The 144,179-nt window shown below is 33.2% G+C and overlaps 7 protein-coding genes and 1 pseudogene across 7 annotated transcripts in view; 3 read left to right on the top strand and 5 right to left on the bottom strand.

Annotated features, from left to right (window-relative positions):
* Positions 1-272, bottom strand: part of LOC126705496 (probable LRR receptor-like serine/threonine-protein kinase At2g16250) — a 6,385-nt gene extending 6,113 nt beyond the window's left edge. The window contains exon 1 of the mRNA XM_050404547.1: positions 1-272. This exon is cut by the window's left edge and continues 2,125 nt beyond it. The gene's annotated coding sequence lies outside the window, so the exon portion shown is untranslated.
* Positions 273-38,644: 38,372 nt separating this feature from the next.
* LOC126704621 (glycine-rich RNA-binding protein-like) lies at positions 38,645-39,852 on the top strand. The gene is made up of 2 exons (XM_050403658.1): positions 38,645-38,871; positions 39,188-39,852. Exons 1-2 carry the CDS (start codon positions 38,758-38,760, stop codon positions 39,590-39,592), a joined length of 519 nt encoding a protein of 172 aa, XP_050259615.1. The 5' UTR covers positions 38,645-38,757; the 3' UTR covers positions 39,593-39,852.
* Positions 39,853-43,291: 3,439 nt separating this feature from the next.
* On the top strand, positions 43,292-49,656 carry LOC126705101 (uncharacterized). Its single transcript, XM_050404051.1, has 5 exons — positions 43,292-43,508; positions 43,562-43,647; positions 43,723-43,959; positions 49,115-49,411; positions 49,594-49,656. Exons 1-5 carry the CDS (start codon positions 43,292-43,294, stop codon positions 49,654-49,656), a joined length of 900 nt encoding a protein of 299 aa, XP_050260008.1.
* Positions 49,657-62,264: 12,608 nt separating this feature from the next.
* Positions 62,265-63,726, top strand: LOC126706869 (protein RADIALIS-like 2). Its single transcript, XM_050406442.1, has 2 exons — positions 62,265-62,717; positions 63,421-63,726. The coding sequence occupies exon 1, from the start codon at positions 62,445-62,447 to the stop codon at positions 62,697-62,699; it is 255 nt and encodes an 84-aa protein (XP_050262399.1). The 5' UTR covers positions 62,265-62,444; the 3' UTR covers positions 62,700-62,717; positions 63,421-63,726.
* A 6,107-nt stretch (positions 63,727-69,833) lies between these two features.
* On the bottom strand, positions 69,834-92,027 carry LOC126705102 (uncharacterized; annotated as a pseudogene).
* LOC126707728 (pentatricopeptide repeat-containing protein At5g03800-like) lies at positions 91,918-92,871 on the bottom strand. The gene has a single exon (XM_050407591.1). It carries the CDS (start codon positions 92,867-92,869, stop codon positions 92,069-92,071), a length of 801 nt encoding a protein of 266 aa, XP_050263548.1. The 5' UTR covers positions 92,870-92,871; the 3' UTR covers positions 91,918-92,068.
* Positions 92,872-92,887: 16 nt separating this feature from the next.
* LOC126707729 (pentatricopeptide repeat-containing protein At5g03800-like) lies at positions 92,888-93,742 on the bottom strand. Its single transcript, XM_050407593.1, has one exon. It carries the CDS (start codon positions 93,740-93,742, stop codon positions 92,888-92,890), a length of 855 nt encoding a protein of 284 aa, XP_050263550.1.
* Positions 93,743-111,710: 17,968 nt separating this feature from the next.
* LOC126705302 (protein CANDIDATE G-PROTEIN COUPLED RECEPTOR 7-like) lies at positions 111,711-113,060 on the bottom strand. Its single transcript, XM_050404195.1, has 2 exons — positions 111,837-113,060; positions 111,711-111,803 (listed from the first exon to the last, which is right to left on the bottom strand). The coding sequence occupies exons 1-2, from the start codon at positions 113,058-113,060 to the stop codon at positions 111,711-111,713; spliced, it is 1,317 nt and encodes a 438-aa protein (XP_050260152.1).
* Positions 113,061-144,179: the final 31,119 nt, after the last annotated feature.

The following is a 144,179-nucleotide window of genomic DNA, read 5'->3' on the forward strand; positions in this document are numbered from 1 at the left end:
CTCTCTCAAAAAGAGAGCAACAAAATTTAAAGAGAGAAAAAGAACAAAACAAAACTCTTACCTCAAAGTTTGGTTCTTTGGAAAAAAAAAAGAAAAAAAGAATAACAAACAGAACTGTTTGTGAATGGTGACAAATCTGTATCACTTTCTTCTTCTTTTTTCTTTTCCTTTCCTTTGCTTTCTTGTTTCTCTGTCTCTCTCTCTCTCTCTCTCTCTCTGTCTCTTTCTCTCTTTCTCTCTCCACCTACTTCTATGAATCCTTCAGTTTCTTTCTGTTGACAAAAGGAGAGAGGGAGAGAGCCAGAGAGTTTAGAAATATTAAATTTAAAATAAAATAAAATTTGGGCAAGTTAAAATTTTTACTATTTTTGTTAAACTAAATAAGAATAATAATAATTTTAGAGAGAGAAACTGAAAAATAAATAAATAAATCTTTTAAAGCCTGAACTGTCACACTCTCATTTTGCTGCTGTAGTAAAAAGTTTTTTTTTTCTTTTTTAATTAAAAGGGCGGCTTATTATTGTTAATATTTTTTTAATGACTTTATAAAAGGTAGATTATGATTGTGATATGAGCTTGCAAAAGGTTTTTAAAAAAATGGCACGAGCCAAGGCTGGACCAATGGCTCGGTCGTTGGTCCTAGTCTAAGTGCCTGACACTGAACCAGCAAAGGGTTTGACCTCCAATAATCCAGCTTAGGCCAGCTAAGCTCAAATCCTAAACTAGTACAAAATACCAATCAGCTTATTATATATATATATATATAGTATTGTATCTAACTCTCTCTCTCTCTATAGATAGATGTATAGAATCATATATAATTATTATATATGTGAAGTGTCTAAGATTTGAATGGAAGGTGATTTAATTTAAGAGATATTATAAGACAACAAATTATTCCATAACTTATTTGACACGACTTTAACTTGACAGACTATAAATGATTAATAAACTCATTATTTTTTCTTTAGGAATTATATTTTGTCACGTTACAGTTGTATGGCAAAAAATTGTAAAAAATTTTACGATTTTGACTTTTTCTTAATTTAATTATAAGGTGGTTGAATTTCGTGGTATTTTGTTTTTTTCTCCATTTTGGGTTTATGGAGGAAGTGAAGGAAGTTAGGAATGAATTTATGTCTTTCAACAGTTTAAGAAGGTTACTTAAGAGACCCTTTTAGGGTTTTAGATTTCTAGGCTGGATGGTAATGGAAATCTATGATCCCAATGCTATGAAAGGGATTTTACGATTTCTGAAACTCTTGGGAGTTGAGAGAGTGTGTAAGTGTTAGCTACTCGCCACACCTTTATTCCCACTTGAGATTTTTTTTTCTTTTAAAGTATAAAACTAAACATTTATGATTTTGTTTTGATTAGTTGATGTTTAGTCTTAATTTGGATAAAGTTGTTTACCAATCACCTCTATTTGCGTAAGAAATTTGTACATTAGTTATGGGCATTTTTATTTTCAGTTTTTATTTTCCTTTTTTATAGATGATACAAAATTTCAACAAACATAAAAAGAAAAAGGAAGACTTATTATCATAAGCATAAACAGACTTAGTAAGGCAATGAGCAACAATATCTACATCTCTCTTTTTCTTTAACTCAACTAAAATGGACATATATCAAAATAATGGCTAAGCTCTATAACATTGTTTCATCTTGTTCAAATCAATTGAATAACAAGTCTATTGATTAGTATTACTAAAAATAATGTCAATGATAAATCCATTTGAAAACGACAATATTGTTTCAATCTTAAATTACCGTGTCAATATTTGTAAAAGAAAAAATTATAACAACTTTTGCATCCAAAGTGTTACACTTTTCACATTAGTATAATAATATGGATGAAATAAATTTTTTAATAAATTCGATTTTAACTTGACGTAAAAATTAGAAACAAATTATTTAGATTTTTATTTTTTAGACCGGTAAAAAAAGTGAACCGCAATAAAAGAATTAACTCAAATTATTTTACCATCCTTGCAAGAGTATTCAAGTGGTAGACTCATTATTCTTAGGCACAATATAAATTTGGAATTTCATATACAATCCATTGCACTATTGGTCCATAAGGTTTAAAGGAAGTCTTATGAACAAATAGTGAAATAATTTGACTAGATTAAGATACTATTTCCCTTTTTATATATCAAATGATGGGGTAATTTCTGTTTTTTTTTTTTTTCTACAGTATTCCTTTCATGATATTTACTATTGTGTTCTTCAAACTACATGGTATAAAATGTATCTATACTATATATAAAAGAATTCATTTCTTTCAACTGAACTTTTATGTGGTTCAAAAATATCCTCATTAATAAAGGGTAACTTCATTTAGAAACAAGGTCATAAATGTCAAATAAAATTTTTCATTTTGAATTCAAAAAGAAAATCCCTAAGGATACGTTTGGTACACTGAATAAAGATTACGATAGGAATTGTAATCTTTATTACTAGTAATAAAATGTATTGTAATGTAATAACTAAACCTATTCATTAGTTTAGTTATGAGTTATAATATTAGAATGAAACTTAACATTTATTTTAGGAAATATCTTACTCATACAATTATATCTCTTTAAAAATTGTTATTTTTAAATTTAAGAGAGATATTTATTATTTTTTATGATTTTTTATTTTTATAATTGTTAGATGTATATGGAAAGTTTGTTTATTTGGAAATATATTAAGTTTTGAAATTATAACACTTACTAATGAATAGCTAATACAACCTTTTAAAGAGGAATAATTATTCCTCATTTTGAAGAATAGCTATTCATAAAGAATGACTATTCCTTATAATAAAAACATAACCAAACTAAAGAATAATTAAACTATAGGAATAACTATTACATTACAGCGCCTATTACAGTCTACCAAACATGCCCTAAAATTTAGGATTTTTTCCCCTTCACTTTCAAAAAAGAAATTATAATTACTGCTTCTCTCTAAAGTCTATCTTCTTCATTTTTTTTAAATTTTTTTTTTAATTATAATATATGCAAATTATTAATATTTACCTAAAAGAATAAAATAGCCTCTAAGCATGTGCGTGAGACGAGTAACTATATATGTGTGAAGCGATGAAGCAAAATAACAGTGTTGAAGAAGGCCTCGGAGTGTGAGACAAACCCAAATATTTGTCAAGGTTAGTAGTTGTAGAGCATTTCATTGGCCCACGGGTTTGCCTGGAGGATATTGACCACGGTAAAGGGTGATTTAAAAAAAAAAAAAAAGAAGAGAAAATCATAAAATGCCAAGGGGTTTGTTAAGATATTATTATTTACAAGTAGGCTCACAAGCTTAATAATGGGTTACATAAGTATTGTTTGCATATCTGAATTTGTGAATATATAACTAGGGATGGCAATTTTTCCCTCTCCGGCTTAACCCACCCCTTTCCGCTTCGCCCCATGTGGATTTTTCTCGCCCCGCAAAAGTGGTGGGGCGGGGATGGGACAAGATTTTAGCCCCGCACCACAAGGCGGGGCGAGAATGGGTTTAGTCTGTTTATACCATCCCCTCCCCATCCCCACCCCGCGTTGCTAAAGATTATAATTGTAAATTTTTCACACTCTAAAATCCTAATATTTAAACAAAAATATCAATATTAGCTTATTTTATTTTACCTAATGTGATTGTCTACCTTTATTTTGTTATGTGTTATACTATGAGTTTTTTTTTTCTTTTTTTCTTTTTAATGATTGTCTTGTTAAACACTTGGATATAATATTCAATTTTTTCTAAAAATTGATTTGATTTGATGAGATAAATTTAGTTGTAATTTCAAGTATATTTTTATTAATGAAATAAGTTTCATTAAAAAAATTGCACTAGTTGTAGGGAAAATTAACAAAAAGTAGAGTTTTATGGGATGAGACGGGGCTTCATGGGGCCCCAAGGGACAAGGATGGGGTGAGAAAGTTTTCCCCATTATGTGAAGTGGGGCGGGACAGGGCAGATATGGGGTAAGACAAGACCATGCGGAGCGAGAACGAGGACCCCATCTTTCGGCCCCTCCCCGACCCATTGCTGTCCCTATATATAACATTTATGGCCAACTGTATGATAAAGTAAATTTTATCTTATGAGTAAGGGAGTTATCATTGAATGTTAAAGTCTGAGCTGACTTTGTAATATCTCAATTAATAGTAATATGTTCAGGAAAAAAAAATTAGAGTAATGCTACAGTTATAAACTATTTTACAACATTTTTAAAAACTGTTGATGTGGCCCACCATTAACATTATTTTTTCATTTACTAATAATCACTCATCATATTAACAATTTGTAAATTATTTCTGTGGGGGTAACTGACCAGGGAGCCTATACTAATATATATACACTGGGTCAAAGGCCCAGTCCAAGGAAAAACCCCTCATCGGCCATAGAAAGAACCCCTCCTACCCGAGGACAAAGGGAACGGCCTACCACTGAGAGTGGCACTCCGGGTCATTCCATGGAATAGGAAAAGTACTAAGACAGAAAAGGACAACGGAAATAATGGAAATATCTAAGGGAAAACTGTCATTATTGCACTCAGTGCTCTGTACCTGACAGAGCCATACTTTTTTGCCTTTACAACCACTCCCAACGACTTTGGGGAGGGGCGGATGGGACAAGTATCAGCGCTATGAATCTAAAAATCTACAGGAGGGAAGCGAGTATAAAAGGAGGGGGATGGGAGGCAATCGAGAGGATTCTGGGGACCACGACCACTCACCCCATACTAGAAAAAGCTCCTCGGATTGTGCCGAGGACCAACCTTCTTAGATAAACTCAGTTCATCTCTGCTTGACTGTCATGAACACCATATTAACTGTTGTCCATACACTAAAACCTAGCTCTTCGACCCACTCTCTACAAATTTATTGTACCGAGCTCATTGGTCCAAGATCCCATACATCTTGGATTTGGGCTGCAAAACGTGACCCTACAATTTCGTAAAAAAATTTGTATTTCTATCATTACTTAAAAAGTTAATAGTATTATCTTTTTAATTTTTAATTTTTTTTTAACAAATTGATAGTGCAATGGAGTAAAAGAGATTAAATTTTGTATTTTCTAACTTGAATATACATGAAATATCAATTAAGTTACAACGTTATTGGATTTTATGTCGAAGTATTATCACACATGGGTCCATCACTACAAAAAAAACTCAAAAAGTTATAATTCACCAAATAAATTGAATAATTCACCTTAAATCACATACTATACGTATGTATTCATTGATTAGAGTTATCTTCTTCTTTTTTTATGAACATTGATTAAAGTTATCAGGTTGTACTTGTGTACAGACGAAAATTATGCAGGTTGTAGTAACTTTTAAGCTATTTTTTAGTGATCACAACTAGCTCTTTTTTTTTTTTCTTCTATCCGGAAAAGTGGCTTTTAAAAAAAATATAATTTTAACAAAAATTGCAATTATTAATTTATTATTGGGTCCTGTATTGCAGTGCATTTTACTTTTCTCCTATTCTCAATACACAATTTTGAAAGTGCAAGAAATGCTCAACTATGCTTAATTTTGGCATGTAGAAAAGGCTTCTATGCAGACAAGAAAAAACAGCGTAAAAGAACCAGAAACATAGCCATATAGGCCACCAACTACTACCAAAAAACTATGTTTTTACACCCCGACACTAAAATTCGAAGTTGTCTACATTGCTCACCTACGGCATTCAAAGTATTTCAAACTTATCACTGGCGGCTTACTTGTATGTGAGGGTGGTAGCTTGTCAAAAAAAAAAAAAAAATTTATACATGCAAAATTTTTTTATATAAATAATCATTTTAAATTAATATGTTCTGTTACTATCTTGACTTGAAAAAAAATGTATATATATATTTTAAGAAAATATATTATATACTAAATTAACCTATTTTAATCACCTTAATAAAAATGTTGAACACAATTACTTGAGAATTATAAGAATTTGAGTTCAATAAATATAAGAGTAATACTACATCCACAACATTTTTACAATAATTTTACAATAAATCTTATATGGTAAGCTATTACTAATTCTAATTCGACTTCAATATTGACATGTTTTACCCACTAATAATAGGCTAACAAGTTATTGCATAAGATTTGTTATGAAATTGTTATAGTCACTTTATTATTCTCATATCAGTATTTTCAATTTGCGTTTTATCTTTTATTAGTCTTTTTTTTTTTTTCCTTATTCTTTTTGTTAGTACAAAAAAATTGTAATATTTCTTGTATTTAAGTTTTTTTCTGTGACATTGATATATTCAAATTGACTCTTTATTAAATTTTGTATAATTTAAGTTTCTTAATGATTATCCTAAAAAAATTCCTAAAGCCGCCACTTAAACTTATAAACAAGAATTTCATACGTGCAAGTTTTTTGCTCCATAAAAAAAATGTCATTCTTGCATTTTATATACATTTAATATAATAATTTAACCGACAAAAGTTCTATGGTTGAATGGGTTTATCCAAAAAGATAACCTAAATTCGAATCCTCCTCCACCACTTTTTGTATGCTAAAATATATATATATATATATATATATGATAATTTAACCAATTTTTCTTTTCGAGATAAAAAGTTGTTGATTATGATATATATTACCCACCGAAAAAAAAAATTATGAAGCTCCTGATTGACAAAATTTTCCTTTTAAGTTAGTTTAGAGAAATTTTCCTCATCGACGATAAATAAAACCCTTAATTGGCGATTAATAAAACCATTTACATGAATTATTTTATGGATAATGTTTGGCTTTAAACATTTGAGTAATGCTAGAGATAAAAAACTTTTTATATAAAAATTTAAAGCTACTGATGTGGTAAGTGGTTATTGGCTAGGATGCACGGACACAGTTATGGGTACGAGTACGATACGATAACACGAGCAATTTTTGAAAAATTATAATATGATATGACAAATTGGATACCATTACGACATGGGTATAACACGGGTACGGCACCCCAAAGGAAGTGTTTGTGCATCCTAAGTTATTAGTAAATAAAAAAATGATGCTAATGGTATGCTTAAATGAAAACCAATAAAAAGCTGGCCACATCAACAGTTTGTAAAAATGTTATAAAATAGTTTGTGACTGTAGTATTACTCCTAAACATTTTGAAACTATCTTTTCCAACTTATTAAGTAACTATTAATTATATTATTCATATATATTCTATAAACAATTCACATGACTTATAAAAAAAAGTCATATGACTAAAATAGTAAAACTACATTTTTTGTTGTTGAGAAAACAACTAAAACTACACATAGATGATATTTTTTAGTTGTCATATAATTTGTTAGAGTAAGATAGCTCAACACATATTTAGAACCAATTTTTTTTCCTTATTTCAATAAGTTATATTAAAAGTGAATGATTTTATTAATTAGGGTAAAACTTAGGTACAATATTTAGGTGTTTTCTTTTAGATTCCCCTCTTAAAATTATGCTATGTGGATTTTTTCTCATGAGATGAAAGTGTATTTTTTAATTAAATAGTCACATGGTTGAATTCTAAAATGAGAACCTAAGGAATAGCATTTAAGGTACTATACTTAAGTTTTATCTTGTCAATTAATAACCACGGGTGTGGATTTAATGAATTTTCCTTGAACTTTTTTTTTCAAAAAAATAAAATAAAATAAAAAAGAGCCTATCATGCATTTATACTACCACCTGTCTCTTATCTGAAAATTTTCACTATCAAAATACAGACAGTGAAGATCCTCAATATCAGTGAGGTTTCTCTTCAATCAATTTTAAGAGTAACATGCAAGCATGGTTCACTTACCAAAAAAATGAAGCTTGGTTGTTTGTCAAATTTTGCTTACAATTACATACAGACAAAAAAGGACTTATTAGCAAAAATAAAAGAACTCATCTATGTATTTCGTTTTTTCTAGATAAGGAGAAGGAGGAGAAATTATAAGATCTTCACGGTGGACAAGTGATGTGGTCCACCATTTCAGTAAAAGACTCTCACTTGTTTAAAATTGTGGAGTATTAAATAAAAACTAAATACTTACTCAGCAATTTTAAATAGGTGAGAGTCTTTTACTGGAATGGTGGACAAATGGCGTGGTCCATCATGAGGACGGTATAATTTCTCGAAAATGAGTTTTGATATATTTCCATGCATGAGTCATGGTCATGAACCAATAAGTTTTTCTTTAATATGCCATTACCAGTCTATGAGTATGATGCATTAAGTTAATAAAATGTTTCACTAAAAAGAAAAAAAAAAGTTAATAAAATTACTTAATTATCTTCTTTGTTGCAAATAATTTAAGAAGTATGGACTTTTTATCCCTCCCAAAATTTCCAACATACATACATGTCTACAATGTGAAAAAAAATATAAAATTTACTTCGATAATTCTTTTAATTTTAGGTATGTTTTTAAATTTTTTTTATATTTATTATTTATCTTAAAACTTAAAATAAACATAAAATGCATTATATAAATAAATGAAATATGTATAATGTAAGATATATATATCTTAGATGATAAATACAAATTTTGCAACATGAGACTTATAAAAAGATGTGTTTTCAATTACAAAAAAGTAACTCAAATATTCATCTGTTAGGGTATTGAAGTCTACTAATCATATTTATTGTCACATCATTTTGTATATATTTTGTAATAACATTTTCAGTAACTTTAACACTTCCCATATCTTAATTTATGTATCTTATCCTATTTAAAGTCCATATCTATGTTCATGCTTCTTACCACATAATTACAACTACTAGCAAGAAAGTATCTTGCATCAAGAAATGCATATTTCTTAGCAAATTAATATTAATAAATTTAGAGATAAAAAAATTTCACAACTACTAAGGTAGCAAGTTTTTATTGGTAGGTAATAAATGTAATTAGGGTCATACTAACGAGTGCCCTTAGGGCATTAGTTAACAATCAATTTTAAAAAAGTTTTGACACCACTTTTATGGGAAATGAAAAAAACTGTCAAAATATTAATTGCTTTTTTTTTATTTTCCCATAAAAACTTTCTTTAAATGGATTATTAACTAATATTACTTAAGGGTATTAGTTAGCATTTTTCATGTAATTATATTAGTGGTAGGCCTAAATAAGAATCTGTAAAAGCCTACAACTCAATTATTATGAAAATTTTTGTAAAAATTATTAAGTCTATACCATCCCTTAATTAATATATAGAGCTATAGGTCAAACACAAGAAAACATAACTTTCTCTTGATTAATGTGGTTCTGGTTCACCTGTTTTTTAAGACATTATATCAAAATTGGAAATTGTTGACACAGGTAGAAACAAGAAGTTGAGAATTGAAATATTTTATATAACCGCATCCATGATTGTTGCGACCTTCAAATTAAGATGTAAGGTTTCAAGAATCTTATCGGAAATAAACTCAAATTGATTTATAATTCAAAATAATATGGATTAGTTCGGGTAATTAGGATTAGTCAAGAATATTCTTCACCCTGCCATTTTCCCTGCCTCAATTCCATTGAAAATTGAAATACTTGATAAAAGTTTTGGTAAATTTAAAAACTCTCACAAATTTTGGAGAAGTTGGATTTTTTTTTTTTTTTTTTTAAGATATGATAAGATCTGTAATTATAATATATGCTTAATAATAATTTTTTTATTATTATCTCAATAGATTCAAGACACCTCTTTTTTTCTTTTTTTTCTTTTTTTTTTTTGTAGTTAGAAACTTCAAATTTGATCCAAATAATCATTTATTTGATCACACTCATATCAAACTGAAAGAACAAAAATGTTGTTAGACACGATGATAATCTCATCAAGGCCCTGTTGATATATGTTATACTACTAATTACTGTCATTTAGTGTGAGGTCAATTAACTACATACCAAAAATCTCATTTTTATTCAGAATATATATATATATATATTAATTATGCTCTACTCGACAATTTCATTTTTATTTTCAGTTTAAGAGAGAGAGAGAGAATACTAGATAGTGGAGAGTCAAGAACAATTAGTGGTCAACACACCGTTGTCTCATGTCAGTCTGGATCAGTGGATCTCTACCTTCATGTCGAAGGTCCCAACAAGGCAACAACAATAATAAATGACAGCAACAACACTCATAAAAGATACAATCAACTGTACAAGAAATGAAGTGAGCATTACTGTTGTCAGCTTCTGTTTTTTTCTTTTTCCCCCAAACAATTGAGAAAGTGATAATGTGATATATAGGGTCAGTTTGGATTCACGTCTCCATTTTCATTTCAGCATTATTATTATTATTTTTTTCATTCACACGTTTTAAGGAGACAAAATTTATTGTTTATAACTGTTATTCACACGTTTTAAGGAGACAAAATTTATTGTTTATAACTGTTCACACCTATTCATGGGACCCACAGTCATTTTATTCAAAAAAAATATATTAAAAATGGGCCTCACGGTACTATTCACATATTTAAAAATTATTTTGTTATAGTGTTTTCAGTTTTCAGCAAAAATAAGTTCAATCCAAACGGACCCATAATAATTATAATCTTTGATTTAATTTGCGAATGTAAGTAAGCAACTAAGCATATACTATTATACTTCCTTCAAGTCGGTCTTAAAATAGAACTTTTAGTATTTAGAAGAAAATAAGGAAAAAAAAACAGTTATTGTGAGTGTTAGCAAAATATCAAGTCATAAAACATCTTTTAAATGGAATAAAATTTGAAAACTTCAAGAATTGGCTCGATGGTTCTTAAGATTTTATGAGAAATCTCTAATTTGTATTTAAGAACTCTAGACACCCGTGAGAATAAATAGATCCATGTGAGGTTATTTTTCATAATAACTTGGTATATGTAAAATGGAAAGATTACAAGTAAGAAAAAATAATTAAATACTTGAATTCGAAGAAATCAGAATACTCTACTTTTTATTTTATTTTTTTATAAAATATAATGAAATTTTGAAAGAACTACTACAAGCGCAAGCGATAAGAAATAGTTAATTTATTCTTTAATAAGTATTACCTAATCAATAAAATTAAATATGGGTCAATCATTATGCAAAAAAATAAATAAATAAATTTTAGTATCTAAACATCACATCAACTACATACTATACGTCAGATAATTTAACCTGCATTTCTTTAAAATTTTAACTTACTGTGATTTGTGAACATTATTTTATATTCTCATAATAATAATAATTTATTTATTATTATGTAATTAGAAATATAAAAAGTTTATCAACTATTAAGAAAAGTTAAGCATCTTTTAATAGCTTTGAATGGTGATGTGAAATGTGGTTTTTAACGCATTGCATTATTACATGAGGATGTGGACCGAGTCTAGCTTGTTTACTTTTGTATATATTATTGAGTCAGTCAACTACCACTACCACTTGCCTCAGCGTACGTGTGCCACTTGCTTCCTCTTTTTCTTTTCTACTTGTCGGCTGCCACGTCATCATCTAGATTGCACGGCCCACCTTCAAAGTTCAAACTATTTTTTTCCTTCTGTTTTCTGCTTCTGGGAAGTTTTTTCCACTTTTGGAAATTGTAATAGGGTTCATTTGAAATTGCATAAGAATTTCGTTTTTTCTTTTTGCTTTTTTCTGGTGTTTCTTCTAGAAAGCCTAGGTATACAGATTTTATGTTGTAATTTTTGGTATTTTTTACCTAAATAATATATTTTATGAATTATATAACTAAAATGCCTCTTTAGCAAGTTAATTAGTTTTGGGGTGAGGTTTAAATTCAGTGCACTGATATGTGTTTAAAAGTAGACATATGTTATAATCTTAACGAGTCCAATGCAATTGGACACTGGATTTATACCTCACCCTTAGTTTTGTTACTTTTTTGGGAATTCAAATTTACTAAAATTGAGTTCAAAGTAATACTCGATCTCACCAAAAACTTTGTAAAATTGAGTTCTGGTAAAATTTAGTTCTAAAATAAACTATATAACTAAATAACTTTCGAACGGGACTTTTTAGTAACATAATTCACAAAAATCAAATTTCTAGCAAAATTGCGGTCATGATGTGGTTGGTTATAACTTATAAGAGAAAAAATATATATATTTATGTGAAAATAATTGTCCTTCACTTTAACAAATTGTGACGAATATATGGTAAGGGTATGATCATAAAATAATTGTTTTGTTTGATAAAAATGTTGTAACTCAATTCGTTAGCACCATTTGGTATTTTTAACCTAGAAATTCATGGTTCAAATTTTCCTCTATTATTGTAACTAGTGTATAACTCTGTGCATATACATAAGTATATTTAAAAACAATCATAATTACATACACACACACACGCTTCTAAGCACGCGCATTGCGTGTGCTTAGAGGCTCTTCTATTTTATTTTTTTTGTAAAGGTTAATAATTTGCATCTATTATAATTTGAAAATATATATATTTTTATTTTTCAAACAAATAAAAAAGATAAATTTTAGAGATAAATATTAACTGTAATTTCTTTTTTGAATGTGTGTTTGAAAGTTGTGTAGTGATATAGAGAAAAATTCGGGTAGGAAAAATACTAGGAAATAAGGCTAAATTTTAAGAGTTTTCTTAGTTTTTTATTTTATTTTTTTTTAAATTAGGGTGTTTCACTTTTCTTGGATAAAAAATGAATAAAAAATGTTAAATTTTAAGGAATAAAAAGATAAACGTGGAAGGAAAAAAAATTTAAATTTTAGGAGTTCACCTTTTGAATTTAAAATTAAATTTGTTATTTGACATTTATGACTCTATTTTTAAGAGAAGTTACTCTTCATTAATGAGGCTATTTTTGAACTATATAAAAGTTCAGTCCAAAGAAATGAATTCTCATATAGGTAGTGTAGGGACAAAGTTTGGAGCCCAAGCCCGAACTGTATGGAATCCTGGTCCAAAAAGGCCAATACAATGAATTTTGTAGAGTATGGGTAAAAGAACTAGGTTTAGATGAGTTGAGCAACGGCTTGCATGGGGTTAAGAAGCAATCAGACACGAATAAAAGCTATTATGATCAAAGGACCTTCCGTCCGAGGAGACTAGAATTTTACTTATAAATACAAATCACCACATTAGGGTTCTTTAACATGTTACAGTATTCTCCTCTTCTTTTTTTTCTGCCCCTTCTTCATGGGGGCTTTTCCACATTATATAGGCTCTTCCTGATCATCTGGACCTTACACTTGTTGATCACTTGAACCCCCACTTGAGCACTCATCCCATCAGACATCCCATCAGACATCCCTTTCAGTCCTCTGTCAGTTGCGACAGTTAAGGTAGCACTGTTCAAGGGTTTTCTCCACATTAATGCAACCAGAAAAGTAGCTGCAGTGCATTTAATGTGGTGGTGGCAGTTTTTTCTTAGATATTTTGAGTTTTCTTCCCTTTCACGTGTTCAGGGGGGCGTACTTCAAATGCTTGAATATACACTTGGTCTGGGTCTGTCGTGTCCGAGGAGGAGTTCCTCCTCGGACCTTCTTTCCTTTGTCTCCCACTAATGAGGCTTGTAACGTAGATCATCTAAGTCGTGTTTCTCTCCTCGGACTTGTTAGTGTCCTCGGACAAAGTCCAAGGCCCAATACATTATTTTGGGCCATAGCTCCCACAGGTAGTGTGTGTGTATATATAAACGTGATTTAAAATCTAATTGGATTTAGACTCTTCGATTTTTGCATCTAATAATTCACCTACCACAAAAATTAAAAAATAAAATAGAACACATAGTACAAATTAAACTTCAATTTAAAATCGAATTAAATTTAAACTTTTTGATTTTTTCACATAATAATTTACTTGACACATAAATTTAAAAATTAGATTAAACATGTAGAGTAAAATTACACTTAATTTAGATTTTAATTTAATTTTTTTTTAATATATATATATTGTTTTTGTTTTTGATTTTTAATAGAGAATAACCATTTTGTTGAAGAAGTCAAATGCAAATTCTGGTATGTGCGTTTTAATGCTATTTAATGCTATAATTTAATACAGTACGTCTTTTCATCATGCTGTTCATCCAAAGAAAGACATAAATTTAGCAGCGTATTCAATCACTTGCCAAACTTTTCATCATGCTGTTCTTCCCTTTCACGTGTTCAGGGGGCGTACTTCAAATGCTTGAATATACACTTGGTCTGGGTCTGTCGTGTCCGAGGAGGAGTTCCTCCTCGGACCTTCTTTCCTTTGTCTCCCACTAATGAGGCTTGTAACGTAGATCATCTAAGTGCTTGAATATACACTTGGTCTGGGTCTGTCGTGTCCGAGGAAGAGTTCCTCCTCGGATCTTCTTTCCTTTGTCTCCCACTAATGAGGCTTGTAACGTAGATCATCTAAGTCGTGTTTCTCTCCTCGGACTTGTTAGTGTCCTCGGACAAGGTCCAAGGCCCAATACATTATTTTGGGCCATAGCTCCCACAGGTAGTGTGTGTGTATATATAAACGTGATTTAAAATCTAATTGGATTTAGACTCTTCGATTTTTGCATTTAATAATTCACCTACCACAAAAAATAAAAAATAAAATAGAACACATAGTACAAATTAAACTTCAATTTAAAATCGAATTAAATTTAAACTTTTTGATTTTTGCACATAATAATTTACTTGACACATAAATTTAAAAATTAGATTAAACATGTAGAGTAAAATTACACTTAATTTAGATTTTAATTTAATTTTTTTTTAATATATATATTGTTTTTGTTTTTGATTTTTAATAGAGAATAACCATTTTGTTGAAGAAGTCAAATGCAAATTCTGGTATGCGCGTTTTAATGCTATTTAATGCTATAATTTAATACAGTACGTCTTTTCATCATGCTGTTCATCCAAAGAAAGACATAAATTTAGCAGCGTATTCAATCACTTGCCAAACTTTTTCTTTCCTTTTTAAGGATTCCACAATTTTTATCTTTTTCCTTTTTAACATTAGAGCCAGACGTGTTCGCATGCTTTGCTACTTTTTTTTTTTCAACTTTTTAACGTCACTTGAAAGGAAATGTAAAGTGTGTTATCCTTCTCCATGATTTAACAAATCGAGCTGGATAAAAATAAACAAAGGGAATGATTCCCAATTTTTTTATGGATTTTGTTAACGTTAGTCTTGGGGGCATATAATAATTAATTTTTTTAAAACTTTTTTTTAGAAAAAAAATTAAAAATTTTTTTTAAAAATTAAAAAAGTTGTCAATATTTTTTCAATTTTCAAAAATAAATGGCTTAATCTGTGTCTTAAGGGCACACATTAATCAGACCCTTCTTTTATTCTAATACATGATGTTATAAATAAATTTGTAATTATGAAATAAAAATATAATAAGTTTTTTTTTTGGTGGTAAATATATAATAAGTTGTAAATAATAAATAGTAATATATACCATTAAAAATATAAAATTTTAATAAATTTGAAATGAGTTTACATATCTTATATTAAGAAAAAATAAAAACTACTCTCCCTTTACTTGAAGTTTGGGAGAATAATATCCACTTCAAACTTTAAAATAAGTGACACTTCCCACCCCCTAAGGTTTAAGAAATTTGGCAAAATTTGGAAGAATGATATCTGTCCCAATTAAAGGAAGTGACGCTTCCTTTCCTTAAGTGTTTTTTTAAAAAAATAAAAAAAAAAATTTAAATCAACATATTAATCATTCTATTAATAACAATATAAGAAAATATTGAAAAGATTCATTTGATCAAACCTTAATCATCCTTTTTTTTTCAATACAACTTCAACATATGACATCCTCTCCATGACCCTAATAATCTTTTTTTTTTTTTTTTTTTTTTAAATTATTATAAATATGATAGAATTTCAATATATGTTGTATGTTCTATGATGATTTTTTTATCATCAAGTCAAGACATTATTTGGTTTTTAGTGTAAGTGAAGTATGAACCTCTATATTTCTTATTTGATAACAAAAGATTTTACCAATTGAGTTAATTGGAACCCATAATCCCTAATCATTCTTAATGAAAGTTTAAAAAAAAATATTAAATATTGTTCTTTGTTACCAAATCTTAAGAGAGGGAAATGTAATTTACCCAGAAAAATTATACTAAAGGTGAAGTTGTAAAAATTTTAGGAAATACCCAATTGTGTAAAATTTAAGTTTCACCCTAATATCATCCCCAGATTTAATAAAACTAATTGAGAGAAATTATGGGTGTTACAACTTACAAGTTGTGGAGTCGGTTAACTGATGTGGTGTTGGTTTTTGGTGGTTTAGTGAGACAAAAGAGTATGTTTGAATGGAATAGTTAAAGAACAGAAAGTTTATTGGAGAATATAATTGAAAAGAGGACTATAATTAAATTACAAAGAAAATGTTTAAAATAAAATGTTTTTTTTTTCAACAAAAAAAAGTCTAAAAAATTAGCTATTTCGTCTTGGATATTCTTGATAGGTTACATTACATCATGAGGTGCACTAAGCAGGTGTGTTAGCACAAATCAAAAGCAAAATGCATTTTAAAGATTTAAACTTTAGATTATTTTAGTACTTGCCAAATGACCCATCTAAGATTTGCATATTCCCTTCTCTTAACTAACCATTTTCATATATTAGATACTAGTAAATTGTAGAAGACACTACTAATGACCAAACCACCACAAAAATTCAGGTACAATGCACCGCAAGTTAATACAATCTTAATAGCATTGCTATTAATTTAATACATAGAGCACTAGCATTCAAGGATGCAAAAAAATAAACCTATTTTGCATCTTCAAACACTATCTTATCTATTTTACCAATTTATTTTACAACTCACCCTACATCTCAATTTTTATTTTTACATATATACAACTCAATAAAATAATATAAACTACCTAATAAAATAATAAAAAAATATTCTTATCTCTCTCTTTCCTCCCATTATCTTTTTCTCATCATACACAACCACAAGATTAAATAGTATTTTTTTCCTTTACAATCTATGAATAGTAAGGTTTCATACAAACCTAGATGGAATGGGTTTTTGCTATCTTGAGTTGTAAAATAGCAACTGAGAGATGTTTACACCCTAATGCTGATTCTCTTACAAGGCTTGAACCAAACTATTTCTATGATTAGGATATAATACGAGTGTGTGACCACTTGTGATTTATTTATTAGTGGCCAAATTGATTACACATTTCAGGGTCCAAAGTCCAGACTGTACAGTAAAACCAAGTGACTCACTGATTCTTTTTTTTTTTTTTTTTTTATGATAATCACTCACTCACTGATTCTTGGGAGTTGGGACCCCTAGAGAATGCATGTGCACTCATATACATAAATCAAATCTTTGAAGCAATATGAGTGAATTTTTTGTAAACCAATTGTTATATTTTAATGTATGTATCACCAAAAAAAAAAAAAAAAAAAAAAAGACAGATCTTTATGGTATATTATTAAAAGCAAATCAGAAGTAATTAATTTACTTGAAGCTTTAAATTTTTTTTTTTTTTTAAATATTGTAGATTTCCGAATAGTTTATACTACCATCTCTTGTTGTGATAATTAGTTAATTACAAAATTAAGCATTATACTACGCCAATATCATGTTCATGATCTTTTTGTATGAATAGTTGCTTAATTATAGTGGTTGGCACGCATGGACACGTGCACAGAAGTGAGTGCAGGTACATGTGTATCATTGAAGATGACCATAGGCAGTGAAGATTACTAATTTATTATTAGATAATTCGAACATAATTTTCTTCTCTAAAAATTTTTACTCTTAATTAGCAGTATTTAAATTAGCTTGAAAAGTTTGATATATTGACAAAAGAGAAGAAAATGGGTGGATTAATAAGGGTGAATTCAAAGTAGAGTATGTAGAAGGGTAGGATCTTCTAAAGTTTTTAGAATAACTTTACGAACTATAATATCTTTTTTTTAACAATTCAATAATCATGGGAGGGGAATCCAAACATAATTTTTTACTACTGAAAATATTAAAAATTGTCAACTAGTTGAATTATAAGACTCTTAACCTACAATAGCTAGAGTTTTTAAAATCTTATTCCTCCATTATAAAATAAATAGAGCGAATTTTGTCACTTTTTCATATTTGAATAAACCATGTATACTGTATCCTACATTTTTTAAAGATTTGAATACTCAGTACAGAAAGAAGAGCCTCCAAGCCTCTCAATAATGCCAAAAAAAAAAAAAAAAAAAAACCCTACTGAGTAGTACAATGTACCATGAAGTAATCTATTCTATTTCATATCCAAATGACTTCATCAATAGAATCTATTAAAAAAAAATCATCAATAATTATGAGGGTATGTGTCTCGTCTCAAATGAGAAGGCTATGGTTTTCAAAACTCATTATTTACCCCTCTCAAGTATTAATAGCAAGTCGAGTTGTGAGTTCTAATTAACTCAATTTATAAAATCTCTTATCGTCAAATAATGGTTTTTAAAATCAAATCACGTCTAAGAAAAAATTATTAGTGTTTTGACATAATTAAGAATCATAATCAAACGAACAATTCAAATACAATCATATTTACATTTTAAATTTTCTTAAGAAAGTAAAGTTAAAACAACATCGTGTTATGAGTTATTATTACCATATAACTAAGGCAATGGACTACCACACAAACTGACATCATGTTTATGTCCAACAACCCTTGAGGTACCGCATTATGACTGTAGCAAAATAGAATATGCATTAATCTTAAAGGATCCGGTCAACTAGTATTGGAGTTCATTGGTTATGGTTAAGTTTTTTTTTTTTTGGGATATATTTATAGTTGAGGTGGGAGGATTTGAATATATCTTTGTTGGAAATATAAAAAAGCAATATTAAATTACGTTACAAGAAGGCTCTTGGCAAGTTAACTTTGTTATTACAATAGTTTTTTTTTTTTTTTTTTTAGAGAGATAATTACAACATACTGATAACTCCGTAGCTCGAATTCTTTTTCCCTTAGACCCCAAGCACTTTATATATAGGAATGTGTCAATTCAGTTACAAGACCTTTAGCATTACAATAGATTAGTTGTTTATGGGGAGTCGCACAACATTAAGTTGAAGAGAGGATACAAATTATTTGTCCCAATTTTTTGTGGTCTAATTTGTGTTCTATTAATTACAAGTTATTACGGTATGTGTTTGCTTGACTTTTCTTATAAAATAATCAAAATTTATAATAGAAAAAAAAAAATACATGACCTACTATTATTGGTAAAGTTTAAAATGAAACACAAATAATGAAATAGATTATTTGTATTCGTTAAAAAGTATATGTTTATTAACTTTTTGCCGCTTCCCAATGCAACGGACAGCTGGATTCATTCTTTAAGGAATGCAATGGAGAATTCTTGAATATTCCAAGCTAAATTATTTATATATATATGGGTCCGGTTAATGTGTGCCCTTAGGGTACATATTAAGCTTTTTGTTTTTGGAAACATTTTCTCGAGAATTGAAAAAGTAATGACAGCTTTTTCAATTCCCGAAAAAATGTTTCCAAAAACAGAAAGCTTAATGTGTGCCCTAAGAGCACACATTAGTAAAATCCTATATATATTATACTTTATAGTTTATATCAATACACGTGAGAAGCTAAACTGACTTTGTCCTGGTTATATTATCATCTAGTGCAGATCTGCACTTTTCATTCAATAGAGAAGAGGATAAATAACTATAGAAGACAACGACAGAACAACAATCATGAGGCATCGAGCTGATTATAACATTATAATGATTAAGTTAGGCGTACAAGGACATTATCATGATTAATGTAGACCATGTCACTCAAGACTCAAAGAGCACCTATATCCCATCAAAAAAAAAAAAAAAAAAAACAGGATAGTTGCCATCAATAAAATCAAATTTCACCAACCTACCATTTCTTCAATCAATTTTGTTTTTGAATTTGGAATTATTACTTCAAAATTGATTATTTGGTTGAGAATTATGATTGCACTTGCTCTTTGGTTGTTGTACAAACTTCTTGCATATGCTCATATACACCAATATTCTCCATAGGCCAAGTCCTTTCCACTGATTAAGTACTGAATTATCTTTTAGATTATGATAATCGACCCTTTGTCAACATCTTAAATGATAAAGGAGTACTCAACTAAGAATGGCAATTGGTGGGTTTGAGACAAAGATTTTTTTTTTTCCCTCCAAACCCAATCCTCATTTGTCATATCATTTTAAAACCGCACTTTTTTGAGGTTTACCTTTTTTAAACCTCACATTATTTTAGGTATATTTTTTTCAAAAGGTTCATTTTCAAAATATTGAAAAAAGTAAGTTACATGACAAACAAACACAAGTATTATACATAGCAAACTCTTAAATTTTGGAAATTCCATCCCAAACCCATCCCGTTGTACATATAAAAGGCCCAACCTCTTTCAAACTCATCCATATATCTTAATAAGAATTAGGTCAAACAAGTCTGAAGAGTTCATGCTGACCTAAAATTGAATATCTAAAATGCTTTTTAATGAAATATAAGAATTATTAAACACTTTTACACTAAATAAAAGAAATTTTTAAAGAGAAAAATATAGGTACACTTACTTTTTAATAGAAACCCTAAGTTCTTTACAAATAAAGTAATAATAGAGGTATTTAATAAGTTAAAGACATAATTCGGTACTTAAGGTATAAAAATAGAACCCTTTCTAAAGAGTAAGACTTAGGTATAGTACTTAGGTGCTGTTCTTTAGGTTTCCTTTTTAAGATTCTGCCATGTGGATTTTTTCTCATGGGATAGAAGTGTAATTTTTGAAACAATAGAAGTGTATTTTTTAGTTAAATAACCACATGGTTAAATCTTAAGAGAGCAACTTAAGGAACAACACATAAAGTACTGTATCTAAGTTTTGTTCTTTTCCAAATCATGACTTGTTTAAAAATGTGAACTCAATCACATTCCAAACTCATTTAAAAAAAAATATTAAATCCTTACTATTATGGTCGGATTGGTTCAAAAAAGCCACCAAACCCAATCTAATGCCATCCCTATATTCTTAGCTTTAAAGTCTCAAACACGATAACGAACTTCTAGAAAAGCAGAGTATTCTATTCTGAATGGAATTTATAATTATAATTATTATTTTTGGTTGAAACTCAGTATCAAACAACCGTCACTACTATCTCAAAAAAAAAAAAAAAAAAAAAAACACTAACTGTCACTACTATAAAACATTAATTTTTAGGGAAAATTATTGAATATTTTCAGAGCACCATTAATGCGTACTTCCCATATCACATAAATTGTGAGTCTCATCATTAATTAGTGAGACCTATAGTTATGTGAGAGAGGAGAATACACATTTATGATATTCTGGAAGTATTCAATAATTACCCCATTTTTAGACTTGCCATTATGATCCTAATATTATTTTCCATATCCATACATTGTAATTAGTAAATGACAAAACTTAGATATAGTACTTTAGGTGCTATTTTTCAGGTTCCCCACTTAAAATTCAGTCATGTGGCTACTTAACTAAAAAATACACTTCTATCCTATGAGAAAAAATCCACATGGTAGAATTTTAAAAGGGGAACCTAAGGAATAACACCTAAGTACTGTACCTAAATCTTGTCCATTGGTAAATTGGAATGAGTAATGCTATGAACACATAAAAATGCACAACTTTATGCCATAACTCGCCATGTGGTGAGTTGTGATTGGTGGATATGTGATGATGGGTCATGTGAGGACACACTTCCACTACTCACAACTCACAAAGTTGTGCATTTTTATGTATCCATAACATTACTTCCACTACTCACAACTCACAAAGTTGTGCATTTTTATGTATCCATAGCATTACTCAATTGGAATAGAATTCCTCTGTTTTGTATTACAATTTACTCGACCAATTATGGCATGCCATGTATTATATTTATTTTCCTTATAAAATAAGTAAAGCTTAATTAAAAAATAAAAAACTTATGGCATACCATAATTAGTAGAGTATAAAGTGGAACACAAATGGTGCTACATGAAATCTATATTTTGTGGGAAAAACTTAGGTACAGTACCTTAGATGTTGTTATTTAAATTTCTCTTTTAAAATTTAGTCATGTGGCTTTTTTCTTATGGGATGAAAATGTATTTATAGTTAAGTACAACCACTTGGCTGAATGTTAAGATGAGAATTTAAGGAACAACACCTAAGTACGGTATCTAAATTTTGTCGGTATTCAGTATATTGGAAGTTGGAATTGTCAAAACCAACTTATAAATGAGTACAAATCCTTTATACTACTTTTTTTTAATTTCATTTTATATTTTAAACTTTCTTGAATTCTTTTACTGCCAATTCAATTCTGCATACCAATCTCCAACGTTTTTATTGATACAAATATTTTCTTAAAACATACCTCCATACACAATAAAAACATGGTACAAGTAGTGGTTCCAGTTAGCTCAATTAGTAAAAAATTTTATGGTTGAATAAAAGATATGAGGTTCAATCCCCGTACACACCAAAATTTGATTGATGTATTAGTTTGATGATAAAGACTTAAAGAGTTATTATCAGAAGTGGATGCTATAGGTTGGAACTCTCTTAAAAAAAAGGTACATGTTGGAATTGTTTGTTTTCTCTAACCTAAGCCAAAAGAAACGTCTGTGAAGAGAATATCTATAAAGAATGATATCTTATTAGCTTGTTCACTGATATTAAAGATTGGGAATTGATTCTCAAAGTGGCATCTAAACCTAGTCTTAAGAATTATTCAAAGAAATTAAATAAAAGAGAAGAAGATAGAGAGGTTGATTAAAAACTTTTTTCATTCAGCTAGTCAATTGATAAATTATAAGTGCAATGCTTTTGAATTGGCTTACCATAAATCCTCAAAGGTTTTGCAATATTTATTTATATAACCAATTGAAAAATCTTTGCAACTTTTCTAATATATATCTCTATAACCATTAAAAAAAACTCCGACTAGTCAAATAATAGCGCACAATTTTATTTAGAATTAACAGTGTCAACTTTCAAGGAACTAAAGGAATGTATCTTTCATTGTTTTGCATGAAATTCCTTCCATAGGAACACAGTCAACATAAGTTACCTACAAACCTAACTAAAACGACGGGAACAACTTATATTTTATGTCTTGAAAATTCTGATTTGAAGTAGCGTTCTTTCTAAAAGATGAAGAAAACAGTGATGCGCCACCATTTGTGAACACCTCTAAAAGAATGTAATTATATATGTTGTTATCAGATTTAGTCAAAAATTGATTATTAGAACTCTTGGAATGCTTCTTCTCCAAGTTTCTTTCTTTTTATTTTATTTTATTTATTTATTTTTCCCTATATAATATTTCAAAGCTGCAATTATAAGCGTATGAAATAAATATGACCTTAGCATATATGCAGATGATTGCATGACATATGATGCGGCAATATTCACATAGAATGTTTAAATATAAAATATAATCTTCCCATAACAAAAATATGTAAAATATCTAAATTCAATAAATAAATAAAATATAAGGATAAATGATTATAAATACACTTTTTTAAACATTTTTTTATTTATTTTAAGTAAATTACAGCTACCCATGTACTGTAATTATACACATGAAAGTTCATTAAATATGATTTTATCTAAAAAGAATTGATTTTTCTCTCTCTCTTATTTTGTTTATAAATTAAAAATTTTGATGATTATGATAGTTATTAATAAGAATTTATTTTGATGTGTTTGTATATGACATAATTAAATATGAGATTAGACAATGATAGTAGTTATAAATAGGTATATACTAGTCGCTAACCCGTGCGATGCACGGGATAATTAAACAAAATTTATACACATTCACTTTTATTGGTACAATCATTTGAAAATAATTCTAACTAATACCCAAATGTAAGAGACGCATTGACTTACTATTTAAAGTAGCCTTCTGAAGAATTTACACATATTGTGTAACTGAGCCTTAATTTCTCATCAACAATAAAAACATGGAAATTCAAAACATGGAAAGAAAATAAAAATTACAACAATTAATTCCATTATCTTTCATACTATATTTTGTAATTGTACGGATTTAAGTCAACTCAATTTAAGTAGTTGTAATAAAATTGGCTTATACTATTCTCTATTCTATAGAGATATGAACATATTGGATTTCTCAAACAATTACCGGTATTGCAATAAAATGATTTATTATTGAAAATAAAAAACAAAGAAAATCTGTCTATAGCTTAAGAAACACAATATAATAAAATTAAAGAGATAAAATTTTCGGAGGACAAAATATTATAGATAATTTTAAAAACAGATTATACACTTAAAAGGGTTAGTAATTTATAGCACTTACCCCCCACTATTAGTATACAGACACCAAGTGCGGTTGTCGTAACCCTTTGAAAGAACCTTCCCCAATTGGACCCTAAAAAAAAAAAAAACCCAATTAACAAAATTGATCCAAAAGGGTCTAAAAAGCACACAAAATCAATTCAAAAAACAAAAATATGAGACAAAGTAATTACTTTCCGCTGCCAATGAAATCGTCTTTTGTATTACTGTTCCAAACTGCAACACTTATCTCTCTAAGGCCTTCAATTAACGAAAACACAAACTTCTCTTGGAATACCGGAGTATTATAACCATCTATACACACACACAAAAAACAAAATCAGCATAACTCACTATAACTCTATAGAAGCCTCAAAAATATAAAGAGAAATTAAAGGGGTTGAATTTGATATTTACGTTTGGAGAGGGAGAGGGAGAGTTTGCAGAAACTGTGGCTTTATATTTCTTAACTTGAGAGAGAGGTAAGGTGGCTAGGGTTTTGAGGGTAAGGTTGCTAGGGTTTTGAAGTGTTATAATGTTTTTATTTTTATTTTTTATTTTTTAAATATTGTGCTGACGTGGAAAATTGTGGTGCTAGCAGAGGCTTCGGTTTTATATATATATATATATATATAGATTATAATTTATGTTTTTACATGAAACTAATAAATATATATGGGAGTTATTAAAAAATATTTATTACAATTTTGTATATGTAACTATATATTCCATTGAAGAAAAGTATAAATTGGTAAGATTTTAATTGAGAGTTTAAATATAGAATAAAATTTAAATTTATTCTATATTTAAGTATAGAATAGTCTATAATCTGCAGGAAAATTTGAACATAGTAATATTTTTCATCTTTATTATCTTGTGTGTGTAAATATGGAATTTGATACTTAAGGTATTTGTGGGGCCTGAAATTTGGAATCCCGGCCCACTTCACATTAAGGGCCCAAAGCCCAAGCCGAGGAGCCCTACTGCCGAGGAGGTGTGAGGAGAACCCCTTGATGGCCCAATAATATAGCCGAGGACAACCTCACGCTCAACGCCTCACAAAACGCCTGAAGAAAAGGACAAACTCAGTACAAGAACAGTACAAGCTAGAAAGCTGCCAACACCATAACGTGGAGCCCAACACCTGACAAGCCCATACCCCATACCATGCTATCCAACTTTTCCCAACCACTCTGACGTGAAGATTGATAGGACGAGTAACTGCCCCAAACAAGGAGAAACTGACACGTAGATGAAGAAGGGAAATCGAATACTAGTATAAAAGAGGAGAAAAGGAGGAAGAAAAAGGAGGAATGGTGAGAATGTAATGTTCCTCGGACTAATTCCTCGGAGTCAAACCTTTCAAACTACATTGATGCAAGGCTCAGCTATGCAGTCCAAATTCATCTTTGTATGATCGCTCATGAAACCGAAACCAGACCGAAACCTAGCGCCCAAAGGCAGGCCTTTCCAAACCCACTCTCTACAAATCATATTGTTTGGGCCCTTTACACACGAGCCCAACGTCGTCCTTGGGTTGTTAAAAATCGTGTCCCTACAATTGGCGCCGTCTGTGGGAAGGCTTGCGCGTTGGCGCAGGTGGCGGTTGAGTCAACTCTCTAGCAAGCAGAGGTTCGCGGGGTTTCCTTCATCCCCGGCGGCATGCGGTTGTTGCTCCGACATAAACTACTGCTAGGGGCTACACCTTGCAGTGCCAATGGCACGGGCAGCTCTAGGGGATTCTGGCCTCAAGCCAGCTCTCCCCGCCCTGGTCTAGGGGCTTACGTTCGAAAAATAAATAAATACAAAAGAAAAATCACAAGTTTTGGACAGAACCAAGGCCTTGCATGGTCCTCGGACTCAAGCCTATGGGGAAACCAAATACTCAAAGAAAAAACTACAAGTTTTGGACAGAATCAAGGCCTTGCATGGTCCTCGGACTCAAGCCTATGGGGAAACCAAGTACACAAAGAAAAAACTACAAGTTTTGGACAGAACCAAGGCCTTGCATGGTCCTCGGAATCAAGCCTATGGGGAAACCAAATACTCAAAGAAAAAACTACAAGTTTTGGACAGAACCAAGGCCTTGCATGGTCCTCGGACTCAAGCCTATGGGGAAACCAAGTACACAAAGAAAAAACTACAAGTTTTGGACAGAACTAAGGCCTTGCATGGTCCTCGGACTTAAGCCTATGGGGAAACCAAGTACTCAAAAGAAAAACTACAAGTTTTGGACAGAACCAAGGCCTTACATGGTCCTCGGACTCAAGCCTATAGGGAAACCAAGTACTTAAAAGAAAAATTACAAGTTTTGGACAGAACCAAGACATTGCATGGTCCTCGGACTCAAGCCTATGGGGAAACCAAGTACTCAAAAGAAAAATTACAAGTTTTGGACAGAACCAAGGCCTTGCATGGTCCTCGGACTCAAGCCTATGGGGAAACCAAATATTCAAAGAAAAAACTACAAGTTTTGGACAGAACCAAGGCCTTGCATGGTCCTCAGACTCAAGCCTATGGGGAAACCAAATACTCAAAGAAAAAACTACAAGTTTTGGACAGAACCAAGGCCTTGCATGGTTCTTGGACTCAAGCCTATGGGGAAACCAAGTACACAAAGAAAAAACTACAAGTTTTGGACAGAACCAAGGCCTTGCATGGTCCTCGAACTCAAGCTTATGGGGAAACCAAGTACACAAAGAAAAAACTACAAGTTTTGGACAGAACCAAGGCCTTGCATGGTCCTTGGACTCAAGCCTATGGGGAAACCAAATACTCAAAAGAAAAACTACAAGTTTTGGACAGAACCAAGGCCTTGCATGGTCCTTGGACTCAAGCCTATGGGGAAACCAAGTACTCAAAAGAAAAATTACAAGTTTTGGACAGAACCAAGGTCTTGCATGGTCCTCGGACTCAAGCCTATCTGGAAACCAAGTACTTAGAAGAGACAATACGGGGATTGGACACAACCTGGACGTTATATGACCCTTAGAATCTACCCCGCGAAAGAGTTCCCCATTGATAAGTGGGCTAATCCCAAGGCTGCATGGATTCCCCAGCCTACCCTCGGATCCTCGGTACCAGAGGAATTGGTGCGACTGCAATATAGTGCCATACGTTGTCAGAACGCAGTTAGAGTCCCTCACTGCTCGGTTACCCCCTCGGATGAATTATTTAGAGTTTATCGTTCTCGGACGGTCTCCTCGCACGTATTACGGAATATTCAGCTATTATCTCGGTTAGTTTCCTGAGTTTAATTTACTGTGAATTATCGTTATTATGCTTGGTAATGTCGGTAAATTAGAATTAGTCGGATTATGTTTCAAGGTTTCCTGCTCTAAGTATCATTGAAGAAAAACACACATGGAGCACACCCATTCACAAAGTAGTAGTTGCAAAAAAGAAAAATATTCAAAACAAGTAAATAAATTCCTCTTTTATTAAGACAAAGAAATAGTACAGCGTACAATGAAAAGCTGGAATAAGCTTATATTAAAGCTAACTACATAAGCGAAAAGAAAGATCCAAGAAAATAAAGAGAAAGCCGAGGAAGTAGTACAGAGGGGAGGTTGGCTGCTGTTTCAAGACGTTGTTCAAGGAAAACCATTCCTCAACACTTTTACATGCCTATAACTCAGGCAGCCAAAGAGCCCAACTCGGGGCCTGCACCGTTGAAGAAAAGGCGTAGAGAGCCCGACTTCGGGCTAGCGGAGCCGAAAAAAAGGTGCAGGGACCCCAACTTGAGGCCAGCACCGTTGAAGAAAAGGTGCAGGCAGCCGGAAGTTGATTGGCCTCCACGGAACCACGCCTGCGGTATCGCAGACGGCGCTGATGGCGGAAAACCTTTCTTCTGACACACCAAAAATCTGGTGTGACCAGAACCTGCTTTGGATTTTGACTGAAAGAGGGGAGGGTACCGTTCCCACCATATCCAAGCGGGAGGACACCTTAAATCTGTGCCTCCCCTGCCCAGACCACATCACTTTAAGTCTTGGAAGGGTCCGGTGCCTCTGTGGCGGGTGAAGTTCCTCCACCTCCATCTCCACCCAAGCCTCAAACATATTGCACTAAGGGAGGACGACACTGGATGTGGGAACCGGTTATGGATAAAAGGTTATGGTTTTGAAGGGAGCAGAAGGGTTTATATGCCAGGAGAATAACCATCTGTCCTACTTATTTAAAGGGTAAGGAGGTGTCATTTAATTTAATTTGAGCAGATTCCCAAGAAACGCTGCAGACAAGGCAGCTCTGGCACAATTTCCAACGCTATCCGCCACCACAAGATTTAAAGGTCCTCGTGAAGGCGCGCCTCGAATACTGAAATGACGAAGGGCACTGCGCGGATGAAGAATAAAGTAATGCCTATTAATTCGGCACATCTCCCATGCAAGTGGAAGAACACAAGCAGCAGTAAGATACGGAACTTGAACAAGTCACGAGGTGGGCACAGCATCACCAAAACCCTTCTTCCCAACTAAAAAGTCGGGAAGCAGGATTTCGAGGGGCTATTGTGGGGCCTGAAATTTGGAATCCCGGCCCACTTCACATTAAAGGCCCAAAACCCAAGCCTAGGAGCCCTATTGCCGAGGAGGTGTGAGGAGAACCCCTTGATGGCCCAATAATATAGCCGAGGACAACCTCACGCTCAACGCCTCACAAAACACTTGAAGAAAAGGACAAACTCAGTATAAGAACAGTACAAGCTAGAAAGCTGCCAACACCATAACGTGGAGCCCAGCACCTGACAAGCCCATACCCCATACCATGCTATCCAGCTTTTCCCAACCACTCTGACGTGAAGATTGATAGGACGAGTAACTGCCCCAAACAAGGAGAAACTGACACGTAGATGAAGAAGGGAAATCGAATACTAGTATAAAAGAGGAGAAAAGGAGGAAGAAAAAGGAGGAATGGTGAGAATGTAATGCTCCTCGGACTAATTCCGAGGAGTCAAACTTTTCAAACTACATTGATGCAAGGCTCAGCTATACAGTCTAAACTCATCTTTGTATGATCGCTCATGAAACCGGGACCAGACCGAAGCCTAGCGCCCAAAGGCAGGCCTTTCCAAACCCATTCTCTACAAATCATATTGTTCGGGCCCTTTACACACGAGCCCAACGTCGTCCTTGGGTCGTTAAAAATCGTGTCCTTACAGTATTTATAATAGCTATTTATAATTATTATATTTGCATACGGAAATAAATATTTTACTATTAAGCACTTATTAGGATTGTATTTGTGTATATATATTTTGAGAATACAAAAAAAAAAAAATTTGTGTCAAGAATATATTATAAACCAGTTTCTAATTTGTGTCATGCACATGCACGAAAGTCCTACAAAAAAAAAATTTGAGCAATGCTACAACCAAACACTATTTTACAATATTTTTACAAACCATTGATGTGACAAATTTTTATTCATTTTTATTTAGGCCCACTATTTATGTAGTTTTTTTACTTACTAATAACTACTCACCATATTAGTAATTTGTAGTATAGTTTGTAGCTAACACATATTTAATTAATAAGCATTAATAAATAAAATTTCTAATTAGAGAATTTATTAATAAATAAAAGAGAACATATCTAATTTAATTATAAAATATCAAACTTAATTTAATAAGGATTTTTTTGGTGTTGAGTTGTTTTATCCAAAAGGATGGTGAGTCTAAATCCTAATTAGTTTAAAAAAGCATAATTTAGTACTATTTGTAATTCTAAAAACCAAAATTTAAAAAAAATTAATATAATTAGATGAATTAAAGTAAGCTTTCAAATATTATGTATTTAGTTTGTCGAAATTAATAAAAGTTAAGGAAATCTAATCTCTCGTGCCTTCCACTTGACAAAAATACTAAATTCAATTTTACTAGAAAAGTTCACAAATTGGCATGTTAATGAATATATTTTTTTTAGAGAGACTTTCAACCTATGGCATTCGCTCCTAATGATAACTCTTTATTATTAAACCAATAGACCAATCGGTTTTTAGTGTAGGCAGGGATTGAACCCCAAATCTTTTATGCAACTATTAGAGACTTTACTATAGCTAGTTGAACTGACTAGAACCCATGACATGTTAATGAACATGTTTAGTCCAAATCATTTTTTTGTTTGTTTGTTACTAAGATGGTTCTACATTAATAACATAAAAATAAATTTCTTAGTTTTTATTTTGGTTATATGTTTAAAAGTAGACACATTAGTATCAGTTTGTTAGTTAACTCAACTGGTAGATCTTTTGTTTTACAAATGAGAAATCTAGGGGTTCAAATTTTGGTTACACAAAATCCGATTAATATCTTGACTTGATGATAAAGAGCAATCATCATGAAGTTAATGTCATAGGTTAAAATTTTATTGTATCTATAAAAAAAAAAAAATTAAATAACACATTAATTTGTAAGACTTATATAGTAAAATTTATAGCATCACTAACATTACTTTGTACTTGTAACAATTAAGGCCTAAAACTATTTAACATTTCTTATCATGTCTTACCTGACGTAATGGTCCTGTAAGTTGTTTAACTTGTTTTCCCCCTTTAAATTTGCACTAAGCTCTCAGGATTTCATTTATTAAAAAAAAAAAAAAAAAAAAAAAAAAAAAAAACTAGTTTCATACCAAACAGTAACATCTAATTTTTCAGAAATAATTAGGAATTTAAACTTACTAAAATCTTAAATTTTCAACCAAAAAAAAAAAAAATTATATATATATATATATATATATATATCATCAACGGAATAGGCCTTTTAAGTGTATAAATATGCATGCTTTCATGACTTCAGTCCAAGAGAGACAAACCCAACTTCTTATTCTGAAGTGATGATCGAAATCGCACCAGACCAAAATTGTAGTGGCTAAAGGCCCACAGGAAAAAGCCAGCAATCAGTTGAAATTTGAACCAAGGCCCAATCGATTTCAAAATTGTGATTGCACAAACAATTTGTCTGTGTTTTGGGCCTTTATGAGCAGCCGAAGAGATTATCAACACTTAATAGCGATCCATATTTCCATTTGGGCCACAATGAGCACTCATGAGATTAGTAACCTTTTTTTGAGATTAAAAAAAAAAAAAAAGTTTTAGCAGTAGACTTCCACTTAGTAAAGATAGTTTATTCTTTTATCCTATAAAAAAGAAAAGAAAAAAACATCTTACTAATTTCAATATACTTAACAGGGCAAAAGAAGAAAAAAGAGAGAGACTAATATACATAACTTGGTATTTATAATATTATAAGTATCTTGGATGCTTTGAATCTTTTGATAGTGGAATATTATGGGATGTCTTTTTGCATAGTGGAATCAATGTTTTGATTTTGCATAGTAGGATATCCTTTTACATAATGCATTATTGTTTGCATCAATGAAATGATGTACTTTTATTATCTTGTTATGTCAACAAAACTGTTCAAAGTTACTGTTGATGATATCTTAAGATTCCCAAATATATAATGGACAGAACATTTACATGGTGTAAATTATATGATATCAAACACTCAAAATTGAATTTTATCTTCATGTAAATTGAATGGTTGAAAAATGAGAAAATCATTGGTTGCTCCACTTATATATTTTTTTTAAAAAGTATGGGTTCAAGTTATATGTAGTGTAACTTTTGTCAATTTACACCATTTGGTAACTTTTTTTGAGTTTTTTTGATAAATCATTTTTTGGATTACATTACATGTTTATCCTCCATGCTTGTCAAATCTCAAAACGGTAAGAGATCAAAAACTATTTCTCCATAAACTTTTAAATTTCTAAGTTTTTTTTTGTATCCCCTCTGTGAACATACAAATATGGCCAGAAGGAAGAGAATGAGAAATTGTTTTAGAATGATGTGCCTAACCTTGGCATTATGAAGTAGAGATGAAATGGGGAGGAAGTTCAATCATACAAGAAGTAGTGAAGCAGCAATGCTCAAAGAATCAAACTTGCCTAAAGATTACATCATCATAAAAGTGTAGGGAAGCTGAAGGCAGAACGTAAGCGTAGTCAGAGATTATTCATAGATTATTTAGTTAGAAACTTAGAATGGATAAAAATAAAATAGATAAACCACAATTTTTAGGACTCAAACTTTTATTTTATTGTATAGTACTGTACTATATGATTAAAACACAAATTAATTGGTTTTGATATTATTCATACAACTTTACTAACCTTAAAATTTGTCTAGCCATGTGTGCCAATTGATTTAATTCATACAATTTCTTCTTGTAATTTTTTTTTTTTTTAAAACCCTAAGATTGAACCTTGTTGTGCAATAAAAGAATCAAGATTTTCATATGTACCAAAAAATAAAAGAGTATATAAAATAAAGATTATATAACCTTGGACACAGGTTAGGTCCAGTGCATCAGTGCACTAGACTCGACACAATTCGGACAAATGACTAGTTTTGGATATGTATTAAAATCATGTCGGGTAAACTAGATACGATTCTGAATCATATCGGGATCAGTGTATTGGACTTAAGCTTAAACCCTGCAAACCTTTAATGTAAATCCAATGAGACCAATGGGCTTTAATGGCTGAAATGAAGCCCACCACTACAATCTCTTAGATTTTATTGGGCTGACCTACAATATTAAGGACATATAATTGTCGGCCCATTCCTGTATCCCAATTATTAATATTTTGTTCCCATCCAAAACCAAAGTTGAGTCACAAAGATACCATCTGGGATAGGTGCATTGGATTTTTTAGAGGGTCCCATAAAATAATGACTGAATAACAATATAATAAAAACGACAATAATTGCAGGTTTGGAAAGTTGAAAATCTCGTAAGGCGTGAAGGGCAAATCTGTATTTTAGGCGTGAAGCACTAAAGATATTTTCAAGGTTAGTAAATATCTCTCTCTCAGTCCTTAAAAATATCAATTCCGTCATTGCAGGCTTTCAGTATCACGTGACACCTATGGATCCTACCCTTTAACCCTTGTGGGTCCGACAGTTTTTGTTAACCGGGGTTACGCGATGTCGGGTTACCAACTGATTTGACTAGCACGTTGTGGTTGGTTACATGTACAAGCTTATTCTGAACTCTGGCTTCCATTATGGGGCCCCAATGTCTGGACAGTGAGCAGTCCAAAACTTAGAATTTAAGGATCCGTTTAGTAATGTTGTTTTAGTAATGATGTTTGTATTTTTTGAAAATATGCATTGGTAAAAAAATATGTGAAAATACGTATAATGTTGTTTAAATACTAAAAACTATTGTTTAAGTGTATGTATCAAACACCCCCTAAATTTCAATTTTTTTTTTCCTTGTTCTAAGATAGGTAATAAAAATTTGAGGAAGATATTTAAATTGTAGTCATATTTAGCTTACTTTTGGTGCTTACTTTTTTTTTTTGGAATATTTTTAATTTATAGGTCCACTCCATAATCATTGCATTTCATCTTGACCAAGAAACTAATTTTCTTTCCAAAAAAAGAAAAAAGATACTGATTGGTTTTTGATATGATCTCTTATTCGAATACAAAAAACTTTACAAATCTTTTTTTTTTTTTTTTTTTGTGAAATAAAACTTTAAGGGCCTGTTTGGTAATGTTTTTTGAATAACATTTTTCGTTGTTTAAACACTACAACACATATTTCCACAACATTTTTTTCCCCACCCGTATTTTCATAACAATTAAACAACGTTACTTGAAATTTCTTACCAAACGGGTCCTAAAAGTTAAACTAACTGAAACTCACTCATATTTAGTTTAGTTGATTGAAACTTTGAAACTTTTTATTGTGACCAAAGTGGCCATGTAAAATGTTTTTTTTTTTTATTAATTCAAAACTAGTGTTAAAAATCCTCTATGGTGTTTTCAATAGAGAAATTCAAAGTTTAAATCCACATTATCTATTATTATGGGTGACAATTTGTGTTCACGTGTTGGGTTTGTGTTGTATCAACTCACAAGTATTCGACTAAATGGGTTGACATGAACACAACATATTTATTAAACAGGTCAGAATTTGTTAACCCTAATATAATCTATTTATTAAACAAGTAAGTCATGTCAACTTTGTTATCAGATTTTATCAAAGAGAAAAAAAAAAAAAAACATTAACTTAATTGATATGGACCATCAAAAACAAAACAAAAAAGGTTAGGTAAGGTGAGATTGAGGTATGAGAGTGAGAGGTGGCAAGGGGCTTGGGAGAATGCAACTATGAAATAAAATAAGATTATACTTAGGGGTTTGAAGAATATATTGGTAAAATGATATTTAGTTAAACATGTCACGCATGTCAAATGGGTTTCGTGGGTTGGACACAAATACGACATATTTATTAAACAAGTTAGGCGTGTCAACCTGAATATAACATGAACCTGTTAAGCCCCAACTCATAACCTGATAATTTTGTGACATGTTCATGGGTATGTCAGATTTTTGCCACCTCTACCCATTTTATATAGAACAAAGTTTTGCTACAATTTTTTTTTTTTTTAAGTAGAAATTTAGTTGTTGCCAATTGTTACAATTCTACTTAATATATTTTTATTTGATGTGAATTTTAATAAATCCATTATTAGATTATATTTTCTTCTTATATGCTGATGCTTGCAAAAATTTAATAAGATAAAAAATCTATAGTTATATCATTAATCTAATATTTAAATTTCAAATTTTGTAGTCTAAAATTATACATAAAAATAAGTTTATGAATTAAAGAGTAAATAACATTTGATTGATACAAAATGTGACATGCTTATTAAGAATATAAAGAACATGTAATTCAATAATTAGATTTTCAAAACATGCAATAATATTAATTTTTTAAATAAAGGAAAAAAATTTAGCTACAAAATTGGTTGTACCCGAAGGCTACTACTTTTTTTTTTTTTTTTCAAACATTACATTATATTTTGAAAATTTATCAGTTGGATTGCATGTTCATTATGCTCTTAATACAGATATCAAATTTTGTGTTAATTTGATATTATTTATTATGTAATCTATAAACTTATATTTTATGCATAATTTTAAATTACAAAAAAATTCCATTTAAACAATTTATTTATGATATAACTATTGATCTTCAGTTTTTTATAAATTTTGCAAGCATGAAGGATAATAGAAGAAAATGTAATTCAAAAGTGGATTTGTCAAAATTTACCACTGACAAAAAGATATTAAGTAAAGTTGTAGTTTTAGACTACAACCAATTTTGTAGCTAAATTTTATCATTTTTTTATGAGAATTGTAGCTATTGACTACAATCAATTTTGTAGCCAAAATTTTTCCTTGTATATATCAAATTATCTACACAAAAGAAAACTAGTCTTGAAATTGCACATGGCTCATTATATATTTATATTAATCATTTAGCATAATTAATTCATTAGAAAAAAAATTGGATATGGTTGGCTTCTTTTTTTAAAATTTTTTTTATAGTGTCATAATTTTTCATTCATTCCAATTTTAGATTTACATATTTTCTTATTAATATTACGCATTTAGAACTACTAATATAACTAAGAGTGTCATGAGACTAGCTTAAAAAATGAACAAATATTACACGAATATTTTGTAGCAAAAAAAAAAAGTGTTTTTATCTTATATATATATAATTTTTATTTTGAAAATCTAATTTATAAGTAGATAAAGCAATTTGAAAATTAACAGGAGAGTGACTTTATTTTTTAGGCAATATTTTAATGAAAGTTAGAGTTGTAATTTTATCGGATTGTCTTTTAATTTTGTCTCTACTTAAACATAAGGGTGTAGCAGCATTTTTGAAAAAAAAAAAAAAATAAGGATCCCAAACATAGGAAGTCTTTTAAATAGTACTCTTTCCATCCCAAATTGTTTGGTCTGTTTTTTATTTTGGGATAAATAGTAGTATAGCTGTGGATTGGGTTTAGACTTTAAATTTTCAAATTACGTCTAATTTCAAGTCTTTTTTTAATATCTTAGAAGTTGAATTTATAGATAAAATAATAAATAATATCATATTAATATGAAATTTAGCATGCATGTTAAAAACATTGAGAAATTATGATTCAAGATTATAGTTTTCAAAATATTAAATCATTATAAATTTATTAGGTAGTTTAACCTTAAAAATAGTTACACCTCATTTAAATTTTTTTTTTTTTTTTAGGAGAAGAATCTTGTAGGGATAAGGGTCCAAAATTGTATATTAGGCCTTGAGTTTCGGCCGAGGACGTTGATTAGTCTGAGGACTAATAAACAACAGTAAGGATGTCAAGTTCAGAGTTCTATAAGTAACATGCAAGTGGAGAGGTCGGGAAAGGTGGTCCGAGGAGGATTATTTCCTCGGATGAACGAAGCACAGGTCAAATGCCTATTCTACTGCCCAAAGTGACCTTATAGGAGACTCCGCTGAGAGGGGCATGCATGTTAAAACAAACTGGAAGAATGGGAGCTAGGAAATATCTAAAGAAAAACTGTTGCCACCGCATTAAATGCCCTACAGCTAACTTTCTGGCCGCATTTATGTGGAGAAGACCCCTGAACAGTGCTGCCTTGGCTACTATAACTCACAGAAAGCCTGAAAGGGTGTCTGATGGGACAAGCACTCGAGTAGCAGCTTGAATGATCGACAAGTGTGGGATCAAGATTGTCTGAAGGGAACTATATAATGTAAAAGATCCTCCATGAATGGGAATTGAAAAATCACAAGAGAAACATTGTAACAATCAAGAACCAACTCTGTAATCAAACTTGGAATGAATATATAAGAACTGATCTTCTCGTACTATGCCGAGGATGACTTTTTCTAATTCAATTGAACCTGTTTCCTTGTTCCGGTCAATTGGGCCCACTTTATTAGCGATCCAACTCATTCTAACCCAGTTTTCAAACCCACTCTCTACAAATTCATTATTTTGGGCTTTTTTGAGCCTAGGTCCATCTATCGTCTAGGCTAGTGTTCAAAGCTTGGCCCTTACAAATCTCATCTAAAAAAAAAAAACTTAATCCTCATTCTAAATACGTTTCTTAAGAAATTTTGTTGTCATATACTCTATTTGTTTTCTTTACCAATATGTCATATTTGTTTCAATTTATAGAAAATATGTGTTTAGATCATGTAATACTTTTTATTGTTTTTTAATGGAGAAAGATAAACTAGTTTAATTAATTGGATGCTCTTTAAATCATTTAAGAATAAACATTTTTTGTGGATGAAATGTAAGACTTATTAACATTCCAGATAATTTCAAGCTTTAGAACAACGCATCTTTGATTAATTGGAGAATTTTTGATTAACAAAATGATAAAGTTAGTAGTCTTTTTCAGATGAGATTCTTCCATCTTTGATTAATTGGAGAATAATGTAAGACTTTTTTTTTCTTGACACATGGAAGAACATTGTATATTCACATCCACGATAAAAAGGGACAATAATGAAATAAAAGTAGTGGATATCTAGGCAATACATAACAATATATATATTTTTATTTTATTATAAATTTAATCAACCACATTGATGATAGAATTTTCTCAACAAAAAAAAAATTTGATGATAGAATATTGAATATATATTGATACAAATAATTAAAAATTATTCTTTTAAAAACAAGTCAACTAATCCATTTGATATTGTTCATCTCCTTATCATATTGGATCAAACTGTTTTTCTAACCCAATCAAATGGCTCATTACAAATTGACTGGATCAAATAATTTGACAAAACTTAAATTTAGGCATAGCCGATCAATCCACGAAATAATTCGCTAGTTGTCAACATATTCTTTAAATAGTCAATTATCTTCAATAGAATATATACAAACCTACCCAACAAAATCTCACACAAGTTGAAATAAAAAAAAGAAAGTATATTATACCAAAATCCACCACAATTCAGAATGAGAATATTAAGAATCTGTTTGGGAATAGCTTATTTAGTTGAAATTGAAAATTTTTTGCCGAAAACACTGTAAATAAAGTTAAAAGGTAGCTGAAATAGTACAGTAAGACTAATGAATAGTATCAAAAAGTGTAATGAAATTCATGAATAGTAGCAAAAATAAATTAAATAATAAAAAAAGTTGGTTTTTTAAGCCAATTCTAAACACAACTTAAGAAAATATTATGAGATTTTATTGCGATAATAAACTTTCTATATATACCATATCTCACTTTCCTTGTAAGGTGAGACTGATTTGGTGGGTACTAATACTAACTTAGTGATTTTCCTAAATTAGCAAACCCTATTAAATTGTTCAAAAAAATTGAAAAGAAAACCCTAGACGCACTCAAGGGATAGACTTATATCCGTAACCAAACTCTCCACCACAATCACCGCGATTAGTTAACCCTGGTTAACTTCACAAACTAACCCTAGTTAACCCCTCCTCCACGCCAAGAGATCTATATAAGCGACGCCTACGTTACCTTCAAATCTCACTCTTTTCTCGATTTCCTTCTCTGCCCTTTTCTAGGGTTTCGGTTTTCTCTCTGTTTTTCTCTCTCCTTTTCAGATTCAGATTCTCATCAATGGCGTCCGCAGATGTCGAATTCAGATGCTTCGTCGGAGGGCTCGCCTGGGCCACCGATGACCAAGCCTTGGAGCGTGCTTTCTCACCATACGGCGATATCCTTGAATCGAAGGTCCGTTGGTCGTCGATCAGAGATTTTGGATCTGACTCGATCCGGCTTTGTCGCCGATCCAAAAAAAAAATCATCTGATCTGATCTGTTCTGCTCTGTTTCTCTGTTACTTGATTCTCTGTTACTATAAACTGATTCTTTTATTACTCACACAAATCGGTACGTTCATCTTCAGCTTTGTTTCAAAAAAAAGCGAAGATCGATCGGTTTTGTTAGTTTTTTTTTTTTTTTTTTGCTTAGTTTGATGATTTTTGGATGTGGATCTGACTAGATCTGGTGTGTTTTCTCTTTGTTGTTGTGTTTTTTGTTGTCTTCAGATCATCAACGACCGTGAAACCGGTAGATCTAGAGGATTCGGATTCGTCACCTTCAGCAACGAGAAGTCAATGAGGGACGCGATCGAAGGAATGAACGGCCAGAACCTTGACGGCCGCAACATCACAGTCAACGAGGCTCAGTCTCGCGGTAACGGAGGCGGTGGAGGTGGCGGAGGCTACAGCCGTGGCGGAGGCGGTTACGGAGGCGGCGGACGTCGCGAAGGTGGAGGCGGCGGTGGATACAGCAGAGGCGGAGGCGGATACGGTGGAGGCAGTGGTGGATACGGAGGTGGAGGTGGCGGATACGGTGGAGGTGGCCGTGACCGTGGATACGGAGACGGTGGCTCAAGGTACTCAAGGAGCAGCGGCGGTGGTGGCGGTGACGGTGGTAGCTGGAGGAGTTAGATTTGTTAGGAGTTTGTTTTCTGTGACGCTCAGTTTGTTGGTGACTTGAGTGGGTTTGTTTTAGCGTTGTTTGGATCTGTGGTTATGTTATCGCTTTGGTTTCGTTATGGTTCTCGTTCTGGTTCTCGTTCTGCATTGTGGTTCTCGCTTTTTTGACCGGTGGTTCAGTTTTGACCGATGGTTACTTGTCCTATGTCCTCTATGTTACCAACAAAAAAAAATAGTTTAATGAAATGAAGTATATAATCCTTCTTTCGCAATTTCTTGCTCATTGTTAATTTAATTTGATCAGCATCCATAAACATGGAAATTAGAATTAGGGTTTGGTTGGGGAAATTAAATAGATATTTTGGTGGGCCATGGTAAGGGTCATTTTCAAAGAAAAAGTCGTATTTGGTGGCAATGTACGGCGTAAATTCCGTGTTGACTGGTAGGTAGGTGTATCAATCAATTACGTATCTCGGGTGCAAGTTGCAACTGTTCACGACAAAAATGCAAGTATATTTGGGAAATAATATTTAGATAAGTATCGTGTCTTGTTTCACAATGGGATATACTAAAAAATTCAACTTGTTTTTGGATGTGGGAAAACCAATCTGGAGAATCCGCCGTTTTAAAATTTCTTAGAAAACAGGGTTTGAAAACACCCAACAAAAAGTACCACCCAATTTATTCCCCTCAAAAAAAAAAAAAAAGCACCACCTAACATGCACTATTAAACTATTCCTCTCACTGCACCCTTCTACTTTTATCATTATTCTCTGTCCTTTATTTGTATAAATAAGACTGAACAACAGCTTTGAGATTAATAGATAAATATAATCTTCTAATGAAAACTTTAAATGACAATAGTATCAAATCTATAGGCTACTTGCAATGACAAAAAGAGGTTGTAAATAACAACTATTGCTAGTTAGTGAGATCGTATTGCAACAAAGTAATCTAGTTAGTTGAATCACATTGCAACAAAATAGACACAAACCTATCTTTCCTATAACCCTAATTCTCTAAACTCAAAAATAGACAATTAGAAAAATGATTTCAAATTATTGATGTTGGAAATATTAATTTGATTTTAGCTATTTGATCGTTTGTAGACTAGAGAGCTTCGCTCTACATCAAAGAGAACTAGGAACAAGAGGAGAGAGAAGAAATCTTTCTTCAAGAATTTTTCTCAAAGAATTCTTTAAGAAGTATAATTACACATTCTAATAAATTATTAATTATTTTTGTTTAATTGTTTCGTTAATTTATTTTTCTTTTATAAGCTATAATTTATTATATTATTGTTTCATTAATTATAAAATTATTAATTGTCGTTTAGCCTAATATAATTTAATTTGTCTATCTTTTATAATGTATTTGTTAATTAAATTATTAATTATTGTTTATTAGTTGCTTCCTCCAATTAATTATTAGTTAATCAAATTATTGTTTGTTATTTGTACTAGCACACAACCCATGTGCATTTACTTCCTCCAATTCAAATATCTCACCTCGGTCCCATGGCTCCATCCACCCCATTCAACAGACAAGCCCCATGGCCCTCAATCAAAAGAGCCAATTAGATAAATTCACAATCACAAATCACAATACACTAAAAGGCAATTAATTGTATCTCACCAACAACACCAACACCAAGGAATAAAGCCAAAAACATGGGCAAATATTAATAAAGTTATAAAGTAAAGCTAAGCAAAAGCAATTAGCCAATCATAGTTCAAAGAGAATCAGATAAAGTCTTAAAGAGAGAGAGACTCTCATTTCATTTCACTTTCATTCTTCAGATAAAGAGAGAGAGATTGAGACAGAAAGAAACCCATTAACCCAATAATCCATATATGTAAGAGAGAAAAAGAGAGAGAAGTTAAGTGTAAATATGAAATACCTTGAGGTTGAGGGAGCAGGGAGGCCTGAGGCTAAGGGGCAGCACCGTCGGGCAGCACGTCGAGGCGAGGAAGACCGATCTCCGATCCGATATTTTCTGGAGGCTGGAGCTTAAGTTTGAGGCCCGATGTGATATGGCGATGTGCTCTGTTGGCTGTTGCTCGAGGCGAAGGCCTTGTTCGTTGGTTTCTGATTTCAGTATATTGGGTTAGGTTTTTTTTCTTTAGGTTAGGTTTCTTTCTTTCATTCTTTCAACATCTATTAGTGTTTGGTTGCGCCGTCCGTTGGTGTTTGATTTCAGTATATTGGGTTTTGGGTTTTTTTTTTTTTTTTTTTTTTTTGAGAATTCGTGGGTTTGCTACCATCGGTAATTTATTGGATTTGCTTTACCTTGTTTTTTTCTTTAGATTGGGTTTGCTTTACTATCTGTTATTTAAGATTGATGTTGCACTTTTTTTCTCTAGTGGGCTTGCTCCGTTACAATTTTTTTTTATTTTTTTTTATTGTTATTGAGGGTGTTCCTAATTTTTTTTAAAGGGTAAGCAAATAATTTTTTTTTTAATTATTATACATAATATATATTTTTTCCAGGTTAGGGTGTTCCAGGGAACATCCTGGACTGAACGTGGCACCACCACTGCTTTTATTCAGCTATTTTGTTGGTTGAGTCGATGTTCTGTGGTTGAGGTGAACTCCGATTGCTAGCCACAGTCTTGAGTGTTTACCTAAGAGAAGGAGCTTTGTCTCCTTTCCTTTGAGAGAGAGAGAGAGAGAGAGAGAGAGAGAGAGAGAGAGAGAGAGAGAGAGAGAGAGAGAGAGAGAGAGAGAGAGAGAGAGAGAGAGAGAGAGAGAGAGAGAGAGAGAGAGAGAGAGAGAGAGAGAGAGAGAGAGAGAGCTAATATAGTTGTCAGCGTTAGAAATTTTTAATAAAAGAAATTCTATTCCTAATCTACAATAACCCAGGCTTGAAGAGGTACTGTAGATGAACAATGAGATTTAGAAAGATTGGATCAGTATTTTAAGATTTCATTTTCTATAATAGAAAGTGTTTGCATTTTAAATTAAGGCTTCGTTTGGATTGGCATCTGTGACCGAGGAGTATGCGTTTTTTTTTATTATTTTTTTTAAGAACTAACGCCTCTTGTACTGTTCATGGGACATGAACAATGCATTAAGGAAAATGAACCGTATTTTTTTTTTTTGTGAACAGTAATCGGAAATTATTATTTTTATTTTTTTTTAGTTTTTAGCAAAATAAACGGTATTCAAACGCACACTAAATTACATTAAAACTTAAATTAACCGAAAATTAATAAAAAGATGAGTTATAGTGAAATTTGTTAAAGAAAGAGTTAACATGTATGTAAGTTAAATTAAATTAATTAAGAGGATTGGAAGTCTATATATATAGCTATGCTATGAACTATTTTTTAAATCAAGAGTGAATGAAGAGAAATAGTTAAATAAAGAGTATTGTGTGAAAGTGAGTGAATTCAATAATACTCCTAAATACTTGAGAGATTTCGGGCCAAATAAATGTGTTTCTTTTGGTGGAGTATTGAGCTCAATCACTTATGCAAAGTTGGTTCGAAATACATAACGAACTGTTGGGCTGTTGTATCTTGGAGGGGACAAGTCAAAAGTGAATTTCTGTCGTATCGGTTTCTAGGCTTTGCCAACCGTAGAGGGCTTGAATCTCCTTAAAGAAAGTGAGATTTCCATACCTTAGTCTGACATTGTTCGTTTATTTTGTATTGTAACCAAAATATCATTTTAGTGGTAATTTCTCCAACAATTTTAAGGATATTCAAAATGGAGCCAACAACTGAGAAGCCAAATGATAATGTCGGAGATCTCAACAAGCCCTTCCGTTTTAAGGGAGCTCATTTCAAAAGATGGAAAGCCAAGGTCCTTTTCTATCTAAGCCTTCTTAAGGTAGCCTATGTCCTCACTGAGAAGAATCCAAACAAGGTTTCTACTGATGACATGACCGAAGATGAACTCTATGACCATCAAGAAAAACAAATAAGTATGAACAAGATTAGTATAAACGTCGCCATTATCTTTCAAATTGTCATGCAGATCATTTCTATGATTATTATAATACTACACACACTTCTGTAAAGAAAATTTGGAAAGCTTTACAGAGCAAATATGACACTGAAGAGGTTGGTGCAAAGAAATATGCTGCTAGTCATTTCTTTCGCTATTAAATGGTGGATAGTAAATTTGTTGTGGAACAGGTTCAAGACTTTCAAATGATCGTGGTAGAAGTTAGATCAGAAGGCATAAAGATTGAGGACAACCTTGTTGTGGCTGGCATCATTGACAAGCTCCCACCATCATGGAAAGACTTCCAAAAATCAATGCACCACAAGCAAAATGAGACGTCCCTAGAATCCTTGATCACTCTAGAGGAGGAAGCTAGAGGACAAGATGAACTTATAACACAAGAGGGTAATGGACATTCTACCATTAAGGTAAATTTAATTTTTGCAGGCAATAACCAGCCCAAAGATCATTTTCCTAAAAATGCACAATTGAGGCCAAGAAAGAAAAAATATGAAAAATTATGGTAGACTTCACAATAGGGGCAACCCTAGTAAAAGGAATAAGAACCAAAGACTCCCTTCAAATAACCAACAAGTTAATGCATATTTTGTCTGTGGCAAGAGTGGGCATATTGCTCGATTTTGCAAATTTCAAAAACATGGGTTTGTCCCACAGGCTAATGTTATCGAATAGCCTTTAGTGGCTATGATTACATGCATTTACATGATCCAATATGTTGAAGGGTGTTGGGTAGACTTTGGTGCCAATAGGCATGTCTACTATGATAAAAATCGGTTCAAAATATACACTCCTTTTGAAGAAGAAAAAAGAATTATGCTTGGTGACTCTAGTTAAACCAAGGTATTTGGGAGTGGTGAGGTTGAGCTGAAATTTACCTTTGGACGTGTGCTCACTTTGAAAGATGTGCTATACACACCGTCCATAAGGAAAAATCTAATGTCAAACTATCTGCTGAATAATGTTGGCTTCAAACAAACAATGGAATCTGGTCAATATGTAATATCTAAGAAATGATTATTTGTGGTCAAAGGGTATGCTTGTGATTGAATGTTCAAACAAAATATTGAAAATAATATATCATCTGCTAATTCTATTTATATGCTGTTTTCTGTGAATTTTTGGCATGCTTGCTTGTGTTATATAAACAATAGATATGTGGGAATTATTAGTAACATAGTATTAATCCCAAGACTAACAAAAGACTTTGAAAAATGTGAAGCATGTAGTCAACCTAAAATTACTAAATGACCTCATAAAAATGTTGAAAGAAATACCAATCATTAGAACTAATTCACACAGATCTTTACGAATTTGAAGGAAAATTAACTCGTGGAGGAAACATGTATTTCATCACCTTTATTGATGACAAAATATGCATGTAAGGACTGAAATTGGGTTGGACCCAAAATAGGGTAGGGTTCTGGCCCAAGCGGCCCAAACAATAAATTTGTAGAGCGTGGATGAAAGATCTAGATCTATTCCAGAAGAAAAACGATTCAATTTGGTAATTTAAGACTGTTAGACACAAGTAGGATGGGAAAATCTGTCCTCGGAGTAGCTCAAGTAGTTTGTATCATATATTTTTATCGAATAATAAAATTGTACAAGAGTTACTATCTTGATTTTCTTCCTCCCCCTCTTTTTAGTACATCTTCCCATGTTATATACTACAATCTTGGTGTCATCCTTACCACACACGTGTAGGTTAGATTCGGGGGACTTCTTCCTGTCCCATCCAGCACCTCCCAGAACCATTAACTAGTAGCTGTAAGATTGTTTGATCACTGTTCAGGCATTACTTCCACATTAATGCGGCCAAAGAATTGGTTGAGAGATATTTAATGTGGAGGTAGCAGCTTTTGAAGATATTTGTTTACCTTTCTTTTCTTACCCCTGGTCCAATGTCCAACCCTTAGTTGTGATGTAACTCCGAAGTAAGTCTATGATGATATGGCACTCAGATCTACCTCGGACACATGTTGCCGAGAAGGCTTTTGTCCTCGGACGCTTGTTTGACCTATCTCATATTGCCTATACTCCTCTCTTTATTCCGTTCTCCTTATAATCTTATCTGGACCTCCTCGGATGGTCTAACGTCCTCGGATTTGGTCATAGGCCCAGTTAACAATGTCTTAACAGTACTTCCTAATTAAGTGGCCCCCACAATGCATATGTTTATCTATTAAAAAATAAAAGTGATGCTTTTGAGAAATTTAAAGAATTTCTTAGAGAAGTTAAGAACCAATTTGGTAGAAAAGTAAAAAGATTTAGAAGTGATAGAGGTCGGGAGTATGAATCTTCTAAGTTAAACTCATTTGTTCAATTTTTGGGAATTATTTATGAAACTCCTCCTCCATACTCACCTGCATCTAATGATGTGGCTAAATGAAAAAATAGAACTTTGATTAATTTAACAAATGCAATTCTAATTGAGTTAGGTGCTCCCCTAAATCTATGGGGGGAAACAATTTTAACAGTCTGTCATGTTTTAAATAGTGCGCCACCCAAAAAGACTTAACTCACACCTTTTGAGTTGTTGGAGGGGCATAAGTTAAATTTGGGATATTTTAAAGTTTGGGGTTGCTTAGCCTTTGTAAAGTTGACAGATCCCAAAAGACCTAAATTGGGCGTTAGAGCTACCACCTGTGCTTTTCTTGGATGTACGGTAAACTGTACAACCTATAGATTTTTGAATATTGAAAATAATGTGATTTTTGAATCAGGTGATAATATCTTTCATGAGGAAAAATTTCCTTTTAAATCTAAAAATAGTAGGGGGCAAAGAAGTTAGAGAAAATGTGTTATCTCAACCTAGTTCTTCTACTCCTCATACACAAAATCAAGAAAATCTTGAAATTAAACTTAGAAGGAGTAAAAGAGCTAGAGTTGAAAAATATTTTGGCCCTGACTATTATGTTTTAATGTTGATGAAAATCCTCTTACTTTGAAAGCAACTTTGTTATCACCAGATTGTGTATTTTGGAAAGAGGCTGTGAATGATGAAATAGATTCACTAATTTCTAATTAAACATGGAAGTTAGTAGATTTACCACGTGGTTGTAAAACAATAGGCTGTAAATGGGTCCTTAGGAAAAAGCTTAAACCTTATGGCACAATAGACAAAACTAAAGCTAGACTTGTTGCGAAAGGTTTTAAGCAAAAAGCTGATATTGATTTTTTCGACATTTTTTCGCCTGTTACTAGAATTACATCGATTAGATTGCTAATTGCTGTTGCATCTATACATGATTTGAAAATTCATCAAATGGATGTAAAAACAACTTTTTTGAATGGGACCTAGATGAGGAAATTTATATGGACATACTTGAAGGCTTTGTGGAGACTGGTCAAGAAAGTAAGGTGTGTAAGCTAACTAAATCTTAATATGGCTTAAAGCAAGCTCCTAAACAATGGCATGAAAAATTACATTTCTGCATGATTGAAAATGACTACAAGTCAAATGAATGTGACAAGTGCATCTATTATAAAACTTGGGAAAACTCACATTTCATTATTAGTCTCTATGTGGATGACTTACTAATATTTGGCTCTAATTTGCACGTTATAAGTGAAACAAAAAATATGCTTCAAAGCCATTTTGATATGAAAGATCTTGGTGAGGCTAATTTTATTTTGGGTATGAAAATTACAAAAACATGTGATGAAATTTATCTTGAGTAGTCTCATTATATTGAGAAAATTTTGAAAAAAATATAACTATCCTGATTGCAAACATGTTGTTACTCCTTTTGATTCTAGAGTTCATTTGTTTCCTATAAATAATGACAATGATGATGTTAATCAAAAGGAATATGCTAGCATAATTTGTAGTTTGTGATATGCGACTGATTGTACTAGACCTGACATTGCCTATGCAATAGGGGTACTTAGTAGATTTACTAGCAAGCCTAGTAGAGATCATTGTCAAGCCATTGAGTGAGTTATGAAATATCTATTTGGTACCAAATTACATGGTTTGTTCTATAAAAAATATCTTGTTGTACTTGAAGGTTTTAGTGATGTCGACTGGAATACTTTGTTAGGTGATTCTTTGTCTACCACAAGTTATATTTTTACTTTGGGTGATGGTGCAATATGTTGGAAATTTAAAAAAAAAAAAACCATTATTTCTAACTCTAATATGGAGGCTGAGCTGATAGCTTTGGCTTCTGCAAGTGAGGAAGCAAACTGGTTAAAAGATTTATTGCATGAAATTCCTTTTTGGGAAAAACCAATACCACCTATTTTAATTCATTGTGATAGCACTGCTACAATTGGTAGAGTGCATAACCGTTTTTATAACAGTAAATCCATACCCATAAGAAGAAAACATAGTATTGTGAGATCTTATTTGAGTAATGGCATCGTTAATATAGAATATGTTAAATCTTGTGATAATCTTACAGATCCTTTAACTAAGGCCTTAACAAGAGAAAGGGTTTGGAATACATCGAGGGGGATGGGATTGAAGCCCATCTAATCATGAGCCATGTATAAGGATACCCAACTCAGGGACTAGAGATCCTGAGAACTAAGTTTAATGGGAAAAACGAATCATATGGTGGTTGTAAGAAAATGCATTATTAATTTTAATTTTATTTGAAAAAAAAAAAAAATCCATCCCAATGGTGTAAATGCATTTATCCTATGATGTGTAGGAGGTTGAGTTTTTTAAAACTCTTAATGAGCAATTGGTAGCTCTCATGAGTGGGGTGTCAAAGTTACAAGAGCACTCTAGACAGATTTTACCTATGTGAGTGTGGGAGTGGGGTTGCTACCTATGAGAATTGAGCTTATTCTCAAAGATGCTTAAGAAAACTGGGATCAGCACAACGTCGTAATGTGCTAGCTAGTGAAGCTCATGTTAACACCTGAATCGTTAAGTGTGAGCAGTAATATTTTATTTTGCCTAAGTAGTCATAGTTCAAGTCGGACACCACTATTGAATCTGGAGTAGAGATTGTTGTTTCACTAAATGAAGGTTCAATGTAGAGCACACCTTCATGATGCATAATAATCCCTCTTTGCCTTGTAATCTCTCATTTTCCTAATTTAATATTAAAATGAGTAGGGGAATGTGAACATTTTAAAACTTAAATTAACTGAAAATTAATAAAGAGATGAGTTATAATGGAATTTGTTAAAAAAAGAGTTAACATGTATGTAAGTTAATTTAAATTAATTAAGAGGAGTCATCTAAACTAATAAATAACATGTAGGTTATGAGAAGGATTAGAAGATTATATATATAGCTACGCTATGGACTATTTTCAGATCAAGAGTGAATGAAGAGAAATAGTTAAAGCAAAGAGTATTGTGTGAGAGTGAGTGAATTTAATAATACTCCTAAATACTTGAGAGATTTTGGGCCAAAGAAAGGTATTTCTAAGCTTTGCCAACCGCAGAGGGCTTGAATCTCCTTAAAGAAAGCAAGATTTTCGTGTCTCAATCCGATATTGTTCGTTTATATTTCTATTTGTATTGTAACCAAAATATCATTTTATTAGTAATTTCTCCAACAGAAAGTATTTTGTGTTTACTTGGTTTGCTTGAGATGCTAAGAGTGGTCATTCACGAACGGGTCCAGCCTTTGATTCAATCAAGGTTGCTAGGCAGCCTTCATCACTTGAACGAATCTCATGTGTTCGAATTGTAGAACAACTCGTGCTCTTCTCTCATTGTAGAGAGAAAAAGATCCTAATGTCTTGTTGCAGTAAATATTCACTGCAACAATGCTTCACAGAAATGGTTTTCAGAAAGTTCAATCTAGGTTCTGATAGTCTCTCGTATGCTTATGTATTTGTGGTTGATAGGGTAGCAGTAGATACCTCTTTGATGGGCAGCACATTCAATTGTCCGGTATGCAATTTATGTTGGCATCTCTGATGAGGTTTCGGAAACAAATGGCAACCAAGTTGTAACCCATGGTTTCTCTATTACGGCCATTTGATACATGTTGTAAAATCTTTGTTATCTGGGTTGCGTATATGGGAGTTAGATTTCTTTAGGCTTAAAGCTTAATGAAGTTTGTTGTATTTCAGTGGCACATGCTGAATGTGCTTCTGATTGTTTTGTATGGTCGGAAGATTTGTGTGCCTATGTAGGTTGTGCCTTTTTATGTATCCAAGTAATTTTATGTTAAATAAGCATATATTTCTAATCTTACGTAAAAAAAAAAAAAACTCTCATGAATATAAATAAAACTTTAAAATAATTTAAATTAACAATTATAATAATGTCTTACAAGTATCATTAAATTAATTATCAATATTATACAATTGAAAAATTTATAAACCGTTACTCCTTCATGTATTTTTAAACTTAAATCTGTGTACCGTTTTTGTTTTGTTTTTATTTTTGCGTTCGTGGGAAAAAGTTTTATCTCTATTAATTTCACTCATCTTTTGGAAATTTGACACCTCCCACAACAAAATTGCTGTTTGTTTGGGTGGTTTAAAAATGTATATTTTTTACATTTCACTTTACTCTAGGTTTTATTTATTTTTTTTCAAATGACTCGTTTTATATATATATATATATATAAAATAGAAAAATGACTCTATTTCAAAGTTTGAAAAATAAAATTTTTTTTTAACAGAAAAAAAAAAAATTGTTTCAAACATACATTTATAGGCCTTATTTTAAAAAGAAAAAGAAAAAAAAGAAAATGACACGTGTATGGAAAAAAAAATATTTTAATGGGTTGCATAAGTGCCAAGAGTTTTTATGGCTAGGCCTGGACTACATTGCTAGGGCAAAATACAGGCCCAACTGTGCCATTTGGAGATGTCAATGGTATCGGGCATGGACAGATTACTTGTGTTTTCAGTTTTGTTCCTTTTTTACAAGGGAGGGGAAACATGTCGCGACAAGACAAAAGGTATAATCTTTTTGCTATCTTTAATGATATGGTGTCGAGTTTAACTTTAATCAAAACAATAAGTCTAGAGAAATAAAGTTTTTCACAATTAATTGTTGGTGGTGGCAAGAATATTTTTCGGATGATCATTAATAAATTTAAATTACACAAAATTTAATTAAAAGAGAACTTCATATATTGATAATAATAATAAAAAAAAAGCACATACACACAAATACATAAAGTCTTACAATTTCTTTCTACAATTTTTTTTTTTTTTTTTTTTTAATTTTGAAATTTTTGCATGATAGTCTCATTACTAATGTTGCAAGTTACATCTCTATCAAAGTTTTAGTTAGATAAAAATTTTCTTGGGATTTTTCTTTTTGTTTGTAAGAACTTAATATATTGTTAAGGGATCTAAAATTTAAGGACAAAATTTGGCAACAAACTTAATTGTACCCTAAGGCTATAACTCATTAAATAAATTAACATGACTACATATTTTAAAAAATCTAATTGTTGAATTGCATGTTTTTTATGTTCTTAAAATTTCATGTCAATCGTATGTTATTTACTTTTGATCCATAAATTTATTTTTTATGTATAATTTTAAACTACAAAAACTCGAAATTTAAAGATTTGATTGATGACATAGCTATTTATCTTTGATCTTCTTGAAATTTTGTAAGTATGGAGGATATAAGAAGAAAATGTAATCCTTTTATGAATTTGTCAAAATTCACGTATAAAAAAAAAAAAAAACTTGAGTAGAGTTATAATCTTAGTTTACAACCAAGTTTGTTATCAAATTTTGTTGTGCTTAAAAAAATTTAGGGTGGTCACAAATATTTTTTAAGGATTAAAAATTTATATATAATAAGTTTTTTTTTTTTTTTTTTTCTTCAGATTAGAGTGGTCCTGTGACGCTAGTGACTGTTGATGCATTATGATATGATTAGTGCATAAAGAGGTACATGCTAGTCTCGTATCCTTGCTAAGGTAGAAAAACCCAAGCTGATCGAGGCAGAATATTTTGCGATCACTCCTTGTTGTACCAGCATTTGTATATGTTATTCCACAATGATGGCATGGCCAGAACCTTGAAGCAGGGCCATTGAAGAGCGCTAATTAAGGGTGATGACAAAGTTCGGAGCTCGAGCCCAATCTAAGCCCATAGAAGAACATTATAAAACTTGCAAAAATTGAAAGAATAATTTGGGACTGCACCAAGCATGGGCTTTGGTTGGCTTTATTTCAAAGCTGAATTGTTAACTCAGCAGGGCCCATCTTATAATTTTTGACCCAACAGGCAGTTCTTGTAACTAACCCAAATGACATTGTATATCTGTGCTTTTGTGCTTGTGTGTGCCGCACTTGTAGGAAGAGCTAGGCAAGGTCAATTTTGTAGTAAATTTTGGCATTGCTATTTTGAAGGTCAAGAATATACTCATTATGAGGTTTACTTCAATTTGTGGTTATAAACTCTCTCGTCTCCTTCTTTTTATTTTTTTGAGGACAATCTCAAGTTTGATCTCATGTATACTTTTTTTTAGATACACGATATAATTTTAACTTATGATGTCCACAATGATTGTTATTTATTATCAGGTCAAGACATCAATTGGTTGTTGGTCTCTTATTTGACAACACTAAACTTTTTCAGTTGAACTAATTGAAACCCACTATTAGATATAATTCATTTGGATCATTATTTGCTCTTTATCATTAGTTAAGATAACAATCAGTATTTGATGAATGTGGGGTTCAAACTTCGAACTCCAAATCTCTTATTTGACAGTATGAAATTTTGCTAATTAAACTAACGATCGATAACCACACCAAATTACTTCGTTGAAGCTGTTAGATAAATGGTATGTAAGACCACTAGAAATAATAGTCACTGTGGGTTCACAATTTGGACCAATGCTTGTGCTTTACAGCTTTAGTACATTCTATTCATCGGACAAAATGGGGATATACCACTTTGGGCGAAAAGTTTCAGCAAAATGCCTAAATTCTTAAGCTATTTAGGAATATGCCCCTGTTTTGAAACTCGATTTTATCAAAATCCTTGAAGGGAACTCGAGTTTCACAAATTTTTTTCTTTATTTATTTATTTATTTTTAAAGTTTAATTTGGCTATAACTCGATTTTCTAAAAATCGAGTTTCAAAACAAGAGTATATTCTTAAATAGTTTCAGAAATGAGGTATTTTGCTGGAATTTTTCGCTGAAAGTGGTATATCCCTATTTTGGCCCTATTCATCTTCTCTTTTTCTCTTGTCGGCCTCCATTCCAAAACACAATAATATTTCGGATCCAAAATAAACAAGAAGAAGCCACTTGGCTAACCCCTTGGAAATCTTATTTGTTCAGTGGTTCAAACTTGAACTGACTTGTGTCCTCGACAAAGCATTTTATTTTTAAACACCAAAGAGACAAACATTAGAGGAACGAATCTAAAAACCAGTACATATTGCAAATGTACCTAAAGTTTCGAATGATATGAATCTAAAAACCAGTACATATTGCAAATGTACCTAAAGTGTCGAATGATATGAATTGTGACATACGAGAGAATCTCGCTATAAGATCCATCAAATCTAACATAGCTACTGTCCAAAACCTAAGTTTTGCTTGATCAGACAGGTACAAGAAATTAATAATAGATCTTGCATGGCATCAATATTGACACGACTGGTATTCTAAGTCGGCAGGCTTAGCTACAATTGTTCTGTCGTCATTGTCTATTGTCTCATATTTTTACCCAAAACTTCCTGCTCTAGAATTGATATTTGCATTTTGAATGGACAGACATTCGAAATGATTCTTTGCCAGACCTAGGATAAGTGGATAACCATGGAATAGGGGAAGATTCTGTCTTGAACATAGTTTGGATGAAGATTAGCTCCAAACCGGCTTACGAGAAATCTTCTCTAATCTACTAGGTAGTGATTTATAAGATTATTTATGTATATTATTTAAATAAGTCACAGAGTTTATTAAAATAATCATATTATTAATGCAACACATGAATGGTCGTCTTCAATTGCCATATAATGGATTGAGGGAAATTAAAAAGATAATTCCAAACCAATTTAGAGTTAAACTTTTTCCTAAATTTTTTTTCTACATAATTTCTCTCCTTAGGGAAAAAGAAAAAAAAGACCATATATATATATATATATATATATTATTGTTGCCTAAAAGTAGATCAGAAGGGCATTTTAAGCAGTTAAGTACACAAAATGCATGCAAAATTTCAAATGGCTTTAAAATAATGCGGTGCTGTTTAATACTGCTAGGCATATTTCCTGTTAGGCTGTTGCCGACCCCAAGTACATTTTACTGTTATTGTTTTTTTTCTTCTTGGTTAGAAATCTACTTAAACCTACCCTACCCCCTTGGCTGCTACTCGTGTAAAATATCACATCATTTAATTTTTTTTTTTTGATAAGATAAAATTATAAATAATATGACATTGAATACACATTTAAAATTAGAATACTTAATCTAAATCATATAATGTATCAATTTCAAATGAAAAAGATTCTAATCTTTTGAGAATAGAAAGGATTCTAATCTCATTCAATTGATAGATAGTTAGGTTAATTATTATTTTTATTTATTTTTATACAAGATAAAATTTCTACTTTAACATAATCTAAGTGTATATGAAGACTTGAACTCCAGCCCTTGCCTTTCACACCCCACACCCTACAAGCACTTATACTTGTGGAGTGACCATCGCATCAAGGGTGCGCGGTAGTGCTAGGTTAATTATTCAATAAGTCAAGACTAGAGTCACAATTAACTTCACAAAATATTTCATAACCATCAAGATGATAAGTTATGAATAATAAATAATAAAGTGATAGGTCTAAATGTGAATTAATAAAAACCTTATTCTTAATTATTACAACATCAAGACTTATCTAAAATATGACATTTTAAAGAACACAACTTCACTATATCGTAGACACGTCATGATTGAGATCCTATACGATACCCTTTGGACGGCCGAGATGAAAAGTTAAGTCTTAGCCATTTGACAAGAAAAAAGTTGAAAAAAAGTAAAATGTTACTCCTATTATTCGATCGGACGGCCGAGATGAAAAGTTCGGCCATTTGGATCTCCGGCAAACCACAAAGGAGAAAAAAGACAAAAGGATTGACTTTGTGATGCACCTCAATAAGAATGACAAGACAAGATCAGCGTGAGGATATGAGAATGCATGCCCCACAATATCTTGGTCTTTCACAACTGAAATTTTCTAACACACAAGAATACCACATTGTGGGTTAATGTCACATGCAAAATTTGAAATTTCCACACCCAAGCAAAAGCCAAGTTCTTTTCTAACATTGGTCCAAACATGATCTACAGAGTTGAAAAAACAACGTTATTGGTTGCCCAGTAATGGATATGGAATGATGATTGGTGACAATCTGTGAAGTTTGTAGCTATTTTTTTTTTTGTGATTTCTTTTTGCCAAATTTTGCATGGCTCGTGTAAATGCATCATATCTTATCCAACCTATATTGGCCACATATGTATTATCAACTTATAAGGGCTACTATATGGTTTCGACCTCTTTCATTTAGATTTATATAATCATATGTAAAGAAAAATATCCTTTTAGGTTTTAGGTTATGTTAGACTAATTCCTGTAACAAAATAAGTGTTAGTGAGGATTGTATTTAAATAGTTTGGTTTGTATGTATATTGAGTTGAGTCAAGGAGTAGGGTTGAAAAAAAAAATCAAGATTCATAAGGCTTACTACTTGAATGACCCTATTCTCGCTTGAGTGAAATTGGAAAATTTATTTTGACACCCTCATTCGACTGAAACTTAAATAGAAAGTTCGGACAATCGAGATTGCGGCAAAAAATAAACCAAATTAGTTGGCTTCACGACTTAACCTAATTCCTCCCATATAAAAGATGCATTTCAATTGTACAAAATTGAGGTAAAGAGAGGTGAAAATCTTTCCCTATGCTTTTACAAGCTTGATCAATTTATAAATTGATTTTCACAAAGTTTGTTCCTTGACAATGGGTTTACTGTTGTTTCTCTCCAAAGAGTTCTTTAGAGTACCAAAGTTCTAGTCATTACAAACGAGTTTGTTGGTAGAAGAAATTTCATAGAAAGATTCTAGAGTTTTGGGGTCACTGCGGTGGGAGTAGACCAAATTGTTTATTGAGGTTGCATAAAGAATTTATTTTACAAAATTTTGTTAATTAGTCTAAACTATTGTACTAGTTTCTTATAAAATGATTTTTCTTTTGAAGAGTTCTTTAAAAGTTTCCGTTTTGTCACTATTTTATTAATCTCTTTGAATTGTGGTAATTATTATTGTGATTTTGCTATCTACTAAATTAGCAATTTTTGGGTATAAGCAACAAATAAATCCAAAAATTAGAACATTGGGTCCATCTTAGATTTTTTCATATCTTAATGATTGTGCATACAACTACAAATGCAAACAGATTCTTTTAAGGAGGTGTTCAATTTTCATTCACTAAAGTGGTATTTTCTAATGCATATTCCCCATAATATTGTGAAGTTCCTTGATCCTTCCTACAACTAAGTATTCCATTAGAACTTCTATTCTCCATACCCCTTTGTTCAAAGATTCCATCTATAAAAAGATACCCTTTATGACTTTGCGGCAAAAATGTAGGACCTGCCGGCCAAGTTTTAGTGGTGGACTTTTTCCCCTCACCATTAATTTAGGGATTTCAGATTCCCTTGTATATAAATGGTAAAAAAAGGATCAACAATCTGATAAACATGCTTAATACTCTGAGCAGACACTGATTATTTTACAACAATTTTACAAACGGTTGAGGTGACAAATTCTTACTAATTCTCATTTGAGCCTATCACTAATATCACATTTTTATTTATCAATAATCACTAATTACATCAACAATTTATAAAATAATTTACGGTTTTAGCATTTTCCTAATACCTTTTACTTTTACATCAACCTTTTGAATCTAAGCAAAACAAATTTCTAAGAAGAGACACTATTGGACCATCAAGAGTCCAAGGTAGATCGATTTCTCCCACTAGTGAGGAAGGACCACTAGTGTTTTTGAGAAGGAGGAGAATTCCACACATATTACTTTCTATTGGAGTCTTGGAGATAGACTGGATGATAAGGATTCGAAATATCTGTAGGGGTGTATCTCAAAGCATCACTTTTTATTTTATTTTTTTAATTTTTTCTTCTTTTTATTTGTACAGATTCCTGAAAAAATTGCTCAAGTAGTTTTCAACTAATGATCAGTGCTAGCCCCATTAGCATGTGGCCAGAATCCTATGACCATGACTCATGCAACTTGAAAGCCTAGGGGCCACTTTTGCCTCCAATTTTTTGTAGAGATCAATGCAGCAATCTGATAGGGATACAACTTTTTCACAATCTTTTTCAAAATGATTGATAAAACAAGTCGTAATTGGAGCAAGACTATTTTCATATTAAATTTGTTATCGATATCCCATTAAATAAACACCAATCACCATATACCACCTTATCAATTATGAAAAAAAAAATTGTGAATTTTTTTTGGTATCTAAAAGACTTATTGAATCAAGAATAACCAAGGTCTAATTAGAGGTATGATTCATTGATTTACTAATCAAATTCCGACTTCTAAGGAAGTTGGCAATATGATATGAAAATCAGTGGAGTGTGTCACCCTATAACTTTTGATGAGAGAGTAAGTGTGAGTTTGGATACAGCTGAAATCCAACCATGTTTGCTTTTGCGTTTTAAACAGTGGGTCTCGTGCACTATTCACAGGACTCGCAAGTATGGAATTTGACAAAATCAACTTCAAAACTGGGTCCCACAGTACTATTCACATATTTAAAAATTATTTTGCTATAATATTTTCAGTTTTCAGCAATAAGCGGTATCCAAACAGACTCTAAATGGAAAGAATATCAACAGGTATATATTATGCAGTTAGTATCACAAGAGAGATGCATAAAATTAAGATTTTTTTTTGATAAAGAGAAAGTTTAGATTCTAAATGACCTTTTGTTTTGTAAATAGTTTGTATCTAACTTGTTTATATAATTATAGTGTCTAGAGAGTTTTAGTGCATCAATTTTTTTTTTTTAAATTTTTAAATGATTCTTAATTAAGTTCTCAATCAAATTTTATCACTACAGCATCAAGATCATAAGGAATCATATACAATGAGGAGTTTCCTGTTTCAGCCACACTACTCCTACTTCTCCCAATATCAAGAATTGGCCTTACAGGTTCTTGGAGTATTGAATAGACCAGACTGATGTCTACTAGCAAGATTTTCGCTAATAAAGGTCCCATTATCCCATAGGTTGGGGCTACCCTATACCAACTTGCACCCTAAAAGCCATGGTATCACACCGCCAAAGCTCCTAAATGTGATGCTTTCTTAGATCTAGCTTTTTCTTCCCAATAGATATTTAGTCTCACTCTCACCCTCACCCAATAAATTGTGTCATTTTCTCGATTGAGATACTCCGAAACCAAGCACAATATGAAGGAATATTGTTACGCTCACCCCAAAATTACCAGAAATCAAATCTAAGAATACAAGGAGACCAACCCGCTTGCATGTTAAGGACACAATTCTGAACCAGCAAGTGACAAGCATTGTTTGTTATTGCTCATGTTGACAAAACCAAATGTGGGACTGCGTTTAGGAGTCCTAGTTTTAATTAGGGTTGAAAGACTGATATAACAAAATATAGGAAAGGGAAATGGTTTTTTTTTTTCCTTACAATCTTCATGTATCAAATAGAAAAAAAAAGGGTTGCTTACAAAATCTAAGAAACTTAAACTTTCTAGAAAAGCTTATCACCTTGTAAAAAGAAAGTAGTGTCTATAAATAGAATAACTTTTTTATTCTTCTAGAATAAGCATATAGCTTTTTTTAAAACATTCTGTTTTTGTTAGGCATCATTAGTAGGAAGTGATGGAGATTAGGGAAAGTGGGAGGACATGAAAAGCTTAATCTCTTGTTCTATATATAATGTAATCGGCAATTGTGCATATGTATCATTAATATTCCTACGTAAAATAATGAAAAAGTGAAAAAGGTTCTGTCAAGATAGTGACTCATATTCTAAATAAAAAAGTAAAACAAATAAGGGCCATGAATGCATCTTTATATAAACTAGTATGTAATTTGTGTTTATGCACAGGAATTATGAATTATAGTGGTACTATTGATGTTAGTTTAGGTTATTAAATATATAGGACATTAGTTTGACTAGGATATTCGGAGGTACTAAAATGATTTTTCCTTACAATTTTAATGATATTGGTTATGCTAAGTTTCTCATTATATTATTATATATAATTTTGAAAATCACTATTGAACACTACATATACAATATCATTCACTATTACTGTCCATGAAATTTTACTAAATATAACACAAAATTAAAAAAATAAATTGATTCAATAGTATCTCCTAAATTGAATGAGGATAGGTGCATGGAATCGTTTAGCTTAATTATAGTTTATTACATTCAATATCTTTATATACAAAACATGTAAATAGAAATGGTATAAAAAATATACTCATTAGTTCAAAAAAAATAAATAATTAACAGCAAAAAAAAAAAAAAAATTTAATTTGTATGAAAAGCTAATATAGGCAAAATTTAATTTTGACTATAATAAAATTTTCTCTAAGCTTTGGTTTTAAATATATATATATATTGCCTAGATTTATTTATATTGGACTCATCATTTTCTATACTGAATTAACTCACTTGACATAAAAATTTAAAATTTTTAGATTAGATGGGACATGTGGTACACAATTAAATTCTAATTGAAATTTAATTTTTGCACTAAATTAGTTTGTAACCTTATGCATATGTATAGATACACCTAAAGATATACAATAAGATGCATAATATAATTCCTATATATATATATATAATTTAAATACTATTGATAGTCATTTTTATATTTTATTAACTCTTTAAAAAAATTTTGTAAAGATATTATTAGGTATAAAATGTAAATTGTCCATTTCAAAAAAAAAATTATTGTGAAGCATTTTTTTTTAATTTTAATTTTTACGATTCATTTATTCTAGATTTTTTGGTTTTTGTACTTAATAACTCACTTGGATGAATATTTATGATATGATCCCACATTTGATTCTAAAATTAAGAAATAAAACTCTTTAAGAATATATAATTTAGGACAGTACATGACGCAAAATTGGAACTCTAATTTGGAATTCGAATTTGAGTTTCTCTCTGCTTCATCAATTATTATTATATATAGATTAACTCACTTGGCACAAAAATTTAAAAACTTAGATTAGATAAGACTCATAACGCAAAATTAGACTCTAATTGAATTTCAATTTAAAATCTAATTGGATTTTCTCTCAACTTTGTCTATCTATATATATGTATATATATGTATGTATGTATGTATGCATGCATGCATGTTATGTGCCTCAAGTGAATAATAGGTAGGGGGCTTAGGAGTGAAATCCCACAGTATGATACAACTATGTTAGGAAAATCAATGCATTGAGTTTAGGGTTTCTTAGGCAGTATAAACTACAAATGCACCTGTGGACATAGACAAACGGCCAAAATATCTTAAATCTCTGTGTAAAAAAAAAGAAAAAAAAAAAAAAAGAAGGAGGGTGGGGGGGGGAGGGGGGGGGGGTGATTTTCTATTTTCACTATTACTTAGAATAGAAAACTTCAACAAGTTGAAACCAAACTAGGCCACTAGAGAATCTCACACATTATTACATTTCAGTTGCCCATACCTTGACTATTAACCTGATATCTGCTAAGATACGATTGTGGATCTTCATCATTATCAAGGGTGAAAGAGATATATGGGCCAGCCAAGCTCAATGCATGTGTTCATCGAAGTGAGGTAAAACTTCAAATCACTTTCCCTATCACTTCCAAGGATGAGAACATATGGCAATAAAGAACAATGATTTCTAAACCCTAATGGATTAAAATTTAAGGCCAAGTGGCCAAACTCCTTGACCGTACTCTAGAAAACTATCCTGAACTAATAGCTAACAACAAAGTAAACAGATCCTCTGTGGATACCCTTGTTATTTATAGCAGTACGGTATGTCGTATTCTTGTTATGTGCTTTGAAACTGTCTGCCACAAGAAAGTACTAAACCAAACTCTTATCAAACAAAATAATTCATTCTTAACTTATTCTACATACATATATATATGCTTCCTGTTATGACATTTGTTTTTCTGATTCATCATAAAACTTGCTAAAGATTCTCACATTAGCTGAAGATAATGCATATATTAATCACGAATCACTTTTGGACTATGCATCCATAATTACATGATATCATATATGCTTTGAGTTCAAAGCCATATCTATCAGTGGTAACATAATAACATCACCCTCAATCATTCATTGAAGTTTTATGGTAATAATTGAATTAAGGAACTTTCATTGTCTGATAAAAAAGAAATCTACAAAGTACATTTTGTTGAGAGGAAACCATTCTGAGAGAAAAACCAACATCCACGAAAATGAGGTCCCAACTACTAAAGTCGGTAATATATGTTGACCTCTCCTGGGAGAAGCAAACATGATATAATCAATGTAGCTCATTTGGCCAGCTAGAGTGCTTGGAATGTTGTGCAGGACAGAGTACATTGATAAAATCACCTGTAAATGAAGAGAATTCTACAAGCCTTTTATTGTAGCTAGCAGATCTCTATTGTGGTTCAAAAGCGAAAAAGTTTTGGTACCTTCATTGGATTTATTGTGGTCACTGCAAGTGAAAGTAGGATAAGAAAATGAGAGGGGAAAAATCTGAATGAAATCCAAACAGATGGAGAAACTCACCGTGGGATTCTTATCTTCTATGGCTTTAATCCTATAAAAATTATGTAATTTTCCTGGAGATAGGCAGCTTTCATTGAATACATGTTAAGATTTTTAATTTTTAATTTAAACTATGAAACATAAGGAAGAGGATCCTCAAGCTCATTTCATCATTAAAGAATTTTCTTTTATGAATTTCATAGTGTACAAAATGTCACGTCTTCTAAAACTTTATATGATGTGATATTGGATATATGTTTAAATTTGTAATATTGATTCATTTCAAATGAAGAAAATCTAGTTCGTATCTTCTTGTTTCACAATCAACAAACCACCCTAAGTGAAAATTATGTAATTTTCTTGGAGATAGGCAGCTTTCATTGGATACATCATACATGTTTAGATTTGTAATTTTTAATTTAAACCATGAAACGTAAGGAAGAGGATCCTCAATCTCATTTCATGGTTAAAAGATTTTCTTTTATGAATTTCATAGTAGACAAAATGCCACGTCTTCTAAAACTTTATATGACGTGATACTGGATATGTATTTAAATTTGTAATATTGATTCATTTCAAATGAAGAAAGTCTAGTTCGTGTCTTCTTGTTTCACAATTAACAAACCACCCCAAGTGAATTTTGCTAGGCTTAGATTTTCTTTACAAAACATGGAAGGGCGATTCTCTAGTTTTAGAACTTCTACCTTGTTTTTATGTATATAATCCAAATGATTATAACTTATAAACACAATTTTCACCTGATATGATCTCTCTTATTAAAAAAAGAAAAGAACTAATTAATTTAATTTAATGTTCTTTTACTTTTTCTTTTACTTGTTAGAGATACATATTCTCCCACATTAGTGTTCTCCTTCTTTTTCCTTCATTTTGTGGTTCCTAAGGAGACAAATCATTGAAATTTCACCTAGGCCAACTGGCACAACCCCACTTCACCCCACTATTCCTGCTTATAAAGAGAAGGCAGTGCCACCTCTTTGCACATATCAAACCTTGACTAGTCTCCTCTTGACTCTCATCAAAAAACCTCTCTCACTATCTTTGTGGGCTTTCAAGTTTCAAAAATTTCCTAATATTTTCCCTTTTTTTATCACCTCCTCAAGACCTTAGTTTATACTCAATAAGCAACCACTTTAACACCCTAAGCTAAGCAATGGCATCCAGTTCAATGTCCTCCTCTGACTCATGGACTGCAAAAGAGAACAAGGCCTTTGAGAGGGCTCTTGCTGTGTATGATAAGGACACCCCTGACCGTTGGCACAATGTCGCTAAGGCTGTTGGTGGGAAAACACCGGAAGAAGTGAAAAGGCACTATGAACTTCTTGTGGAAGATGTCAAGCATATTGAGTCAGGCCGAGTTCCCTTCCCCAAATACAAGACAACTGGTGGGAGTAGCCAAGCAAATTAACACCGACGAGGAAAAGAGGTAGTATATATATATATATATATATGCAAATACAAATCTTCTGCACCATAGATTACATATTTGTATATATATTTTGAAACCTTATACAATATATACTGCTTGTTTGACAAACAATGTAAACTCTATGTCTAAAATCCTTAACCATTCACCACTACCTAGGAAGACTTTCCTTCCATTAATTTGAACCCAATCAGTAATAATAAGAGCTCTTGACTTTTTTTTTTTTTTCCAAGTCTGCTTCTTTAACTTTTATTTGGATTCTCTGACACTCAGTTAAAAAACAGTGAGTATTATTTCGTCTATATCTCAAAAGTACTTCATTAATTGCTTTCGAATGCACAATTGTTTATACTTTTGCCCACAAAACCTGAACCAAAGGGCTTCAATGGAATATATCATGTCCACGTTTACATGAAATCTGCATATATTCGATCATATACTTAAATCCATGATTTCATATTAAGTATGTAGTACAATGATCCACGTGCCTTGGATGTTTATGGTTTTTAACTAACAGTAACTTTTTTTTTTTTTGTTTCCTTTTTGTAGGAGGGTTTAACTAATAATTATGCAATGACTAATATATGAAATTGTGTCATATGTTGGCACAAAAAACGTGACATGTAAATCAAACAAATAGAATAAGTTTTCTTTTTAGCCACAGCCTAATGTTGTTGTTGTTGAATTCTCCTCTTATTTGCAGGTTGAGAAACCTCCATTGAAGTGTAATAGCCATATCAGCAAGAATAAGGATCGATCAGTCTGCTCTACCTAAGATTCAACTTTGTTGTAGTAGCTAGCAAGTGTACTAGTTTAAAGAATCACAACTAAGTGGTTCTATTTTCTATTTCATGTCCCTTTAGTTCTAGCTTTATCACCATAAGCATAAGGATGTCTCCAAGGAAGACTCATTTAATGTGAGTTTATTGCCTTCTTCAATCTGTCACCATTGTCCAAACTTCTCTGTAATCAAATATATGTAATACTAGTATGTGTTTTGTTTATCAAATTTGTAGTATGTGTTTTGTTAAAGTATAACACTTAAGTTTTAAACATTTCTGACCTCAGCTTTTGGAAACGATCTTGAACTATCATAGATTTGGAATTCTCAGAAATGATATTGATTCAAAGCTTTACAAAATTGAAGAGAGGGAGAGAATATAAGAGTTAGATGGGGAAGTCAAGAGGCGGGAAATATATGCTTGAAAAGTCCTTAGTTCCTTTCCAAAAAGAAAAAAGAAAAAAGAAAAAAAAGGTCCTTGGCCCATAAAGGGAAAGGATAGCATTTCGATGACTCAGGAACATTTCAACTCAAAACCATTCTGCCACATGGCTGGCAAGAGACACACCACGTCTTTGGTACTAAATTGAGATTTTATTTTGCCGCAAGATATTCTTGGAGAATCAAATTTTTGCGATGCACTTCATAGAGTTCAATAGTAACCCAACGAAAATTTACAACATTCGGTCTACCATATCACGTATGGATATTACCACAATATGCAATTTTAACTCTTTTATATGGTGTGAGGTAATGGTTTAATTTGGGAATATTGAGAAATTATGTATTTTTATTGTATTCCTGGATGGACTAGTTACTAAGGTGTTTATAGAGTTTAATGGTAACACAACAAAAATTTACAATATTCGGTCCAGCATATCACATATGGATCTTACCACAATATACAATTTAGACTTTTTTTAATGATTCATATGCGAGGTAGTGTACTAATTTGGAAATATTGAAAAATTGTGTACTTCTATTTTATTCCTAGAAGAACTGGTTACTAAAGTGTTTAAAGCAGACTGTGCTGATGTTAGGGTGTAATTTATTCCATAAACAAGTAATAACCCTTACCATCCAGCAAGATGCAAACCTTTGACACCCATTTCATTTGTTTGAAGTTTGAACTATCACCTTTAAGGGTAGTAGATAGAAAAGTGAATAATGGCATTTCATATATATATGAGAATGAGATGTCCAATTTTAGCACTATGTAAAAGCTAGATACCAAAATAGTCTAAACAATAAGTCTTTATCTTCTTTACAAGTTATCTAAAGATGATTAGAGCAATAAGAGACAATTTCTCTCTCCAATTGGTTCTCTATGTCTCACTCTATAGTCTATATGCCTAGTCCTAGACTGCTCTAGGTAGCGTTAAAAATTGTTTTAAGTTTTCGTCTATGGCATCTGGTTATGCAGGTGGCAATCATTTTAAACCAAATTTTTTGGTTAAAGAGTTCAAATAACAGTTTTCAATATTTAAACCGTTTTTAATTTAAACTTTTAAAGTATTTAAACACTGTATTTTGAGAACACCTTAAGAGGGATTTTTAGTTTTCAAGTAACAATTTTGAGTGATATTGTTGTAATCGTTTGAAAACTGTGAGATCCAAATAATGTTGACAACACATAAAAAAAAAAAAAAAAAACATATACTCACATCAAACAATCAACTATTTTTTCACTTTTTAAAGTATGTTATTAGAAATATGATACTAATCACATTTTTTTTTTTTTTTTTTTTGCATTACAAAGTACTTTAAACACATGTTTTTGCAACACTTTATAAACTACAATTTTTACATTATTTTAATAACTAATATTAAAGTCTCTTAAGAAATAGGTCAATCTTGTGAGTCGTAAAAGCTCTAGATCCTCATTGTAGATTTTTTTTTTAATAAAAAAGTTATTTAAAATGAGTTTGCAATTGTCTATCAATGTAAGTTTCCACAAATTCAACCTTAATTCAAAGTATTTAACGTTAATTGTAAGATGATTTGAATCGCTTAGAATAAAGTGAACAAATCATATGCTTGTTTGATGTTAGGTTGGTTGTTAAACAATCTCCCCCAATATACAAGTTGCATGTGCCTCGGGCACTGATCTCTAATTCATTATTTAAGATGGCCAAATGGAATCAGCATGGTAAGGAAGACCCCCTTGCCTTAATCCCTATGATCCTCCCCCTTTCTTTCTCTAAAAATTTGTTGTGGATTTTTTTTGACATGTCTATACTTTAGGCAAATGATAGGTTCTATTCAATCTTGCAAGGATATATATGGTAATTAATTTGTAAGTCTTAACTTACTTTAGTATAAAAAAAATTAAGATTTATATTCTCTTGTATAAAAAAAATTAAGATTTATATTCTCTCTCATATGTGTATATTTGTTTAAATATATGTTTTGAGTTTAACTTTATACATGCATCAATACATAATTCATTTCATCCCCAAAAAATAATCTTGACCTGTCACTAAAAAGCAAAGGCAAGGTTTAAATTTAAGACCACTTGTTTTTAATACAATAATCAACTAATACTTATCCTATATAAGCTAAGAGGAAAGTGATTAAATTATTAGTATCATGCACATATATTCTTGGAGTATTTTTCATTACTATTTCTTAGTATATATCATAAAATATTTTGAGAATTAAGGACTATTAAGTGACAATTGGATCTTGATAACATGTCGTGAACCTGACAAATAATTGTTAAGGACTTTTAGGTCAATTGACACTCTCATTTCATGTGATCAAAAAGGCATGTGGGATCCACATGTTGTGAGAGGGGGGTTGCATATTAGCTATTGCATGAAATTATATTCCTATTTGATGGTCAAAATCTAGTCTAAAAAGGGATAACTAGTCTAAAAAATGGAACAAAGATTCTAAATGTGGTCGACAAATAATTTTTTATTATTTATAATCAATTTGTAACTTGAAATGTAATAAGATGTACTTTTTAGTTTTTAGCTTACCCAGAAATATCCTAATCCTTTTATTTATTAATAACTAATAGACAAATAGTCGTTATACATTTTAGATCAATGACACTCCCATCTCATGTGATAGAGATGATATGTGGGATCCACATGTTATAAGAGGGTGATGCATAAAACTGTCGCATAAGATTATTTTTTTATTTGATGGTCAAGATCTAGGATTCAATCCTTGTTTCTTTACCTAACCCTAAAGAAAAGGACAAATAGTCTGAAAAATCAATCAAAGATTCCAAATGTGATAGATTGATGAAATTAGTTTGTACTTGGAAATTGAAATGTCATGTACTTTTGAGTTTACTTGGGAAGATTCTAAACCTAATAGACATCTTAACATTGTGTTTAATTAAAAAAAAAAAAATTAAGGGAGGAAATAGTTTGGGGGGATTTGGATGGGTAAGATACCCCTCTAAACCCTCTATCCCTTCCAAATCCCCTCAATTTTAGTTCCTCCAAATTAAGGAATTTGGAAAGGGATTGGTTCCACTAATATTAGAATTTTTTTTTTAAATTGTTAATTTTGCCCTTATGATGTTAATTTAATGTCAATATCTTTAAATAAAATTCTCCTTCCTATTTTAATTTCTAAAATATCCAAACAAAACAGATGAATGTCTATATTCCATCTCCAACCTAAAATTTTATTTTATTTTTTATTTTATAAATGAAGCAAAAGGAAGGGAATACAAACATACAATTCCCCTCCCATTTCCTCTCTTTTCAAACTTTCTAATACACCATAAGTGGAACTAACAACCACAATCCTATTTTTATAACTCAGATTCAACTTGGGCTAATCAAAATCAACCCAAAAAGAGTTGACTTAAGCCCATTGAACTATTTATCTAACCAAGGCCCTTTCAATTGCATCAAGCTTCATAGCAATTTTGCCTTGAAGTGAGAATGTAGTACAAAGGAAAAAGAAGACTTAATATCAAATATATGTAAACCAAGCCATAACAAATATGGAATTTAATATAAATTATATATATATATATATATTGAGAATCATATAAATTATATTTTTGATTTATGGAATTTAATATAAATTATATATATATTTTTGAGAATCATATAAATTATATTTTTGATTCCTTAAATCTTGAATGATTTTAGTCTCTTCAATCACAACCACAATCATAAGTGAAACTAACACACCATAAGTGGAACTAACAACCACAATCCTATTTTTGTAACTCAGATTCAACTTGGGCTAATCATAATCAACCCAAAAAGAGTTGACTTAAGCCCATTGAACTATTTATCTAACCAAGGCCCTTTCAATTGCGTCAAGCTTCATAGCAATTTTGCCTCGAAGTGGGAATGTAGTACAAAGGAAAAAGAAGACTTAATATCAAAGATAAGTAAATCAAGCCATAACGAATATGGAATTTAATATAAATTATATATATTTTCTGAGAATCATATAAATTATATTTTTGATTTATGGAATTTAATATAAATTATATATATTTTTTGAGAATCATATAAATTATATTTTTGATTCCTTAGATCTTGAATGATTTTAGTCTCTTAAATTTTAAAATGTAACAATATAGTCCTTTTGTTTATTTTTCATTAATATGTTGCTTAATTATCTAACACTAATAAAATGTTGAGCACCTTATATTTAAGGGATCAAAATGAAACGATCCCATGTTTAAAAGACGAAATTCAAACCAATCCAATATTTAAATTTTAAAGAACCAAAATTGAACTAACCCATATGTTAAGTTTGTAATTTGTAACTTAGCAACGCTGACATTAGCTAAAAAGGTTGCATCAACAACATGTTGACAGCCATGTAAACAATAAATGGACAAAAAAAAAGGGAACAAATTTGTTCCCTTTTTTAAATTTACAAAATCAAAGTCCAACAAACCCCAAATGTAAGAGATCAAAAATCAAGTTATCTTAGATTTTATATTTCATTAAACCTTTAGAGTTATAATTAGGAGACTTCCTCGTTCTAATCAATAATTTTCTCATGTATCTGATATAGTTATTTTTCTTGTGGATACCACAGTTTATAATAAGAAATATGCATATATATATGATGCATGAGATACTACAATAGAGCCCACACATTATACAAATAAATCTGCATATATCGGATGTATGAAAAAAAAAAAAAAAAGCTTTCAATAATCCTATTACTACTTCTAATACCCAAATGCTTAATTAATCTTTATCAGATATATCTAGGAATAACTATTATATACAACTGATATTAGGCAATGCAAGACCCAGCAAGTAATCTGAATTCCAAAAGATTGGGCAATGAAATTGACCACAGCGATAAATTACCTCAACCAGAAACTTATCTCCCATAAGATTCAAATGCTATTAGCTTACTACTGAAAAGGGACCATTGCAGCAAAACTGCAAAGCATGCATGAAAGAAGCCAAATGAACAATGAATTTTCTTAATCTGAAATCTAATTTGAGACAGTCATATGTACTCATATATACCATCTAAGTAAGAATATTAGACATAAACTTCCAACAAGTTTAGCTACACCTTTATTTAATGTCTTTTTATTAGAGGTGAATTTTGATAAATCAACCATTGGATTACATTTTCTTCTTATAACTTTCATACTTGCAAAATTTCTATAAAATTAAAGATCAATAGTTATGTCATCAATAAATTGTTTAAATTTTAAGTTTTTGTAGTTTAAAATTATGCATAAAATATAATCTTATAGGTTATATAGTAAATAATATCCGATTGACACAAAATTTAACATGTGTATTAAGAGTGTAAAGAACATGTAATCCAATGGTTAGATTTTTGAAATATATAGTAATGTTAATGATATTAAGTAAGGTTGTAGGTTTAGGCTACAACCAATTTTATAGCTAAACTTTGTCTTTATAATATTATTATCCTTGCAGAAAATCATGGTCCTAAAATATCATGTTGTCAGTAAGGGAGGGGAGGCATTCTAGTCCGACACTGTTGTTTGGAGGGGCAGAGAGCTTTCAACCTCCTTAGTTTCAGAACTCTTTTCTGCAACAATCTTTGACATTCCAAACATCTAAAATTGTATATGAACTAAACAATTAGTACAAGTACAAACAGGAAAAGCAATGAAGAAACAAGTTTGGGGAATGGAATAAGTAGCATCAAGTTGAAAGAGAGATTCAACCTTCTTCAGGGTCTTCTGGAAGCAATTTTTGTGTTCATCCATAGATGCATGGATGAACTCATCAATGTGGTCCTTCAAATCCTCCAAGAAAGCGGCATCATCATTCTTCTTTGTGTGACATGAAGGGATGACTGCAGCAACAGGTGATGGCTGCTTTTCAGGTTGACTTTTCTGTGCTTCCATCCTCAGTTAGCTGATAATAAGTTACTCCATATTAACACAAATCTAATCAAACAACTTTGATGAGATGAAACTAGCAGCTTTGCTTAATAACCATCCATCACTTTGAAGTACATCATAGTCAGGTCAATACACTCAATTCCTTTTTATTCATTTCATTTAGAATCTTTACAAACCAATTAGCAATATATTATTCCAGAATTAACAGAATAATCCAAATAATATGCTGTGCATTAAAAATAAAATAGTTGAGAACACAAAATTGCCATGCAATCATGGTGTCCTCCTATGTGCGTAGGATCCAAGTATAATATAAACACAACTGATTCATTTATTTTATTTTATGTATGGGGGGGGGGGGGTGTTGATACAATAATATGATGGTTTAGATGTTAAGCTGAGTTCAGATACACAACATCTAATCAACTCTCAGCATACTACAGAACAAGCTAAGTCAAGGTAATTATGAAATACACAGACATTTGAAAAGCAAGATAGCCCTTTAAAAATCATTTGGTAACATAGTGAAAAAATTTCACATTGTTGGAAGTTACAAAAGCCAGATATCTTACTTTCACTGCTATTATTACAACGACCACTTAAAAGGCATTGATATTGATAATTTTCATGTTTCCGGGTTTAATTTATATAAAACAAGACAGCCGACAAAAAATGTTTGATATCTTAATGAAAAATAACGACCGATTATTTTCTTCCTATTAATTTGTCTAGGGGATGTAAAAGAGGGATTTCTAGTCTAAAGGCAAGGATGAGCTTTCTCACTATACAATGACCACTACAAATGAATGACCAACAACAACAGAGGAGAAGGAGGAGGAGGAGGAGTAGGAGCTAGCTTAATTGAAGTAGGGGCGAAATTGAAGCAAAGAAATTCTGAGTTCATATTTTAGATTGTTTCCCTCAATCCACAAGCATCACACCCACAACTAATGGCACTAATCCCACCAATCAATAGTTTCCACCACAACCGTCACCATTGGACATCCAATGAAACAATAATACCACCCCAACAAAAAACAACCACCACAAAACAACATCACCACCACCCAACACAACAAATAGAACCATCCCCACCCCAATGATCACCTTCAGCCATGACTGTTGAAATGGGTGGCAAATGAGCCTGTTTCAGCGGGGTTTGGATAATGTCATAAAAATATCTAGTATACAAGTATACATTTGCCCATTTAAACCCATCTTCTCAAATAGGCACATAAGAATTTAATTATCTAACACGCCGATAGAGATTGTCATAAACATTCTCCCACTTTTGAATTGCTGAAACAAGAACTTTATGTGAGAGTCAATTAATACCATGCTGTCAATCTCACCATCACCACAAACACCTGTAGACTGCCATTATCTCCATTAACTCCACCGCCAACAACGGCATTGTCTACCCATATATCACCACTCACCACCCTTTTCATATCCACCAACACCATACCACCAAACCCCAATTCCTCTTATTTCAAATAAAATAGCTAAATTTTCTTTCTTTACTTATATTCAAACAAACCCCACATGCTATTCCTCTCACATCTCATAAAGAATCTTAGGAAAGCAAACCCAAAACAGAAATATAATTTCCATACAAACAGTGCTATAATAAAACTGATCAGGTTTCAATTTTGATCAGATAATCATTGTGAAAATTATAAAATCTGTAGGATATCCAAGCCAAATTTCAACTCACAAATGCATGTTTATTAGCTTTGAATGGAGTCCCAAATAAACATTCTCTCTAACTTCTAAATGTGAAAACTGAAAATACCCAATTGCATATTTATTAGCTAATGCCTTTAAAAGTTAGAACTTTTAACAAAAACCGAAATTTCATCCACAAAATTCATTGAGAAAAGTCACAGAATCAAACATACCTTTTATCGAACACAAGGCATGCAATCAAGTGAAGCTGAAAAAAAAAATAGAGCTTTCAGCTGTGACAAGACCACCTTAGCTTTTATTTGACAAAAAGGAAATGAGTTGTGATAGGGTACGTATTGTATACTTCTATAGCTGCAGAGTTGTGAACGTGTCTGTGAATTATATGGTATAAGCATTATGGTCAGAGTCAAAGTTAAGAACTTTTGACTTTTCATGGGGTAGGTCAATAGTTTGTTGACACGTGGATTGGATTTGTATATTTCAGGTGGTTGAAATAATCTAATATTTGCTTGGGAAAGAAGTTTAGACTTGATAATTTTTAAGGCAAATTTCAAATGGCAAAGTTTAGGTACAGTATTTAGGTGTTGTTCTTAAGTTCTCATTTTATGATTTTGTCACATGAATTTTTTTTTCATGGGATGGAAGTATATTTTTTAGTTAACTAATCACATAGCTAAATCTTAAGAAGGGAACTTATGGAACAACACCTAAAATATTGTACTTAAATTTTGTCCAATTACAAATACTAACTAACTTTTTAGTTAATATACAATTCATCCATTTTGTTAATATTTGTATTAAACAAAGTTGAAAGTTAATGGTGTAATTTTGACTAATACTAATGCATGACTAAATTTAACAAAATTTAAAATTAGAGGACTAAATTGAATGAAAATAAAGTAAGAGAAATTAATTGAATTTTAATGAAAGTTAGAGGGTCCAATATATAAAAATTTCTATTAAAAACAAAAGGCTAACACAATACAATTCTATATTGCTTGGAGTGGAAGTTTGGCCGTGATTTTTTATTTTTTGGGGGATAAAGTTTGGCCGTGAATTGATAGATTAATCTTTAAAAAAAATTAATGAGATATTTACTTAAGCGATGCTGTTTATACCAATTACTGGTAAGTAGCAGCAATTTTTAGATTGATCTATTCATCATCATGATGGGCCCAAGAAACCAATTGGCCCAATAAGGATAGTTGGTTTCAACAGAATGCAAGCCTAATAGTTTAAAAATTCTAGGATTTTATTTATTTATTTATTATAAAAATAAAAAATTTACTGCATTTTCAACTATATTGTTATGATACAGAAAGTAAATAGACTACCTTCGACCTTAATTTAATCAAATTTAATTTGGGTTGAGTTTTTTTAATCCTGATTTTCAACCCAAGTCCACCCACAGCCTAAAAAAATCCATGCACATATATTCTTGGAGTATTTTTCATTACTATTTCTTAGGATATATCATAAAATACTTAGAGAATTAAGGACTATTAAGTGACAATTGGATCCTTGATAACATGTGCTGAACCTGACAAATAGTTGTTAAGGAGTTTTAGGTTAATTGACACTCTCATTTCATGTGATCAAAAAGGCATGTGGGATCCACACGTTGTGAGAGGAGGGTTGCATATTAACTATTGCATGAGATTATATTCCTATTTGATTGTCAAAATCTAGTCTAAAAAATGGAACAAAGATTCTAAATGTGATGGACAAATGAAATTTTTATTATTTACAATCAATTTGTACTTGAAACGTAATATGACGTACTTTTTAGTTTTTAGCTTACCCAGAAAGATCCTAAACCTTTTATTCATTCACAATTAATTGATAAATAGTTGTTATACATTTTAGATCAATGACACTCCCATCTCATGTGATAGAGATGGTATGTGGGGTCCACATGTTATAAAAGGGTAATGCATAAAACTGTCGCATAAGATGATTTTTCTATTTGATGGTCAAGATCTAGGATTCAATTCTTGCATTTTCACCAAATCCCAAAGAAATGAACAAATAGTCTGAAAAATCGATCAAAGATTCCAAATGTGATAAATTGATAAAATTTGGTTGTACTAGGAAATTGAAATGTCATGTACTTTTGAGCTTACTCAGGAAGATTCTAAACCTAATAGACATCTTAACATTGTGTTTAATTTATAAAATAAAAAATTTTAGGGAGGAAATAGTTTGAGGGGATTTGGAGGGGTAAGATACCCCTCTAAACCCTCATTCCCTTATCTTACCCCTCTAAACCCTCATTCCCTTCCAAATCCCCTCAGTTTTAGTTCCTCCAAATTAAGGAATTTGGAAAGGGATTGGTTCCACTAAAATTAGAATTTTTTTAAATTATTAATTGTCCTTATGATGTTAATTTAATGTCAATATCTTTAAATAAAATTCTCTTTCCTATTTTAATTTCTAAAACATCCAAACAAAACAGATGAATGTCTATATTCCATCTCCAACTTAAAATTTTATTTATTTTTTATTTTATAAATGAAGCAAAAGGAAGGGAATACAATTCCCCTCCCATTTCCTCTCTTTTCAAACTTTCTAACACACCATAAGTGGAACTAACAGCAACAATCCTATTTTTGTAACTGAGATTCAACTTGGGCTAATTAGAATCAACCCAAAAAGAGTTGACTTAAGCCCATTGAACTATTTATCTAACCAAGGCCCTTTCAATTGCGTCAAGCTTCATAGCAATTTTGCCTTGAAGTGAGAATGTAGTACAAAGGAAAAAGACTTAACTAGGATATGTAAACCAAGCCATAACGAGTATAGAATTTTAATATAAATCTTTTTTTTTTTTTTTTTTTGAGAATCATATAAATTATATTTTTGATTTATGGAATTTAATATAAATTATATATATTTTTTGAGAATCATATAAATTATATTTTTGGTTCCTTAGATCTTGAAGGATTTTAGTCTCTTAAATTTTAAAATGTAACAATATAGTCCTTTTGTTTATTTTTCATTAATATATTGCTTAATTATCTAACACTAATAAAATGTTGAGCACCTTATATTTAAGGGACCAAAATGGAACGATCCCATGTTTAAAAGACGAAAATCAAACCGATCCAATATTTAAATTTTAAAGAACTAGAATTGAACTAACCCATATGTTAAGTTTGCAATTTGTAATTTAGCAACGCCGACATTAGCTAAAAAGGTAGCATCAACAACATGCTAATAGCCATGTAAACAATAAATGGACAAAAAATAGAGGAACAAATTTGTTCCCTTTTTTAAATTTACAAAACCAAAGTCCAACAAACCTCAAATTTAAGAGACCAAAAATGAAGTTTATCTTAGATTTTATATTTCATTAAACCTTGAGTGTCCAAGAGCGATGGGATCCCCCTCTATCACCAGATCGAGGGGAGCCCGAGCGACATTAAGAATAGTTTATAAAAGGAGAACTGGCTAACGAAGCCTAGCTCGTTAGGTCCTACCATTCCTACCTATCTATCATCTATCATCGGTCAACTTGGGAATTAGCTAGACCCGACTTTCTCTTTCAAATGAATTGATTCGCCAGTTTATGAGCTCACTAAGCCGGAAGCCAACGCTATATCTCTTGCTATGGCTCTTAGCTCATTATTGGTGCCATCGTTGCGTATACCAGCATGTGAATGGCAAAAGGCTTTGTAGGGGTCACCACTCCCCATCTTAAGCGCCAAAACACGCTCGATGTCAGCAGTTCAAGAAACAGAAAGGTTCCCCCTTTTCCTTCCCCCCGTAGAGGCAGTCGTGAATCTTTCTGCTTAGTCGAGCAACCATTGCCTTCTTGTCTTACAGCGTTACCAGATACCGCCAAGGAAGATCGAAGAACTATCCACGGCACCGTTCCTGCACTAGCAGGGGAAAGAGGCGTTGTAAGGTTCAATGGTCACTTATGACATTATGCTTCTTCGAGTTTTGAGCTTAACTCAATAAAACCCCCAGTAAACTAAGGAGCTTAATTGCTCTAAATCCCCCTGAGGGGGACTTTAGGGGGGTAACAGTCCATATTATGAGTTCTGAGCTAGAGTTAAGAGAGTCCTAGTAGGAATACCAATGAGCTAACACCTTAAAACAGCTCTCTCTTAGCCCTTTCCTCTATCGATAATAGGGCTTTTCTTGAGCTCTTCTTAAGGAATACAACTCCTATGGAGCTAACTGTTTAACTCTCCCCTTACGGGAGGGTAAACCATACCCTCCCCCTCCTAGAGCGAGGGCTGTTGTCGCTCTAATTCACCACCGGTCTAGGCAAAGGGACTCCCGAAAAAGCCTGTGTTAAGCAAAGTGCTTTATAATTAAGAGGTTTCCTCATTTTAACAATAATTATCTTATACATCTAATATATTTATTTTCCTCGTGGATAACACATTTTATAAAAAGAAATATACACATATATGATGCATGAGATACTACAATAGAGCCCACACATTATACAAATAAATCCACATAAATCAAATGCATGAAAAAAAACAAAAAACAAAAAAACCAAGCTTTCAATAATCCTATTACTACTACTTATGCTCGAATGCTTAATTAATATTTATCAGATATCTACAGGAATAACTATTATATACAACTGATATTAGGCAATGCAGGAACCAACAAGTAATCTGAACACTATTAGCTTATTACTGAAAAGGGACCATAGCAGCAAAACTGCAAAGCATGCATGAAAGATGCCAAATGAACAATGAATTTTCTTTATCTAAAATCTAATTTGAGACAGTCATATGTACTCATATAAACCATCCAAGCAGGAATATCAGATGTAAACTTTTAACAAGTTTAGCTACAAAATTGGTTGTAGCCTAAAACTACTATCTTATTCAATATTTTTTTATTAGAGGTAAATTTTGACAAATCAACCATTGGATTGCATTTTTTTCTTATAACCTCCATATTGCAAAATTTCTAAAAAATTAAAGACCAATAAATATGTCATCAATAAATTGTTTAAATTTCAAGTTTTTGTAATTTAAAATTATGCATAAAATATAATCTTATAGATCATATAGAAAATAATATCTGATTGACACAAAATTTGACATGTGTATTAAGAGTGTAAAAAACATGCAATCCAATGATTAGATTTTCAAAATATATAATAATGTTAATGTAAGGTTGTAACCTCGGGTTACAACCAATTTTGTAGCTAAATTTTGTTCTTGATATTATTATCCTTGCAAAAAATTATGGTCCTAAAATATCATGTTGTTAGCAAGGGAGGGGAGGCATTCTAGTCCGACACCGTTGTTTGGAGGCATTCTAGAGATATCTTCCGAAGCATTGGTAACTGTAATCACGATTAAAGGAAGAAAATATAACACTAGTTGTTAAACTTAATTTCTCTGGCAAGAAAGAAACAACATTAGAGAATAGTGACACTGTAATGAGAGTATGAGAGTACCTTTGAAGCAGCATCAAAAATGAAGGTTTTCTGTATCACAGGACCCTGAATAATGTTGGTTAGATTCCAGCCCAGCGAATAAGCAGTCAGTCAGTTATATATCTCAAAGTTTCATAAACAGGAATTAGAATCCAAATAATCCAAACAGAGTAAATTTATCTTTATCCTACTTGAGGTGAAAAAAAAAAATATCGACAACAGTTGACACCATAAAGTTCCAACTTCAACATAAAATATTGTCACGGTACAAATTATGTATACAAATTGTACCCCAATGAATCTATGATTTGGCTAATCACAGCCTCAATTCTGTACATTATCTAGTCATAACTGTATCTATTCACCTGAAAGAATTATGATGAAAATTAAGTAGGCTGATGACTAGCTATTTTCAAACTTAAAAAGCAATGCTTTGGTCCTTATAGAAGACCCACACAACCGCAGATAATTCATAATTATAATGCTATAATAATTTAATTCTTATAATGCATAAACTGAACAAAGTTAACAAATTTAGCTCATTTCCTGGTCTGCCAATGCAATCACAAAGCCTATAGCAACCACATTGCGCAATCTTCACCATATTAAACAGGGCTCTTTACAATTCAAACTAAACCATAGACACAAAAGGATAATATAACTAAAGCTATAAACAATAGAGGAGGAAGTTCCAAAACAAGCAATCAACAATGAATATATTTGTGTACCATGTTCCAATGGGAGCATGTGTAACAGTACATTAATTTGATCCATTCATCTGAACATTAACAAGACCTGTATCCAAGATGCAAGAACTTTAGCAGTAAAAGAAGGCTCACATTATGACGCAGCAACAGATCTTCAATAGCTGTGCAGTTGAGAAGAGAAGAAACCCCGTTTGCTGTGACTTCTCCACATTCCTGAATGTCATCACATTTGGAAACATACATGAGCACTAGAAGAGCAGAAAATAATAATACAACGACAAAATCATACGTATGAGAAAAAAGAAAAGAGGTGGACGGGGTGGCTTAGATCAATTGTTATCAAAACAGAGAAACCTTTTTAGCTTAAAGCATCTGACAACCAATGTTAGAGCTTTATTCAAGGTTTTCTAAGGATATATAGACCAACGTTTCTTTATTGTTTTCCCTTATTTTTATTTTTCATGTTTTTCTTGTCCGGCAACTCAAGAAGAGCAAGAAGATGAAGAAGACAGCAGGTGCTTTTAACCACCACTCATCTACATCAGAAGCACTTAAGAACGTTTTAGTAGGAAGGATCTGTATCAAATTTTAGCATAATAAAAAAAAGGATTTCAGTATACATTTAAAAGAAAAGAGAGAATGAAAAACCTCTAGATGGATAGAAATCAAGCCTGGGCATCCATGTGAGATAATCTTTTGAGAATCTGTGATAAAGGCCAAAAGCTAAGGTAGTAAAACATATCAATTACCATCCAACAACTAGAAATGAATATGACCATTATTTCAAATCTGCTATAAAGATACGCTAAGCATGGATAAAATATAGAGAAAAAGAGATATGTCTACCATGCAGCAATAAAAAGAACAATTAATGATGGGTCTCATACTCTCTCATTTGCTTCTTGTTGATATTTGAACTTGAATCATGAAACAACAATAAGAGGATTCAAGAACATGAAATTTATGCAGAATAATGCAAATTATACTTTACAAACAATGACTCCTGACCTGAATTGAGAAGCTTACATCCCAGCAAGGAAAGCTCATCCAAGTTTGCACAATTCTGAGTCAGAATAACTAAATCATTATTGGTCATCCAAGGGGTTACTCTTTCAAGCCTCAATTTCCTCAGATATTGCAGAGAAGCTGAAGCTTAACATAGATACATCACCAAGGCAATAGCACAATGCCAACACTCGCAAATTTCTCAAATATGCCAAGATGTTCATTATGGCCAGGGACGAAACTAGGATTTGTACTTGGTGGGGGGGGGGGGGGGGGCATAGCTTAAAACCAAAAAAAAAAAATTATGAAAATAAAAATTAACATCTATTTCATATTCAACAAAATACTACATACAAAATAAGTATTTTTTAAACATTTCATATTATAAAACACATCAACAAAGTAAAACATACAAAATAAGTGTTTCTTATTTTGTGTGCGATTTTGGTTTAGTCCATATTTATTTTTTTATTTTGTTTTTGTAGTTAAAGGGGCATGAATTTTATTTATTTATTTCTTTTCTTGTAGGTCAATATCTAAATATTTTAGAGGAGAGTCAAAATTGTAAATATGCTACTTGATAAGTTATACCGATCTCAGTCATATGAGAGGTTATGAGACAATCTATTACGCAAGAGAAAGTAAGTTTTGTCTCTTAATGAAAAAAGAAAAAAAGTGCAAGAAAAAGGGGGGGGGGGGGGGAGCATGAGCTTTTGCCCTTATTTTTTTAAACATCCAGTAATTTGTCTCTATTTTGAAACTATTAAGTATCATGTCCCTGTTTTGAAACTCGATTCTTAAAAAATTAAGTTTCCCATAGAACTCGATTTTATGATTATCGAGTTCTAAGTAAGTTTTTGCCACATTGAAGGAGCACCCATCAGATGATTGAAACTTACCTAGAACTCGATTTTCCAAAAATCGAGTTACATTGAAACTCGATTTTTAGAAAATCAAGTTTCAAAACAGGGACAGTGCTTTGAAACTCGATTTTTGGAAAATCAAGTTTCAAAACAGGGACGGTGCTTAATAGTTTCAAAACAGGGACATTGTGTTAGATATTTAAAAAAATTAGGGCAAAAGCCCATTTCCCCCCCCCCCCCCCCCCCCCCAAGAAAGGGCCTTTCAATCATCCTAAACAAAAGAATATCTCCATGTGTTGTACTGTTTCAACCATATCAGAAATATTGTCTGATCAATTTTTCTCCAGAGAATCAGAACACACAGTGAGCATAATTACTGAAGTAGTTATCCCAGACAGGGAAGCATGCCCTTGTAGTGAACAGAACCTAAGTCAATCCCCTTATTCAATAACAAGTATCACGTAGAAGAATCCCCATTTTTGTTATAAAGAAGAATCTCGAATTTCAAAGAAAATTAATACCTGAAAATGAAGAATTACTGACTCTAGCATAGGACAAGGTGCAGGTAGTCGTTTCAGCGCATCTTCACCTAATGATCCACCTAAACCCATGGTTATTGACATTAGTGACATAATAGCAGGTTGGAGAGCTTCCAGAGAGAGATAAGAAAATCCCCATCCTAAAGTAATTTCTTCCAATTTGCAATCGCCTAACTCAAGATACAAATCTTTATACAAGTAATAATTTTCTCCCCCTGAGGTGTTACTTTCCTGTCGAAATATATTTCTGCAGCCCCTCGCATTCAAGCGCTTTAAACCTGGATTTCCATGGACTACGTGAGCGAATGCAGCTGCAGAAACCTGAAATTTTTCAAGCACAATAACCCCGGGTTAAAAAAACAGGATGTTTAATAATTAGTACATCATCACCATGGTTGCAGCAGCAAGAACAAGGAGACTTAAAAAAACATGATCTTTCTATTTGGTCAGCAGTGTCAGATGCTGAAGCTTAGAGCCTGTTTGGCCAACAAAATTTGATCACTCAATTTCCGTCACTCAATTTTCATCACTCATAACTCATCACTCATCACTTATCACTCAATTTTTCACATCCGTTTGCCTTCATCACTCAGTTTCTATCACTCACTATTTTTCACACTATTTGGGGGGCCCACGCCTGTCACGGTACAGGTTTTTTTTTTTTTTTTTTTTCCAGTACCCAGAAACCCGAACCCAGTGAAAAAAAAAAAGAAAAAAAAAAAAGAAACCTAGTGAAGAAGACCGAACCTAGTGAAGAAGAAAGGAAAAAAAAAAAAAAAAAAAAAAACCCAGTGAAGAAGATCGAACCCAGTGAAGAAGAAAGGAAAAAAAAAAAGAAAACCCAGTGAAGAAGAAAGGAAAAAAAAAAAAAAAAAAAACCCAATGAAGACCGAACCGGTGAAAGAAGAAGGGAAAAAAAAAAAAAAAAAACCCAGTGAAGACCGAACTAGTGAGAAAGAAGAAGAAAAAAAAAAAAGTCAGTTGGTCAAAAGGTGCTGCTGAGTGGGTCCTCATGTGTGTTTAATTACAAAAATGCCATTGAGTTATGAGTTATGGAAACTGAAAACAGCCAAAAGGTGTTTTCAGTTTCCATAACTCATAACTCAAAAATCAGAGAATTGAGTGATGAAAACAAAAAATTGGAAATTGAATTATGACTTGCCAAACAAACTTTTTTTTGAGAATTGAGATGGGTAACACCATTTTTGAGAATTGAGTTATGGAAACTGAGAATTGAGTGATGAGAATTGCCAATCCAAACAGCCCCTTAATATCTCTCTTCCTTCACTCAAATTCATTAGAAATTTTTTGGGGTTTGTCACATCTAAAGCCTTACCTTGATTGTCTACATAGACCGGAAATTCAAAGAGAACACATTAGAGCCTAAAGAAGAATCAAACTTAAAGCCAAGAAAACAAACACACTTCTTTTTTGATATGCATCTTTCACAAGGACAGCATACTCTATTTAATGGATTGGATTGGAGAGGCTGATAGATAGTAGCTCTATAGGACCAGCTGACCCAACAAACCATTAGTCTTAGACATGATTCTTCTTCGCACTAATACAAGATGTATTTTACAGTAGGGAACAATTAGGTTGACAATTAAAACCATTTTGTTTCCTAGTCCAAAATAAAATAATTAGAATAATCTGGTAGGTCAATTTTTCCGTAGTTTGGGGTTAAGGCTGCCTAGGTCAGATGTATTTGACTTGCTGTATCTACCAATTCTGTTTTCAGATTCAAACTAGCTAATATTAGTAAATTTTATGGTCATCGACTGAGTAATTCTTTACATAAGGATGAATATACAATACAATACATATACAATGCAGAGTAAAAAATATATAATACATTCATATACTCTCCAGGGGAAAATGGGGAAAAAACCAGGTTCCATAAATCATGACTAACCATGGTGTTAGAAATATCAAACATCTCCAATGAAGAACCTAAGAAACAATGCAGAGCTTGGTCAACAAGCTGAGTATCCCTCAAGCAAAGACTACAGCATTTTTGTTTGAGACAAGCTCTAAAAGAGATGTTTCGTCAACACCTACAAAAAAAATCATACATATGTCTCAAGTACATCTTTAAGCATCACAACTCCTAAACTACGTTCTCCAAACCAACTATGACAATAACTGAACATGAAAACCCTAATCCCAATTGATTGGATTTGGTTTTTTTTTTTTTTTTTTGGATAGATAATAAAATTTTATCGAAAAAAAGAACATCGTGTTCATGATGATGAACAGTATGGACATGAAAAAATACATAAAGCTGACAGCTAACAGCTAACAAATTGTAGAAAGCAGAAATTGAAATACATTGAGTAAGACCCCAAATATGAGCCCACTGAAATAAAGTACCGAAAAGAAGATGTTTTAAAAGATCTAAAAATCTCTCATTATCTTCAAAGATACAGTTACACATGCCATCTGAACATTTTATAGTTTCTAAAGTCATTTCTTCTGTTGAATCATAATCAATCTCATTTTTCCTGATGTGAGTTCTTTCAAGTAATAGGCACCTTGAGATTTTGAAAAGACCACATAGATTGAGGGTCAAGGTGGCAAAAAAAGACATCAAAATTCATGAAATAACAAAAGCTAGAAGCCCAAAGAAAGCAAAAGGCAAGAAAGGGAGAATTTAGCTAACCCAGGACTGTTAATAGAAAGCTTTGTTGAGTTAATTGAAGTACAGGCTTTCATCAAGCAAGTGTGCCAGATTTCACTCACTCTTAATTGTTACTTCTACTCAGGCTTTTATTTAAAGGCAGAAAATTACATCAGTACCTTACTACATTATCAATCAATCCTGGAATGGAACTCCATAATTTCACCAAAGTTAATAAATAAATAAATCTATAAAAAGAGGTCATACCATAACAATTTAAAGCTCTCTTTGCAATTTTATTCCTTGCCCTCCCACAATTAAGTAATTAGACAGTAAAGGATTAAAAATCTTGACTTTGAAGGAAGTTTACTTCAATGAAAATATAGCCAGATTATGGCCATGGTCCTTAACTCGTTTGAGTTAAATTCATCGGGTATTATGTGGCTGACCAGCTGTTCCCATGGATTATTTGATGAGCACAAGCTATGGCCTACTCTTAATTGTTCTCTACAGAAAGAATTGGTGAATCACTGGAATTTTGGTAGGGGAAGAAATATTATAGTTTGAAAAGAACCCTATTTAATGTGGAGAATTTGGTTGAGAGGATTAAAAGGATGTTTGAGGCAAGGAGCAAGCACATTCTCAAGACACTACATTCCTGAGTTTCAGTGAATTATTCATTGATTTCATTCAGAGCTTTCAGTTCTTTTTTGAGTTTTATAGATAATTTAAATTTTTAGAATTGACGCAATTTTCTTCTCTCTCTCTCTCTCTCCTTTGTTTCCTAAATCCTTATCTTTTTTCATGAGTTTTCCTTGGTAAACTTCCTGTCCACTCAGGATCCACCACCTCAGGAAGACATATTAAAAAAAAAAAAAAAGCCAATAAAAAGGAAAATAAAAACAATTATGGTTCCACCCTGACTGAACTTTTAACACAGAGAATAACATGTAGGAAATAACACTCACTCTTGCAGCCACCAATATGCAGCTTTTGGAGATTAGATATCAAAGAATTATGATTCCATCCCAAATCATCAGCCGAGAGTTACCATAATTAGAAGAAATACCAGAGCAAAGAGCTAGAACTGAATTTTTCCCAAAAGAAGTATTGCATACTACAATTGAATGTAGTTTCATACATTTGCATATAAGATTTGAAATGCCAACATCTGTCACCGATATGCACCCTTTCAGATTCAAATCATGCAAGGAAGCACAAAATTTTGAAATATACTGGAGATCCAAGGCCGTCTAGGCCAAAATTGGCCATTAACCCCAATTTTCCAACTATATAGTTAGTAGGCATTGTTTCAAAACTATATTTTTTACTAACATCTCGAGTTTCTAAAACTCGATTTAGAGTTATAAATCGAGTCTTTGAGACTCGATTTCAGTGTTCTTATCACATCTGACTTGGCGTATTTTCCATATGGCGTCCACTTGGAAATCGAGTCTATAAGACTCAATTTAAAAGCCAAAAAAATTTTTAGTCAGTCTACATGCCATTCCCAGAATTCTAAGTCTGTATAAGCCAAAAAATTTTAGTCTAAGTCTCACCCACCATTCCATCTCTCCCAAAACCCACCGGCGTCACCATCAAATACAAGCATAGATTCATGACTGAGCAAAACCCACCACAAAAAAAAATAAAAAATAAAAAAAACCCAAGGCGAGCAAGCCCTGATCCACGGCAATCAAAACCCACCCATCACCCCACCGATTAGCAACCATCAAAACCCACCCAGCCACCCACCCATCAAAACCACTGATCAGCAACCACTAATGCCTGGATCCATCACCACCACCACCTACATGCAGTCCGCAAACCCAGATTTAAAAAAAAAAAAAAAAAAAAAAAAAAAAAAAAAGGATTGCAGATCAGGTGAGAGAGGAGAGGGGGAGAATGGTGAAAAGGAAGAAAGAAAAAAGAGAGCAGTGAGAGAGGACCTGATTCGTAAAACATTTTACTTGATTTTTAAATGGTTGGCTTATAAATGGAGTCTTAGAGACTCAATTTCCAGGTAAGGGCCACGTGGAAAACCGACCCTCAAAAACTCGATTTATAGTCCAAAATTGAGCCTCTTGGACTCAAGATGTTAGTAAAATATATACTTTTGAAACCGTGTTTACTAATTAATATTGTTTGGAAATCAGTGTTAATTTCCAATTTTGGCCTCCAAGTCTGGCATAAACATTGAAAGAAATGGTCAGTAGGGTAGAGTATTCCCCCCACCCGCCTATTCTCAAAGAAATTATAATAAATAAATAAAAAGGCCAACCCAATGAATTTGATGAAGAACATGAGTAAATATCTTCCAGTGCTTTAAGAAAAACATCCAGAAAATTGAGCATATCTGCAGCAAACCACAATGGCAAAAGGCTAACGTGGATCTTTTCAACAAGAACAATGAATGAGTATAAAGCAAGAATATCACAATTACTAAAATATTATAAAAATGCTAATTTCCAGACAAGAAATAGCTAATTCTGGTCATTCTGATTTCATAAATAAAAAAATAAAAATAAAAAGTATATTCCAAAAGATGATTTAAGAAAATTAAAGCCATTCTGAAATCACATGTATAAGACTAGCCAAGAAAATTTATAAGAGAGTTGACAAAAAAGCTCTTATAGTGAAGAGATGGATGATTAAGAAAATTAGAGTCATACTGAAATCACATGTATAAGACTAGCCGAGAAAATTTATAAGAGAGCTGACAAAAAAGCTCTTATAGTGAAGAGGTAGATGTGAGATGATATGCTTTTTAATTTTAATTTCAATTAAAATATGGATAATACAGGGCAGACATAAAAGGTCACATTGATCTATCATAAAAGATTGTGATAGATCAAAACAGTAGCATATGTAATAATTTTCTATAAGTTGTATGTCAAAAAAAAAAAAAAAAAATTCCATTTCATGGTTTTAATATGTGGTTTTTAACTAATTTATCTTCCCTTTTTAAACCTTTAATATATGTATGATCACCCCATCATATCAACTGATATCAATCTGTACTGTTAACTACCAGAACCTAGAAGCAGGTTTGATAGAGATTATCTTATTTCCCGGCACTCTTATGCAGGGCAGATCAAACTAAGAATTGCCCAAGTTCTAACGTTCAGCTACCATCAAAGTGGAAATTTCAGAGCACCATTCGAAGGGTCCTATTTTATAATGATAAAATAGGTCATCATTTGTCATTATGATTAGACCACTTTCATTCCACCATCTACCAAAAACTAAGGTAACAAACTAGACAGTATGTCAAATTTGTCACACTTTGCATTTGGAGAATCTTTTTCCAATCTCATATATAGCTCCATCATTTATTGAATTTAACCTATAAATTATGAAATGGAATAGAAGGATTTGACCTGAGTTTAGTTAGATAAGAAATTCTCTTTCACTCTAATCTTGTACTTATCTCCTAAAAGAAAGGGAAATTTCACTAGAAAAGTCTAATTTTAGGTCCTCAAGTTAAACATTAAAGCATCAAAGCTCACTTGTCTAAAGATGCCATGACAATCCTTGCTAGTTAAGATGAAGTTTTCCAACCATTTAGCAGTAGCAACAACCCAAACTAAAAGTGCATCTGAAAGATGCATTTTGCTGTAAACAATCAGAAAGATTTCAGAATTCCCAAATAGATTATATAACATTGAATTAAGCTATTTGAGAGAATAACTAATCCACCTGTCAACCGTCAAATGGGTGTGCTCTATGCAAGATAATAACTAATGGTATGGAACATCTCCAAAAAGTTTGCTAGACATGGCCCACATCTGCCCAAAACAACACACCATCATCAGCTTCCATTAATTAGAAAGAGGTTCCAACAATGTAAAAGAAAATTACTTTCACAAAGTAAAATCAAATTATCACAACTTTTTCAATTGCCATCTAGAAACCTAGCAATGCTTAAGCCAAACATACAACAGAAGGAAGAGTGCTCAAGTGAATAATCACTTATACGTATTTATCAAAAAAAAATAAATAATAATCACTTGTAAGTATTTACTTGACCCTGACTGCTTATTTGGTATACATAACCAACAAGGGAGCTTCGCAGACTGGCAGATTTGACTAATGTGGATTTTCTTTGGCACTAACAAGAGACTGTGTCTATTCTCAAACTGAAGCAAAACTCCATCAGAATTTTGATTACATCTACCTTGGTTCATGATATTTTTCTTTCCTTCATCGTTCAGCTATATCTGTCTAAAACCATCTTCACTGTAAAATCCTTGATAACAACTTCGTTTCTCTGTGACCCGACCCATATACTTTTAGGCTTTCCTCCAGTCCTTCTAGCCTTCCTTGTCTCATTCCTCACCATCATCAATGAAACCCTCCTTTTTTGGGCTTTGCATGAATGATCAGAACTAAACACAGGACAGCCGGACATGGTGTTATATTTAGGTTAATCAGTTTCCACTGTGGGTGTAGTATAGCTTCAATTATGCAGCATGCTGCACAATCAGCCAGAAATAACCCAGTAAGTAAGAACTGAGTCAACTTACTCTTTCACCTACACTTTCTTATTTATATTCTGTGTAAATTAAAGTTAAGAAAAAGGAAAATTAAATCAAACAAACAAGACATCAATATCGTAGCATGAAAATCCACACAAGATATTGCTTACTGAAAGGCATTATACAAATACCAGAAAGCACTAGCTAGATGCAGGACAGTGGATTTCAGAATGTCTGTTTCTCAGTACCAAACTTGTGCAAACGAAATGTTTAAGTAGGATTCTTTTATAATAAAAGATTATGAGGAAATGAGTGCTTAAAAGATTTACGAAAAAATATGAAACACAAACATAACCTAATCAAATACAAGAAGTAAATGAAATGCTATACAACATGAGCATTAGACCAAAAAGAAACATAGAAATTCAAGTACGATTTGAGCGTATAATATACTCTACCATGAATAATTACTGAACAAACCATCTAATCATGCAGAAATTTCTAACAAAGAAACAATCTGAGTATATATGGTGGATGCTTAAAGGTTAAAGCTAGAGAATGGTTTACACTTACAAACTTCCTTGCAAGAAAGCTCGCACATAATTCTGGAAGAAAATCATTTGTTGCAATGAATTCCAAATCCATCTATTAGAGTGAAAACCATGATGTTAACTTCAAAAATTAAACGATGAGAGGCATGATTTTACATGTTTTATCATTTTTAACAGTATAAAACCCAGAGAGATCCTCACCACACTCTAAACCAAATTTCCAAATATGAATCAAATCATCCAATTGTAATTGCAGTGACGCGACCCCTCAGAAGAAGATACCTCAGAAAACCAAGTTTTACACTTCAAGAGAAGCATCTCCACCCCAAAATAAAGTGCAGCCTGGAAGATTAGCACAAGAGTTTTAAAAGAGGAATATATAATTAAATTTGATTTGAGAAAGTCACACATAGCTGTCTTGGTTTCAAACTTTAAGAACACAGCTTGTAGTTTTTAGCCAATAAATGGCAAAGGAAAATGATCCCATACATCACTTTGAGCATTTTCAGTTAGGGTTACAATAACTAATCTCCAATCAATGAAAAATGAGGCGTGCTACATGTAAATGTTAATGCTACCAATTAGTATTGGTTACGCAATCAGAGCAGATTTTCAAGGATGAGAATTGGCTAAGTGAAATGTTATTTTGAACAGGATCACTATGGTATGAACATTAGAAACATGAAGGTGACATGCTGCTTATCATTGGAAAGTGGTACAATATAGACAGGCTTATATGTGTTGCTCAACTAAAAGTTAGAGAGTGAAGGAGTAATCCTATATAATGGAAGATACATTGAACAATATCTTTAAAAGCAAAATCATGTTTTTCCTTCATTTGAGAATCAAATTTAATAAAGAACCAACGCAAAAAAACGTTTACTTTCCATATTAATCCTATATATTACATATTGCCCGATCCATATTGCAGATCATCATTAGGGTACTCGCAACAATAGTAGTACCTGTAAGGTTGAAATAGTAGAAATATAAAAACCATGTAAATGATTACTTCAAAAAGAGGAATGAAATTATTTGGCGTAATATGCAATGGGCAGCCATATATGCACTTCAGCACATCCACAAATGTTTCCAGGCTCCACTGAATTGATATGCAATCCAGGCGTGATTCACTGGAAAAGATTTACGTGATGAGTAAATACATTCAGTTCAAGAGTTCGAGATTAAAGGATCACAAAAGGACAACAAATAACATTTATCTCACCAAGCCCAGTAAAACCAAAAAACAGAACCAATCTCCCTTTCCATTACTGTGACACATCTCTTATTGCATCTTATGCTGCATTCAGTTGTCCAAAAAAAACATATAAATAGAGGAAATCATAATTTCTTGAATTTTTTTTTTTTTTTTTGACAAGTATTAAATTTTATTCAAAGGGAAGATTATTCTTATGAAGCATGGACACTTCATTTGGGGTTTCATAACCGTGTCAGACACTGGACACATGTAGGAAACGCATGCGTGTCCAAGCCATATCCTTTTAGACACAGAAACAAGAGGAATCGAATACCCTTTCACAAAACAAATAGAGCATTCATGCTCTAATAGTAAAATGCATTTGAAAATTAATAAATACTCTTATTCTTGGTTTGTATTCTAATTTCTAATCATCCTTTAATAGTCATGAATTCATTTTATTATCCATTATTACTTTTAAATTGATATATATTTAACATTATATGAAAAATAAATGCTTAACACTATATAGAAAACATATATATATATATAAATTTAAATATATTTAATAATTATTTAATTGATGTGTTCTGCCTGTCCTATTTTTTCAAAAAAAAATGTTGTGTCGCTGTGACGTTCCCGTATCTGTGCTTCCTAGATTATTTTATGTTCACCATTGTGAATACAAAAAATCTTAAATATTACTTTCATGTTCATGATGATGAACCAAGCTCTGCACTCAACAGGATTAACTACAATGAGTTGTTTGAAAACTGTGTTTTCCATTCTATACTCAATTTTCTCAGCAACCAAACAAATGCTTAGCCAGTAATACATTAATAGAATAAATAATCAGACTAAACCAAATTACCAAGCTTATTAATAGTAATAACCAGTAAAAAAAAATTCAAAACTATTACCTAAAGCTCCTGCAGAGGAGGCCTTGGAAATACGAAGATTGTTCAATGAGCCTGTGATTACACATAGAAGGAATCAAACACACTGAAATCAGCAACTATAATTTAATTCTTGAAAAGGAAAATAGACTATTTCATTTTTTTTTTTTTTTTTTTTAAATTTTCTCTCACTTTCCTGAGAACCAAACAGTAGAGAAGAGAAGAGAAGAGAAGAGACTGGCCTATTCCGATTAGCGTGAATTTGGAGTGTTTGGGAACAGAGGATCGTGTGCAAGTCCCAGCTTAGGATATCTGTGGTTGAAATGAGAATATCTTTTTTGTGGTTGGACTCTGACTCTGCTTCTGCTTCGATCGGATTGGGGTTTGTGCAAGTGAGGATAACGAAGTCATCGCCGGAGCTTGATTCCATGGAGGAGAACTAGTATTACAATTCCATAACATAAACGCTGGAATTGGAATTACAGGTTCAGGGAAAAATTTGCTGAATAGTAACTTTTTAGGAAAAATTTCAGTAAATAGCATGCGTTTGAAATGGTCAAAGTAGACAACATTGCATGTTTGCTATGTGACATGGTCGAATTCTCTTTATGAAATTTACTAAATAACAAGCAAGAATTGTTTATGACAAACCGAACTCTTTATCAAACGTACCAGATAGCAATGAACAAGAACAGTGCCATTGCATTTGCATCAGAAGGCTCCACCCCAATAATCTTTACCTGAATAAAATATTAAAAAAAAGGTGTCCATGATGAATTAGTCGTGTAATAAGAAACAAGTGTAACCACACACAAAATCAATCAAAAAGGAAAGAACCAAGAAAATAGATTTGTTAAGAATTTTTGAAGCCCCTAACCCATAAACTTGCCTAAAACAATTTGAGGGAAGGGTGGGTGGGGGTGGGGAGGGGAAGAGAGATGAATTGTTTGTCACATTTTTTTTTTCATACTGGAGAGTTACACAAGCACCCTATAGGTATTGAACCTAAGACTTATTGAAGATCTATTTGCTCAAATATTTCTACTGAATTTCTTCTATGGAAAATTACACATATATATACAATTTTTTGACAATGGCTTGGTATTTCTCAACAATAAGAATGGAAGTTAAAAGGTTGAAAGATACAAGATGAGGGGGATCACCAGTAATCTTTGCATGAGCACTGGCCATTGGAAAAGCAATGAAATCCTGAAGAATCTCTTAGAAATATTTCTCTCTTGGTAACAACAGAAACATGCTGCAAGAATGTGTGGCAGTCCCCGCAAAGAAGGATGTTCTTCACAATCCGAATAGGTTTTCCTGGCCTGCTCATCAGAAGCCCGTAAGTTGCTGCTAGTTTTGCACTGTGATTGAACAAGAAATCCTTCTTTTGATGCTCCTCCACATCATGAAGAACAAAGCTTGTGTCTGGCACATACCCAGCTTTTAGACATTCTAAGATCAGAATTTCTAATCCACTATAGATGTCTTTTGTTTGGGGATGGGATTTATCTCTTGCGTAGAAAAAATGTATCTTGTTCTGAAAAATTATCCAACTTTGACCTGGGTGTTTCCGGAAGCCCATATCTCTCATATTCTCCCTAGCCATTTCAGAGCAATGCCATCTCCCAGATGCAGAATACAAATTTGATACAAGTATATAGGTGGATGGATCTTTCGGCTCAAGAGCAAGAATGCGCTTTGCAACCCGTTTTCCAACAGTTCTATTTAAATGGATTCTGCAACTATCGAGCAAGGCTCGCCAAACAGAGGCGTGAGGCTCAAAAGGCATTGTAGTGATCATCTCCTCTGCTTCTTCCAGTAGACCCCAGTAACCCAAAACTCCAACCAAGGATGCATAATGGTCTGAAGAGGGCTCAATGTCATAAACGCTTTTCAATGATGAAAACAAGCTACGGCAATCATCAACTAAATTGGAGTTAGTGTGCCTGTAAGCTGAAATGATCAAAACAAAGGTAACTTTGTCTGGTTTTGTGCCTATCTTCTTCATTTTTGACCAGAGGGCCAAGGCCTCATCACCTTGTCTGTGGAAAAGATGGCCAGCAAGCAAACCATTCCATGAAACTGTGTTGTGTGTAGGCATATTATTGAATATCTTAATTGCATCATCCATGTTCCAACACTTAGAATACATGGTAAGCAAGGCATTTCCAACCATTAAATCAGATAAAAAACCAGATTTGAGAGCATGGCAATGTATTTGCTTTCCCATGTTATGATATCCTATATTTCCACAGAGTCCAAGTATTGAAGTTATGCAACTTCATCCACAACCATTGTTCCTTCAGATTGACTAATGTTGAATAGAGAAATTGCGTCATCTGGCAGCCCATTTCGAGCATAACCACATATCATTGATGTCCAAATCACAGAGTTATCCTGCTCAAATGACCACCGTCTAAATATCTTTTCAGCATCTGCCATCTTTCCACACTTTGTACACATATCAAGTAGCGCTGCTTCAATACAAGCATTTGATCCAAAACCAATCTTGAGAATGAACCCATGAATCTGCTCACTAATTTCGCGATCCATGAGCAATCCACAAGCACTAAGAACACTTGTCAAAGTGAATTCTGTTAAGTCTACACCTTCCTCCACCATTTTTATAAATAATTCCAGTGTCCTTGACCCTTGGTCATTTCGACATAATCCTGTCAAAAGAGCATTATAAGAAAAAGAATTCCTTTCTGGCATCTTATCAAATACCTCAACAGCCAACTCCACCAAACCAAAGTCCATATATGCTGTAATCACTTCCGTCCAAGTGATCATATCTCTTATGGGCATCCTCTCAAACAAAGCTGTCACATCTTTCGCACCCCCACCACAGTTTGTGTAGAACCCAATAAGCGCATTGTTGACACTCAGATTTGCCTCCAGCCCTACCTTGGTTGCATGGGCATGCACTTCTTGGCCTTTCAGGATAGAAGCACTGCCAGTACAGGCAGTCAAAAGGGTAGAAACTGTAAAATGGTCAACTCTAAGCCCATGATCTCTCTGCATATCACAAAACAATTCGAATGCCTTATCATACATAAACTCACTTACCATACACGATATAACAGTATTTCACGACGCAATGTCTCTGTGCAGCATTTCATCGAACAATTTGAGCACAAATAAGAAACACCCACATTTACTATACAACCCCATAAGCGCATTCGAAACAAAAACAGAACCTTCCAAAACCCCAAGTTTAATTATCATAGCATGAACTTGTAAACCCAGTTGTAAATCCAGAACCCGAATGCAGGCAGTCAAAATTGCAACAAAAGTATACTCATTAGGCTCGATACCTGAATCCCTCATTCGAAAGAAAAGCTCCACCGCCTCGTGTTCTCGATTCGACTTCGAAAACCCAGATATCAACTCCGTATAAGACACGATATTGGGGCACGAAAGGCCAAGGAAAACATTGTAAGCTTGAGAGAGAAGACCCAGCTTGAGATATGCCGAAATGAGAGCATTGCTGAGATGGGTGTGCTCTTGGAGCTTGAGAATGCATGCGTGGACAGCGTTCACGAGCTGGGCATCGCTGTAGCGAGCTGAGAGGTGAAGCAAATCAAATAAGGTATCAATGAGAGAGTTTTGTGGTGAAGAAAAAGAGCCATGGGAAGACACGGAGGGCAAAAAGGTTGGTGTTGAAGAAAGACATTGGGTTGGGGAAGTGGAGAAGTGGGGTTGGTGGCGGTGAGTTTTGCGAAGCTTGAGTGAAGAGAATGGTGGTGGTGGTGGTGGTGGTGGTGGAGTTTTGGGAAAGAGGAAGGTTGGGCTATGGGGCGGAGAGGAAGAGAGAAGAGAGTGTGGGAAAGAGTAATAAGAAGTGGCGGCTGTGGCGGTTCCGGTTCTGGTTCCGGTGGTGGTAGTGGTAGTGGTTGTGACAGTGAGAGAGGGAGTGGATTGAAATTGAATAATGGTGGCCATGAATTGGATATTACTTTGCTTTGGGTATGACTGAATTTCTGTTTGATGGTGAGCCTGTGTGTGTCCTTGGTGTAAATATGTATTACAGTTTTAGTTTTTGTTTGGATTTGAAACCAATGAATAGTGGTTGGATGGGCTTTTCATGTATTGGTATAAAAAATTGCAGTGGGTGAGTGTATTAATCTTCTTCTTGTATTTTTCCCCCTTTGCTTTGATTTTTGTTATTGCTTTGCTTGTTGTTTTTATTGTTGTTGTTACATCTTGAGCAATTTTTGGAGTTTTATTTTTTCTTTGACATAAATTGGAAATTCTATTGCTTGGTCATGAGCTATTCTAAAAATCCTTATGACAATTTTTTCTTTTGTCCTAATTTTTCTTAAGTGTACGTTATTTTCCTAAACTTGGATTGATCATACACCATGCAGCAATGTATTATTCTAGTAGGTTAATATGTTTGGCATGTGTAGTTCATTTTATACATATAATCTATGGCTCTTGATAGATGAAAGATGAATTTTTTTGCTGTCTTTTTTTATACAAGATAGAAATTATACTTTAACCTAATCTAAGTGTATATGTGTGTTTATTAGTGCATGCCCAAAATATTCTGGGTTCTTGGTTCAAAATCATCTTCAAAAATTTGGTGATTTTATTTTTCTTTTAATAAAATGTTTAGTTGTAGAAGTGAAAGAGTAAATTAAATTAAAGTGAAAGAGAAAAATAGTTTGGAGTTGTCTGTGTAGTGCTAAATTGCATTGAGTTGTAGAACTTGTGTTCTTTTTTGTATGGTAATGAATTGTTGACAACTTGTGTTCTTTTTTCTATAGTAATGAATTTATCAATGTACCATGTGATAAAAAAAAGTATGTTCTTTACTGCTGTGGTAGAAGCCTGACTAGTAAGTTCAAATGTTTGACTATAATGAATGTAACCAAAATAAATAAATAAAAATTTTATGGTTATTGTACTAATTGAAATTTGTTTTTCAACACTATAGGATGATATAGAAGCCAAGCCTACTCAACCTACGGCAAAGTCGATTTTGTTCATGAATTTTTTTTTGGAGAAATTGTTCATGAAGTTTTAGATATAAAGAACGTGACTCATATCTATTTTGGTTGGGATCATAATCAAGATGTGGCTATTTTGGCTTTCTTGAAACACTGAAATCACATATTTATATTGTGAAGCTAATTTAGCAAGGCTATAAAGCCCTTTTTGTTTTGGGTTTTGTTCATTTGGTTGTGGATAAAAATTACAATGAAATTTTGTTGTTTATAACAAGTGAATCTAGTGGCCCTACTACTAGCAGAAATGGTTTTTCCTTCTTGTTATTACTAGATGGTATGAGGACTATAATTATTAGCTTGTCTTTGAGAAGGAATTATGGGGGGTGTTGACTGTTGATACAGTAATATGATGGTTTAGATGTCAAGCTAAGTTCAGATACACGACATCTAATCAGCTCTCAAAACACTACAAAACAAGCTAAGTCAAGGTAATTATGAAATACACAGACATTTGAAAAGCAAGATAGCCCTTTAAAAATCATTTGGTATCATAGTGAGAAATTTTCACATTGTTGGAAATTACAAAAGCAAGATATCTTACTTTCATTGCTATTATTACAAAGACTACTTAAATGGCATTGATATTGATAATTTTCATGTTTCCAGGTTTAATTTATATAAAACAAGAGAGCTGACAAAAACTGTTTGATATCTTAATGAAAAATAATGACTAATTATTTTTTTTCATATTAATTTGTCTAGGGGATGTAAAAGACGGCTTTCTAGTCTAAAGGCAAGGATGAGCTTTCTCACTATACAGTTACCACTACAAACGAAAGACCAACAACATTGGAGGAGAAGGAGGAGGAGTAGGAGTAGGAGCTAGCTTTAATTGAAGTAGGGCCAAAATTGAAGCAAAGAAATTGAGTTCATATTTTAGACTGTTTTCCTCAAACCACAATTATCACACCCATTAATATTCTTAACACCAACACACCCACAACTAATGGCACTAATCCCACCAATCAAAAGTTTCCACCACAATCTATCAAGGTGTAACCAAACTTCACTACCACCGTCACCATTGGGAATCCAATGAAACAATAATACCACCTAAAAGAATCTAATACAATCAGAGAAAGAAGAAACCAGAGAGCAACAGAGCAAGGAAGATGAGAAATATCTGATTGTATTAACATAAACTGATTCTGTACATCAAGATTGTATTTATACAAAAAAACTAAGCTAACTAACTTGCTAAGCTCTAACTAATTGTGCATATTATAAGGAACACGTGTAAGAGATAGTTACAGCTGATTATATCACGTGTGAACACTAAGAAGATAATTAAAGTAACAAAAAATGACTTGTAGCTCTATCATATGTACAGTCCTTTTTCTGTCGTACAACCCATGTTTAGATCTTCTTATCTGATGCTTGTGGCTGGTTCTTCTTCTTGCTTTTGGGTGCTGAACTTTGACAGTCCTCCTCAAGATGAGAACCAGAACTATGAATATTGACTATGCTCATCTTGGTAAGTAAGTATTTGAGTTGTTGACCACTCAAAGCTTTAGTGAGCAAATCTGCCAACTATGTGTGTGAGGGAGTATAAAACAATCTTACAACTTTATCTTGCACTTTATCTCTAACCAAATGACAATCAACTTTGATATGTTTGGTTCTTTCATGAAAAATGGGGTTTTCTCCAATGTGAATGGTTGCCTGATTATCACAGAAAAGTAGAGCAGGCTGTGGGTGATAAACTTCCAAATCCTTCAACAAAACAAGTAACCATGTCATCTCACATACTGTCACTGCCATAGCTCGATATTCAGCTTCTGCAGAAGATCGAGACACTATAGACTGCTTTTTAGACTTCCATGATATTAAGGAATCTCCCAAAAATACACAAAATCCAGTAGTTGACCTTCTTGTATCTACATAAGAAGCCCAATCAGCATCTGTGTAAGCCTTCAACTGCAGATCAGACTTGATTGATAACAAAATGCCTTGGCCAGGGCACCCTTTGATGTATTGAAGGACCTTAAGCTGCATCTAAGTGTGGTTTCCTAGGCTTAGAGACAAATTGACTGAGTTTGTTCACTGCATAACCTATATCTGGTCTAGTGATGGTAAGATATAATAATCTTCCCACCAGTCTTCTATAAATGCCTAGATCAGAAAGTAGTTTGCCATGAAACTTACTTAACTTCAGATTTTGCTCCATTGGCACCTTACTAGGTTTGCATGCTATCATACCCGCTTCCTTCAAACTTCTAGAGTATATTTCCTTTGACATATGGAAATGCCCTTATCTGATCTTGCCACTTCAAGTCCAAGGAAATACTTTAAAACTCCAAGATCCTTGAGTTTGAATTCCTGATCTAATGAAACCTTCAATTCATCAACAGCCTGAATGTCATTGCTAGCAATTAATATGTCATCCACATAGACAAGTAATGTTATGAATGAATTATTGAACCTCTTAGTAAACAAAGAGTAATCTGCCCTGGACTGCTTGAAACCATACTTCAATAAGGTATTTGAAAACTTAGAATACCATTGCCTTGAGGCCTGCTTAAGACCATACAAGGACTTGTTGAGTTTGCACACTATATTGACCCCCTTGCTGTGAAATCCTTGAGGAAGCTGCATATACACTTCTTCATGCAAATCACCATGAAGGAATGCGTTATTAACATCCAATTGACTCAAATGCCAGCCTTTCACAGCAGCAATAGCAAGTAGAGTTTTGACAGTACTCATCTTAGCAACAGGAGAGAAAGTTTCAGTAAAGTCCAACCCCTCTTGTTAAGTAAACCCTTTTGCAACCAACCCTGCTTTGTACCTTTCCACAGACCCATCAGCCTTGTACTTCACTTTATATACCCATTTATAGCCTATAGCCCTTTTATGAGGAGGCAAAGGAGTAAGGGTCCAAGTATTGTTGGATTCTAAGACAGTGATCTCAGCTATCATGGCATCTTGCCATTTGGGGTCTTTAACAGCCTCATGATAAAACTTACGCTCAGGAATAGCAGCAATTAGGGAGCAATAAAGGGAATAAGAGGAGGACAATTTAGAGGAGTCAAGATAGTGAGATAAGGGGTATTTTGTACCTGAAGTGATAGGAGCAGAACCAGACTTGTTGGAAAAGGTGGAAAGAGTATGATCATCATAAGTAACATTGCTGCATTTATAATCTTGTAAGTAAGCTGGAGGTTTGGAAACTCTAGCAGATTTTCTTAAAGGGGGGTTAGGGGGAAGTGGTGAAGAGGAAGAATCTGCAGAATTGGCAGGAAGTGGATTGAAATCTGTAGAAATACTAGGAACAGAAACATTAGGTAAAGCTGGTTCAGAAGTGCTAGAATCAACAGAAATGTCTGTGTGTGAAGAAGGAAAGGATTCAGGAACAAGGGGAGATGTAAAATCAGGTCCAGAAGCAACTGAAGGAAAGATGTGAGGTAAAGAAAGAGAGGAATGAGGAGAATAAGTAGCAGAAGCAAAAGGAAACACAGTTTCATGGAAGATAACATCTCTAGAGAGAAAAATTTTCTTGGTGAGTAAGTTGAGAAGTTTGTAACCCTTGACACCAAAGGGATACCCAAGAAAAACACAAGGTGTGGATCTAGGTTCAAACTTATTTCTGGTGTGGGCTAAAGTGGAAGCAAAGCATAGACACCCAAAGACCTTCAAGTGAGCAAATGATGGGAGTTGACCATAAAGCTTCTCAAAATGTGTTTTATTCTCTAAAATTGAAGTAGGCAATCTATTGATGATGTACACAGCAGTTAAAACACAATCACCCCAGTAAGAAATAGGGACATTTGACTGAAATTTCAATGCTCTAGCTATGTTAAGAATATGTTGGTGTTTCCTCTCTACAACTGAGTTTTGTTGTGGAGTAGCAACACAAGAGTGCTGGTGAATTATACCATGACTAGCATAGAAATCTTTTAGGAAAAATTCTGGAGCATTGTCAATCCTAATAGCTTTAATGTGGATATTAAACTGTGTACATATCATATTATAGAAAGACATCAATAGAGGCCTAGTTTCAGATTTAGATTTCATGAGATATAACCATGTAGATCTAGTGCCATCATCTACAATAGTAAGGAAATATTGAAAACCATCATGAGTAGCTTTAACAAATGGCCCCCAAACATCACAATGAATAAGATCAAAAGCATTAGAAGAGATATGATTAGAACAAGGGAAGGGAAGTCGTTTCTGCTTAGCAATAGGACAAACAATGCAATCTTTATTACTGTGTAAAGATGGTACATCAGGTAAACAATGATGTAAAGCTTGAAGCTTATCATCAGACACATGGCCTAGCCTAAGATGCCAAAGATATGGCTTAGAAACAGCAGAAACAGAATTAACAAAGGACTTGAAAACTGACTGTAGAGTAGAAGAAACTTCTGAAACAGAATCACAAATGTTTGAAGATTGCAGCAGGTACAAATTGTGATGTAGTTTACCCACTCCAATCGTTTTCCAACAAGTAAGGTCCTGTATGAAACCATAATAGGATAGAAAAACAAGGCAACAAGATAGAGATTTAGTCAATTTACTCACTGATATGAGGTTGAAAGTAAAGGTTGGTACACAAAGCACATTCTCAAGAAGTAAAGTAGAAGTGACTTGAATGGTACCTATGTGAGTAACAGTTACCTTCTCACCATTGGGTAATTGAACAAAAGTAGCAACACAACTAGTAATTTTAGTGAATAAGGTAAGAGAATGAACTATGTGATCTGTTGCCCCAGTATCTAGAACCAAAGTTCATTACCAAAAGCAGTTTTATTGCTAGGATTAACAGCAAATATTGAATGCTCCATGCTCAGGCAATAGATTCTTGAAACAATTCACAAGAATTACCTGAAAGTGCAGAATTGGCTGAATGAATTACATCATTGGAAGTTGAAGCAGAAGCATGAGCACTTAACATTGACAGAAACTGCTTGCATTGCTCTGAAGTAAATGGAAAAGAAGCAATCTGAGGAGTGAAATTAGATTGAGCTTGATCTCCTTCAACTATGACTTGATTAGCCATGGATACTTTGCCCTTCTGCTTGTATCCTGGTGGAAAACCTACAAGCTTGTAGCATTTTTCCATCACATGACCAACTTTCCCACAATGGTTGCAAATAGGTCTTCCTTTTCCCCCATTGCCTTTGATATTCTTACCAACATTGCCAGAAAAATTTGAGCTTTGATTGAACCCTTGGTTTTTGACTGCTAAAGCAGTAGACTCAACAGAAGAATTGACATTGAATCCCAAAGCTCTCTGTCTCTCTTCTTGAATGACCAAAGAAAAAGCTTTATCAAGAGAAGGAATGGGCTCCATCATCAAGATTTGAGTTCTGACTTGTGAATAGGCATCATTCAATCCATTGAGGAATTGCATTATCGAATCTTGATGTTGAAAAGATGTAATTTTGTCATTGACTCCACAGGTACATTTACCACAAGCACAACACGGCAAAGACCTGAAATTCAACAACTGATCCCAAGCTATTTGAAGACAAGTAAAGAAGCTTGTTACTGTTGAATCTCCTTGCATGACCATGGATATCTGCTTCTGAAGCTGAGAAATTCTCGGTCCATTAGCCTGAGAAAACTGATTTCTAAGAGCATTCCAGACTTCAAGAGCCGTATCTCTGTAAATCACACTGGCTGTGATATGAGGAGAGACCGAATTCAATATCCATGATGAAATCATGGAATTGTTCTTGGACCAAGCTAGCTTCTCAAGAGGCGTGGTTGCCATAGAAGCAATGATAGATCCATCCACGAATCTGAGTTTGCTTTTGGCATCCAAAGCCATTCGCATAGCTTTGGCCCATGTAGAATAATTGTCCTCTGTCAAAGATTAAGATTGAGAGACGAGAATCGCACCAGGTGATTCACCGTGGTGAAGGAAGAACGGGCTTCGAAGATCCTCTATTGGAGAGGGCTCACGCAGAGCAGGGGTAGAAGAAGGGGAAGAAGAGGAACTTTGGCTAGGGTTTGACGCCATTAACAGAGGCTTTAAGCTCTGATACCATAAAAGAATCTAATACAATCAGAGAAAGAAGAAACCAGAGAGCAACAGAGCAAGAAAGATAAGAAATATCTGATTGTATTAACATAAACTGATTCTGTACATCAAGATCGTATTTATACAAGAAAACTAAGCTAACTAACTTGCTAAGCTCTAACTAATTGTGCATATTATAAGGAACACGTGTAAGAGATAGTTACAGCTGATTATATCACGTGTGAACACTAAGAAGATAATTAAAGTAACAAAAAACGACTTCTAGCTTTGTCATATGTACAGTCCTTTTTTTGTTGTATAACCCATGTTTAGATCTTCTTATCTGATGCTTGTGGTTGGTTCTTCTTCTTGCTTTTGGGTGCTGAACTTTGACACCACCCCAACAAAAAACAACCACCACAAAACAACATCACCACCACCCAACACAACAAATAGAAACATCCCCACCCCAATGATCACCTTCAACCATGACTATTGAAATGGGTGGCAAATGAGCCTATTTCAGCAGGGTTTGGATAATGTCATAAAAATATCCGGTATACAAGTATCCATTTGCTCATTTAAACCCATCTTCTCAAATAGGCATATAAGAATTTAGCTATCTGACACGCTGATAGAGATTGTCATAAATATTCTCCCACTTTTGAATTGCCAAAGAAGAACTTTATGTGAGAGTCAATTGGTACCATGCTATCAATCTCACCATCACCACAAACACCTGTAGACTGCCATTGTCTCCATTAATTCCACCACCAACAACAACATTGTCTACCCATATATCACCACTCACCACCCTTTTCATATCCACCAACACCATACCACCAAACCCCAATTCCTCTTATTTCAAATAAAATAGCTAAATTTTCTTTCTTTACTTATATTCAAACAAATCCCACATGCTATTCCTCTCACATCTCATAAAGAAACTTAGGAAAGCAAACCCAAAACAGAAACATAATTTCCATACAAACAGTGCTATAATAAAATTGATCAGGTTTCAATTTTGATCACATAATCATTGTGAAAATTATACAATCTGTAGGATGTCCAAGCCAAATTTCAACTCACAAATGCATGTTTATTAGCTTTGAATGAAGTCCCAAAACAATTAATCAATGGTTCAATAACATTCTCTCTAACTTCTAAAAGTGAAAATTGAAAATACCCAATTGCATATTTATTAGCTAATGCCTTTAAAAGTTAGAACTTTTAACAAAATCCGAAATTTCATCCACAAAATTCATTGAGGAAAGTCACAGAACCAAACATACCTTTTACCGAACACAAGGTGAAGTTGAAAAATAAATAGAGCTTTCAGCTGTGACAAGACTACTAAGGGTCTGTTTGTTACGTGTGTTTAAACAACAGTTTTTAGTTTTTTTAGAAATACGTGTGGATAAAAAAGTGTGTGAAAATACGTATAATATTGTTTAAAAACTGAAAATATATATTTAAACACGGGCGTAAGTTTTTATTTGACAAAAAGGAAATGAGTTGTGATATCTGTGATAGGGTACTTATTTGTATAGCTGCTGAGTTGTGAACGTGTCTGTGAATTATATGGTATAAGCATTTATGGTCAGAGTCAAAGTTAAGAACTTTTGACTTTTCATGGGGTAGGTCAATAGTTTGTTGACAGGTGGATTGGATTTTGTATATTTTAGACGGTTGAAATAATCTAAAATTTGCTTGGGAAAGAAGTTTAGACTTGATAATTTTAAAGGTAAATTACAAAGTGTAAGACTTAGGTGCTGTTTCTTAAGTTTCGATTTTAAAATTTTGTCACATGAATTTTTTCTCATGAGATGGAAGTGCATTTTTTAGCTAACTAGTCATATGACTGAATCTTAAGAGGGGAACCTAAGGAACAGCACCAAAGGTACTGTACCTAAGTTTTGTTCAATTACGAATACTAACTAACTTTTTAGTTAATATACAATTCATCCATTCTGGTAATATTTGTCAAAATTAATCCATTAAGGACCCCAAAACAATGAAGTTTGTATTAAACAAAGTTGAAAGTTAATGGTGTAATTTTGACTATTACTAATGCGTGACTAAATTGAACAAAACTAAAAATTAGATGATTGAATTGAATGACAGTAAAGTAAGAGAAATTAATTGAATTTTAATCAAAGTTAGAGGGTACAATGTATAAAAATTTCTATTAAAAACAAAAGGCTAACAAAATACAAATTCTATAATGCTTGGAGTGGAAGTTTGGCTGTGGGATAAAGTATGGCTGTGAATTGAAAGATTAATCCTTAAAAAAAATAATTAAAGAGATATTTACTTAAGCAATGCCGTTTATACCAATTACCGGTAAGTAGCTGCAATTTTTAAATAGATCATAGATCTGTTCATCATCATGATGGGTCCAAGAAAACAATTGGCCTGATAAGGATGGTTGGTGTCGACAAATGGGCTAGTGGAATGCAGGCTCAATAGTTTAAAAATTCTACGATTTTATTTGTTTATTTATTTTAAAAATAGAAAATTTATTGCATTTTCAACTATATTGTTATGATACAGAAAGTAAATAGACTATAGTCAACCCTAATTTAATCAATTTAATTCGGATTGAGTTTTTTTAATCTTGATTTTCAACCCAAGTCCACCCATGGCCTAAAAAAATCCAACTCTAACTTGTCTAATATTCAAATTGGGCTCAGATTGATTTGGGTCATCTTGCTCAAGTGGCACCCTACATATTCCACTTAAATGTAATATCATATATTATATCATTAACTATATATATAAATAAGTTATGAAAGTTGTGATTGTGTTAAATGGATATCTTTCCCAATTGTCACATGTATTACTTTTAGTAATATTTTTACTATTATTTTATTAACTATTTTTTTTAACACGTGACTTTTTGCTTCTTATCAACTTATTTATTTATTGAATTTTTTTCATTAACTTGTTAGTAAAAACTTTTCTTCTTTTTATTTTTATTAAATTTTGGTAATGAGTGCATTCACACATCCGTTAATGAGGAATTTAATGGATCAAACTACATTGAAAAGTAACAAAGTACATAAACAAATATTTCAAAGTCAGAGACAAGGAAAGATGAAGGAGACAAATTGAGAAATTATGGTACGGAAGAAAGAGGACTAAAATTGAGAAAATGGTCAAAAACTCACATGTGGACTCAAGGTGAGTTGTGGAAATACGTGCTGGAGTGTTATAGAAATATGTGTCAGAAGTGTTATTATTATTTAAACACTGAAAACTGTTGTTTAAACAATAATACCAAACAACATCGTAATTTTTTGAGAAACACTACTGTGGGGGGTAAAAGACCAATAGACCCACGTCGATGTCTACACTGGGTCAGGGGCCCAGCCCAAGGAAAAATCCCTCCTCGGTCATGGGAGGGAAAAACCCCTCCTTGGCCATGGGGAGAATCCTCCTCGGCACGGATATAGCTAAGGATGAGAGAGGCAACCTGCCATTGGTAGTGACACTCCATATCGACCCACAAAGTAGGAAAAGCGCTAAAGCAGAAAATGACAACAGAGGAAACGGAAATGTCTAAGGGAAAGGCTGTCACTATTGCATTCAGTGCCTTGTGCCTGACACGGCCATACTTCTCTGTCCTTACAACCATTCTTAACAATTGGAGGGAAGGGCTGATGGGACAAGCACCTACCCTAGAGACCCCATTCAGAAGGAAGGAAACTACTATAAAAAGGGAGAAAAGAGAGACAGAAGGGGCGGGGCAAAGACCCCTCCCCCCAACACATCAGAGGGACCAGAAAAAGCTCCTCGGATCGTGCTGAGGACCAATTTTCTCTGAAAAACTCGGTCCTTAAAGAACACCGTGATGACCGTTGTCCATACACTAAAACCTATCTCTTCGGCCCACTCTCTACAAATTCATTGTATTGGGCTCACTGGTCTAAGGTCCCATGCATCTTGGGCTTGGCCAGAAAAACGTAACCCTATAATTGGCGCCGTCTGTGGGAAGAGCTTGTGCATTAGCAAGTGCAACAGCTAATCACGGTGGGATTAAGCTCCTGCCAGTAGGAGTCCATCCGGAAGACCATTGTGGCGGTGGCACAAGCTACACGAAAGCCTCCCCATTGTTTCCTAAAACACACCGTCATTGTTGTAACTTGGCTTCTACTCAGGTCCACACTTCGAAGCGTTGATTACACGGGAAAGGTTGCTAAGCGAAACGTGGTCCTAGGGGCTTCTAACATCAGATGTGTGCCCTGCGCACTTGACAGGGGGCTAATTCTCGCGGGCCTAGTAGTCCAATCCGCTGAGTCCCTTCCGGAGAAACAAGCTGAGAGTCTCTCCAAGAGCCTAAGTGCTAGACAGAACCAAGGTCTTGCATGGTCCTCAGACTTAAACCTATGAGGAAATTAGTCACTCCCAAAGCCTAAGTGCTAGACAGAACCAAGGTGTTGCATGGTCCTTGGACTCAAACCTATGGGGAAACTAGCCACTCCAAAAACCTAAGTACTAGACAGAACCAAGGTCTTGCATGGTCCTCGGACTCAAACCTATGGGGAAACTAACCACTCCAAGAGCCTAAGTGCTAGACAGAACCAAGGTCTTGCATAGTCCTTGGACTCAAACCTATGGGGAAACTAGTCACTCCAAAGCCTAAGTGCTAGACAGAACCAAGGTCTTGCATGGTCCTTAGACTCAAACCTATGGGGAAACTAGTCACTCCAAAGAGCTTAAGTGCTAGACAGAACTAATGTTTTGCATGGTCCTCGGACTCAAACCTATGGGGAAATTAAGTGCTAGACAGAACTAAGGTCTTGCATGGTCCTCGGACTCAAACCTATGGGGAAACTAGTCACTCTAAGAGCCTAAGTGCTAGACAGAACCAAAGTCTTGCATGGTCCTCGGACTCAAACCTATGGGGAAACTAGTCACTCCAAGAGCTTAAGTGCTAGACAGAACCAAGGTCTTGCATAGTCCTCGGACTCGAACCTATGGGGAAACTAGTCACTCCAAAAGTCTAAGTGCTAGACAAAACCAAGGTCTTGCATGGTCCTCGGACTCAAACCTATGGGGAAACTAGCCGCTCCAAGAAAGGCCTAAGTCCTAGGCGGAATGGAGGTCTTGCGTGGTCCTCGGACCTCCGGCTTTATGGAAGCTAACACACAATGGTACTTACCTAAGTGTTTAGACTAGGTACAATCATGCCTCGGTCCTCGGGCTAGACGCCTAAAGCAAGTTAAAGCTACGGATATCATTGGAAACGTAGAAAAGAACCCTAGCACCCGTCGACCCCTTCGGATAGTTTATTTTAGATTACACGTCCTCGGACGGTCATCCCGTTCGCAGTACAGAACATGCGGCTGTCATCTTGGTTAGTCTTATATAGTTAACCTACTTAAAGTCGGCATTGTTGTGCCCGTCAGTTTTGATAAGTTCAAAGTGATAACTCTTTACTGACAAGAGCATCGATTCTAAGTACTGTTTGAAAGAAAAGACACCAGCACATCCATTCCCAAAATAATTATTGCAGAAAAAAAAAGGATACACAAAATGAGATAAAATCATCTTTTATTAGATAAAGAAGTAGTACAATATACATAAAAAGGGCTTAGACAAGCCTATATCAGAAGCTAACTAAAAAAAAAGGGGCACACTAGAACGATGAATCCTCAATCTAGCTCCAACAGCAATAGCGCAAGTACGAATGGCATCGGCGGTGGAAAAGAAGAAGAAGCGGAGGTGCCCGATCCACGACCTTGCTCTAGCAGCAACCAAGCAAGTCTGGATGGCACCGGCGGTGGAAGAGAAGAAGAAGCAAGGACGCCAAAATCTCCATACTTGCTCTAGCAGCAATCGAGCGAGTATTGCTCTAGCAGCAATCGAGCAAGTATGGATGGTACCGGAAAAAGGGAAGCCCGAACCCTCACATGCGTGGCACACGGCGTCGGACGAAAATCCTAGTGCTGTCGCACAAAAAATCTGATGCAACCTCCACTTGCTTCGGATTTTGGTTGAAGGAAGAAAAGACTCCTTTCTCGTCCTATCGAGGTGAAGAAATATCTTTAGCCTTTGTCTCTCTTGCCCTGACTGGGCCATTCTGAATCTCGGAGATACCCAAGGCTTCTGAAGAGGGTTTGGTTCCCTCACCCTCACCCTAAACATGACCATTTCACTCCCTAAACCTTAGTCACACTCATAATGGGGACTTTGGGAACATTTGGAGAGTTAGGAACCTGAAAAGCTCAAGGGTTTGCAAATAAAAGGGAATGACCTCCCACCGTGCGACTTATATAGGAGGCAAAACCTGGTGGCAATCAATTCACCCAAATCTCCAAGAAGGAACTACAAGCGAAATAAATCTCGCACAACTTCTAGAGTAGTCTTCAGCCGTTGGATTTATGTCACCTCGTGAAAGGGCCCTAGTTAAAGCGCGCCTCGTGTACCAAAACGACAGGAACGCGGCTTGGATAGGCCAAAAGAATGTCCCACAGCTAGGAACGCGCCTAAGGCAAACGAAGAGACTCTGGCATTAATGGAGGGCAAGACTTGGCAAGCTGTGACAGAGGTCCGATGTCACCAAAACCCTCTTCTCCGTTCGAGGAGTCGGACAGCAGGATTTTGAGGGGCTATTGTGGGGGGTAAAAGACCAATAGGCCCATGTTGATGTCTACACTGGGCCAGGGACCCAGCCCAAGGAAAAATCCCTCATCGGTTATGGGAAGGAAAAGCCCTTCCTCGGCCATAGGGAGAATCCTTCTCGGCACGGATATAGCTGAGGATGAGAGAGGCAACCTGCCATTGGTAGTGACACTCCATATCGACCCACAAAACAGGAAAAGCGATAAAGTAGAAAAGGACAACAGAGGAAACAGAAATGTCTAAGGGAAAGGCTGTCATTATTGCATTCAGTACCTTGTGCTTGACATAGCCATACTTCTCTGTCCTTATAACCACTCCCAACAACTGGAGGGAAGGGCTGATGGAACAAGCACCTACCCCAGATACCCCATTCAGGAGGAAGGAAACTATTATAAAAAGGGAGAAAAGAGAGACAGAAGGGGCGGGGCAGAGACCCCCCCCCCCCCCAACACATTAGAGGCACCAGAAAAAGCTCATTGGATCGTGTCGAGGACCAATTTTCTCTGGAAAACTCGGTCCTTGAAGAACACCGTGATGATCGTTGTCCATACACTAAAGCTTAACTCTTTGGCCCACTCTCTACAAATTCATTGTACCAGGCTCATTGGCCTAAGGTCCCATGCATCTTGAGCTTGGCCAGAAAAACGTGACCCTACAACTGCCATCATAGCCAAAGTAAGCAAGAGGAATTATTTTATTTTATTTTTTTTAACGAGGTAGGAGCAAAGTTTTGATATGTTTATCACAAGTTGATGAATACACAGTTAATTTAAATTATTGATATTTAAATTTATCACTAATTACTAATTGGAGAAAGGGGGGCCAAAAGAATATCAACTTGAGTTTTTTTTTTCTTCTATAAAATAGGGACAACTCATTACAAATCCATATATTTTGACTTTTTTCAAAAAACACCAGTTCTGCCACTGGTGTTTTTGCAACATTTTATAAACCACAAATTTTACATTATTTTAATAATCAACATTTAAAGTCTCTTAAGAAATGGATCAATCTTGTGAGTCGTAAAAGCTCTAGATCCTCATCGTAGATTTTTTTTTTAAATAAAAAAATTATTTAAAATGAGTTTGCAATGTGTCGATCGATGTAAATTTCCACAAATTCAACCTTAATTCAAAGCATTGAACGTTAATTGTAGGATGATTTGGATCACTTAGAATAAAGTGAGCAAATCTTATGCTTGTTTGATGTTATGTTGGTTGTTAAACAACCTCCCTCCCCCAATATACGAGTTGCATACTTGCATGTGCCTCGGGCACTGATCTTTAATTCATTATTTAAGATGGCCAAATGGAATCAGCATAGTAAGGAGGACCCCCTTGCCTTAATCCCTAAGATCCTTCCCCTTCTTTCTCTAAAAATTTGTTGTGGAATTTTTTTGACATGTCTATACTTTAGGCAAATGATAGCTTCTCATCAATCTTGCAAGGATATATATGGTAATTCATTTGTAAGTTATAACTTACTTTAGGATAAAAAAAATTAAGATTTATATTCTCTCTCATATGTGTGTATTTGTTTATATATATGTTTTGAGTTTAACTTTATACATGCATCAATACATAATTCATTTCATCCCCCTAAGAAAAATCTTGGCTCACCACTAAAAAGCAGAGAGACAAGGTTTAAATTTAAGACAATTTGTTTTTAATACAATAATCAACTAATACTTATCCTATATAAGCTAAGAGGAAAGTAATTAAATTATTAGTATCATGCACATATATTCTTGGAGTATTTTCATTACTATTTCTTAGGATATATCATAAAATACTTTGTAAATTGAGGACTATTAAGTGACAATTGGATCCTTGATAACATGTGGTGAACCTGACAAGTAGTTGTTAAGAAGTTTTAGGTAAATTGACACTCTCATTTCATGTGATCAAAAAGTTCTGAGAGAAGGGTTGCATATTAGCTATTGCATGAGATTATATTCCTATTTGATGGTCAAAATCTAGTCTAAAAAGGAACAACTAGTCTAAAAATTTATTATTTATAATCAATTTGTACTTGAAATGTAATATGATGTACTTTTTAGTTTTTAGCTTACCCAGAAAGATCCTAAACCCTTTATTCATTAACAATTAATTGACAAATAGTTGTTATACATTTTAGATCAATGGCACTCCCATCTCATGTGATAGAGATGGTATGTGGGGTCCACATTTTATAAGAGGATAATGCATAAAACTATCGCATAAGATTATTTTTCCATTTGATGGTCAAAATCTAGGATTCAATCCTTGCATCTTCACCTAATCCCAAAGAAAGGACAAATAGTCTGAAAAATCGATCAATGATTCCAAATGTGATGGATTGATAAAATTTGTTTGTACTAGTAAATTAAAATGTCATGTACTTTTGAGCTTACTTGGGAAGATTCTAAACCTAATAGACATCTTAACATTGTGTTTAATTTGAAAACTAAAAAAGTTAAGGGAGGAAATAGTTTGGGGGGATTTGGAGGGCTAAGATACCCCTCTAAACCCTCTTTCCCTTCCAAATCCCCTCAGTTTTAGTTCCTTCAAATTAAGGAATTTGGAAAAGAATTGGTTCCACTAATATTAGAATTTTTTTAAAATTATTAATTTTTAGTTAACTAGCCATATGGCTGAATCTTAAGAGGAGAACTTAACGAACAATACCTAAGGTACTGTACCTAAGTTTTGTTCAATTACAAATACTTACTAACTTTTTAGTTAATATACAATTCATCCATTCTATTAATATTTGTCAAAATTAATCCATTAAGGACCCCAAAACAATGAAGTTTGTATTAAACAAAGTTGAAAGTTAATGGTGTAATTTTGACTATTACTAATGCAAAAATTAGAGGATTGAATTGAATGAAAGTAAAGTAAGAGAAATTAATTAAATTTTAATCAAAGTTAGAGGGTCCAATATATAAAAATTTCTATTAAAAACAAAAGGCTAACAAAATACAATTCTATATTGCTTGGAGTGGAAGTTAGACCATGATTTTTTTTTTTTGGGATAAAGTATGGCTGTGAATTGAAAGATTAATCCTTAAAAAAAAAAAGAAAAAAAAAAGAGATATTTGCTTAAGCAATGCCATTTATACCAATTACCGGTAAGTAGCTGCAATTTTTAGATAGATCATAGATCTGTTCATCATCATGATGGGCCCAAGAAAACAATTGGCCTGATAAGGATGGTTGGTGTCGACAAATGGGCTAGTAAAATGTAGGCCCAATAGTTTAAAAATTCTAGGATTTTATTTGTTTATTTATTTTAAAAATAGAAAATTTATTGCATTTTCAACTATATTGTTATGATACAGAAAGTAAATAGACTACAGTCGACCCTAATTTAATCAAATTTAATTCTGGTTGAGTTTTTTTAATCCTGATTTTCAACCTAAGTCCACCCATGGCCTAAAAAAATCCAACTCTAACTTGTTTAATATTCAAATTGGGCTCAAATTGATTTGGGTTATCTTGCTCAAGTGGCACCCTATATAATCCGCTTAAACATAAAATCATATATTATATTATTAACTATATATAAAAAAAAAGAGTTAAGTTGTGAAAGTTGTGATTTTGTTAAGTGGATATCTTACCCAATTGTCACATGTATTACTTTTAGCAATATTTTTGCTATTATTTTATTAACTATTTTTTTAACACGTGGCTTCTTATCAACTTATTTATTTATTGAATTGTTTTCATTACCTTGTTAGTAAAAACTCTTCTTCTTTTTATTTTTTATTAAATTTTGGTAATGAGTGCATTCACACATCCGTTAATGAGGAATTTAATGGATCAAATTGCATTGAAAAGTAACAAAGTAAATAAACAAATAGTATTTCTTTTACGTGCAACTACACTCAAAAATTGATTAATTATAATAAATAACTCAACCTTAATCGATGTCTTTAGGAACTTGTTAGCTGGACCCATGAAGTATTGACAAGCAATTTAAGATGTGAATTAATGTTCATCATTAAGTATTTAGTACTCTTAACATGTGCCTTTTAAGGCATTGGTTAAAAATACTTGTTTTTTTATTTATAATTTTTGGGATGAAAGAACAACACAAATAAGCCTTTAAGAATATATATTAAGGAAGTACAATAGTTTTAGTTTTAGAGGACAACACCGGGCTTATGAAAGGAGCCTTGAACATGAGTAGATTGTACTTAAAATATGGGATATGATTATCTCCTCTCCTTGTTTCTCAAGAAGCTTGAATGTCGAAGCTCATTCCACTATATAACTGGGAGAGACAGGACAATATAGTAGTGAACGTAACAGCTCAAAGCCTAGAGTTCAAATGTGTCATCTTCTTCGAGCAACTTGCCCGCTGCATTCTCTTCCTCTTCATCAATCTCCAAGTATGGATTCCTTTCCATCGGCTTAAAGTTAGAGAAAATAAACACATAGAAAGCCAAGCTTGCAGCTTCTGTTATGGCATCCTGAACCCATTTATATTCATAAGGACATACAGTACCAATCATCACAGCAAAAACCCTTGTAAAATACAAGTACCCCACCAAAACCGTGTACAATGTCTTGAACATTATTAGTTTTTCAACATTCTTAGCTGCCTTGCCATCTGTTTTGGATGCTTCTCGTAAGCTTTTAATTGACCAAGCTATTGGGAAAAATATTGCACAGCAACAAATGATATCAACCAAGAAGAAAATCTGTTTCCATTTTAACCAATCCTTCATTTGTATTGCTGGACCTGTTTCCTCCAAAACAACATAAGCTATATTCTCCACAACCTGTAATGGAATTACAATCATCAAAACAATCTTCTCTCGCTTTTGTAGGTAAGGTTTCAAGAAAGACCAACCAGTGCCTATGAGTACAATGACTGTGAAAAGCATTATACCCTTGAAGAACCCAAATACGTAAAATGCTACATCCCAACCATGTGGAGTACCAGTTTTTCTCACGTATAAATATTGTTCAAAAGCACATATCATTTTGAACCCCTTGAAGAGAAGCAATGCACCCATAACTATATGGATTTTGTCAACAATTAGTCTTTGTTTGATGCATGTGAAGACCCATATAATGAAAAAACTTGTATATATGAGAAAGAAGATAAAATAGAGCATTGGCAAATTGGTTGTGCCTGCAGAAAGGAAATCCTTTTGACCATTTCGTATATTGTACATCTCTGTGTGGACATCCATTGACACTTCAAATTCTTGCTGGCAGTTAGCAAAAGACAAGGTGTATTCTTCAGGTTTATCAATGGGAGTGGAAAAATTATAGGTTGAGTTGGTGGTGAGCTTTTCAAAAGTGAATAAAAGCTTATCATACTGGCGCGACAAAATGCAGAAACTTACGGTGAAATTGATGGGGGAGGGCATGTTATAGAGTTGGTCAAAAACTGAAGAGTTGTAAAGGTAAAATCCCATGGAAGAAGTGTTTAGTTGTGCCCTGTGATTCGATGATTTCCATGAGATATCTTTAATGGAAATGGAGACGCAACCGCCTTGTAAGAACCCGAATGTCTGAAAGGTGATCTTCTCTCGGGAGTCATTGACAATGCGTGTGTTCCTGATCTCAGAGAAAGCAAATGGAATGCTTGAAACTATGAGTAACGCGTATGAGAGTTGAAGCATAGGATGATACTTTAGAGGAAAGAAGTTTTCCATAGCTAGAGTGAATATAGGATTGAAACTCCAAAAATGTAAAAATGGTATCCAAATTGGTAGAGATCAAATTATTTTTATGTTGCTTAAGGTGGTTCAAACTGAAAACAATAACTGGCAAATGGCTGTGTTAAGTGTGTTTGGTTGGATATGAATGGCTCTAATTGTGGTAACAACAAAAGAGAAGAACGGTTTGCCAAAGATTTGGAAGAGTGAGAGAACAAACTCATGACATATCATGTACAATCATTTACAAAAGATTTTAGCGTACATTATTTAATGCAATATGAGAAACAATCACACTACAACTATGATTATGATTTAAACTTCAAGTTTCATTACAACTTAGTTAATTTTAGGCTAATCTAACAATTTAGTGCCAATTATATATATACTATCTTAGTCTCAAATTGTTGGTCCTTGATGAGAATGCAAAATGTCATATTTTTCTCTCTTAATGTTTAGTCTTTTATATTTATTTGATGCCTAAATGTACTCATTATTTTTATATATTTTGATTTAGGATGCAAATGGAGGCATTAAGTGCAAAACATAGCTAATTGGGCGATTTTGGACAGCTTTGACATTGCTTTGTAATCTGGGCATAACTCTCTCATCCGAACTCTGATTGAGATGATTCAAGATGCTATGGAACGCTAAGACAAAGCTATACAACTTTCATGTTTTGAGTTTTGAGAGATACGGGATGCATCAAGGTCGAAATCGGGCTTGAAGTTGCTGTACCTGCACTGTTGACGTTCTGGAATGTTCCTTTGCCTGCAATTCTAATACGCAGATCTGATGCGGTTTATTTTTGGAAGCTTCCAGATCTGATGCATGAAAATTCCAGCTGAAAAACAACACTTTCCATGTTATGTTAGGACTTTGTTTTATTTTTAATATTTTTCCTTAATTAGTCAGATTTGGATATTATTATTGAGAATATTTTTAGGAGATTTTGTAGGCTTGGGAAAGGGGGAATTAACGTGTAAAAGGGGGAGGAGAAATCAGAATTGGACACACATGCCTCTCTCTCTCTCCTCTTCTCTGATTTTCTCCTTTGAGTTTTCATCATGGCTCTACTTGGCTAAACTTTTATACTTGGTCGAAGGAAACTGAAGCCTCAGAATCAATAAAACTGTGAGATCTAATTAGTTTTTATTGTTCAATTTATATTTTGAATATCGAATGTTCTTCTGTGCCTATTTTCATTATTGTGTCATTTAAATACTAGGAGGCGTACTAGTTTATTATTCGTTGCAATCTACTGCTAGATTAGATATCAAATCCGTAATTGTTTGATCTCTCTAACTTGTGAAGTAATCAAAATTTAATGATTTGCTGCGTCAGAAATTATTAGATCTTAGGAAGAACGCTTGACTAGATTAAATATAACTGCTTGTGCTTGTGTTGTTTAGTTTTATCGATCTCTCTAATTCTTAAGGCTGCTCTACTAGATTAAACTTTTAGCGCTTGTTTTGGGTTGTTTAATAGTCAGGGTTTATTAGATCGCTTGTTTTCTAATTAACTAGGAGAGATTGGAAAATAGTTCCAACAGTGAATATTCTAAGTGTGAATTGATATATACTTGCATTGATGATCAGTTGTAAAATTCCGATGGTGGATGTTGACTTAGACCAAAGTTTGTTCTTTTGATTGAATTCGATACTTTAATTTGAATTGTTCCTTAGTTTTTTTTTTCTTAAAATTGTTTTTATTATACTCAAACCCCCCCCCTCTTTGTTCACATAGCATAAAACTAGGCTAGATACTCTCTGTGGGAACGATCCTTACTTGCACTACTACATATATTTTTAGGAGTATAGGTTTTTATTTTTGGTTGCCTACGACAGCACACTAGTCCTGTTTTAAAAAACTCAACTTTTTAAGGGGACATAATTTATTATCATATTCAAATACAAGTTCTAACATATCATTTTAATTAAATAAAAAATGACAAAACTTAGGTACAGTACCTTAGGTGCTGTTTCTTAGGTTATCTTCTTAAAATTCAGCCATGTGATTACTTAACTAAAAAATACATTTCCATCCCATACGAAAAAATCCACATGGCATAATCTTAAGAGAAAAACCTAAGAAGTAGCACCTAAGTATTGTACCTAAGTCTTACCCAATTAAAAAACCCTATACTTTAGAATACAAACTCTATTGGATGAGAATAGCGTGTGCAATGCCAATTCTAATTAGTTGTTTTTGCACAACGAAAACTTTATTTTGCGGTGACGTGTTGTGCAACGTAAACGTTTTTTTTTTTTTTTAAAATAATGTAACTAAAAAGGTGCTCCATTTATATGGATTTTTAAATATTGGTTTAAACGTGTTTTTTTTTTTTTTTTAAATGCTCTTGGAAATAAAATAGGGATATAATTGAAAAGTTAGTAAATTAGTGGTTTTAATTTTAAAAACAGGAGTTAAAGGACAACAATTGGATTGTATTTATATTTAAAATAGGAGTTGGATCCTATGTTTTAAGAGATTGTAGTGATGATGTTATCTCCTCATTAGTATTTATGTACATTGAAAAATATGAATGAAGTAAGCATAAAATTAGTCATCAAATGTCTTTCTCCTTTTAATGTTTAGGAGGCTAGTTATTCTGAATTGACTAAACTATCATTTTAATTTTTCGGTTTACACCCCTACTTCTCAACATAATAGAAGTTCCTCTTGTTTAGGGTTCTCATCCTGTCAGTTTCTTCAGCAGGCCTGTAAGGATCATCGTTCTTCTTTATTCGTCTGTCATTTTTCGTTCATTCTCGCTATTTCTGAGTGCTCTAGGCGGTCTAACATGGACAAAAATCCAGAGATTACATGTAGCTAATCCATGCCACAAAGCCCGCTACCTGTAGGCTGTAGTACGTGGTTTCCCTCACGAGCTACCATATAACAAATTGGTTTACACGGACATTTATATTCTTATAATAAGATTCTTGGTAGTTGGTATCATAGCTAGGTTTGAATACCTTTGTAATGCAACGAGATAAGATTATGCATATTAAGCTATTGACTAATGTATATATGTTATATGCCTTATGAAAAGTTCAAAAGAATCAAGAATGTCTAGGAGAATTTGCCTTGTTGACGATTGCAAGGAGCTTTTGAGGAGAATACTAATGAAGACAATTAAGCACTGCTATAAAAATTTGAACTTGATCCTAATGCTGTGATATGCCTTACGAAAAGTTCAAATGGATGATGCTCGGGCAAGAAAGGGTGTAATGCAAGAACAGGATTTTGTAATCTATACTACTAATAACATGAAAGAGTAACCGACCATTTCCTACAAGGTAATTCTTTTAGTTTTTTTTTTTTATATTATTTTATCGTTTTATTGCTCATATATGATTTTGATTGTTCTATTTGATTTTTAGCTGTTTTCTCTTTTATATTTTTGGAAAATTTTGGTACTAAAAAAAAAAAAAAAAAAAGCTCATCACACATGTGAAACGCGTGTGGTAAGACTAGTTTTTGATAATCTCCCTACTCATGTCGATCTTTTGTTACTTTTAGGGTTCATTTGGTTGGAGAGGTGGAAAAGTAGAAAGGATAAAGAATGGTGGGAGGATGGAAAAATAAGAGGATAGAAAATTTTTTAATTTCTCTCATTTTTGTTTGGTTGGGAGTGGAAAAGTGAGAGAATGGAAAAAGTGAGTTTATATAAATGTTAAAAAATGATTGTCAATTAAAACAAAAAAGTGACAAACAACCAAAAAAAAAAAAAAAGCAATCACCCAATTTATCAAAAAAAAAAATCACGTTCCAAAAAAAAAAAAAAAATCATGTCTAGTTAAAAAAAAAAAAAAAAAAAAAAAAAAAAAGGAAGAGGCAACATGGGCAACATGCCCAAGAAAGTACCAAAAAAAAAAAAAAAAACTGGACAAATTGCCCATGTGCAAGTGCATATGGGCATTTTTGTCAATTAAGTAACCTCATTTTCTTCCTTCAGTTTTCTCTCCATTTGGAGGAGAAAACTTTTTGATGAGCTCGGGGATAAAACATCCAGGCCCCACCGTTTATTTTCTTTCCTTCCTACTCAACTAAACATACTCTAAAAAAGTTTTCCTTTTTATTTTTTCTCTAAAGTTTTCCACCCACCCTATTTCATCTTCAAACAAATACACCCTTAGATAATATGGATATGTATTATGAAAGGCATCAAGCTAAGTGCCTTGTATTCTAAACTATTAGTTTCTTAATGAAGTTCCTTTATTACCCAAAAAACAAAAACAAAAACAAAGACTAATAAGTCTAATATATGTCCACTGGTCCTTCAATCGTTAATCCACATGAGTTTTTTTTTTTTTTTTTAATTAATTTAATCGAGTTTTTTTTTTTTGATACAAGATAGAATTCTACTCTAACCTAATCTAAGTGTATATGTGTGTGAAGCTCCCTCCTGGAGACTTGAACCCCGGCCCTTGCCCCCCACACTCCACAAGCACTTATACTTGTGGAGTGACCATCGCACCAAGGGAGTGCGGTGATATTTAATCGAGTTTTAAGACACTGAAATTATTAGCAAAAAAAATTGCTAATATACATTATCATCACAAATAATAAATGATATCCTTACAACTAACACGCCTTGGTCAAATGATTAATCTTAGTTATGTTTGTATTTAATTTCAATAATCTGAAAAAAAAAAAAAAAAAAAAACCCTTGATGAAGATATCCTTATCCACACAACAAGTAATTATCCCCGTTCTCAAATCCCTCTCTAGCTTTTTATTTATTTATTTTTAGAATATCACTACAAAGCTTGATCATTCGTATAAATTCATAAATAGAGCAATCCAGAGATTGAATATGGAAACATAGAAGTTTTTTTTTTTGGGCCAAAATAGGAGAGTGTGTGCAGCATTTGGGCTTCAGCCCAACTCTATTCTTTTTACATTCATTTTGTTTTTAACCATTTATATATATATATATATATATATATATTTATTTATTTATATTATCACATTCTCTATGTGCCCGTGCTCATAAATGATTTCCTTTTACTAAGATAATGAAATGAGAGTTTGAGATTTGAGGCTCGGTATTTGGTTGTGAAAACGGAGTAATTGAGGAAGTGTTTGGGAGGTTGCTTGAATTTTTGTAATTTTAAGATATGAAAGTATTTTATACTTTGAATTTAAATTTATAAATTTCAAAATCATTTAATCAATTTAAAAAATAAAGTCTACAAATAATATAATATGGTAGTCTCCTACAAATGTCGAAAAACTTGACTATTCCAACCTCATAAATAAGATTAGTAGAGCAATTTCACTTAATATTTAGAAACCAATTCAATGAATTTTTTTTATATATAAAATATCAATTAATAAAATTGAGTTTCAAAGCATACCGCAATATTTTGGTAAAACATAAAGGGTCCGGTGAATGTGTGCCTTAAGGGCACACATTAACAAATTCATTTTTGGAAAATTTTTATTGGAAATTGAAAAAGTTTTTTGAAAGGATCCACGCATCTGGCATGAATTTATCTAGTTGTATTTAAATCCTCTTATCAAACACGCAGTAAGTGCAAAATCAAAAGAAAGTACAACTATTTAGTCAAATTAAACTAATAATATTATGTGGGTTCTAGTTAGTTCATCTGATAAAATCTTAATTTGATGATAAAAAACTATCATTATCATTAGAAGCGGACGCTATATGTTGAAATTTTCTGGAAAAAAAAAAACTAATAATATCCTAATATTTAAAAAAAAAAAAATCAAACATTTCAAATAAATCCTTGCGTTTTTATTTTTTTCCCTCTAAAAATCTGCACTTTTTTTTTTTGGGTGTAAATCTAGTTTTTTATTTATTTTTAATTTTTCTATATCAATTCAAAATTTTGGACGGTTCATTGGTTTGTGACCATTCTTTTTTCTTCATCATTTTTTTTTTTTAGTAGAGAAAAACTGATTTGTTATTTGTGACCATTCAATCTAACCATTTCCTTATTCAAAAAAAAAAAAAACAAAAAAAATCTACCATCCCCTTACCCTTTAAAAACGAAAAAAAAAATGAAAAAAAAAAAAAACTGATTTATATGATCAGTTCACCCTTTAGATCAAATTCAAATTGAAAGTGAGCTCCAATGCAAACTTAGTGATCAATAAATAACTAATAGAGGGTTGATCATCTTGTTTGTAATAGATCATGATATGCATTAGTCTGGATCCCTTTACCAATACTTCATATGATTTTGAGATAAATATTCTAAGTTATACACGAAAAATTAAACAGGCATTAGTGCATTACTAGCTAGCAGTTTTGGTTGGTGCCAAGAAAATTTCTTATTTAATCGCTTTCTGCATTAGGTAATGCCTATTGAGAATAGACTCATCAGGGGAGGGTGTTTTTTTTTTTTTTTTTTAAGAAAGTTTCAACCTATGGTGTCCGTTCTTGATGATAGATATTTATCATCAAACCAGGACACCAATCAGTTTTTGGTATAGGTGAGGATTGAACTGCAGATCTTTTATACAATCATCAGAGACTTTATCAGTTAAGCTAATTGGAACCCACCATCAGGGAAGGGTGTTAATTGAGCAAAGCTTTGCCTCTCTAAAATTAATTGTAAAAATATAAGATTGCAAATGACATATATGGATGACGATGTTTTGGCAGAACTTGTAGACATGGCGCCAGAAAACATGGGAACGAATAAATAACCATATACTAGATTCACAATTTAATAATTAAACTCTTTTTTTTAATTAATTATTGAAACCTTATCAATTTGAATAATGAGACTATACTATGAGCAGGGGCGGAGCCAAGGGGGGGGGGGGGGGGGGGGGCGAGAGGGGGCAACTGCCCCCCCTGACTCCTCTAAAAAATACCTTGGTACCTGCTATAGGATGTGTATTTAAGTAGTTTGCTCTCTGTCAGTGAAAAAAAGTGGAAAAAGCACTCCTACCATTATGAAACAGCCCTGACACCTGAAAGAAAGAAAAGAAAAAAATGCTCCTCAATTCTCTCCTGCCATCACACTTTCACCTATTTTACTATTCTTAAGTAGTATTTATTTCAAGTAGTCTTGATCTCGTCCCATCCATTCTGCTATTTACAGTACTTTTCTTTCTTATTCTAGTTTTTCTTTTCTTTTCTTATTATAATTATAATGCTATACACATAACATTTTTCACAATAAATTTCACAATTATGAAAATAGTTAACTATAAAGGGTGAACAACTTATATTAATGAAGCCACTACTTTATTTCCTTCACAAGTCACAATCCACTATTTTAACAATCGTAAAATTTATTATGAAAAAGTTATTTTTGTATGACAATTCAATTAATAGGTTCCATAGTTAACTTTTGTAGATTGGCTTATTTTTTTAATTTATTTTAAGCAATCAAATTATGTCTAAATTTTATGTATTTAAATTAATTTCTCACTTTGATTGTTAGTAACTATGATTGATCATTTTTGTTTCTTTGTTTTAATAATATGAAATATATACTTGTAGTTACAATTCTCTATTTATTTTGTTTTTATTATCTATTAATAGTTTGAGATTACTTTTGTTTTTAGTATTTTTTTTTTCAATCTTGCCCCCTCTAAATTGAAATCTTGGCTCCGCCACTGACTATGAGAGACATTAGTAATAAAAATTGCAATTGGGAATATAGAATTGTGGAATGGAGAGTGTTTTGGGGACCATATGAATATCAGAACATATATGATCAGTCTTTTTTTTTTTTTTTTGAGAAACTATATGATCAGTCTTTTAATAGTGGCAATTTGATGGGATTAGGATAACATTCTAATTTCTAAGTAATATTATATAATAATAATTAACACTGATAAATAAATTAGAAGTAACAGACACCATATACACTCATATTTAAGTATAAATAAATAAATATACTATATATTTTCAAGTTAAATTTGAGATTTTATTAATTAATTTTTCTCTTTTAAATAATTATTATAAAAATATATCAAATGCGGATTCCATTTAGTCCAATTCGTAAAATCTTTTATTGTCAATAAATGATATAAGCATGAATCTTGTTTACACTTTACACTAAAAGAAATCTATTTGTATCTTAGCTTGAAGGTAAAATTAAAAAAAAAAAAAAAATCATAGAAAGAATGTCATAAATTTAAATTCTATTGTATCTATATTAAATGGCATCAAATAATCTAGTCACTATAGAGTTAAAACTACCAAAAGTACAAAACTTGGGTTTTGATTTGATATATTATTCATATCACACATCCCCACAACATGTGCAATACCCCAACTTATTCCACTTAATATGGAGTATAAACTATTTCAACTTTGATTTTGATTTGTGTCTTATACATGTCACATGTTCTAACTACTTATTTAACTCCCTAACTTAGCTCTATACACAAAAAGTGAACCATATTTTTTCATTTGATTGTGTCTTGTATGTGTCACACATCTACTTGAGAGTGTTATATACCCTAACTACGTATATAACACTGCAGTCCGCAACCCATTCCAATTAATATTGAGTTGAAAGTTGAAACTATCCAAACTTCGATTTTAATTTGTACCTTATACATGCCACACAATCCAACTACTTATGTAACACTCTAGCTTACTAGCTCATATTATAGGGCTTAAAAAGTAAGCCATACGACTTGGAGTGGCCCATGGTGCTGAAAATTCAATGCTTAACGTATCTGAATTCTTCTAATCTTCTATTAAAAAAAAAATATATATATATATATATATATATATTTCCATCCATGTCCACATCATAATCAACCATTCATAATATATATTAATCAGTATGGTAGGATTTTTTTTTTTTTTTGAGTAAACTATAATACATATTAGAATACACAAGAAAATAATAATATTAATATTTTAAATCGGATTTTTAATACATTACATAACCAGAATACAACCAGGGATGGACTTATAGTAGGGCAGAGGGGCCATTCCCCCCCACCCCCCAAAAAAAAGCTAGTATATTAAATTTTCATCCTAATAGCCCCCGCCCCCCCCCCCCCCCAAAAAAAAATGGTATACAATGCAATCTGAAAAAATCACCGACAAACTCTCATACAAAATAATAATAATAATAATAACCGACAAACTAAAAACTACTAAATAAAAAATAAATATGGACTGAAAACCTAAATTACAATTCTTAAAATTTTACCCTAGCCTCACTCTTCCTCCACTCAACCTCATTAAGCATCAACGCCTCCTCCATCACTGCTGCTGTTGCTGTTCTTTTCCTCAAATCAGATCCGGACTATTGCTGCTACTACTCCTCCTCAGATCCTTGATCACAGTCACACACAGTAAATCTAAGAAATTTCTCTCCTCTCTCAAGTTCATATTTTTGTTTTTTTGTCTTTGCTATATTGCTCTGCCTTAGCCGGTTAGCCCTCTACCCTCTGCGTTTTTTTATGAACTGTGGTGACTGTTGTATTTGTGAGTTATGGCTTTTTATGGACTGGTGTGTTGTGTCATGTGTGGACCGTAGACTAGTTTGTGTTTGTGGCTTTGTATTGACTACTGTGTAATTGTTTGTGGCTTTTGTGATTGTGTGGATTGGTTTTTTTTTTTTTGAGAAGGAAAACCAGAAATATAATAGATCAAGGTTGAAAAATCAGCTAATACAAAAGGAGTAATGTCTGTTGGATAGGAGTCCTACCAAACTGAAATAGGGAAACAGTGTCTAGCTCTCTGAGCCAGAGCATGAGCAACGGTATTGCCCTGCCTACAGACATGAGAGAAAGAGGTACTCACAAAGGAGTTTACAATACAAAGAAAATCTCGAATGAGATGACCACCTGGAGCGAAATCCCAGCCACCCATTGAAGGGCCTTCATGACCTGCTCCGAATCTCCCTCAAAAATCACCTTATCAAGGCCAAGATCTTCGGAAAAGAGAGCAGCCCTTCTAGCAGCCAGCAGCTCTAAAACTTCCACGGTTGGAGGTTTTTTAATCTTTTCCGCTAGAGTAGCCTTAACCTCGCCAACGGAGTTCCGCACAACCACCCCTATCCTCGCTTCACCAGATTCACAAAACATCACACCATCAAAATTAATTTTCCATCCGTTATCCGCAGGTGGACTCCAAACTTTTGGAGCTGAAGCACGAAACGTGGGAGAGCATCTCTTGAAGGACTTGAAATCATGCACGTAATCACGTGCAAATCCTGCTATTTGACCCAGCGGCCTGGCCCTCTCACCAACCCGGATATTGTTTCTGTGAAACCAAATCGACCATGCCGTCGTAGCAAACAGAGGGACCAGCCCCAGCTTAATGAAAACCAGAGCAACCGACTCTTTAAAAGAGGAAAAGACCGAACCTGACCTGAAAATCCAGCTGAAATCCCTACCCCAAACCTCCTTGAGACTGTTACAACTCCATAGAGAATGAAGTAAGTCCTCCTGAACACCTACATAGTGGTTACAAGTCGCATCCAGTAATATTTTTCGTTTTACCAGATTATCTTTTGTTGCTAGGGAGTTTGTACAAGCTTGCCAAAGGAAGTGTTTTATTTTTTCGGGAACTCGAATTTTCCAAAGCTTTTTCCAAAAAACTCTATCTTCGGAATTAGCTTGGTTCGCATTTGCCGTAGAGTCCTGACCTTCACACAACAAGCAAAAACCCGATTTAACTAAGTATTTACCGGATTTTTCATGAGGCCAAATCAGAACATCGGGCTGAGGAGTTGAGCATAGAGGGAGAGCTTTAATCTGAGTCACATCCGGGGGATGAAAGTAACGATCAATCAACTGAACATTCCACCAACCCGAGACCTGATTAATCAGCTTTGAAACCGTAGCCTCTAGATGAAGCTCACCCGAGGAGGAAACCAGAAATCCCTCACCGATTGGAAGCCATTTATCCAAGAAAATTTTGACATGATGCCCATCCCCCACTCTCCATCTAGCACCCTCTTCAATTAAGTGCCTAGATCTCAAAAGATGCTTTGCCAAGCATACGAACCCGAAGATACAGAAGCTTCAAAAATGGACCCATGAGGGAAGTACTTTGCTTTGAACACCTTATAGAAAAGGGAGTACTCATCATGAATCAACCTCCATACTTGTTTTGTGAGCAAAGCCTCATTAAACTTGCATAAGTCTTTGAAACCCAACCCCCCCTCTTCTTTGGGTTTACAAAGCACCTCCCACTTCTTCCAATGAATTTTCCTACGAACCCCCCATTGGCCCCACCAGAATCTTCGAATAAGCGCCTCAATATCTTGACAAAGACCAACCGGAAGCTGAAAGCAACTCATAGCAAAGGTCGGGATGGCTTGAACAACGGCCTTTAATAAAAGTTTCTCCTTCCACCCCTGAAGTTTACCCCAAACTCGATCCTTTATATATTTGAAGCTAGCTCTTTTGCGTCTCCCCACAAACGCTGGTAAACCCAAATATTTCTCATACTCCTTAATTTCCGGAACACCCAAGAGACTTTGAACTTGTAACTTGGCCTCAACAAATACGTTACCACCGAAGAAAATAGTAGTCTTATTTGCATTTAATTTCTGACCTGAGGCACGCTCATACTTCCCAAGAATCTCAAGAATTTTTGACACATCTTCCACCCTAGCTCGACAAAAAAGGAGGCTGTCGTCGGTAAACAAAAGATGAGAAATCTTTGGCCCAGATTTGCAAAGAGAGAAGCCCTCAAGAGACTTTGCTGCCACTGCCTGCTCAAGGAGACCATTTAAACCTTCCGAGCAAAGGAGAAAAAGGTAGGGAAAGAGGGGGTCCCCTTGCCTAATACCCCTAGTCAGAATAATGGTAGCCGTAGGCTCTCCGTTCACCAACACCGAGTAAGTTATTGATTGAACACATTCCATAATCCAACCAACCCACCTACAATGAAAACCCAACCTCTCCATCACCTTTTTGAGGAACACCCACTCCAATCTATCATAAGCTTTACTAATGTCCAATTTCAAAGCTAAGTGACCCACTTTACCCCTTTTCTTTCGCTTCATATGGTGGAGAGTTTCAAATGCCACCAAAATGTTATCAGAAATTGCCTTATCAGATTGAAAAGCACTCTGGGATTCAGAAATGATATGAGGAAGGACTTTTTTCAACCTGATTGCTAGCACCTTTGAAACCAACTTATATAAAATATCACAAAAAGCAATAGGTCGGAATTCAGTAATAAACTCAGGATTTTTTATTTTTGGAATAAGAGAAATAAAAGTATGATTCAAACCTGGGATCAGACTATCAAAGTTAAGGCAAGACTGCATAGTATGGACAACATCATCACCAATATCACTCCAAAATTTCTGAAAAAAGATGGGAGGCATCCCATCGGGGCCGGGAGCCTTTAGCAGGGCCATTTGATTCAAAGCGTTTTCAATTTCCTCCCGAGAAAAAGACTTGATCAAACAATTATTCATATCTTCAGTCACAGCTGGTTTAATGGACAAAACCACTTCTTCCACTTCTGTCGGTCTAGAGGAAAGAAATAAATTTTTATAATAGTCCCTAACCATTTCTGAAAGATCACCCTCTCCCGAAACCAACACACCCTCTTGATTGCGAAGCTCCCTAATTCTGTTTCAACGAAACCATTGCGAGGCTCTTGTATGAAAGAATTTTGAATTTCGATCTCCGGAAATCATCCAATGCTTCTTACTACGTTGCTGCCACATTTTTTCATCTAAACGAAGTAGATTGACCACTTCTGATTTAAGCTTGATGAACCGATCCACTTGTCTCCCCTTGGCTGCTTCACATTCAGCCACTTTTAACAACTTCTTTTTTTCCGCAATCTCCCTTTTCACATGGCAAAAAGAACTCCTACTCCAATGCGTAAGGCTCTGTTGACAAGCCTCCAATTTTGTGAGCACCACTTCCATAGGAGAGCCCCTGACATTTCTCTCCTAAGTCCGGACCACTGTGTTCCTGCACCCTAAGTCCTCGAGCCATATCTGTTCAAAACGCCAAGGTCTCGAAGATTTTACTACAATCCCCTCAAGACGAATACAGATAGGACTATGATCAGAGGACACGCAAGTTAAAGTCTGGACACACGTTGCTGGATATAAATCATACCAATCCACTGAGCCCACTGCCCTATCTAGCCTCTCCCAAACCATTCCTTCGTTCGGATAAGACCTAGACCAAGTGAATTTATTTCCCGAATAACCGAGGTCTATTAAATTGCACTCATCCAACACTTCTTGAAATTGATCAATCTAACCATAAGGTCTAAGCCTACCCCCACTCTTTTTGTGAGATTTCAAGATTTCATTAAAATCGCCTCCGCACAGCCAATGCAGTGAACACTGTCTATGTAACCCACGAATCAAATCCCAAAAATCCAAATGTAAATGAGTTTCCAGGGCTCCATAAATTCTTGTGAAGCGCCAAGCATCTGCCTTTCCTTTATTTATCACCACATCAATATGATTCTGAGAAGAGGATTCCACATCTAAATTAAATCCAAGCTTCTAAAAAATAGCTAAACCACCCCCACGAGTGATCCTTGAAACACCAAAATAATGACCAAACTGAAGAGAATCACGAATAGAACCAAGCCTTGCTTCTTCCAGCCATGTCTCGACTAAAAACACGACCGAGGGATCTTGTGCTCGAACCAAATCTCCAAGCTCCTGAACTGTCTGCCGGTTCCCAAGCCCCCGACAGTTCCAACAAAAGAGATTCATAAATCTTGGCGGGGCTGGGAACCAGCCTCCACCAATATGACTGTATTTTCTTTCCCAGTCTAAGAACCCAACTTTGTTTTTTTTGTAACACCTTACTGAGATTTTTGTTTAGGTGGTGAAGCCCTTTTTTTCCCAACGGCTATATCTAATTTAGCCTCAGGATCAGAGAAGCCACAATTAATAAGTGTCCAAGAGGGCTTTTGAGATGAAAGGGAGCACATGGGAGTATCAGGAATATTAGAGAGATCAGCCAATGGGAGCCTAGCTGACCTGGCACTTTTAGATGAAGACTCACCCGTGACTGTTGATTGAAAAGGCCCAAGAGCTATACTACCCGTTACCCAAGACTGTTCTGAGGTATCAAACTCCTTGCTTGGAGCCAGACTCATATTTCCTTTCTTATCATACATCACCTCACCTTTATCCTATATACCATCCACCTCATGTAAAGTATGCACAGACTTACTATTTTTACCTTCCTGACCCTCAAAACCCCATTCCCCATTTACGTTACTACCCTCTTCACTCAAGTTTTTTTAAATAATCACACCCCTCCTTTGGTAATAGTTCCAAGTTCCCTGTCCCCTCATCCATCACATCACCTTTCCATTGCTTCTCATCAGATACGGATAGTGAGTGTGGAAAGTTTCCTTTTGTATGTAACTGACCCTCAAAACCTGGTGGGAACTCCTCCCCATCCCTGACACTAGGATATGCTACAGAACATGAAAAGATAGGAAGCTCAGATTTTGGGGTTACCTTTTCTGTTGGTGACGTCGAGATTCCACTCGTCGGTGTCGCAGATTGATGTGGTTTCGAAACCGGTTCCTTCTCTTCAACCGTGGAAACATATGAAGCTTTCTTTTGCTGGTAAAAACCCGAAACGGCAATGGTTGATCTTTTGATATGGTTTGACAGAGGGGCTCTCAACCACGACCCATACTTCCTGTCTTCCGCTGTGAGCGAACCACCACTAGCAATCCAATGCTCACAGTCCCTCTCTCGATGGGTTAAACAGCCACACCAAAAACAGAGGCTCAACAACCTTTCATACTTAAAGGAAACCCAGCCTGTGTTTCCACCATCCAGGGAAATTTTCCGTCCACGACAAAGAGGTTTTGTAACGTTTAAAATGACTCTAACACAGACATGGTCGCCTCCTTCCATAACTGAAAAATCAGAGGAGCACACTTTGCCGATACCCGAACATAAACCTTCAGCCACTGTTTTGTTCATGAAGCTAATCGGAATATCATAAACTTGCACCCAGAAAGGAACTCTCTCAAAATCCAAGTCGCGAACGTGAGTGTTATTATGGTATCTCTGAAACACCACCAAGAACTTATCAAAACTCCAGGGCTGTGCAGAGAAAATTTTTTCACAGTCAAGCTTATTTTCGAAGATAAAAAGGATTATATGATTACCCTGATCCTTAATCTTGAACCCATTCCTTGTTCTCCACAGAAGAGAGAAATTCCAAGCTACGACTTCAACATTAATGACCCGTTTTGTGTGAAATTTTGCAGCCAAAATGAAGTCCTTTGAACCCATATCGGAGCGGAGGTTGAACTGATCCTCATCCGGTCCTTGAAGAGACATTTGATTCCATCCCATTGTAATCTCTTCTATACTACTGATCCTAGAAGTGTTTCTCAAACCCCAACCAAAAAAAAAAAAAAAAACCACTGACCTGAAGTAACCAAAAGGCAACTTGCAGGGACTGACTAGCCTTCATAAAGAAGGGACCGATTCTTTCTCAGTCCTAGGAGAAGTTGGTGGACCCAACTTTCGCTAGCGAACAGAGAAAACTCGAAACTGTGTGGATCGGTTTTAGACTTTCAGTGTTTGTAACTTTTTTTTTTTTTTTGTTTTATCTATAAAGAAATAAAGTGGGACCAGGACAGTAAGATGTGAGTACTGAATTGTGATAGTGAATTTGTGAGAGTAGTCTTTGGTAGTCACTATTTTGTCATTTGTGAGTACTATTAACTGTGAAGACTAGTCTTTGGTAAGTCATAAGTGACTTTTTTGTGAGACCAATTGACCTTGTCAACCTGTTCTCCATGATTACCTTTCAACAGATTTTTCTAGAAAGCCTTGTCGATTTAGATCCGATTGGTATATAAATAGAAACTGGTTGGAATATAGTATAGATAGGGATGCAGTATTTTGTTTATATTGCTACCTATTTGGGCAAGATGTTGGTAAGCAAGGAGGAGGATAGACTTTTGTAACGAAGGGATTCAAACTTTGGAATTAAAAAGAGAAGTTATCATCCCATGTTGGAGGAGTTAATAGTGCTCATTACCAAGCTGTCAAAAAGAGTGAAGATCTAATGAAGGAAAAGCAACACATTTGAAGTGCTCTGGTAAGCAATCAAATCAAGATAAAATTGAATATCGGGTTCAATTAAATGCAATAGTTGATTGCATAAGATTCCTTTTATGCCAGGGGTTAGCTTTTCGTGGTCATGATGAATCTCAAGGCTCAAGTGATAAAGGAAATTTTCTTAAGCTTCTACAATTTTTGGCAAATCACACTGAATCTATCAATGAAGTGTTGCACAAAGCTCCAAAAAATTGCAAGCTTACCCACCATGAGATTCAAAAAGACATTGTGAATGTTTATGCCAGGGGTTAGCTTTTCGTGGTCTTGATAAATCTCAAGGCTCAAGTGATAAAGAAAATTTTCTTAAGCTTCTACAATTTTTGGCAAATCACACTGAATCTATCAATGAAGTGTTGCACAAAGCTCCAAAAAATTGCAAGCTTACCCACCATGAAATTCAAAAAGACATTGTGAATGCAATTGCATGTAAAACATCCAAAGCCATCGTCAAGGATCTTGACAATGGGTTCTTTTCAATATTAGTTGATGAGTTGCATGATATTTCAGTGAAAGAGCAAATGGCCCTTGTTCTTCATTATGTGAACAAAAAAAGAATTATTATAGAGCGGTTCCTTGGTATTGTACATATAGCAAGTACCATTGCTTTGTCACTCAAATATGTTGTTGAATGTTTACTTTGTGAACATAATTTCAGTTTATCGAAACTACGTAGGCAAGGTTATGACTGGGCTATTAATATGCAAGGTGATATCGATGGTCTCAAAACTTTAATTTTGAAAGAGAATAAGTTGGCATTTTATGTCCATTGTTTTGCTCATCAACTTCAATTGACTCTTATTGTTGTTGCTAAAAATCACATTAACATTGCTGAATTTTTTATATGGTTAGTAATTTAGTAACTGTTGTTGGAGGTTCTTGTAAGAGACAAGATGCTCTTCTAGATGCACAATTTAGTAACTATCACTCAAATATGTTGTTGAATGTTTACTTTGTGAACATAATTTGAGTTTATCAAAACTACGTGAGTAAAGTTATGACGGGGCTAGTAATATGCAATGTGATATCAATGGTGTCAAAACTTTAATTTTGAAAGAGAATAAGTCAGCATTTTATGTCCATTGTTTTGCTCATCAACTTCAATTAACTCTTATTGCTGTTGCTAAAAATCACATTAATATTGCTGAATTTTTTATGTGGTTAGTAATTTAGTAACTGTTGTTGGAGGCTCTTATAAGAGATGAAATGCTCTTCAAGGTGCACAATTTGCCAAAATTAAAGAAGAATTAGAAAACGGTGTACGTAAAAGTTGGCAAGGTTTGAATCAAGAGACAAATCTTAAATGTCTTGGTGATACACGTTAAGGATCATATTATGGGACTATTCTCAACTTGATTTTGATGTTCTCTACTGTTGTTGATGTACTTGAGATTATTGAAGAAGATGTCCTCTCCGACCAAAAAGTTGAAGCTCGATCTATTATGAGGTCAATTCTATCTTTTGAATTTTTCTTTGCTCTACACTTGATGAAAAACATTTTAGGGATCACAAATGAGTTGTCAATAGCATTGCAAAAAAAAAAGTTTTAAGTTATAGTAAATGTTATGGATCTTGTTATAGTGTCAAAGCAACGATTACAAGTGATGAGAGATGATGAATGAGAATCTTTATTGACTGAAGTTTCTTCATTTTGTACCACACATGATATTTCTATCTAGAACATGGATGAAATATTTGTAGTTAGTAGGAGGCCGTGACACAACACCCAACAAAATACAAATTTACATCATTATCGTGTTAAGCTATTCTACACAATCATAGATTTGCAACTTCAAGAGCTTAACAACCGTTTTTCAGAGGCGAATACTAATTTGCTACTTTGTATGGCTTGCTTGAATCCAAGTAATTCATTTGTGGCTTTTGATAAGGAAAAATTGATACGTCTAAAGTTCTATCCATCTGATTTTTCTGTGACAGATATCTTGGCACTTGGCTCTCAACTTTAGAATTACATTTTTAATATGCACAACAATGACTTAATTTTAGAGCTTTAAGGAGTTGGTGAACTTGCTGAAAAGTTAGTGAAGACAGGGAAGCATGACACTTATCCATTAGTCTATTTGCTTGTGAAGTTAGTTTTGACTCTTCTTGTCGCTATTGCAACAATAGAAAGAAGTTTTTCAGCAATGAAATAAATAAAAAATGAATTACGCAATCGAATGAGAGATTAGCGGATGAATGATTACTTAGTTGTGTACATTGAAAAAGATGTAGTTTGTAGTATTGAAAATGAGACTATCATGCATTGATTTCGAAATATGAAAATTCGAATAAGGAAATTATAAACTTTATGTATTTACATGTTCTTTAATTGTTGTTGTTGTCAATAAATGAATTTCTCTTTTTATTAGATTGTGTAATTTATACTCTTAGAGAATACCTGAGAAAAATTCCTAAAGATGCCACCATTTCGCTGTAAGAGGAAATTCTAGTTTCATTTCACACACGGTATTGAATAAATTGAAACGTATGGTGTAGCCGTGAGGCAGTGGATAGTTTGCACGGATACAAAGCTCTTTTGATGAGGATTTAATTCATGAATTTAATGAAAAACGGTACGGTAATCGAACAGACAGCTGTGAGTTGACATTAGGAGCTGCATTAACTCTCTCAACAATGTCAATGAATATACGTGGTCATACTTGGTACAGCAAATTCTGTTACCTACTTATCATGTATGGATTGTATCTACTAGACTTGTACTATGCTTATTATCACATATATATATTAATACTTTGGGAATCCAAATTCCTTTGCCTTCATCATGAAGTTATTCATTCTAAATACTTTGGGAATCTAAATTCCTTTGCCTTCCTTATGAAGTTATTCATTCATATAGAGAGAGAGAAAAAAAAAAAAAAAGGGAGGAGGAAGGTTAATCGGTCGATACTTTTAGGTATTTTTAACGGAAATATATAAGGCTCAAATTTTATCCTTCCAACTATTAAATTATTAAAAAAAAAGTTACTCAATAGCTTGTTCAATTGTCAAGGGGATTGTAATTTAATATCATAACTCTAAGATGCTTGTAACTTAAGTTCTCATTAACTAGACCACAACAATATTTGGGCAAGTTGGTATCTCCCAAGGCACTAAGTGCTTAGGGGAGTAAGAGAAGTGCGTTGGCCTAAGGTCAGGGCAATATATTTAGTATGTATAAAATTCTAACTATCTCTGAAAAATTAGGAAAAAAATGTTATTATTAATTAGGAGAACTAGGGTTTAAATACCACTTTCTCCATTATTGTAAGTTGTAACTATCAAATTATGGGGGTAAAAATGGTCAACTCGACCCACCCAATATTGACAAATCTCACTCAACAAACTTGGCCTAGTCAAGAAATTTAAACATTCAATGCATTGTACATGGCATGCATTCATTGGTTATGGAGATTTATTTTTTCTTCTTGACACTTGCCCTCTCTTTCTTTTATCTTTTTTTTTTTAATTTTTTTTTGAAGCACTATCCTAACTCATCTCTCAATATTGACAAATCACTACCCAATATTTTCCTCTCTTTCTCTCTCACATCAATATATCATGGTTAATTCTCATCATGCACTCAACGATCCTCAAGTATTTTGGTTATTTTGAAGGTTTTAAGAGATTTTTTTTTTGTCCTTTTGGAAGGCTCAGGAATATTTTGGTCATTTTACGAGACTTTAAGGGGTTACTTAGGTCATTTTGGAGGGTTTGAGAGTATTTTTAATCATTAAGTAATTTTGGAAGTATTTAAATCATTTTAGAGATTTCAAGTGTATTTAATTATGTATATGAATGTATAATTGGGTAAATGGGTAGATGTTGAGGGCTCTTTTGACAGGTGACACGTGTCACTTAGTAGCCTATTGTGTGAATCACTCAATGAAGTCCCAAGCGAGTACAACTGGGCAAGAGAGTGTGATTATGTGTGGCTTATTTTTTTTTTCCCTATAAAACCCAGTTCATGAACAAGATCGTGTTTTAATTTTAATTTTATCGAAATGAACATGAAGGTGTCAGAAAGGTCAACGAAATCATATAGCCAATAAATGACAATGTGATTATCTATCTCACTTTTAAAGTCAAAACTCAAAAGTGAGAAGCCTAGCCAAGGTGTCATTAAAAATTATAATAAAGCAATGTTTTGCCGTTTGCATAGAGACACATGCCCCCATATTTATTTCTCCTATAATTTATAGCCTTCGAAAGGGTCCCCTCTCCCAAATTTTTAGTTGGCTGATGATGGCGCAATCTTTCAAAGCTTTTCCATTGCAGCAAAAACGTTATCTTTTTCCTTCATAGAACAGCAAATATTTATTTCGGGTTTGTTTTGCAGTACACAGAAAATTCTGGTTTCATTTCACACACGGTATTGAATAAATTGAAACATATGACATGTGGTTGTGGATATGTTTGCACGGATACAAAGCTGAAGATTTTAATTCATGAATTTAATGAAAAACGGTACGGTCAATAATACATACTGTTGTGAGTTGACATTAGGAGCTGCATTTAAGCCTCAACAACTTCAATGAGTATACGTAGTCATCCGTGGTAGTACTATCTTGTACTGTGCTTATTATCACATATGAATACTTTAGGACTCCAAATTCCTTTTCCTTCTTTATAAAGTCAGTCATTCATAGAGAGAGAGAGAAAAAGAAAAAAAAAATGAAAAAGGAGGGATGAGGAAAGTTAACTGGCCGACACTTTTAGCTATGTATTTCAAAGGGAAATACTTAAGGTTCAAATTTCCTTCTTCCAACTATTAAATTTTTTTTTTTTAAAAAAGTTACTCGATAGCTTGTTCAATTGTCAAAATGATTGTAATTTAGTGTCATACCTCTAAGATGCTTGTAGCTTAGGTTCTCATTAATTAGACCGTAACAATATTTGGGCAAGTTGGTATCTCCCATGGCACTAAGTGCTTGAGGGAGTAAGAGAAGTGCGTTGACCTAAGTTGTCAGGTCAATATATTTAGTATGTATGTATTTCTAACCATCTCTAAAAAATTGGGAAAAACGGTTTTCATTAATTAGGAGAACTAGGGTTTACATACTACTTTTCTCATTATTGTAACTATCAAATTATGACCACCGCACACTCTTGGTGCAATGGTCACTCTACAAGTATAAGTGCTTGTGGGGTGAAGGGCAAGAGTTGTGGTTCAAGTCTCTAAGAGGAAGTTTCACATATACATATATACTTAGATTAGGTTAGAGTAGAAATTTTATTTTGTATCAAAACTATCAAATTATTTGGGAGGGGGGGGGGGATGGTCAATTCGACCCACCCAATATTGACAAATGTCACTCAACAAACTTGGCCTAGTCGAGAAATTTAAATATTCAATGCATTGTACATGGCATGCATTCATTGGTTATGGAGATTTATATTTTTTTCTTCTCGACACTTGCCCTCTCTTGTCTTATCTTTTTTTTTTTTTTGGTACCACTATCCTTATCTCATCTCTCGATATTGACAAATCACCACCCAATACTTTCCTCTCTTTCTCTCTCACATTAATATATCATGGTTAATTCTCATTGTGTGGGAGAGGACCCTTAATCTCATCTACGTGGATTACTAAGATGATTACCAAGGATACCCCTCAGACCTTGGAGACGAGTATTGGATAGCCACGAGATGAGCACCCGTTGATCTGGGGGACAAGCACTAACCATAGAAGGCACATAAAGTTAAAATATCACAGAGAGAAGAAAGTAGACTTGGCACAGGTTACGAGAATGGTGAAAGGAGAAGGGAGTGGAAGCTATCCCCTTTGCATTAAATGCAAGACAACTACTCTTCTGGCCGCATTAATGAGGAAATGACCATGAACGGTAGTGGCATAGCTCATATTGCAAGGCAGAAACTTACTAGTATGTTCTGGATGGGACAGAAGTCCTAAAAATGCAATCTCAACCCTCCAAGTGTAGGATGAAGATAATCTTGGTGTAAATATGAAAGGAAAATGAAGATCCTTATGAAAAGGGATCTGGAAAAAAAGAGATTGGTGAAAGAGAGAAAGCAAAACCATATATATAAAAGATCTGCCTTAGGTTGGACCGAGGATCCCTTTTTCTTCATAATTGAGTATTCCTAGTCTTTTACTTGGCATTTCTTCTCAATGTGATTAAGTTTAGCTCATTAAGTAGTCAATATCCTACCCATTCTCTAACAAATTTATTGTGGTGGGCTCATTGGACCACTGTCTGGTCATTCTTGGGCCGTAGGTCCGTTTGTGTCCTTACACTCATCCTCAAGTATTTTGGTCATTTCAAAGGTTTCAAAGGTTTTGAAGGATTTTTTTTTGTCATTTTAGAAGGCTCATGGGTATTTTGGTAATTTTAGGAGACTTCAAGGCGTTTTTTAGGTCATTTTGGAGAGTTTGAGGCTATTTTCAATCATTAAGTAATTTTGAAGGTATTTGAGTCATTTTAGAGATTTCAAGTATTTCTAATTATGTATATGAATGTATAATTTGGTAAATGGATAGATGTTGAGAGCTTTTTTGAGAGGTGACGTGTGTCACTTAGTAGCCCATTGTGCGAATCACTCAATGAAGTACCAAGTGAGTACAAATGGGCAAGAGACTACGACAAACCTTCAACCTTACCACAAACATCATGAAGCGATTAAGTGAGCGTCAAATTAGTGTAACAAAACCACGCCAATAAAGTTAAGAACTCTTTTAATCATCTAATTTTTTAGATTCTTGTTATTATGAGATTATCCACACAAACTCTCTAAAGTCCATGTTTATTTAAAAGACAAAGTTAATGGATATCCTGAGAACATTAGTTTATAAATTAATTTTAGAAATTTTTTATGGGAAAAGAAAAAAGTAACTAATTTTTTGATAAATTTTTATATTTTCCATTAAAATAGTATTAAAACTTTCGTAAAATAATCAAGTAAGTACAAATCTCCTAAAGATACTCGTTAACAGTCCCTTTTTTTTTTTTTTTTTAGAAAACCATAGACCCTTATTTAAATCCCACATGCATAATTCACTTTCATTAATCATATTAATTTACGTGTAGGAACACAATGGTAGACTACTCGGCCAAATCGACAAGGGAGGAATTCCAAACTCGATGCTCCTTCACTCTCGAACCTATGTATGTTGTGGTCCAATTAATTAGAAGATCACCATGTGTCATCTCCCCCAAAATGTCCTTATTAGGTCCCATCCAAAATAAATGAATTGGTTGGGTAAAGCTTAATGGGTGTAATCTATTTTGTTATATGGATAACAAATTGATAATTATATCTAACCTATTTGTGACTAAATCCAAAATATTCCCAACCCACTCATATGTCACACTTAGCATGGAAAGCCAAAATTTGCCCTACCCTCTGCATTTGTCACTCTTAACATGGAAAGCATCAAGATAGAGATACGTGCGCCTAAAGATTTCTAAAATATCGGTGTTTGTTATTTCAAGGAAGAGGATTTGGAATATTAAAATCCTTAATAATTGATTTGACTGGAATTCAAATTCATATTTTGTAAAGTCAAATAAATCATTTAGCTTTGAACCCTAAAATCCAAATATGCAAAACCCAGATCTGTAATCCAAATGCTTTACAAAACACTATGATCACAAACTACTTTACAATTTTTTTTGTTACAATCTTCACAATTTATCCTCTACAAAACACTAGGATCACAAACACTATAATTTCATAATTTTTTCTTTGTCATTCAGAATTTGTCACGTTGCAGTTGTGATAAAAAAGTTGTGTTAATAGTTTGTAGTAAATGACTTTTTCACAAACAAACAAACCCAATACCCTGAGCAACACAGTTGGGGAACTATGTATGGAATAGTTGGAAAACGTACAAACCCAAATCCAAACTTAAAAACATACATCTGTCAGTTCAGAAAACCAGAGAAGCCACATTGGACCATCCACACCCTTCTCTTTGACTTCACTGAATTTGATTGAATCCCACTCCCACACTCCTATAAATCCTCCTCCTTTTTTTCCTTGAAATTTTATCCCCTTCAATGCAGTTTCTCCTACCAAACAAACGAACTTTGAAAATACACTCTTCCTCTTCAAATTAAGATTCCTTTATATCATTCTGGCCTCTAGGACAGCCCAACTCCCAAACTCAGATCTCTCTCTCTCTATTCTGTCATCTCTATCACATTCATTCCCTTTTCTATCTACATATTTGAATAATCTGTAAAGTGTACAGTGGGTCGTTGTTGTAGTTGTATCAACCCCTTCTAAACTCACCCAACTCTCTCTGAGAGCTCTCAGATCCCTATTTTTCACGTCAAATCCTATCTTTCATTCCAGGACTAAGCATTTGGAGGTTGATTATCACTTTATTCGTGAAAAAGTTCTTCGCAAAGATCTCAGTGTTGGTTTTGTATCAGGCAAGGACAATTTAGCAGATGTGTTTACTAAGCCCTTACCTGCTCCTCAATTTCTCTTCTTTCGTTCCAAATTCCCCCTGTCGTTTGAGGGGATGTTGAAGAAGCTCAAAGCTCTTCTTCTGGTCAGCCTCTGTTTCAACAGAAGTGATGAACAGTGATGAAGTAAACACGCATCGTTTCACTAATATCCTTGATTAAAGCTTTGGATGTTTTATTAGAGTTCTAAACGGTGTCGTCGTCAACTGTCTGTTAGAATTGGCGGGAAAAGCAGTTAGAATGTTAGTTGTAATCCCTGAAATCACGAGAGTAGATCCGCATAGTTTGGATCTTAATCTATTCAATTATAGTGATGAATTGTACTCTATGAATAGGATAGTTCTGTTGGGTGCGCTGCACCAACTTCCAGCCCACACTTTGTCTTAGCTCGTTAAATGAGCTTGTTGGACAAGTGCTGAGAAGTCAGCAAAGTGAAAAGGGATTGCTGGAGAAGCTTGTCCCAAAGAGAAGAGTTAGGTTCATCTTTTCCTCAATTATGTACAAAAGTCCAACAACATTTATGAAGGAATGTACAAAAGTCAAGCCACATAAATGATTATGTGATGTTAAACTTGTGCCATACACGTTGGAAGGAAGAAAGAAAAGAAAGAAGTAAAAGGCATGGTCATTCGGGTATGGGAGAGCTGAAGAAAAGAAATTGGTTGAAACAAAGTCAAGATAAGTTGGCTTGCATTTAATGTGACTTGATGTGAAGAGTGTGAAAGGGAGAAAAGAAGGAAAAGATGAAGAAATAAAGGTAGAGGCCATTCGGCCATTTGGGCAGAGAGGAAGAAAAGAAGTGAAGTCCCAAGAGTGTGGTAAGGACTAGTGCAGTCTTGAAGGGCTGCATGAGTGAGAGCAAGCAAGAGAGAAGAGAAAAATAGAGAGAGTAAGAGAAAAAACATAGTGGGGAAGAGAGCAGAAAAGAAAAAGAGAGTTTTTTTTTTCAAGTTGTATCTCTAAGTGTTATAATCTCTATTTTATATAGTGAAATTATTTGGAGTTTGTCCCATGATTTTTCCCTTCAAGGAGAAAGGGTTTCCACGTAAATTTTTGTGTTTTTTATGTGGTTGTGCTTTCGCTGTACTTGTTAAAATTTATTCACAGTTATATAGAATTTTTCCTAACAAGTTCTTACTCTAATGTAATTATGCAAGTAATACAGTTTTTCTTCAATAAGAGTTTTCTTCAATCTCTCTCTTTCTCTCTCTCTGTCTTCTTCTTCCTTGTTCAATTCATCTAGATTTTTCACTGACAGTCTTGCTTCATTACAATTTCAGTGTATTGAATTTCTTCAGTTAGCACTAAGAATATGACTAAAAATTTTTACTTTGGTAAAAAGAAATCAATATTGATACCCAACTGTTTGTTTAGAGTTGGTGGGGCTGCTGTTTTGTTATCGAACAAGGCGCCTGATAAGCAGCGAGCTAAGTATAAACTCGTATATGTTGTGAGGACTCATCGTGGAGCTTATGATAAGGCTTGTAGGTGTTTTTATCAGGAACAAGATGATGTTGGGAAAACTGGGGTTTCATTGTCTAAGGATCTTATGGCCATTGCTGGTGGAACTCTTAAGACTAATATCACAACTTTAGGCCCCATTGTACTGTTAGAGGCAAAGAGTCCATAACATAAGCTGATTGCATAACAGGGGCAGAGCAAACAGTTATTGCAGCAGATATCTTTCCTTGATCAAGCTCCAGCCCACAAATTGACTACTCCTTCAAGGAAACTACAACTCAGTCACCATCCTTCTTTTATTTATTTATTTATTTTTATTTTTTATATAAAATAAAAATTCTATTTTAACCTAATTTAAGTGTATATTTGTGTGAAACTTCCTCCTGAAAACTTGAACCCCAACTTTTGCCCTTATACCCCACAAGCACTAATACTTGTTCAGCCACCATCCTATTCTGCCACTACATGATTGTATAATCCCATGATTCATGGGATCCTTAATTTGTGTTATCCCATGAATCATGGACCCCTTTTCCTTTATTTCATCAAACATACTTGTATATATTTGTATTCATTGGGTTTGTGAATATATTGTAAAAACATTCTCCATATTTTGTTCATGATATCAAAGCATGAGATTTTAAGTTCGATTCCTGACTTTACTTCACCTCTTTATTTAAAATGTTAAATTCCCAGTTGTTGGGCCCCCACTTATTAATAGGAAGTTTAGGCTCATAAGTGAGGGGAAGTGTTAGAATCATGGTTAAGTGATTAAATTTACCATTTTCTAATAGTTTAAACTTTTGGAACAATCGGTAATTTAATAGTATAGTTTGGGAGGCACTGAGGAATGTCAAACCTTCTGCTAATAGTCCATGGGAAGATTGCATTCACAAGTACCAAGTGCATTGTTGCATAGCTCAACTGCGCAATTTGGTTAGAGTTCCTAATTTAGGGGAAAAGAAGATAGTTTAATGGGTTTGATCTAGAATCTTCACTGTTTATGTTTTACTTGGTCTTGACAGCCATAAGAACATTCACATCTAGGATGTAAAAAAAAAAATATATTTTACATCCTCAAACACTATTTTACCAACCTATTTAACAATACATCCAATATCTCAGTTTTTATTTTTACATACAACCTAATCAAATACTATAAACTACCCAATTAAATAATATAAAAAATTTTGTTTCTCTCTCTTCTCTTCCATCTCTCTTTCTTCTCTTTTTTTTTTTCTCTCTCTCCCTCTCCCTAATAATACACACACACACACACACACACACCCACACACACATATATATATATATATATATATTTATATATATTTACAACCCATGAATAGTAAATTGTATATTTGAGAACTCACTATTCATAGTTGCTAAAAAAAATAGCAATATATATTTTGATAAACTTTATTTTTGGGGATGTTGATTGGTAAAAGAGCTACACCTGGGGTTCTTACACCCCATCTCTAATGAGTGTGATTATGTGTGGCTTAATTTATTTATTTTTCCTATAAAACCCAATTCATGAACAAGATCGTGTTTTTAATTTTATCGAACTGAACATGAAGGTGTTAGAAAGGTCAACGAAATCATATAGCCAATAAATGACAATGTGATAATCTATCAGACTTTTAGGAGCGGTTTGGAATCCACTTATTTTGTTGAAACTGAAAATTTTTTGCTGAAAATACTATAAATAAAGGTAAAAATTAACTAAAATAATACAGTGAGACCCATGAATAATACTAAAAAGTGCAATGAGACTCATGAATAGTAATAAAAATATGTAGAATAGTAAAATAAGTTAGCAAATTTCATCCCTACCAAACAGCACACTTAAAGTCAAAACTCAAAAGTGAAAAGCTAGCCAAGGTGTCAATAATTATAAATCTATATTCTATATATTATTAAAAGCTGAAGCGTAGCATTTAATGCTGTTACTTTCACGTTGCGCCACATCAGCTGCCACGTCATTCTTTTTTCTTTTCTTTTTTAAAATATAATTTATCTTACAATTTTAAAATGGTTTTTACAATTTTCAGCCTTATAAATGCAGCCCACTATTTATTTATTTACTTCTACTATCACCCTATAATGAATCTATATAATTAATACAGTCCACCTTTTATTTATTTAGTTCCACTATCAAGCCCAACTCAAAACCTTTTCAGTTCAGTTTTAGGGTTTTGTATGAGCCTTTTCAGTTTAAAGGAAGAAAAAAAATTGTTTTTTTTTTTTTTCCAATTTTCTTATAATTGTTTTCAACATTTATTTTTTTAATATTTACACTTCTCCAACCTTTCTCTCTCCCTTACCATTTCATCTCCCCACTACTTCTTCAATCTTTTTCTCTCCCTTACCTTTTCATCTCCCCATTACCCTCTACATTAATATCATTCTTCATTACCCTCTACATTAATATCATTCTTCCTCTTTTCCCTCATCTTCCTTTATTTTTGTCTCTTCTTATTCACACCCTCTTACTATAAATTTGTCATTATCTCTTCTATTCTATGCATAGTTTTCCCTTACAAAAAAAAAAAAGGTTCCCTCTCTCTCTCTCTCTCTCTAAATTTTTTGGTGGATTTTTTATTTTTTATTTTTCTTGCATCTCTACTTTAGGTTGATAGTTTTTTATATTCTTTGAAACTCTATTTTGGGTTAATGCAATTTAGTTTTGTTTTTTAAATTGTGATTTAGTTTAGTTTTTTAAATTGTTGTTGGTTTTTATTTATTTATTTTTTAATTCTCTTTGATTGTTAAATGTTATCCTATTGTGTTCTAAAAAATTAAATATAGCATATAAAAATATAATATTATTCTATTACATAGTATGATTTGGATAATTTGGTATTTATTCTGTTACATAGCATGATTTTTTATAGTGCTCAATTTAGATGTTAAACTATGAGACTTTACTAATTTTTGTTTATTTTCTAATCCTTTGTGGTGGACAAAGTACTCTTAATAGTTGTATTAGAAGTACTCTATAATGCCATTTATTTAGAGAAAAGCCAAGGTTAGCCAAACAAAAATAATCGGATAGGTGACAAATTTTAACTTTTGCAATTTTATTTTTATAATTATTATTTTATAACAATGCATGTATAGAAATTTAATTCTTAGATTTTGCTAATAATTGTTTATTTGATAATATGTTTTGGGTGGCTGAAATTATAATTTCTACAAAAAAAAAAAAAAAACCTTAATAGATTATCAAAAACAAAATTTTATCCTAATACTAGTTCAATTAATCATTGTTAAGTTTTATTAATTTTTTTTTAGTTTACGTTTTTTTGGTGTTTTGGATTGTTCCTATATTACATTTATAATTGTGCCTATAATAAATAAAAATATAATTACGAAATACATTACTCATTATTAGATTAGTTTAAATTGTAATTTTTTTTTAATAAAACCACCATAAAAATAATTATCACGCACAACGTGTAGGTTCGCGGCTAATATATATATATATATATATATATATAACCGAAACCTTTGCTGGCACCACAATTTTCCACGTCAGCACAATATTTAAAAAATAAAAAATAAATAAAAATTATAACTCCTCAAAACCCTAGCAACCTTACCCCTCTCTCAAGTTAAGAAATATAAAGTCACGGTTTCTGCAAACTCTCTCTCTCTCCAGACGTAGGAAGCCCTAAAGCATTCAAGATCTACAAAACCCTAGCAACCTTACCCCTCTCTCAAGTTAAGAAATATAAAGTCACGGTACCAAAGCCTTTGCTGGCACCACAATTTTCTACGTCAGCACAATATTTAAAAAATAAAAAATAAATAAAAATTATAACTCCTCAAAACCCTAGCAACTTTACCCCTCTCTCAAGTTAAGAAATATAAAGTCACGGTTTTTGCAAACTCTCTCTCTCTCCAGACGTAGGAAGCCCTGAAGCATTCAAGATCTACAAAATCCTAGCAACCTTACCCCTCTCTCAAGTTAAGAAATATAAAGTCACGGTTTCTGCAAACTCTCTCTCTCTCCAGACGTAGGAAGCCCTGAAGCATTCAAGATCTACAAAACCCTAGCAACCTTACTCCTCTCTCAAGTTAAGAAATATAAAGTCACGGTTTCTGCAAACTCTCTCTCTCCAGACGTAGGAAGCCCTAAAACATTCAAGATCTACAATGCACGGTATAGATTTTAGCTTATAAAGTTCAGCTTTTGTAAGGTTAGTTTTATTTATATATTAATTAATACATAGTACTTTGTTCACCATTGAATACTCATCTATATATATATATATATATATATATAACTGAAGCCTTTGCTGGCACCACAATTTTCCACGTGAGCACAATATTTAAAAAATAAAAAATAAATAAAAATTATAACTCCTCAAAACCCTAGTAACCTTACCCCTCTCTCAACTTAAGAAATATCAAGCCACGGTTTCTGCAAACTCTCTCTCTCTCCAAACGTAGGAAGCCCTAAAGAATTCAAGATCTACAATGCACGGTATAGATTTTAGCTTATAAAGTTCAACTTTTGTAATGTTAGTTTTGTTTATATATTAATTAATACATAGTACTTTGTTCACCATTGAATACTCATATAATCAATTTCCAATTCAGTGTTCAAGAATTAAACCAAAATTCTAACTGTGCTATCATAAAATATTATTATTAGTATGAATTTTATGGAGTTGCGGTGTTCAAGAATTAAACCAAAATTCTTTTAAATTATCTATAATATTTTGTTCTCTGAAAATTTTATCTCTTTGATTTTATTATATTGTGTTTCTTAAGTTATAGAGAGATTTTCTTTGGTTTCTGCAAACTCTCTCTCTCTCTCTCCAGATGTAAGAAGCCTTAAACGCACGGTATAGCATTCAAGATCTACAACTCACGGTATATATTTTAGCTTATAAAGTTCAGCTTTTGTAAGGTTAGTTTGTTTATATATTTAGTCTTTACGTTTAGGTTTAGGTTTAGGTTTTAAGAGATTTATATATTACTACTATGTTGCTAAATTTCCTGTGACATCAGTTTTATGTTTTAACCAAATACATCAGGAAAGCAAGAGAAGGCACATAAATATTTAGTCCTTACGTTTAGGTTTAGGTTTTAAGAGATTTATATATTACTACTATGTGGTTGAGTTTAGGTTTAGGTTTTAAGAGATTTATATATTACTA

Source organism: Quercus robur, chromosome 11 (genome assembly GCF_932294415.1).
Source record: "Quercus robur chromosome 11, dhQueRobu3.1, whole genome shotgun sequence".
Lineage (NCBI taxonomy): Eukaryota > Viridiplantae > Streptophyta > Magnoliopsida > Fagales > Fagaceae > Quercus > Quercus robur.

Bases quoted from the DNA above. Each gene is read 5' to 3' on its own strand.
- LOC126707729 (XM_050407593.1), bottom strand. From the start codon at position 93,742: ATGGCCACCATTATTCAATTTCAATCCACTCCCTCTCTCACTGTCACA.
- LOC126706869 (XM_050406442.1), top strand. From the start codon at position 62,445: ATGGCATCCAGTTCAATGTCCTCCTCTGACTCATGGACTGCAAAAGAG.
- LOC126705101 (XM_050404051.1), top strand. From the start codon at position 43,292: ATGGAGCCAACAACTGAGAAGCCAAATGATAATGTCGGAGATCTCAAC. The intron at 43,509-43,561 runs GTATGAACAAGA...ATTGTCATGCAG, and splicing joins CCATCAAGAAAAACAAATAA to ATCATTTCTATGATTATTAT. The intron at 43,648-43,722 runs GTTGGTGCAAAG...GTTGTGGAACAG, and splicing joins GCAAATATGACACTGAAGAG to GTTCAAGACTTTCAAATGAT.
- LOC126707728 (XM_050407591.1), bottom strand. From the start codon at position 92,869: ATGGTAAGTGAGTTTATGTATGATAAGGCATTCGAATTGTTTTGTGAT.
- LOC126705302 (XM_050404195.1), bottom strand. From the start codon at position 113,060: ATGGAAAACTTCTTTCCTCTAAAGTATCATCCTATGCTTCAACTCTCA. The intron at 111,804-111,836 runs GCTTTCTATGTG...TCTAACTTTAAG, and splicing joins TAACAGAAGCTGCAAGCTTG to CCGATGGAAAGGAATCCATA.
- LOC126704621 (XM_050403658.1), top strand. From the start codon at position 38,758: ATGGCGTCCGCAGATGTCGAATTCAGATGCTTCGTCGGAGGGCTCGCC. The intron at 38,872-39,187 runs GTCCGTTGGTCG...TGTTGTCTTCAG, and splicing joins GCGATATCCTTGAATCGAAG to ATCATCAACGACCGTGAAAC.